The following is a 140,346-nucleotide window of genomic DNA, read 5'->3' as shown; positions in this document are numbered from 1 at the left end:
GAGCGAGAGGGAAGAGAGGAGAGAGGAGAGCGAGGAGAGAGAGAGAGAGAGAGAGAGGAGAGAGAGAGAGAGAGAGAGAGAGAGAGAGGGAGAGAGAGAGAGAGGAGAGGAGAGAGAGAGAGAGAGAGAGAGTAGTAGGAAAGACACACAGAGAAAGCACACACGCAACCGAGGTACCCCAATGCGTGCCCCATACACGGCCCCTGAGGCGGTATTGGCGGAAATGAGGCTGCAGTGAAGCAGCCAGCCGAGGAAAACGGACGGCTCCTATCCTGATCCTCTCGGCGGAATGCGCGTGACGTCACTGGCTCACTGACTGTCCAGTGACGTCACAAACCGTGAAACCGTGACCAGCTACAGACGGAGCGATAATGGAATGTGGTCAAGTAAAGTGAAAAAACGCTGCTGGGACTGCATGGGAAACTGCACATCCAGGTCCCAGCTCATCTGTAAGGAAAAGATCTAAGTACAGTTTTGCCAACGGAAAATCGCCGGCTGCCGGTGTTTTTATTTCTTAAAGTTTCATACAAGTTTGAACACCTATGAGAAAAATAACCAATGATTTGAAAGCATCCGGGTGACTGATGTTATTGTTCACGTTTCGATGTTTATGCGTGGCTGGCGTAATTCAAGGTGACTTATAGGATAAAAACAACCGCAGCCAGCAATTTTTCTGTTGGTAAAACCAAGGCTAAAACTGCATCAACACTATCTTAAAAGACAGAAAATATCTTGTTCAGTTGACATAGATTAAGCAAAACTAATTGAATTCTTAAGTTAACCAATGCTTTAAATGAGTAAACAAGTACCTACCTACATTTACTTATTGGGACGACTTGGATCGGGCATTGGGCATGACAAGTTCCGTTGTCACCCTCGTGAGTTGTGGGCATTTGACCCGTGCTTCGGGATAAAACGGTCAGGTCATTCGCAATAGCCCGCAGTGTTACAGCCTTCTTTTAGATCCACCCACGACGTGTGGCGCACTATTCAAATTAAGCCTCATATGAGCAGTGTTAACTATGCCTACATAAAGTTCTAAAAATACACGCAATTCACATTGCCACTCAGATGCTATAACACCACACCAATGCAAGTACATTTCTCACTAGTTGCTCGGTAACACCTTTCAGCACTTCGGAGAACGCCGGCCGGGTATTTGAATTTTGAAGTCGGCCGATTCATTACGTCGCCGCAGGTGACGGCACAGTGCAGGGACGGTCCTGTGTCCGGTACCGTCCGTGCGGTATGAAGGTGACGTCTTCTGACCTATCACAGCCATACGCGGTGGCGCAATGGCGACCCGAACTCGGCCGCCAAGTTACGCCCCGGTCCTGTAACAGTTGCGTCACGGGAAGGGCCCGCCCACACCGCTCTCCGAGGCGTCGCCGCCGCCGGATGTTCGATAATGTGTCCAGCCTGTCATCCAGGCGTGGGGCTGTCCGTGTCCAACCAAACTTAGCACCCGATTCGTCTAATAGAAAACTCGGTTTTGATGGAGAGTGCTTTTGGGCCTAGCATGGAGCTCGACTGAATTAATGCAGTTTGCCTTTCTTAATAACGAAAACACATGAAAGCATAGTTCGGTTCGCAAGAATTAACGATAGAAAATATCGCTTAAGAACAAAAAAAAAGAAGAAAACCTGAGACTGCAGTGTTAATGAAGAAGCAATGTCGCACGGTTTAATTAATGCATGACTGTGTTTTAGTAAGCATTGCCTATGCATTGAGCGATACCATGGAGAAAAGAGATGCCTACTTATACATTAATATTTCGGCTAGAGGGCAGCATAGGGCACCAACACGGAAACACTTGCGCACTTACCAGTTGTTCGGTGGGGTCATTGGGTTCGCAGATATGTAGTTGTTGCAGGCACTTTAGAAAATCAGTCATTTTGTAAAATGCCTAGGCATTTTGCAAAATGCCTGATTTTCCAGGCTTTTTGCAAAAAGCCTAGGTATTTTACAAAATGACTGACTCTCCAGTCATTTTGCAAAATGCCTAGGCATTTTACAAAATACCTAGCCATTTTACAAAATGACTGAGCAGTGTGTTGTAGATACGAGTACCTAATTATATACGTTTTGGTAGCGTGTAGGTGGACCGAGGAGTCCAGCATTATGACCAGAGGAGTCCAGCAGTGGGAAGTCCATACCTACCTCTATTTTGACAAGTGCAGGCCCGCGACATTTCCAACCCCCACGTCAGCGACGCTGCTGGATTTAAAATGATCGATCTGGAGCGTCAACAAACGACTGGCCCTATGCCGGCCTGTATCTGTAAAACTATTAGAGGTCGCGAGGATTCGATCCCACACAGTTAGCGTTATTGTCTTCTGAAACCAACGCTCTCGTCCTACGCCAAGCGACCTGATGATTCTCCCGATGTGGAGCTTGATATTTTTAACTGGGACCATGCAAGTAGGTACTCAAAGCTGTTGCCTCAGAGCAAAATTAATCGTGTTTTGTTAATTATTGCTTTAATATTCATTGTGATCAGAGAGCTTTTTTATTCCAAAATAAAAATTAGGAAGAAAACCTAAAGAAAACCTTGCGGCGCGAGTTATTGGCGAAAAACAGGAGGGGTGGGCGGAATCCGCCCCCCCCCCCTTCCACTGCGCGTGTTAAAATGTGAGGATGAGAGAGAAGGAGTGGGAAATTATTATTAAATTCGAACGTGTTTTTAATGTCCAAATACATAATGCAGTTTTGTCCGTAATGGCACAATCAAACAAAGACTACACTCAATCGTTTACATGTAATTGTACATCAACCGGGCCTGCCTATTGACTAGGGCCGGTGTCCGGCTGGTTTTGTTAGGTCTAGTTTCAGGCAGAACATGAACGGCGTTGATGTACTTGGGAGTTTTTACAGCGTTAACTAAACAATGCTTTATGCTACAGCCGAGTCTGCAACCCAACCTGGTCGTTACTCAGCATTGTCGTTATCACAGAGCTTCAAATCGATCAGCTACAGGCTGAACACGTACCATACGTCCAAAAACTGTTGGCCATAGTATCTGTAGTATCTACGTTCCATGCTGGTCAGGCATTTTGCAAAATGCCTAGTCATTTTGTAAAATGGCTAGCCATTTTGAAAAAAGCCTGGTTGCGTTCAGTCATTTTTCAAACAGCCGTCTTTTTGTAAAATGCCTAGGCATTTTACAAAATGACTGATTTTCTAAAGTGCCTGCAACATAGTCACTCAGGACTAACAACTTAACAACTTTACCGGCTGTGTCGAAGTACAGTACTCAAGAGATGCTATTCGTGATGTTCCCATAAGAGAGACCATCTGATTCTCCGTTTACTCGATGGTATCAACTGCATCTTAATTAAATGATGAATGAGGAATGATTGTTTGAACAATAATATCGTATTTTTTCATGTATGTCGTATTTCCCGTTCGTTTAGAAAGTCTGAATCGGAGTGGGACTTTTAGGAACGTTTACATATCGACACTCCAATTGACATCGTGTGCAATATGCAGTGTGCAGTGTGCATTGTGCACGAGGCACGTGCACACAGTACTGACTACATATAGGGGAGAGTGGGGTAATTTGGCCGTTTTTTTTTTTAGAAAACGATATAACTTAAAAATGACGACACATTTCTGCATTTTCTCAACGCTGGCAGGTGTCGCATTCATTTTACTTTACTGGACAGTGAACTTGAAATGATAGAGTAATTGCTTATATTGAAATTGTGACGTATTACAAAGGTCTGCAAGGCGGCCAAATTGCCCCACTAGCAGGGTTATTTGGCCGGGGGTGTGGGGCAATTTGGCCGGTGTTAGTTTGCGGTCGGGATTTTCTGTTATATTGCGAGTCAGCTTCAGATTCAGCAATGACGTGCGTCCTATGACGCATTTGCCGCATTATGGAGGTTGGCTCAGGTGTCACAGGGGTCAAAATAGCCAAATTAGCGGCTCTAGAGGCGATCACAGTTTTTTACGAATAACTTTTGAAGAAATGAAGCTAGGCCAAAACTTCGAGTACCATCGTAATTCTCTCGTCAGTCCGCATCGAAAGATATATGTGTTGACCTTGATAAGTCAAGGTCAAAGGTTGACCTCAGGTCACGTTGCATCAGGTCGCTTGACCTCAAGGTCACGTGATTTCAAGGTCATCATGCATATCATTCGATGCGCCTTGGCGAGCTGAACAGAATGAGACCATTTGTGCGGCTGTACCATTTTTATGTAAGGATTTATTAGCAGAAAACGTTTGGTAACCTTTGATGACGTCACATGCTCTTACAGTTGACCAATCGGAAGTAAGGCATCAAAGCAGTCAAAGTTGGTCATGAATCATGTCATTTATGGTACAATTGACCATGAAAACTCGGCCGTCCCAGCATAGTGACCATGAGCGCACCGGCCAAGTTGCCCCGCTAGTCCCGGCCAAATTACCCCATATTGCCATTCTGAAAATTTTTGTCTATAAAGTCATCACGGCTTTACGGAATTAGATAAAATTGCTCTTGGAACCGCTGAACACCCCCAAGAATGGCGCTATAATGTCTGAATTCGTTTTTAGCCCAAATACTACATGTTATACAACTTTGTAAACAGAAGTAAAAGTTACCATTTTCTAATGAAATTAACGTTTTATTAATTTTGAATAAAACTACGAGGGGCAAAGTTTTGACATTTGTCCTCCAGTTATTTCTACCCATGACAAATGAATAGAGATTAGAGTTATTTCACTCACTTTTATTAGACATCGTACAGGTGGGGGCGGCCAATTTACACCACCGGCCAAATTACCCCACTCTCCCCTACCTTCCGGCAAAACACCGTTGTTGGATCGCGGAAGCGGCTCAGATATATTTGTTTATTACTGGCATGTTCGAATGAAACACACTTTTATGAGTTAAAACACCCAAAGCATCAGATTTAGTACAGATGAAACAAGGATGTTGTTGGATTTGGGGTATCTCAAAATGCTCTGGGTGACCACTGGCCATTTTTGATCAGACAGGCAGAGAGCTATTTACAACCCTGCCCTAATGCAATTTCCAGTGAGGCCGAGGGCCGAGGTTGTTACTGGGCTGGGTGATACCATGGCGAAGGGTTGTTGCCTGGCCCTGCCGGAGACTGGGGACGGGACATGCCTGCCCTAAGATGGCACCCGGAGATAAACTGACGGGTGTAGGACAGCCGGCGTGTCACATCCGCCCTCAAGCGAAAGATAGGAGACTGCAGTGTGGCCGGGCCGGCCGACACGCCACATATATGCCGCTCCTCGGAGCTGTATATTTGTTTGGCTGTTTGCATGTCAGAGTGAGATGCTGTTATTTATCGTTGTGTCACGCGACGACCCTGCAAAACGTGGAAGCAGCTTCAGCTATCAAATATATTTATATAAGTGCTTATAGGAATAAATACTTGCATAAGATAATTCCTCCCCTCCGACCCCTCCCCTCCGTTTTTTTCTTGAATAACTCATGAACCGCTTACGCTATCAACTAACACTTGAAACTTGGCATACCTTCACCCCATCAATTTGACGTCTCCTGTGTAATTTTTAAGAAAAAATTTCCAAAACTTTTTTAGATATATTTATTTTTGTGATGTAACTACATGGCGTTTTCAGTCAAAAAGTGGTAAATGTTTAAAAAATCGCCAAAAATCAAGGTTAAAAGCAAATTGCAAATTAGGGACATAAATAGACGCAGCTCAACGAGTTCTTTAAAATGGCTATCTCTGATTTTCCATAAAATGCGTTTTTCACCCATAAAATTCAAAAAATTATATTTTTGGAAAACAGCTAATAGAATCCAAAATTTTGAGAATTTCCAAAAAAAAACGGAACATATGTTATAGAGCTCTATTAGAACATTAGATGTCTCAAACTTTAACTTTCTATCTGGATTTTTTAACCTCCAAATTGTAAAAAATAGCTCCAACGTGCATAGGGCATGGTGACGTCATAAGCATTTTCGTGAATTAGAGGCACTTCTGAACATGGCATGTAAAAACAAATGGCACTACTAGGTTCCTGGGACAAAGATCGTCTAGAAAAGTGCATTTTCATGTCAAAAATAAAAAGTTGAAAAATTGACTTTTTCTTAGCCCTCGTTTAGTTATGTACCTATGGTATAAACAATTTTTTATGCTTTCAATGCACACTTATCACCAGCACAGTGACTTGGGGTCACATATAACCATTACCATCGGATTCGGCATGAAAAATAAGCCATAAAACATGTGTCGCACGCCCATGTAGCATAAAGTAAAAACCGTGACCTTTCGTGACCTGACCTGACCTTGACCTGTACTTAGTATGACCATGCTAATGTTATGATTGCAGTAGTATGTTTGGGTAAAGTAAGAAGCTATTTGCGTGCTAGCTGAAGGTGCTAATCGCTAAGGTGCTAAACAAGTAGCACCTCCTGAGGGCTTGTTTTTGACCCTAGCACCCTCAGTGTGCTAAAAGAATACACCCTCCAGGGTGCTAATTTTTATCACCCTTCGGGCCTTAGATGTGAGGTACTAATTAAAAAGCATCTTGTTAGCCCCATACAGTAGCCATGGTGCTACGATGTTTATGGTGCTAAAAATAAACAACTCAAATAGCACCCTCTTAGCCTGCTTAATTTAAGCCGGTGAGTGGTGCTCCTTTTTGACCATGGTGCTAAAGTGCATTTAGCTGCTTGGAGGTGCTAAACTTTTTTACAGTGAAGCTGGATCACTTCAACCTGCGAAACTGGAAATTTGTTAAAATATGACATCTCACGTACCATACGGAGCATATTGTTCAATGTTTTGCCAAACATTTCCTAAATCAGCGTTGCGAAAATTGAGCTTGATCTTCTCTTTCACGTATGAAAGGTTTGAAACCCAATCAACTTCAAAGGATTTTGCCGGCGCAAAAAATCACTGAGCTGATTAAATAATTAAGCGTAAGAAAACTTCCTTTTTGTAAACAAGGAAATCCCGAAAAAAGCTGAGAATGCATAAATTGAACTGCCTGGTACCTGGGGATCTGGAACGTTGAGGTTGAAAAACACTTGTGAATTAAAGGCTATGTAGTCTTATTGCATGGTCGGTATTCGATGCCCGGTTGTATATCTATCAGACAGTATAATGTCTTGACATTTCTCAATTTAGGCATATAAATGTCACTCATAAAAATAAGTGGAAGAGAAACAACAATATCACTGTCTCCTAACGGCCTACAGCGCGGCGTTCCGCCTGGTTGCTGATTTTTGGCTTGTGACTATTGATCCGGGAAATTCATAATACGGTATAGCTGTCGAGTAGGGGAGAGTGGGGCAAAGCGGCCACCCGGGGCAAAGCGGCCATCCATCGTTTTAGCCCTCCACAGCTGGCGTCAGTTCCAATTTATGATTTCCAATTATACTTCTCTTTGCGGTCGTTCGAATGAGCCAGACCGGGGTTTCAGGCCCATCGCCATTGTTCTGTGAAACACGGAAAGGCATTTCTTGCCAGGTTACCAATTATGTTTACAATTTTTAAATGTTATTTTATTCCATAACCGTTTGGAATTTTTATAAGCGTTTTTGTCCATGCATTGCGTGGTTATCGTACATGCCTTCTACCAAGTTAAATGCTTTTTACCCCACTAATAGCTGAGCTGGAATATTTTTGTCTCGGACGGTATGCGCGGGGCAAAGCGGCCGGGGCAAAGTGGCCAGCCCCCAATTGGCCATAAGTTGTTTCCATCTGGATAAAAACATTATTTATATTCAAATGTGTCGTCATGCATTCATCTTGGCCACTTTTCGGTTACATGAGTTACCAAATTATGCAATTAAATGTTTTTCCAAGAAAATTCTTTCTTTGTTTAGCAATAGGTGGGAAGATAACAAAGTAAACATCCATCTTCCTTTAAACCTTGTCACCATCAAATACCCTAGTCGTGCATGAGGCAACTATTCTGTTTCTCATATCGGGACTTGAGAAGTCGCCAGTGGCCGCTTTGCCTCAGGGATGGGGCAAAGTGGCCAATATGCTATAGGTTTAAAGTTTTGTCAATATCTCCCATATGTGAGCGCCTTTGGAAATGAAACGCAGTTGGAATAAAAGACAATTTAATAGGGATCACATTGGTATAGAAAGAATCTTTCCAAGTTTAAAAATCAAGCGTCGGCATCGTTAGAAACGTTAGGGTGGCCGCTTTGCCCCACTCTCCCCTACACAACTTTGGTAAATACACAGCATATATGCAACGTGCTTATTGATGTACCTAATATTATATCAGGTCAAAAATGACACTTATTTATCGCTACAGAAACTTCATATAACTGAGATGTCACGGAAAGGCCTGACCCTGACCTGACCTCAGGACCGAGTACCGACCCATAAAAAACCGATGTTTTGTGAATATCCGATATGCATTGTGCATTTGCAAGTACCAGAACTCTATTACTTTATTGGAAGCAGGACGTCTTCCGAAAATGTATAGTCTTGGCCCTGTCAACACCAGGAAACCACGAGTTTCTGGGGTCGTGCATAGATTTAATAATGAATTATGATATTATAAATTCATGATTTGACTTTACCGGAAAATGTGGTTCCTATTCAAAGATCAACTTGCACCGAAGGTCGGATGGTGAAAAGATCGTCATATGGGATTCAATAGCCGTTTTCACGACGGGCTATCTGGCGAATGCACCAAAGTTGACCAAATCTGCACCTAATCTCTTTTACAGCAAATATCTTAATTTTATGAATTTATTTCAGTGTTTTAATCGTTGATGCTGGCTCTGATAATATGACAAAGCAGGCATATAAGCAATTAGTGCAACCCTAGCTGATAGCCACTAAGAGACACACTGAACCTGATTTGACCAAATCTGCACCTAATCTGTACCAGATGCGCACCAAATGTGTACCAGATGGCCGTCGTGATAACGGCTATTATCAGCCGAAACCACAAACAGCCGTCAGGGCATGGAAGAAGCTCATGTTGCTTCAGTCATGGAAGTCTTACATAATGGATATTTACTTCTTACATATGTATGTATGCAATGCATACACGCGGGTACCTATAGTTACATATCTACGGCATGCATGCGGGTGGACTAATGGATTTTCGTCTACGGCTGTCTCCGAACACAAGACATTACGCCGACTGGCCCCGGTGCTCTGTAACCCCTCCCACACGCCCCAGCGCCCGCTCAGGTCCGAAACGGCCGGCAGCCATAACCGCTTGACGCACGACACAGCAGCAGCATCTGAAACTGTGCGTGGGAGCGGCGCCGCCCCCGCGCCTGGCCGTCTAATGGCCCGAGCGGCCGCCGAGCTCAGCACTCGCGCGGCGGCTGATGCGGTTAGCTCGCCACTGGGCCACCGCCCTCCGCCGAAAGATTGTCCGAGCGAAGCGTTTTACAGCCGGTCGTAACGCATGGAGCGGACGACACCGCCGGGGACGACTCATGAGCGAAATTGTCCGCGGCACCATACCACCGCCCGGCCAAGCGGAGCCGGCGCCCAGGAGCGCGCGCCATGAGCTGACTGGTGAGCTGACCTTTGCTGAGGTGATTGGGGTCAGGTTATCCGTGGCGTAGCGAGAGTCAGGCCATTATTGTTCTAAGATTAGATTCAAAAGTGGCGAGAGACAGTGAACTTACTTTCGTGCATGACATCAGGCGTTTGACGTTTGTTTTCTCTTAATGTGCAGTATAACGGACAAGAATCAGCAGCAGTATAGGCAGCTTATCTTATTTCAGGTGCATTATGTGGATGCAAATTGCACAATGCACATTGCACAATGCACAGGCATGCTGATAATCATAGCTTTCATCTGCTATCTACCTGAACACCTACAGATATGCTTGACTCTTTTCACGCACAGTGTGTTAATTGGGTGTTGGAGACCTTGTAGGTGCCGTCTTTCTTCGCCAAAAATCCAGATGAGCGCAAAACTCGTGGTCAACTTCTGACAGTCCTCAGAGTTCTCTCGCAGATCATTAGTCGCGCTGAACAGGGCCGGAGGAGGACGGCGGGCGTGCCGCAGCCGCCAGGATGTTGAAGCTCAAGTCGCCAGACCGCCACTTGAACTTCACAAGTTCGACGATCACGAGTGGCGCGACTGATCACGGGACCCTTGGTGCAGCATCACGCGCCACACGGATCTGGGAAACGTGACCCCAGGATAGCGCGCCGCCGCCTCCTGTTGCAAGGGAAATGAACACTTCTGAGGAATTCGCTAATGAGATGAAAGAACGACGAGAATGCATTTCATTTTTAAATTACGGCAGGCGTGTTAAATCTTTCTATAGAGTCGAGAAGACACAGACTGAGGTGTATTGAGGGTAGTTAAGTAGTCTTACGTAATGCGTAGAACGGCGAAAAATTGCTTGAGTGATATAAAACGAAGGAAGGGTAAAAGGTAAAGATAAAATATTCATACCTTTTTGGCCGATCTAGTCTATGCGCGTTGACCATTGACCAATCACGAACCTGTAGTGCTGACCCAGTCTAATTGGTCTTTACGATGGGCTTTACGCCGATATAGGGGGACCATCTGAGCCGGCCTCACGTCACGACCCAGGGGCGGTCGCAGACTTGGAGTTTGGGGGGGGGCCAACTTGGCAAAGGGGCCCCTGCGCTGACCCGGGGGGCCCGGTGCTAGCTTAACCCTCGCCGGACCTATTGGTTTTCTACATACGCGCCGGCCGAGGGGGGGGGGGGCGGGTACGACCCCCCCCCCCTCGCCGTTTCGCCCCTGGTGGAGCTAGCGCGTCGCGGAAAAAACGAGCGTGTGCGCCGTTACGAGACGCAGAGATTGGTACCCGATTTTAAGGTCCTAGGTCATCCGGTGACCTCTGAGGTCAGGTCAAGTGCCTCAGGGTACGGTTCAGTTTTTGGTGAATAACTTCGCAAAAAACGGCCGCAGAGCGCCGATTTTGGCAGCATCGTGTTCGACTCGCTCAGGCGCGTCGAATGATATACTTTTTGTCCGGGTCAGGTCAACTTGGGGTGTTGACCTCAGGTCAAGGTCAGGTCAGCACCCCCAGGTCACGAAGTTGGTCGAAAGAGGTCATGTCGCATATCATTCGATTCGGCAGGCCTTCCTGAGTCCATTGGTGCCTTTCCCGACTCGCTAGCTCAATTTGATCAAGAGTTATTGACGAAAAACTAATTTGACCTTGATGACGTCATAAATGACGTCACGCAAGGTCAACATTGCAAAAGTGACGCATCTAACCTTGCAAGAAGTGCATCAAATCACGATTCTGTGTGCTTGAGATAGTTGGAGATCGTTCCCGGCGCCAGAATAGCAGTTTGAATTTTTCCCCATTGACTTATAATGGTGAGGTCACGAAAATGACCTGACCTCATATGACCTTTAGGAAAAATCCGAGATATACAAGTTGTGGGACTCATAATGGATACTAGATCCTGCAAGTTTCATTTCCCTGTGACATCTCCTCTGGCAGTGAGGGCGTTGCGAAGTTGCGACATCTGAAGACCGTGCAGAGGTTCACTTATGACGTCATAGGTCAGTGACCTGACCTGACCCAAAAATGCAGTTGGTGTCAAAAGATCCGGCTTGGATCAAAGGTCAGGTATGCCAAGTTTCAGCTCTCTATCGCCAGCGTGTTCGGAGCTATCGCGAAAAAACCCTATGGGGGGGCGGCACCCGCCCCCCCTCGGCCGGCGAGGGTTAAAGGGGCCCACGGGCGTAGTGCACGGGTGCAGAAATTTAGGCCATGGCCGGTGAAGCGGGGGGGGGGGGTAGGGAGCGGCACCCGAGCGGAGGCTCATTGAGAGCTTTGAGGATGCACCATGTCGAAAAGGTACCGAAAATTGCATTTTGAAGCATTGATTATGTCAATAATTCACGCAACTGTGAATGGACTACCGCAAAAGTAAAGGCGGCTAACTTTGCCATTTTCTTTGCAAAAAAACTTTGCCATTTTTTTAAGATCATCGTGCTAAAACTTTTAACAGTGGGTCATCGGTATCTGTTCACTGTTCAATCACATGTGTTCCGACTTCCGTTTAATCTTTTTTTTTTTTTGCTTGAGCACAAATGCAAATTTTGACGACCATTACAGTAGCAAATGCTTCGAAAGACGGATAGTGGGCAAAATATCCTAAATTTGTCGTGCTGCATGGAAAGTAGTGTTGCTGAGGAAAGGGGGTTTTGTTCCAGATTATTGTGGATGCAGAATACATTGTCTGCACTCACTGCAGAATTATTGTTGGTGCAACTGCACCCACTGCACCCATGGTTCCTACACTTATGGGCCCATCGATAGCGCTTCGGCGATACCTATCGCCTAGAGGCTGCAATGGGGCCCTTAGAGTACGGGGTCAGACCCCCAGAGGCCGGCGTTGGACCCAAGGGTCAGCGAAGGGCCTCAAAGGCCCCAGGTAGGGCCCCAGAGGCTGATGTGGGCCTTCATAAGCAAGTGCGTGACGCCCAAAGGTAAGGCTTGAACCCCCCAGAGAACATAATAGGGCCATCAGTGGCCGGTGTAGAGACCTCATAGGCAAGTTTGTGGGCCCCTCAGAGGCTAGTGTGGGGCCTCAGGTGTCGCTATGAGGCACTTAAAGACCGGTATGGGTCCTCAGAAGCCGGCATCGATCCTTCAGAAGCCAGTACGGGGCCCTCAGAGGCTTATAAGGGCAGTTTCGGTCCCAGAGACAGAAATGGGACCATCAGAGGCCGGTGTGGGTCGTGGGACCTTTAGAGGCTGGTTTGGGCTCTTAGGGGCCAGTTTAGAGCCATCAGAGACCAGTACAGGGCCTGCAAAGGGCAGTTTGAGACCATCAGAGACCGAATTGGGCACTCAGAGGCTAATATGGGTCCTTACAGGCCAGCATGGAGCCCTCAGAGGTTAGGGTGGGGCCCTAAAAGACCGACATGGGCCGGCGTTGGACCCCAGAGGCCAGAAGAGGGCCCTCAAAGGTCAAGATGGACCCTCAGACTAGGCCGATGCGGGCCCTTAGAGGTCGGCATCAGGTCTTCAGAAGCCCGTGCGGGGCCCTCAGAGGCTAAGGTGGGTCCTTACTCCTTACAGGCCAGCACGGGCCCTCAGAGGTCAGTGTGGGGCCCTAAAAGACCAGCATGGGTCGGCGTTGGACCCCAGAGGCCAGCGGAGGGCCCTCAAAGGCCAAGATGGGCCCTCAGACGCCGATGCGGGCCCTGAGCGGCCGGCATTGGGTCATCAGAATCCAGTGCGGGGGGCCCTCAGAGGCTAACGTGGGTCCTTACAGGCCAGCATGGGCCCTTAGAGGTCAGTGTGGGGCCCTAAAAGGCCGGCATCGGCCGGCGTTGGACCCCAGAGACCAGCGGAGGGCCCTCAAAGGCCAAGATGGGCCCCCAGAGGCCGATGCTGGCTCGACATCGGGTTTACAGAATCCAGTGCGGGGCCCTCAGAGACACTTTAAGGCTAGTCTTGGGACTCGAGAGACAGAAATGAGGCCACCAGAGGCCGGTGTGAGGCTCTCAGACGCCGGTTGGGCCCCTGAGGCCGGTTTAGGGGCCCTCAAAGGCCAGTGGAGGGCCCTCAGAGGTCAATACGGGTCCTCAGCGGTCAATGTGGACGCTTGACCGCCACTGAAGGGCCCTCAGAGGTCAGTGTAGGACCCTCAAAGACTGGTATGGGAGCTGTTAATTGCTGGCGTGGGTTTCTCGAGCCTCGTGACAATCGAATACGGGCCAGGGCCCCATACGGCCATGGGGGCCCATCGGTTGTTTGGGGGGGGCCAAATGATATGATGGCCCCCCCTGATTTGCCTTTGGGGGGGGCCATGGCCCTGATGGCCCCCCCCCCCCTGCGACCGCCACTGTCACGACCGATGAGCGCTATATGCCGATATATAGTGCTATAGTGGGGGATGGTATGGGGGAACGTCTGAGCCAGATGCGGTGTGACGAGGGGACCGAGACCGGTGCCACCTCATTGGTCGTCAGCGGTGGGTGATACAGGGCGACAGATTGGACGGGCAGGGCTACTGATCGGGTGCACCGTCACTGCTCAGCGGTGCCAGCCACCTCTCTCTCCCTCCCTCCTTCTCTCTCTCTCTCTCTCTCTCTCTCTCTCTCTCTCTCTCTCTCTCTCTCTCTCTCTCTCTCTCTCTCTCTCTCTCTCTCTCTCTCTCTCTCTCTCTCTCTCTCCATCCCTCTCTCTCTCTCCCTCTTTCCCCCAATTCCATCCTTCCCTCCACCCCATGTCTCCCATCCCCCTTTGAGGTGCAAAAGTCTGCAAACCATTAGCATAATTAAAAACTTTGTTTGTAATTATGTTTGTTTGTAAAAGTTGACGTAGTTCGTCATCCGACAACCTGAAAATGTTTTGTAATGGACGTCTTGAAATATGATTGAAAGGGCGTCAGCACATGTGGCGCTGGCTTTGTCGGTGTCGCCGCTATTTAGGCTTACCTTTGCAGTCTTGTGCACCATGGCGGATACAGGGAGGAGGGGGGGGGGGGTGTAGTTGGGGCAAATGCCCCCTGCAGTGCCCAAAATCGACGCAAATTTGTTGTCTTTCGATAATAACTAAACGAAAACTAAACAATTTTTATAAGGAAAAACAGTGCATAAGAATCTAAATCCGATGAGCTCTGAGCTTTTTTGGAGTACCCCTAGATATGGCCTTGGGAGTACCTATGCCTCCTGAAGCGTCCAAGACCGCCTATCTGGATCCGCCAGTGCTGTGTAAGTACGTACATACACCTAAGCCATTACCCACTCACTGGCAGTGTGGATGTTTTTTATTCGCAGACAGACACGTGATTTACGGTTACCTGGATAGGATCAAAGGCGTCCCACTGATGGCTGACTCGGGGAGTAGTGCACCACAACAGGTACGGGAGGCATGCCGCCTGAACATGTGATGTGTTTGTTGAGCGCACCTCGAGGACAGAGAAGACATGTTGTCAAAAAAAATTACGCTGTAACATGTTCAGAGGAAGCTGCAACGCAAGGGAAAAGGTGGTGTTTTTTTAAGGGAATCTCAGGCTCGTAATGTCATGCTGGCTGAAACTTTGAAAATTGGCTTAATGTGTTTTGAAGTATTCCTTATTGAAGTATTTCATATTTTACACGCACATTTCCTTAATCTTTGGCTTCACCTTGACCCGCTTTTCAGTCGTTGGAATTTGGAATGATAGTTGGTATATCATCGAAGAACTTCTGATACCAACTCAACGAATTCTGTCTCGAAAATATCATTTGATAGAGACGCGAATGATAAAACTTAGCTAGCACTTACCATGGTCATTAGACAGCACCTCGCAATGACCTGCCGCTGGCTGAATTCCAGGTCTGTTTCCTGTCGTTCTGGTTCTGTTTGACACGCAACAGGACTAACTACGCTAACTGCGCAGTGCAGATTTGCTGCAGGTCGAGTGGTGAGGTTCCGCGTGGCATTGACGGAATGGCAATGACCCCCGGATGTGACCTTTCGTCAGAACTAGCGCGGTTAGCTGAAGGTTGTGTCTGATGCTACGGTGAATGGCTGAAGATGACATCATATAAAACTTATACGACGCAACCGTAAGCAGTGCATATAGGTATGTGCAGATCGTATTCCATGGCCTGCAGAGGGGAGAGTGGGATAAGATGCCTAGGATGGGAAAGGCGTCCCACCCTCTCTAGCGGCGAAACAAAGAATCGAACCTGGAAATTAATGTTCTTAGCGTAAAGCGGAAGCGAAGCCTGTCTTGTTAATCCTCCCGTCCCGCTGGGGGGGGGGGGCAATTTGGCCCCCTGTGGTTTTTCCTGAATAGCAAGAAAACAGCGGCGCGCAACGCCACCAAATTTTCAGTACCTTCCTGGGCATCAATTTGACACCTTCACACAAAATTTCAAGTCACAGGTCACCTTAGGTCAGGAATTATTTAGGTCAAACTGAGATCATGTTTTTAAATGAGCAAAAAATATGACATCTTGAAACGCTCACAAAATCTACAGTTTGCAAGCAATTTCAAAGTTCTTTATGTGGTCGTGTAGAAAAAAGCTGGCGCTACAACACTGCCATCTCGGATTCACACAATATTAGGATTTTAAACCCAAAAATAAAAAATGATTGTTTTTAAGAACTCCAAAAACTCCCAAAAGTTTTTTTTTTCGAATATCGAAAAAAAACGGAATATATATATATATATATATATATATATATATATATATATATATATATATATATATATACATATATATATATATATATATATATATATATATATATATATATATATATATATATATATATATATATATATATATATATATATATATATATGATACTCCCTGCGCTCTTCTATCTACGTACCAAATGTTAGATCAACACCTCCTTTTTTGACCAAATTATAGCGAAAAAAACTGTTCAAAATTGATGACGTCATTTTTTTAAACTCCATTTTTAGCAATTCTAGACCACGTAGCGTAAAACAAAGGCGACCATTGAGCTCGCCGTGACGAGCTGCATCGAATCGATACCCATTTTATGCAAAAATATCAACCTGAAATTTGATCTAATTTGACCTGTCCTTGACCTGACCGTCACCAGAATATAATCTAAACTGACACCAAAGGCTGCCTGACCCACATAATCGCATTTGGCATCAAAATGGACCATAAAACATGCCTCACATTATATTTTCATATTGTGACCCTCAGTGACCTGACCTCTGTGACCTGACCTGGTATCAGTGACCTCAAATAGCAACATATGTGTTTGGCGAACATTTCCCCATCGATGATTTTCAATGAAATGCATTTTACTCGATTTTACAACGCATTTCTTGAAATGCCTGTAAACGGAAAAATTCGATATTTGACGTGACCTGTGACGTCATCGGTTTGACCTAGGTCAATGAAATTGGGTCACAAGGTAATTACTTGTTGGGGCTATCCAACATCGTTTGCTGCTTGTCGCTATGTTACGTGGTTCTCGAGATCTTAGGGGGGGGAGGCAAATTGCCCCCCCCCCCCCGCCCAACAGAGCGCTTTGCTCGGCAGACCCCAACGAGGCGCGGGTTAACTGCACAAAAATTTGCGAAGCTCAGTTGGGCAACGATTGACTGGTGATTGCACGTTTTTCATTTGCTGCTTTCAAAAATATTTTGGTGTCAAAACATTGTAAATCACTTACGACGGGGCCCCGTCGTAAGCGGGCAATTGACGCCTGAGCAGCGCTCCGGCGCTACCTCAGCCCACTGGTGACGGCAGAGGGGACTTCTGTTGTAGACCTACTGTATGTACATACCTATCTGTGAAGGTATCTGTAAAGCTCGATAATCGGTCTAGGGGAGAGTGGGGCACATGGCACATTCGTGCATGGGGCACATTCGTTTTCAGCAGTTTATGGGAACACGAGTGACTGCACGAGCTCAAGGTAAATTATGGAAATATGTCTTTCATTGCCGCCCTTCGTTCACTGTAGAAGACAACACTGTACCTGCTGTCATGCTTGATAAAAAACGCAAATTTGTAATATTCGTGAGCTTTCCAAACTTTTCTCATCTCATCCATTTTCGTGATCCTGACTCGGAAATGTGGTTCAGCTTTTCAAAATTGGGGGCGAAGAAGCTCACTCTTTTCACGGAACTGCTGCAAACTTGTTTGTTGAAAAAGTGTCATTTTTCAACAAGAAAATTTGAAATATACCGGGTGGCCCCCCCCCAAAAAAAAAAACGTTTCGAACTTTGGAGGCCTATATCTCAAATTCGAGTGCAAATAACGAGCCAAAATTTTCATCAAGTTTGCGTCACTTCTTTGCGCATTGGTATGCCAAATCATAACACTGTACCATCATTTTCAAGCCAGCAATCTTATGTTGAATCAAGTACGACATTTATGCTTTTTTTGCCGTTGTTGAACGGAAGTAATGATTGGCTTAGACGTACCATGTTAGAAAAAATACAAAAAAAATGAGCGGCTTGAATGATACCAGCACGTGTGTTGCTATTTTATATATTTTTGTCACACTTATGTGCCAAATATTCAAATACTAAGCCAAAGTTGTGTTAATGGATACCATTCGTTTCAACACAAGTCCTGTTTCGAGGCGAAGGAATGGCACGGTGCATGGGTTAGTGCTGATCGCCCTCCCTTCAAGAAGATTAAATAAGGAAAAAAGCTAGAGGGAATGTGTCACCCTGAGGCCTGAACCACCAATGAGACTAGTTGCCAGTAGCAGTCATGGCTGTAGGCCGTGGTGCCGAGATGGAAGTGGCCCGTTCACTCACATTTTTGGTAAACATCAGAGCAAAAAAGTGATTTTTACATGGCATGCTAGAAACACGAACCGTTTAAAAAGTAATTGACCGAATAACATAAAAATCATACCATTCACTGAAAATATATGTCGCATTGACTATTGCAAGTTTCAATGTTGTATCTTTATCACTTTCTGAGAAATATTGATTTAAAATTGGGAACGTTTTTTCTGGGCCACCCGGTATTACAAATAACGTTGTGGGGCAGGTTCGTGTACGCACTGCCTGGGGGCACATTCGTGCATATTTTTTTTTATAGTTTTTGCGATTTATGACTTTATCTGTAGGTAGTAGGTTTCACTAATGACGCTCGCCTGACTCAGTCTCGGCTGCTTGCGACGTCGTGACGAGTAATTCACGCGAACTTGGCGAGGTCACGGAGGCCGGCAGTTGGCACATTCTTTTTGGCCAGCCCATTCTTTCTGCATATGTTTTGCAATGCATTCTTGTCGAAAGGAATCAAGTGAAATCCCCCTGCCAATTTCCTTTGGTAAATTTCTGGTAATGCCCGGTAATTTCTCGAACTTTGCAGGGTGCACGGAAGTACCCCATCCCTTGCACGAATGTGCCCCATAGGTGGGGCAGTTTCGTGCAAACCTTCAGAGTTATTAAAAGTCATTTTTTTCTAATAGAAACAATAATTTTAGAGGATAACTTTTAGAGAGGAAAAATATCTGCAATACCTAGTTCCTTTCCACCAGAGGCGGATCCAGCTCAGAGTTTTTTTTTGGGGGGGGGGGGCAAACCATAAAAATTTATCGATTCTTTCCATGCATCGTCCATAGGTGTAATGTTAAAATCATGCCGTTTTTTTTTGGGGGGGGGGCAAATGCCCATCTTGCCCCCTGGATCCGCCACTGCTTTCCACACTACAATCAACAATTTTACCATTGCACTAACCGAAAGAACAGCTATATGGATTTATCCATTTTTTGCACGAATGTGTCCCACTCTCCCCTACTTCTTACCTTCTTACATTACACTTAAATATGTAGTTTCCATTCTAAACACACGAATGATCCCAATTGGAACAATGCGCCTACACATATCTGTATTAGACAAGAACATAGTGCATTGATTAAATTTTGTTCAAATCTGCTGCTGCTGCAAAAAACAGAAGGTGCAGAAAATAGAAGGTAGTAAAACTAAAATAAAACATTACTGTGGAATCCGCTTAATAAATCCACCCTGGTGTCAAGGTGTTTTGGATTTAATAAGCGGTGGCTTTATTAACCCGCGCCCCAGTGGCGGTCTCAGCAAACTTCGCCCTAGTGGGGGGGGGGGCATATGTTACCACCCACCTCTAACTCAAAAACTAAGAGGGCTAGAAAGACGCGGTAAAAAGCAGTCGATAGCTCTTAATACGTACATTTCAAAGTATATCGGTCATTTTTCATCTTAGAGCAATATTGGGGTCACTGGACTCTGGAGGTCATAAAAGGTCAAAATTTGCCAAATGTTATTTTATTTCTCAGAAAACATGCATTTATCTCAGGAGCTATGATAGCTAGAAAAACGCATGGAAAAGCAATCGATGACTTTTTAACTCTTCTTTTGATTAGTTCATCATCAAAATTGACCATAGGTCAACGGTTTAGCCTCCAGAGGGCAAAAACTCCAAAAATAGCTGTTTTTACGAAATGTGTTTTTCGACAATAACTTTTGACTAAAAAAAGCCACAACATTTCTATTGCCAGAATCGTGTTCCTCTTGCCAAGACGCGTCGAATGAACTATAACTTGACCTCGAAAGGTCAAGTTGAAAATTTGACCTCAGGTCAAGGTCATGACCTGACCGGAAAAGGTCATGTTGCATATCATTCGATGCGTCTCAACAAGACAAACACAATGAGACCATCTCCAGCGTCCTCTCTCCTTCCAATCGCGAGTTATTGGCAAAAATCTGTTTGTAGCCTCAAATGACCTCGGATGACCTTTCTAGAGGCTATCAGCAAAAAAGACACCTTGGTCGTCACGGGTGGTCCAAATCATTGTGATTCTGAAATAGTTGGACTGTTCCTATGCGTACACACGGATCTAGAGGCATTTTCATTTTTCTCCATTGACTTATAATGGTAAGGCCACGCCACTGACCTGACCTTAGGTCACGGATATAAAAAATCCGAGATATACAAATTGTAGGCGCCCATAACATCATATATACTTTATTATACAATCCACCAAGTTTAAAACCTTTCTGACAAACACTGCAGGCTGGACATGATTGCAAACTTTTTTAGGCTTAGTCAGTTAACTTGACCTGGTGACCTGACCTGACATGCCCTGGGGTCAAAAATTTCACACATTGTCCAAAATTGATGTACAAAAAGCTACTCCAAGTGGCGCGTTTTTATTCACACGCAAAAAACGCGACAGCCCAGCCAGCAATCCCACTCCGTTCCCAATCGGGATTTTCGGACTCAGCCCGCACCACCCCGATCGGGACCGGAGTGGGACGGGATTGGGAAATGAGACACTTTGTACGGGCTGGAACGGTCCGGATATCCCAACCTACCCCGCACGGCCGGTTGGGAGATCCCGCACGTATCCGGACCGCCTTATGACGTTTTAACAAGCGCTGAACTCTGATCCCGATCGGGATTCCCTAAATCTCCCCGTACAACCGGTTCGGAAATCCCGCACGCATCCGGACCGCCTTATGGCATTTTAACAAGCGATGAACTCCGATCCCGATCGGGATGTCCCAACTCGGCCCGCACGGCCGGTTTGGGAATACCGCAGGCATCTGACATATTAACCGCAGTCTTATAACCGCAGATTGCTGTTATGCAGATGCGACCACTTTGCTTGCGCCACCGCAACCCCCTCGCCTCTTCATTATTCTCCAACTCAACCTTTATAATGCCTGCACGACAAAATGAATTGCATTGGACACTGAAATATATTCACAATTTTACTGGTTGCACACAGGTCAAATTTTCACAAATTCACAGCCTGGCCAGCACATTCGTGGCGTCGGCCATCATCTTAGCGCCGCTGCAAGGCGCTGGCACAGCGGACTCACTTCCGGTGTTCACAGTCATTATAGCAGGCCTGCGCCTTGTTCGTGTCGGCTCCTCTGCGGACAGTGTGTCCGTCTGCCGTCACGAGCTTCAGAGAGCCACCGCGAAACTAGACGGCTGGCATCTGGTCGGGCGGTTCACCACTGTGCAAAGAGAGCATCTGAAAATGACCAAGAGGTTATTAATCAAAGTCTGGGACACACTAAAAATCACTAAGAAATAACCCACATCTGACATTTCACATGGTATGCCTGGTAATTCAGGTTTCAAACCTACAATGCAACCATTAACGACACTTGACAATGAGACCAAACATCTTCTGTCCATGATAACTGATCAAACATGCGACAGCACGAGTGTAATTCACATGCCGTACAACCACAACGAACATAACAATTTCTATTACCTATAGCTTTCCCGCCCCCTACATCACGGATGAAGTGTGCACTATACTCACCCTGTTCTCAAAGACGGACTGATTTCCCTGCAACGACAACAGTTGAACCGACCGCTTGCTAGAGCCAGTTCAAAAGCAATATCCTGAGGCAGCAGCTCAAAGGAGGGATCGACACTTGACCAACGCGGCAGCTAGACTGGCCGCTGCGCTCAGAGGACGCGTCTGCCTGCACGCGGCCCATCTGATTGCTTTTCCAGGCCTTCTGGGCCACCGGATATGGTGCCCGAAGCGCCTTCTCAGATCGGTTGGGATAACAACGTAAATCACAAGCCTGTCTAAACATGGGATTCGATTGGGCTATCCGTACCGCGTCCCAACCGATTAAGCATGCGGTCCGGAAATCCCGAGTCGCCCCTACCGCCGGCCATCGAGGTCCGGTATCGATTGGGACAACCCAAGGCTACCCAACCCGGTAGGGACAAGTCGGGACATCCGGAGCCTATCCCGACCGTCCCCAACCGCATCCCGGACGAATTGCTGGCTGGGAGGGTGGTAACATATGCCCCCCCCCACTGCGGCGAAGGTTAACCGGTGTCAGCTATTTTCATTAACCCGCGCCCCACTGGGGTCTGCGTATAACACGCCCTACTGGGGGGGGGGGGCTATTCATAGCCCCCCTCCTAACTCCGAAACTACTGGGCCGATCGTCAAAATTCAAACGGCATCTGATAGCCCCGGTAAAACTGTCGAGCGAAACCTAATTTCATTGACCTCGAGGTCACTGATGACGTCACAGGTCAGGTCAAAGTAAAAATTATTAGCATTTTGGCTTGTTCACGTTTTGGGCTCTGGCCGCCGTCTTACAAGTCAGATCAGGCTCATTTTTGGTTCACACACTCGTGAACAGATGCTCTAGATACCCTGAGGGTACCAAACTTGTACTTTGGTTTTCAGGTCAAGGTCAGGTCATCACAGGTTACGAAAATATTATATCATGCGTCGGTCACGTGACACATGTTTTATGGTCCATTTAGGCCAAAAATTTCGAATTTGATGTCGTCTGTGTCATTCGAGGTCATTTTGAGTCAAATTTAGCTTAGGTCAGGTCACTTTAAGGTCAAATTTTAAAGTTAAAATTTTTCAACAAAAAAGGTGTCTATTGGATGCAGTTTGAGCTCAGGAACACGATGGTGCTATTTATATAGGCGTACGATTTCAAATACGTGCTGAAAAATTGATTTGAAAAATTAATAATGGTGAATTTTTTTTGCAATAATGCGTATAACTTGGCCATTTTTGAAGATATTTAGCTTAAACTTGCTAGAGTTAGTCATAATAATGCGTTCTATCACATATATTCCGGTTTTTTTCGAAAATACAAAAACTTTTTGGAAAAAATGTAAAAACATAAATTCTGAACTTCACTATATTTTTTTTTTCTCGAAATTTTCAAAATTTCGAGAATTCGGGATAGCAGTTTGATAGCGCAGTCTATTCTGAGTCCTCTCATGCAAAGAAATTGGATCTAGCTTAAAAACTGAGCTCTTGGGAGCGATTGCCGTTGTTCAATGTTTTGCGTCGAAATCGGCCGAACATGATGTCACTCTGACGTCATTGCCGGCCGACCTATGGTAGGTATGAAGCTCAAATTCTGACACAAGGTGTCGAATTGATGCAGCCGAAGGTACTGAAAGTTTGGCGTCGATACGTCAAGCGGTTTGGAAGCTATTGCAGAAAAACGGGAGGGGGGCTATAAATAGCCCCCCCCCCCCAGTGGGGCGCGGGTTAAAAAGCATGTATCGCAGCTGCACGTTCCGTTCCCCTGCACTACAAGCGTACAGGCTACCATTCCTCATTGTCTTACTTATTACAATGAAAGTGACCACGGGCTCCACCGCACCGGTGTGGTCACGGCCACGGGGGCCGGATTTGACTTTCGTGATGTAGCCTTATGCATAAAGGCGTGCGTTTTAGGGTTGGACATCCCCTCCCCCACCTGCGATGCGACCGCAGTTGAGCCCCTGAAAGTGACCAGCGCACACTGCAAAGCTGTCACACGACATGCCCATCCACGATCACTCCCCGTCATGCCTGCTATGCCAGTGAAAAAGTTGAGGGTGCCTGCTTTGCCGGGAACATTTCTCTGAGACGTGCTTGGTGATGGTGCTCTTGATACCCATGAACTCCCTTCTGTCATGGGAAATCCAACTGCTGCAGACCACTGCTCCAGTGCGGTTCTTTTGCAAGATTCCTTTACGTCATAGGTAGCAGTTGGGTAGCAGGCCTTGGGTAGCAGTAAAATAATTCTCTTAAAATGTTCCATTAACGGCGCACAAGGGACATCCGCAAAAAGTAAACAAATCCGGGAAATCCCCCACGCTGGGGCATTTTCATTTTGGTTTATCGTTATTTTTGGCCTTATTGATTAGTGCTGGATGTCTTCCGATCACATACTAATTTTGTAATTATTGCCTATTCATTTAGACATGAATCGCTGATCACTTTTGTCTGCTAGGCCTAACCCATCAACAAGTAAAAGTGCTAAACGCATACTCAGTCAAGGCTAGATCAAGATTGAGATCAACCCCGCGTTCGATGTCTCTCGGACGGCGAAGATTCTACGCCGCCCGGCCAATCACGTTCCATAACCGCAGCCGAGCCCCCGCTGACCTTGAACGGGATTGGCCGGACGACGTAGAATCTTCGCCGTCCGAGAGACATCGAACGTGGGGCAAGATTAATATGCATTTTACGTGTGGGATAACCACTGGCCTCTAAATCTACCAGTGTTGACATCATGCTATTAAAATTTTATCAAAATTTAACTATACTGGTATCTTTTGGTGCTGCCATCTTTGGGGAGAGTCATCCCTGTCATCCGTGTGGTAACCCTTTCTTGGGTTACGACAAATGTCACAGTAATAATAAGGTAAGCCTTATATTCAGGGGTGGCTAAAAATTAATGCTTTGTAGTTCATTGTGTGCTGTATGTTCTGTCATAAAGTGCATTTCAATTATGTGGTTGTAACTCTCATGATGGTGTAGTTGACACTGCATAGGTTCACCCGAATGTGTTGTGTAACCCGTCTCAATTTATATAGGTAGGTACCTAGCTATCTGTATCAATATGAAACATCACACTGGCAGATCCAGAAGGAATTATTGGACTTTGTCTTTGCATGCCACGTGCATTCCACCTGCCGACCTGCCGCCTGCCACTACTGGGTTCCATACAAGGGAGGAGGTTGTGCACCTTAGAGCTTTAACTTTTTGACTTGCATGGTTTTTTTCACTTTGTATTGTTGTAGCTATACCTTTTTTCACTTTGTATTGTAGCTATACCTTTTACTATGCAGTATTATATTACATTGTCAATATTGTGCTCATATATTGACAGAAAAGCAGACTTTAATACACCACATAGAATGCTTTTTAATAAATTGACCTTTAACTTGAGCATGGACATAGTCATCACTGAATTTCTCCAACTAAAAAGAATCTTGTTCATTTCCCTTATCAGTTGCTGCATAATTAGAACCTATGCTTTTATTTTAAAAGGCTCAGCAGTTAGAACTACTTCCTTCTTAGTTCTTGGTGAGTAAAACAACAATCTTTTTAGAGATTCTAAGTTACGGAAGTCGGAAGAGCACACCAAACGTCCCCTACGATCTCCAGATGTATGCACATTTGTAAATGCTTTGCTAAGTGAGATGTTCAGCTTGCATGAAAAGAATTTGAATGCTCCTCTGACTGAAATCTACAGATCTGAGTGGTTGTCCTTCCTGAAGCCACACAAATCTACAATCTACACAAATTACCTACACAAATCCCTGGCTAATACTTATATAGCTTACAAGGTACTTAGTTATTATTGTAAATTATAGCATAAGAATTGCATAGTAGGTACCCTAAACCATTCAAAGCATTACCAAAGGAATGTTTTATTGCTTTCAGGATCAGAAGATTGTTGACTTCTCAGGAGTCTGCTCATCAAAATGTTATGATTCTGCAAGAAGCTGCTCACACCAGGTTGGTTTGGTAATGGTATATTTGGTCACAAGGTCAGGATAAAAGTTTTTGCCTTATTTGAGTTATGTCTCCCCTTTGTTTTTCTCCGTAGTGTAGGTATGTTTTATATGAGGTGAAGTTTTTGAATGGGAAGAGACATTTTCAACTCTGGTTTGGGCCTTTGGTCCAGGAATGGTATTAAGCATATCCAGAGACACAGATCCAATAGCATTGAATAACCTTGATGCCCTTTTAAAAGAAAGTCTGTGCTATGTAGAGCACAGATGAAAGTTATTTAGTTTTGTCTTGTTCCTCAATTGGTAGGGTATTTTGTCTCCCAGTGGTGAGAGACCAAGTCTGAATCACTCCAGTGATTAAAATATGTGACTCACGATGAAATGACTTCTGTTTTGTGGGGGCAAAGGCAAGCGAATTGCGAGTTGAGGCTAGTCTCAGTTGAGTAAGGTCAGTTCAGTGGGACCGGCCGTTTCTGGCTGATGGGCACACTCAAGTTCTTGATGATATGGAATTGTCCGATTGGACGATACCAAGGGGATGGGGCCTGCAGGCTCCGAAACGACTTCTGCTTAGTAAGGGCTCTGGTTCTGTCAGTTTGCCTATCCAGACACTTAACCCTCGCCGGCCGAGGGGGGAGGGGGGCGGGTGCCGCCCCCCCCCCCGCGAGTTGCTGGGGGGGGGCGTTAAACGCCCCCACTTTTTTCGCCGGGCCATAGCATAAAAACGGCGCGCCGCAGGCGCGCCAAATTTTGGGTACCTGTAGGGAATTAATTGAAGGTTATTGTGACAAAGTTTCAAAAAAAAAATCGGTCGGAAAATTTCTGAGATATCGAGGTTTTAGTGACGTCATGATTTCTAAGTTTTCGACCAAAAACGGCATATGTTCAAAAAATCATATAAAATCACAGAATAGACATACAGACATGCCGTAAACGCCATTAGACTCCCAATACCATGAACAATCAAATGGCTATCTTCGATTATTGATTATCGTTCCACATTTTCCAAATTCTTGAACTGAATCTTGGCAATTTCTCGTGACTACTTCACGACCATGATACATGCATTTGTTAAATTGAACTTTTTGAGCAAAACACGTACACATATGATAAAATGAATGTTACCATCGTGTTCTACGCCCCAAATTACCCATAAAACACGTGTCGCAAGCTGCGAATATCAGTTTTGATTTTCGGGGATATGTGCCTACCCGGTTGACCTGACCTTGACCCTGACCTATGCTTGTCTGATCCCTACATGGAACTGATACTCTTGTAGGCCTTATATGATGGATTTTGCACCGTTTTGATAGAGTTTGTGACGAGAGGCGCCCATTGTGAAGTCCTGAAGTTCATGCTACTGAAAGCCCGATTTCAGGTGTTTGACCTGACCTTGACCCGACCTGTGACCTCAAAATTCAACTTAAAGTACTCATCTGAAGCGTCTCGTCGCGTTCTTTCCTTTGCCGCCTCGTGCGTTTCGCTGCGCCTATTGGTTCTCGAGTTATCGGCTGGGGGCGTTTAACGCCCCCCCCCCCAGCAAACGGTGGGTGGCGAAATGCCCCAGCAACTGCCGGGTTAACCCTCGCCGGCCGAGGGGGGAGGGGGGCGGGTGCCGCCCCTCCCCATAGTGTTTCTTTCGCGATAGCTCCGAACACGCTGGCGATAGAGAGCTGAAACTTGGCATATCGAGCCTTTGCTTCAAGCCGGATCTTCTGACACCTACTGCATTTTCGGGTCAGGTCAGGTCACTGACCTATGACGTCATAAGTGAACCTTTGCACGGTCTTCAGATGTCGCAACTTCGCAACGCCCTCACTGCCAGAGTAGCTTTCACAGGGAAATGAAACTTGCAGGATCTAGTATCCATTAGGAGTCTCACAACTTGCATACCTCGGATTTCTCCTACATGTCATATGAGGTCAGGTCATTTTTGTGACCTCACCTCACCATTTTAAGTCAATGGGGAAAAATGAAATCTGCTATTCTGGCGTCGGGAACGATCTCCAACTATCTCAAGCACACAGAATCGTGATTTCATGCACTCCTTGCAAGGTTCGATGCGTCACTTTTGCAATGTTGACCTTGCGTGACGTCATTTATGACGTCATTAGTCATGTTCGGTTTCTTCAGTAATTCCCGATCAAATACAGCTAGCGAGTCGGAAAAGCCAACAATGGACTCAGGAAAGTAGATCAGGAAGTAGATCATTCGATGCGACTGAGCGGAACACGATGCTGCCAAAATAGCGGCTCTGCGGCCGTTTTTTTCGGAGTTATTCACCAAAAACGAAACTACCTTGGGGCACTTGACCTGACCTCAGAGGTCACCGGTCAGCCTAGGACCTTCAAATCGGGTATCAATCTTTGCTTTTCGTAACGGCGCACACGCTCGTTTTTTCCGCGACGCGCTAGCTCCTCCAGGGGCGAAACGGCGGGGGGGGGGGGGGAGTCGTACCCGCTCTCCCCCTCGGCCGGCGCGTATGTAGAAAACCAATATATAGGTCCGCTTAAGGTTTATTTACAGAATATAAATTTTTGAATGAACGAACTAGCATTAAAGTTTACTACACATAGCTGGTCGCGCAGGTTAATGAAATTAATCTTAATGAAATTAACGAACTTAACCGGAAGCGTATTTGGCACTTACCCGGGAGGGTAATTTCATGCAGTTGATAAAATTCAAACCCCAAAGATTAGCGCGATAACATTAGTTGAAGTCAAGGCCCTATATAGAAGGTATGCTCATTAGGCCGAAGCAGCGATTTCCGTGACGTCACAGGTACGAAGGGTCGGACGGCTGTAATGCAATCCTATGGAAAATGACCCAACTTTAGGGCTCTCCCACATAGCTGCCAACCTCGACACTAAGGTAAAGTTAAATCACATAAAAGCTCAAATCAAGACGAACAAGAAACCTATCTGACGATTTTACGTATTACTAACGGCTTAGACTCCATTCAAGTATATTCAGAGCTCTGCATTAGCTCACTTTTTCTGCCGTCAATGCCACTACAAATGTCTAGTCGGCGTACGTGCGCTTGTCGAGCGGGGACCACCAGTCGGGCGATTCAGAGCTGCCGCCCAATCAGAACGCCGCAATGCCGTGACGTCATTGGTCGCACACGACACGTTACGGAGATAGGGATGAGACAGCCCTGAGTTGAAGTTGTTAAAACCAGTTAAATTGTGCCCGACTTTATAGATTGGATGACCAGGAACACGGTTCTGGCATTTATTTTTCATTAAACATCTTAGGCTTCCCATATTCCAAACACAAACTTTCAAATATGTGACGTCACAGCCCAAAATTACCTCCTTCCCCAGGCCACATTACTGTCATAAAGCTGATTCTTTTTACTCTGTTGGCACCACAACAAAGTTCAGACCAAGGTTTAAGCGATTTTTCAACGAACAAACCCATTTAAATCAGAATGACTGAATGAGGTGACGTCACACTAACGGTCGCTCCATGTTGAAGATAGGGCCCATTTTCAAATGAAGGGAACGAATTTCTTCAACACCAAGAGGCTGCGGGGGTTGCAACCTAGATAGATAGTGGTTTCTGAACCTCGCCGCAAACTTGGCTATCTCAACTCAAACCCCATGTTAAAGGTGGGATAGTCCCTTTAACGGCGGTGCCACGGCACTCGGGATACCTTACCTATGTGCGGATGCCGTGTACTGTACAGAAAGGGACGGGACATATTGTATCATTACGACGAGACGCGTCCGCTGGATGGACGAGGCAGACGTCCTGGGCGAAGGCCACCGCCCAGGGTGCACAGAGTCACCGTGCCGGCGGCAGGCAGCCGAATGCCTCCTGATAGTAGCCGTGCTACATTATGTGTGTTTGCCTGTGCGTGTGTGTGTATATTTACCAGAAGAGATAAATACAACCAACCAGAATCAAATTATCTCCGGATAGTTGTTACGTGTTCTTCAATGCTCGGGTATGGGACGTTTAAGAACATGAATAACCACAAGGCATTGATAAGAACTTGGGACATAACGCATGTGAAACCCTCTGAGACGAAATTTACGCCCACCTTATTAGGTACGTATCACGTATACCAACGTAATAAACTAAAACTGCGCCTGTTAAGCACACATCTTATTCTAAAATCTCGCAAGCATACTGCGTGCCTTACGAATGCTTTGCGGCGCCAATACATAGGTATATGAACGACTTCTATACCTACCTTTGAATTTTGTCATGTGACGTCCTGAGAACGTCATCAGCAATTTTTCAGCTATAGCTTTTGATCAAACCACATAAGAACAATGAACGCATTTTCCATACGATTATCTTGATAATCCAAAGCGATTGGTAAACTACATGACCATTTCCAGTCAGGTCATAACCTTCACTAGCGTGATAATCGACCTGAGCTCATGAACTGCGGTAAAATATAATCTTAACCAATCGAAGCCAATTTGCATACTATTCGATGCGTCTCGGTGAGAGAATCACAACGATGGTAAAATGGACGAAATGCAAGCATTGTATCAAAAGTTATTGCACAAAAACTATTTGGGGTAAAAACGCACACTCAGCGGATTTCGCCCCCTGTAGGCCAAAATGGTACCTACCTCCATCCAGACGATTTTTACTTTTTGCAACGGGAATATATTTTCTGAGCATGCTCAGTGCATTTTAAACCCGTCAATGAGCGTATCCTGTAAATAAAGTTAAATGTTTTGTTGTCACACCTCATTTTCCCGTCAGTTTACGAATAAATGACGTCACAGTGACGTCATAGATTGTCTGCGATATGTGTTAACTATTATTTTCATTTATGCAATGAATTTTGACTATAATATTAAAGTTTTGGAATGCAAAACAACTACACGACTAATTTTATTTTAAAATATATAAAAAGGGTACCATTCTTCAAAAAAGAAGAAACACGCAGTTGCACGTGCTCTGGAAGTGGTGCATCATTAGTTAGAGGTGCGCACCGGTCAGATTCGGGTTCAGCGGTCATTTTTGTCCCAGAAACCACCCTTTGCTAAGCTCTACCCAATTTTGCGTTATTCGGCCCAAAATTGGGCCTCCTTCCCCCGACTACATAGAAATGTCTGTACAAGTGACCTGAACTGTCTGCGGCTGCGCGCCGCTGCCCCCACCAACTGCGGCCATCCCTGTGAGGATTCTTTGACCTGAACCAGGCTTCTCACCATGTGGAGTGGGTATGATGTTCCACGCAAGATTACTGTAACCTTAGCTCAACTCCCCTAAATATGCCGATCGTTAACCGTTGACCCGTTGACGGTAGACACCAAGAAAGTCGGTCTGATTCGTCTATTGTAAGTGTGCATTGCCATGCATTTTTAGTTACTATAATTATTGACTATTCACAAGCAGCGATGAATCTTCAGGATTATTTGTGAATAATGAAATCGATTTCATCCGTGATAAATGTTGACAGTTTTCTCCTGCTCATTTCAGATTGGAGGCGATGGTACAGAATGTCAATTTTTCGTTTCGAGCGGCAAAGGTTTGTACATGCAATGGTATATACTATTGCATTATGTGCTGTTTCTTACTTTTTTATTAATGTCGGATGCTCAATAAATTCCATGAAGCGCTAATTACGAGCGAGCGAGCGCAGCGAGCGAAGTGAGTCTTTTCATTATAACGGAAAAATCTCAGTATGAGCGGCCCGGCCCGGCCCGGCCGCGAGTTACCTAAGTGTGGAACTACAAGTCGATTCTAGGGCTCTGATTGGTGACTTTGGTCGGGGGCTGACGCTTATAGCATGACGTCACTCACGTACTTGGCCGGACCAGCCGGCGCAGCGCAGGCGCGCCGAGCCAACCCAGAGGCTCTCAAACTCCATTGTACAGATCCTGCGCATTGAATGGCGAAACTTCGGCGAGTTCGCGTGAGTTTGGAAGCCCCTGCCAGAAAACTGGAGACGGCTGGATTATTTGCTGGACAGTGGGCAGCGCAGATGGCGATTGACCAGGGGTGTCGTTTTCCGAAAATGATTGGTAGTGCCCAAAGGCGGCGGCTGGCCATATATGACGGGGCTTACAAGGTAGGGTACCCCCAAATCTGCCTTTCTCATCGGATTTCGGCCACTTATTTTTCGCCCTGGTCATTGACAAGACTAACCGAAATCTAAAAAAAAACACACAAAAAAAAAGCTTTGGAAATCTGGGTCCACACCGGACGCCATGCACAAAACGTGCAGTTATATAGGCAATAGTGTCGGAGGAATGCACGCCATTCTGAAAGAGGCCCACATCGACTTAAAAGGACGGCTGTGCTGAAAGGGGACAGGAACAGCTTTGAGGGCCCAAGCCGACTAAAAAAGACGGCTGCGGGGCCAGGAACGTTTTTGAAGACCCACGCCAATTGAAGGGTTCGACAACTAACGAGGACTGGAAACACAACGATAGTTAGAAAGACCTGCTTGCCAAAATAAAAGGATGACAGTACGAGGGGCGTTCAGAAAGCTACGGGCCCGACCATGAAGGAGCAGAGAGATACAGCATCGACTCATTAGACCAAAAAGTTCATTTATTCAAATAAACACCGTTAAGACAAACACATTTCGCGCAGCGCTTCGCGAGAGCCCTCAAGGCCTCCATAACCAAGTGGGTTTTGGACCCATCCTGCACGTCCAAGACGGCTGATTTCGTCTCCCTGCTGTTAGCGAGGTTGCCGCTGCTAATTTTCTTATGTTGGGGAAGAGGTGGCAACCACTAACCAGAGTGTGCAAGGTTCGGAGAGAAAAAAGTGGAAGCGACAACAACTCGAAGCTCATCGCTTCACTGTTCGTCATCCCGCCCATGTACGCAGGTGCGTGGTCGCGGATCAGGTGCACACTTTACGTCAGCTTCCCTATAGCCTCTCCTCGATGTTTATCGAATGGACGCACATCATCAATTGTGTGCCCCTGTTTTGGAAAGTTGACAAGCGGAGGGGGGTCGCATCGACCCCTCCCCCTGCCAGGCCGTGTTATGAAAAATGCCCAGGGCGAGGGTTAACGCTTGGTGCCTTTTCTGCACTAAGTACTATGAAACGAATCACTGCTCTCTTCTGGGCGTCGCCCATCCTATCCGAAATGGCGAACTATGCTACGAATGCCCGAATCAATCACAGAAGAGACTTAATTAATGGCCACTTACTTAATTTGCGTAAGTGGACATCCCAATAACACATCATTTAACACACCGCCTTGCAGGCCAAAATTCCAACTCCTTCATTGTTCGGCCCGAAACTTTTTGAACGCCCCTCGTAGTTACGAGCTTCAGTTTTCGGGGTCTGATGCGGTAATGACCTGGCGTTGAACCCTTGGGAATCAGGCTGCATCACCCACTCAAATCAATATACCTATGGCCTATTCTGGAGCACCGCGGCACCTTCCGAAGTCGGTGTAGGGCCTCCAGCGGCTGGTGTGGAGACGGATCGGGGTCTATTAGGGGCGGTCGCGTGGTATGCGGGACTCAGAGGCAGTTATGGACCTCTATAACCAATTGCGTTTTCGAGCCTCTTAAAATCCATTAAGGACCGGAGTCCTAGACACGTGAAACCTCATTGTCAGCTACATGCACCTACTGTGGCTAGAACCTTATTTATGTACTTGCATATGTGCTTATTTAATATTTGCTTATCTGTTTATTTTGATTTTTTATCAACTGATAAGTGACAAAAGATTGGTAGGGCTCAGCGAACATTGGTAGGGCCCAAATAAACATTGGTAAGGCTCGGGCCCTACCAGGCCTATACAAAACGACGCCCCTGACTATTGTGAAACTTGTTAGGTAGGTAGGTAGGTAGGTACCACATAACTTGAAATTACTTGACGTAATGACATGATGTGGAAAGTGAAAATGATACCTAGGTATTGATGGAAATTTATGGACTTAGGTACGCTACAAGAAGATTGAATTGGTCAACCAATTCAAATTCAATCTACTTGTGGAGTAAGTCTATACATTTTCATCAATAGTTACCACTTACCATTGAAGTTACTTGCTATCATGTTGATTTTATACATAAGAACCTCATTCATTTTATTTGTATGACATGTTTGAATGCAATTTTCTCAATAAGTGAAGAAAAATGTTGGTAGTGCTCAACAACACATTGGTAGTGCTCAGCTGAACATTGGTAGTGCTCGGGCACTCCCAGGCCTATACAAAACGACGCCCCTGCGATTGACGGTGCCAAAAAGATGATAGGGAAAAAGGAGTTGTGAGACTTGAGCAGTGAATTATAAGCCTGTTGCATAGCTGAGTGGTAAATTGTAAAATACATAAGGGTTTGAAGAGATGCAGTGTAGTTTAGCCGACTCAGGGGCATTCTGCCGAGTTATGTAAGGCGGAAGGGTCGCAACTCGCAAGTCGTTTGTTTCCATGATTGCCTGATTAAAATGTAAAGCGTACCTAATGTTTAGTTGATAATACAGCGAGGTTGGGCATCTGCTGAATCCATTTCTTCTTTGCAATAGTGCATTCGCTACTGTAATTCATTGTAAGAGGCACTCGGCTGCGCCGCCTGTTAATTATTCCGAAACCATCAGTGAATTCATTTGCTGTCATCACAGTCACTCACAACAATACGAATCGTTCAGTCGTGCGCTGGGGGTCCGCCAACTGCCAAGTTTGAGTGTGCTGCAGAATGCAGACTGGACCGCCGAGAATATAACATTCCCGCCTTCCTGGGCGAGCGGCGCATTGGAGCCGAGGGAAACTGCTTCAGTTTTTTTTTTGTGTGGGGAGGATACCCATTACCCATGTTTGAAAATTATGTTCTGGAATGATGCGATAAGGAAAAGGACGGTTTCTTGAATTGAGGGCTGTGGAGATGAAGCAGATTTTCTCATTTGCTACCCGATACAACGCGAAAAGACGCAAATGCTGCACACTGGGCTTAATAAGTCTAAAAGATAAGGGACTTCGTGAATCATGCCTAATTAACCGCGACCCAGTTATTTGCCGCTGCAGGTAGGTACTAGGTAGGTAGATACTCATTTGTGAACAGAACGTTCCACCACCCCTCGCCAGAAATTCAATCAGCAGTTGCTTATCTTAAAATGTTTGAGTGCACCTAACAACCTATAAAAATGACGTCCTCCCTTTCAATCGTTCGTGCGAAGACACAAAGCCAGAATCAGCCAAGCAATATCGGAATCCATTGCGCAGTGTGTCGGATGTGCCCCCAGTTTTCAATCCACATAGCATAGCACGCACTGCTAAATGCAAGTACGCTCACTTACACATTAGGTATTCGAAGGACTTGATAGCTCATACACATGGAAGAAACACATGAAATGTGATTAATAGCTGCAGCAGAAGTTTGGCGTCCGATGCCTCTTCGCCATGTTAAGACCATGCCAATCTCGGCCAGTCTGCCGCCGCGCCGGCACTGGCCGTGGTGTGACGTCATCCGGCCGGCTCGGCGCTGGGTAGTTCCACACTTAGGTAACTCGCGGCCCGGCCCGGCCTGTAACGCTTTTGAGGGGCGTATATCTCAGCAACCGCTGGACCGATTGGCCTGCGGTCTTTTTTGTTGGGTAGCCCCATCCCTTCTACCCCGTAATTGACTACTTTTGATACATCTCAGTGACCGTCGTGGCACGTGCCACGTGAAAAGTCAAGGGTGTTCAAGCTGTTTTGCAAAAGTAGTGATTTTGAGAGGCTCATATCTCAGCAGCCGCTTGAGCGATTGACTTGCGGTAATTTTTGTTGGGTAGCAGCATCCCTTCTACCCAAAATAGGATACTCTAGATGCATGTGGGTCACCCCCAGTGCGCGTGCAAAATACAACAATAAGAGGTGCCAAATTTGTTCCCATTTCAGTAACTCGGTAATTACTGGGGCGATTTCGCTGAAACTTGGCATACAGGTAGGCACCCACCAGGCAATGCATTCCCATGTGTTGCGGTTAGGGTGCTACTGCACGTGCGCACGTGCAGGGGGCGTTTCCAAATCTTGAGAACGGCTGGGCCGATTGCGCTCAAATTTGGTACACGGTTGGGGACCAGTTAGTAGGGTGCCGTGCAAAAGTCATTTTGGACCCCGTTTGCACGTGCGCACGTGCAGAATGCCGCTTCCAGATCTCAGGAACGGCTGGGCCGATTGCGTTCAAATTTGGCACACCGCTAGCGACCAGTTAGAAGGGTGCTTTGCGCAAGCCCGTTGGAAGCACCCTCTCGCCCTTCCGCACGTGCAGGGCTCACTATCTCGCTCGCTCGTTCTTCGCCCAAAAGGCGTTTTACTGGTAGATTATTATTCTGCATGAGTCAGTCAGATTTTTAATTACATGTAAGACAAGTTTGGCGGATTTTTTCCTCTCTCACCGTGTTCTTTGGCCCACCAGGGGGCTGCTCCCCAGACGAGGTGGGCCTCTGGCCAGTGCTCCAGTGCGACGGGCAGTCGGACAAGTGTCAGTGTCCCCGTGAGTAGCCTCGGGGCGGGCGGCGGTGCCGCGCGGCCGTGCATGGTCGCCGCGGGGCCGTGCATGGTCGCCGCGCGGCCGCTCAACAAACAGGCGCCGCGGTGTTTGTCGATAAGATGTGTGTGCTGTCTGCCGTCTGGTCAATATGGGGTGATGCACTGTTCAGCTGATGGGTAAAGGTCACATGGGTTACGTGTGGGTGAAGATGATGTGTGCCGTTTTGTTTTTCATGACGCTCATGTCTCTAAGAAAAGACTGGTCATGGCCACCCGACACCCTGCTGAAGTGCTGATTTAGTTATATTTACGTGTTTTACAGCCTTGATAAATTTTTACATTGAAGCTAATCTTGTATTGATAAGTCAAGTTATTACACCTACCCATTTATTACCATCAGCACAGTAGGGTATCCCTGTATACACACCGTGTGACCTCCACACCCAGTGTCCCAAAAGTACAATTTGGCTTGGGTGTCGGAGTGAAAAATTCTAGCCCGAAAAGGCCAATGAGAGTAGAAAATGGGCAGCAAAACGTGCGATCTGAATTTGATAGATGAGGAAAGCCTTGACAATTTCAGTGCGAGTTCAGTGCTACGGCACTGGTCTTGGGTGTTATTTCACTCACTTATGTGAAAAGACCATTTGGGCAGGGCTGCGGAGTCGGAGTCGGAGTCGATCGGAGTCGACAGTTGTGACCGGAGTCGGAGTCGGAGTCGGAGTCGATTTTAGAAACCCGAGCCGGAGTCGGAGTCGGAGTCACCGAAAATCTGTGGACTCCGCAGCCCTGCTAGGTCTGCGGAGTCGGAGTCGGGAGTTGGAGTCGGTCGGAGTCGACAATTCTGCCCGGAGTCGGAGTCGGAGCTGGTTTTTGAAAGCTGGAGTCGGAGTCGGAGTCGGAGTCGCCGAAAATCCATCGACTCCGCAGCCCTGCATTTGGGAGTGGGAAAATCACTTCGAAACTCATATGCGAGAGTGGAAAATGATTCCCCATTGGGTGTCGTCTCCCACCCAAATCAACATATTTTGGGACACTGTGACCACACCTCCCTCTGACCACCTTCCCTCCCCCCTTCCCCCGGCAGCGGCGTCGTTCGGGCACGTGCCGCTCGAAGACGACGTGGTGATCACTGCGTACCCGTTCGAATGTGACTGCGCAGCCCAAAACCAGTTCCCGACCACACCCGACATTCTGGTCACCAACAGGGGGTGGCGAGGTAGGCCGACGGACTTCGACCTTTCTGTGCCTGATTGGTTAGGGCTAACGCACAAGAGTTTGATCGCTCTCATTTATCTTTTTTTCGGTTTTGCTCATTTTGCCTTAAGTTGTTTGTTTCATTTGTGATATCCTTTTTTGATTGGATGGAATGTTTATCTTTTTCATTTAATTTTTTAGCACTCCTTATCTGTCAGCTATTTACTTGAGTTTGCAGTTTTGTTTGTATCTTTATATGTATGTGACTATGTCTGTTTCCCTTCTATATTATTATATATTATTCTATATTCTTCTATATATTCTACATATCGCTATTGAGGTTATTCCCCATGACCCCGATTCGGTCGTATTTCTCTGTTTCCGGCAGAGCTGGCGTTCGTCTCGACCTCCTCTCGACACGAGTGGCGGTGCGGCCAGTTCCGGCTCAGCCGAGCCGCGCCCGGTCGGCGGCTGCGCTACGACTGTCCCATCCACAAACCGCTGGACCACGGCACAGCCGTCTCACTGCAGCTCTGTACTCGCGAGCACACGGTCACCTACCGCTTTCAGCTGCCCGACATTACCAACATATCCTGTGAGTTGTCGATGATGATGCGGGAACAGTTAGATGATGCGGCATACGCCAAGGGGAATGGGAATAGGGACATGTGACGAATTAACTAGTTTTTATGTGTGTTGGGATGTAAAATTTTACCACAGACTTCGGTACTGTAAGCAGGATTAATTTTAACGTCTTTAATTGCTAAGACTGTTGCTGTTAAATTATATAAATCATTTGTTTTGCTTTTGATTGAAATGTGTATGTGTGTGTGTGTTTTTTTTTTTTTTTACTGTATCTAAATGCTATGACCATCTATGTCGTGTGTTTTTTATCCGATTGTTCTCATCCTTCGTTGGCTAGTTACTAGCCGCAGCTTGCTTAGTCCTGCAAGCTTCTCACATCCACTGCCCATGACTGACTTTCTGGGGTTCAATGAGTACATGAGCATGTGTCTCCCAGACTGAACTTAGCCACATCAGCGCCCTTACCGCTCGGAATTGCAGTCCATTGACAATTCTGTGAACTTCCAGTGAGCCCGTTCCTCAAACTTTCCGTCAACCCCGCTCCAAATGCTGGTGGATCGGTGGTGGTACCGGTGAAATGCGCCGATGCATTACTGATCACCTTCCTTCCATGTCACCGTCCTATAGTACCCCTCTGATTCCTTCGCTATCCTGTTTATCTTTTGTCTCATTCAATCACCGTCTTACACCCTATTTCCCTAACTCTTCCGCCTATCTCCGTCTATATTGTTCTCCGTCTCCGTTATTTTCTCTTACTATTCCATCCCGTCCCCGTATAGCTCTTCCCTCTACCGACCCCCCAGTCTGACTCCCCTCCCTCTGTGTACCCTCAGATCGGTCCGGCCTCAAGCTGAGCTCCTGGGAGCCGATGATTGTCGTCCACACACACCGCTCGGACCGACTGGTGTACAGCATTCAGCGGTCGCCGCCCGCTCTCAATGTCTCAGAGTACGACGTACGCCTGGTGCGCTGTGATCGGGTCGACTGCACCCGCTACCACACTCTCGAGGGCACCGAGAGGCATTTGGTGGTGAGAGTTGGAGGGGAGACCCCGATTGGGAGACGTGGGATGGGTGTGACAGGAGCTGGGTGGTTCAGTTGCCTTCTACTACGGGATGTTTATATATCCAGTATGACGATATCGGGATATTATACAAACATATATCCTGTGTATGGTCTCGCCGGCCTCCGAGCAGTCATAGCTCGGAGGTAGGCGATTTTTGTCCTGCACCAGATGGATATAGATGGGAAGTTGAATTTGGCTTAGTCACGATTTTGAGTGAAATGTCCACTTTGACCCTCTTTTCGTCTATCTTCCTCTGAAGTCTGACTGGTTTTTGTGCATGTCGTTTTGTGACTGGTTTTCTTTGTAACGCCAAAGTGTCTGAGTGGTGCCTGCACAACTCCCCGGTGTCGTCTGACGCGCTTGTGCTTGTATGTCGGCCAGTCAGGCTGATTGGTGCTCGTGTAACGCCACCACTGTCTGACATGTGTCTGTCTGTGACTCCAGGAGGCGCCCTCGAAGAACACCAGCGACCCGGGAGTGTTCCGGGTGTCGTTCGATCTACCGGAGGATGCCGGTAATCTCTCGCTGCTGGTGCAGCCCAGAGGAGGCCAGCCGACCCTTTCGGCCGTCGTACGCTACCGTAAGGAGTGCTCATCTGCCCAATATCGCTTCAATATCGCTTCAATGTCGCTTCATTATCGCTTCTGATGCTCATCATACCCCGCTCTACGCTTCTAAAGGAGATCCATTTTTTATTGGAAGATCTACTGCAACTCGGTTGTCACAACTGCATAGTGCATGTACTGACCTTGTCTTCTTCCAAAAGACCTGTTGCGTGACATTTATGTTGCGTCCTTCTATAAACTCGCTGAATTCGTTTCCTTCGGGATACGATATCACGACATTGTTAACCTTCCAGGCGGTGGGGGGGGGGGCATTTTTTTTGCCCCCTTTAGTTTTTTCAATATATCTCGAGAACCGCTGCGCCGATCGTCACCAAACTTTCAGTACCCTCCCGAGAGCAGCTAGCGCACATGGTGACCAATATTTTTTCCAAAGGCTATGATAAGTTGGCCGCTAATGACGTCAGATTGACGTCATTTTTGCCATTTTCGACCCAAAAAAAAAGGTTTCGCGGGAAGAGCTGTCAGGCCTACAGCTTTAGAGATACAGAAAAATGTTTCAAAAAGGTGTGAAATTAAAAGGGCTACAAAACTGCTATTTCGGTTTTTCGATTTTTTTTTATTTTGACCCCCAAAAATCAAAAAATAGATTTTTGAATATAATAGTCAAAAAATCCAAAAAGTTTTTTGAATTTCGAAAAACCGGAATATATATTATAGTCCCTACCGCCTGCTATCTACATACCACATTTGAGATCGATACCTCTTTTTTTGGCCAAGTTATAGCGAAAAAAACTGTTCGAAATTGATGACGTCAAATTTTCAAACTCAGTTCTTAGCAATTCTAGACCTCGTAGCGCAAAACAAAGGCCACCATTAGACTCCCCGTGACGAGCTGCATCGAATCGATACCCATTTTATGCAAAAATATCAACTTTGAAATTTGACCTTTTTTGACCTGACCTTGACCTGACCTTCACCAGAAAGTGACCTAAACCGTACCTGATGGTCTTATAACCAACACGATTGAGTTGGAAATGAACAACGGGCTATAAAACATGCATCGCATAACCTTAGTAAAGTTGGGCTCATGTGGTGGGTGACCCTTGGTGACCTTTGGTGACCTGACCTGTGACCTGACCTGGTATGACCAGTGACCTCTAATAGCAACATATGTACTAGACAACTGACGACTTATCGCTGATTTTCGACAAAATGCGTTTTACTCGGTGTTATAGCGCTTTCCCTAGAAGCCCCGTGAACGGTGAAACATTTTATCTTTGACCTGACCTGTGACGTCATCGGTGACCCCGAGGTCAATGAAATTTGGTTTCCCCTCGACAAATTTGACAGGGCTATCGAACGCCGGTTGAATTTTCCGGATCCGTCCAGTAGTTTCGGAGATACGGGGGGGGGGGCAAAAAATGCCCCCCCCCCCACCGCGCGGAAGGTGGCTGGTAGGCCCACCGCCTGCCGGGTTAAAAGAACTATGTGTGCTGATCGGAGTGAAATCGCTACATAGCACCTTTATGGAATATGTTTTTGTGCTCCTCAGCGGGGAAGAATACTGCCGAGATGGCCATCCTGGCCTCGGTTCTGGTCCTGTTTCTAGTGCTCGTCATTGGCGCCTTTGCTTATCTGAAGCTCTTCTACAAACGTGAGTAAAATAGCCTATGAGGTTTGCACTGAAGCTCTTCTACAAACGTGAGTAAAACAGCCTATGAGGTTTGCACTGAAGTTCTTCTACAAACGTGAGTAAAACAGCCTATGAGGTTTGCACTGAGGCTCTTCTACAAACGTGAGTAAAACAGCCTATGAGGTTTGCACTTGACTTGGATGCTAGTTTTATCGAAGTTTCAGCTGTTTACCGCATGACGAGCTTCCACGTCTGGCTACGTTCTTACTTTTATCATACCTAGCTACTTTTCTTGCCGACAGCCATCATTTATACCAGTGGAGTCACCATGCTAAATTCACGTACGTTCCCTATGACGTTATGCTGTACGTCATTTGACTGGTTCTCTGTCGTGTGTTTGTGTCTTTATATTTATGATGAGCAGAACTTTGCTTGATTGCCTACTAAGCTACTATTTGACGTAACTTAGGCATACCTACAAGGTACCGTATGCTCATAATATTTCACCTAATTATAGCAGTCGCACATAATACCATTGTTTTGGGAAACTCCTTGTCAATTAACTTTGAAAGATATTATTGATGAACATTATGGATGTTTTGTCTGTTGGCTGTTAGGATGAAAGGTCCTTTTACGTTATTTTAACGACAGTGACTTCTTGCCATTGTTGAACTGCGTTGACGAGTCAATTGTAGCTGCACTGTGTTTCGCCCTGTCGCGGCCGACATCGCTATCATTTCTGGCCGGTCCCTAATAATTCCTCTGATGCCGTGCGCTCCCTCAGCCAAGGAGCCGGCACTGGTCGAAGTACTGGTGCTGTACAACAGTAACGCGAGTCTAGCGCGTCACGTGGCCCGCCGACTAGAAAGCCACTGTCTGGTGCGCACCCGACTGGACGTGGTAGACATCCCGCGCGCCAGCGCCGGCATGGTGAGAGACGCGCCTGGCTGGCACGGTATCAGCCTTCTGTTGTGTCTTTTAGTCTTCTATCATGTCTGTCAGCTGTCTGTTATGTTTCTGTTTTGTATAATGTGTATAAGAACATTGTTTTACTCCAGAGGTAAAGTAGTGTAAATCTGACATCTCAAGTTGATATTTTGCCTCCCAATGACATAAATGAAATCGGCCAAAAATATGTCTCCTTGTTTACAAATTGACATGTGTATTAGGTGGCTGTCTGTACCCCAGTTCCGTCTGTCTGACCCGGCGTCGTCCGCCGGCAGGACCCGGTCGAATGGCTGACGGCCGAGCTGCGCCGGTGCCGCACCGTGCTGCTACTAGTGTTCCCGGAGAGCAGCGCGCTGCCCATCTACCCACGCATCTATCCGTCGGCTGTGCACTACCTGCAGATGGACGCCGGGAGAACTAGGGTGGGTAGAAACGAGAATGGACTGCCGACGCGGTTGGGAGTGGAAAGACAGGTGTAACTAGGTGGGAACTAGAATGGACTGCAAGGTGGAGTGGATAGGACGGACTGTGGTGGTCGTGGAGGATTCGTGCAATGGACTAATGGATTTTAATGGTTAAATCTTTCGAGGCATATGCTGAAGCGACTGTCGGATTCCATAATGTAAACACACGGTACAAACATATGCTTCGATTCGCTAATCGCTAGTAGCCCTCGCCGCAGGAACCACCGTCGGTCTCTTAGTCCTCCTGACACCCCAGCCCTCTCCTCAGGTGGTGATCGGCCACGCCGGCGGTGACGCCTGCGCTCCTCTGCCGCCGCTGCCGGCCGCCCAGGTATGTCGGCTGCCCGCCCAGCTGGGCCGGCTGGCCCGCGCCGTCCGCGGGGCCACCTGGCTCGGCCCGGGCTGTATGGACGCCCGCGAGCTGGCCAGCCGGCTGACCGACTCCAAGGACGGCCACCAGCTGGTGGCCATGCTGGAGAACCCGTCGCAGGTGCCGCCACCGGAGACGGCGCCGCTGCCGGTGGACGCCGAGCCGCCGCCGCCGCCCGAGCTGCAGCTGCTGACGGAGCCGCCGCCGAGGAACGAGCACGTGCTGGCGCCGCACGTGTCGTCCACAGATGTCCTGATGAACGGGCTGACACCCGAGGGAAGACGCCAGACGCCGGAAGAAGAGAGCGATGGCGATGATGATATTAAGTGGCACTGAGAGAACGGATGAGACACTGAAGATCGGCTGGGTGGTAGAGAAGGAGGGAAGAACTGAACGGGTGTGTTGGCTAGTGAGTCAGTGAGCTGCTGTGGTTTAAATCAAAGGTGCTCTGGTGAGGTGGAAGCAGGGAGCTGGGTTGTAGTGTCGTCGGTAGTGTGACAGCATAGAATGAGTAGAGCGAGAGACATTGGTACGTAGTACGTTCTGAACGGGTGTGGTGTGGTTTGACCACACGGAGGTGATACGACAGTCGTGTGCTCAGACGCACAGTTGGAATTGGAGTTTATTTACAAAGTGATTGACATGCATGCACGTTGGACTCTGGTCCATGACCGTCTGGATCAAGCCAAGAAGTGATTTATAAATTAGGTCTTTATTTAGATCACTTTATTAATTCTTTACTTGATACTTGTTGAATATTTGTAAGCCAATCTTGATTTGGGCCGTGCTTACAGCACGGCAGGTTAGGATTTCATTCGTGCTGTCACTTTATTGCCTATACTAGGAAAAAAACATTGCATGGTTTGTGCTGAAACGAGTGTTACGGGCGCGTTTGTGATGACATGTGAATGTGGTTGCCCTTTCCTTTATCTACATGTTGCATGGCAGGGCCAACTGTTCCCTGCTCCGTCGGTCTCGGTAAAAGCGAGTTTTGTCCAACTTGCGGTCGCCACCCGATGCTGCTCGATGAGATGCTTCACCTTCGCGAGTTTAGGTATGGTGTGTACTGTGTAGTGTATACCCACCGGAATCGCATCTTGATGTGAAAGCAAGCAAATATCTTCCGTGGCGATGCGTGTGGAGTCTTTACTATCCCGACTGTCAAATCCGTTGGCCGTTTGAGAGAGACTAACTCCTGAGACGGTTTTAAAGCGTGATGCACAAACTAATCGGAATGATCCCCTCTAAGCGATAATTTGGCCATTGCGACTTATTGCATGAACTTGCCGCGCCGATAGCATAATAATAGCGTTTATCTTGGGCGTTGTTTAGTGATCTTTTATTCAATGGGACTGTTCGTCTTTTTGCCCTGTAACTTTTGTGAGCAGTTAAATAGACGGCGCCAAGAACCAGCGCCGCCTAAAAGTTATGGCGTGTTGGCCTAGTTTGTAATAATGTAGGTACGTCTTGCAAGCTCTGACGGCGTAAACGTTTATTGGATTCTTGCCTTCCGTACAATAATCCAATTTACCTAGCAGACAATGCAGGTGTCGTCAGCTTTCGTCGTTTACGCATAACTGCACAGTCGTGTGACAATTTCGTGACGGGTATTAATTACCATGCTTAAGTGCGGTTGTCCTGTGTTACGCTTTGTTGTGCTTGTGCCTAAATTACTTTATCGTGAATCGGTGTGCTTTCGTCGTGTGTGTAGTGTGTAGTTGTCCGCTGATCGGTTTTCGCAAGCAAATTGTTTGATTTGTTTGTTCAGTATTTTTTTTTTTTTTTAAGAGGACGAAACAGTTTGAGTGATTTGCTTGACGATTTAGCTTCTGCGGTATTTTGTCTATTGCATTTCATGGCAAATACTTATATCGGAACTCCTCTTGGTCTCAAATAAGTGTTTTCAATTGATGTACGCGATGTGTGCCACTGTCATTACATAATCATCATCATGCGTGTGTTTTATCCCGACCGGAGAGTCAGTGGCAGCTCGTCTAGTGTGTGGGAGTGTGTCTGATAAGCCTGGATCGTTTTAGTCATGAAATATTTCAGGCGTTTATATAAAATCGTGGTAGAAAGATTTATAACAACTTTATTTATACCCTCGACAGTAAAAACAGGAAATGAGCGGGTAGCTGCAAGTTTGGGCGATATTCACCACTGCTTATAGCAGCTACCTGTGTGCTGATATTCGCCGATAAATCCACATGCGGCGGTGCACCACAGTCTACGCATACCACAGCCACAATGCCTTAGCCACTTTCAGTGGGCACAGCCCCAGCTTCCAGGTGACGAGAACCGATATTGCATGCTACACTACATCAATAATCGACGGCGACCCAGAATGCTACCAGAAATGACGAACTCATGGGCGACAAAATGAAACTTTTTTATCTCGACAGCCCTAATTGCACAGCCTTAGATGCCAATGAATGAATACGTGGGCGATAAAATGTTCACCTTTGCTGATATTACAATTACACTTTCGGAGCATGCAGTTACATATACCCGACTTCCCGCGATGCGTCCGTTGTACCATGAGGCTCCACAAGCGAACAGCCTCGTGTGGCAGCCGCGGCCCCTTACTGGGCGTTTAGCTCATCGAACCGCCTCCGGTGGTGCTCGCAGATGGGACACTCCCGAGGACGTCCGGCGAGCAGCCACTGGGCAGCGCAGGCTCGGCACAGATGACCGTGGCCGCAGACCAGACCCACGTCGGCCGGCGCCTCCCGGCGACACAGAAAACACATGGTACTCTCGTCGTCCGAGCCGGGAGGGGGACGGAACAGACCCGGGCAGCCCTCTGTGGAGCACACCCACCGGGGAATCGGGTCCGGCTCGTCGGGCTCGTGGCGGCACTGGGGTGACACGCTGCGGCCGTCCCACCGCGGGGTCACCGAGCCGTGCGCGTCCTCCCCGCTGACCAGCCGCGGGTCGGGCCACCACGGCTGGTCCGCCGGGTGCTCTTCGGCAGGAAACTCGGACTCGCCGACACGAGTGGTGCCGAGAATCCTGACGGCCCGCACTGTACCGGTCAGCCCCAGCATCAGCCACACGGGCAGGGCAGTGGCTGCGCCGAGCACCGTGTCATACGGCTCCCCGCGAGAGGTGACCAGCATGGCGCCGTCCACAGCCAGCAGTATGTCCACCAGGTCACCGACTCGGGGTCGGCGCAGCACGTCGTCGGCGATCGGTAGCAGCTGCGTACCGTCGCCGAACTGCCGTGGGTCAGCCGGCAGCTGGAGACCCATCCGGTGGTCGGGGTCGGTCAGCGTCAGACCGATACTCAGGCCGGCGATCGATTCACCGGGTCCGGCACGGTCGGTCTCCAGAATGCGGAGACGGATCCAGGTGCCACGGAGAAGGGGAAAGGCGGTGAAGGCGTACCCCGCCGTGCCGTCTTTGAGCCATGCCTCTGTGCCGCGGGCCCGCACCTTCACTGGGCCGCCTACCACGTCCCTGAGGAGGAAATAACTCAGTCAGTGTGGCCTAAGAGGCTCAGCGGGTTTCAGCACAATGTCATGACGCACCGGGAAGAATGCTAACGCATGGGGAGATATGTGTCCAGACAATGAAATAGCACAACTTGTGCGAACCAGTGCTGAAAACAAACTGCATCTTAGACAGGATCCGATGCGCATATGTGAATAACATAGAGTTTAGTAACGTTTCACTTATTTCGCAACCTTTGTCGCGCCCGACGGACATCATTCTCACCTGTTGAGCGGGCACGGCTTGAGTCCGACCGTTTTCACAGCGTCCTCTCCGATCTCGACCCTATCCGTTTCAGCCTCCTCTCCAGCATCCGTTCCCACTTCCACTGTGTCCTCCCCATCACGGACACCCTCCGCCAGGTAGACGTCATCGTCCTGGTCCGTGCGCCGCACCTCGAGGAGCCTCGTCCTCTCCTGACGCACCCACGAGTCCAGGACATCCTCGGGAGTCGCCGAGCCGGTCCAGTGGACGGCCGGTTCGCGGCGCACCGACACACGCCGAGCAGGGGGAGAGTCCTCCGGCAGAGTGGGCTCCCAGTCAGCTGTGACGTCACAACAGGGCACGGGTGACGTCATAACAGAGCGGTGGACCTAGTATACAGTACAGCGCTGTGCATGCTTGGTACATGACGGCCAGGGCGTGTGGACATGTATCGGTATCGGTTAAAAAAAATTAGCTCGAATGTTTGAATGGACGGATTGACAGAGCCGGAGCCCACGCTAAGCAGAGCTTGTTGCGTAGACCCCGACCCCTACCGTCCGATCGCGCAATTCCGGGTAACGGGAGAATTTATGTGCAAAAGTTTAACGTGCCCTTCAAAGCCGGACACGGCCTGTCCCACTCAACTGACTTCAACTGGCCGCGGCTGCTCCCACCAACCGCAGACCATCCCCGTCAGGAGTCTCAAATATCGAGCGCCGGAGCGTCTCGAACCCGGGCTCTCACTACCTATACCGGGAGTCCGATGCTCTACCAACTGAGCTACGGGACGGGACAGGCTACCGCGTGTAAGTCCTTGATTATTTGTGAACCTGGATAAGATGTGCAAAAGAATAACAACATGTGCGAGGCACTAACTTCTTGTGAAATAACCCATCCGAATACGAAGTACAGACACGTTTTCAAGAGCCGGTGCATAGCAAAATCGTTCACGCTCTGCAGATCTCTCTAGCATAACCCGATCAGTCACACCGGTAGGGTCGACTCGCTTGGTAATAAGTACGTACGGATGAGCTGCACGCCAAAGGCGGGGCCGATGATGTCGATCACGGCCCAGAACGGTCGAGACGTGTCCACACCACTGAAGATCAGGTTATGGAACACGCCGTCCACCTCCAGCCGAGCGGAGCCTCGGGAGGTGGCGTAGAAGCCCAGCCGCCGGTTCACCTCTTGGAGACACGGCTCCAGCGCCGTGCCCCAGTAGCCGGGCGTCAGAACCAGGTCTGTGAAATTTATCACCGTTTGTGGACAAATGTGATCAAATAGCCTACGCCTGAATGCGAGATGTGTGAGCCGGGTCGTTCCAGGTACCTACTAGATGAAAGGCAATGCAGTTAGACGGATCGTCACTCACTCATGCTGGCTGCCGCCGCCCCCCCCCCCCCCTCCTCCGATACTGCAGTCCGGTGTCCCCTAATGTCTGTAGTGGCTGCTGCAGTTATCTGTCGCAATGGATATTGCAGTCTGTGCCCCCTCGAGTATATGTATACTGCAGTCGGTTACTCTCACCTGAGATGAGCCGACTGACGGGTGATCGTTCGAAGCTGGCCGGGTCGACCGTGGTAAAGCCCACGCAAATGACGCCCGCTACGCTCGTGATGGGACCCATCATCGATATTCGAAACACAATCTGCCGACCGGGGGGGAGGGGGAGGGGACGTTAAGTTCGATAAAGGTCAGAACTCGACCGGGCCTGACCAGTGACCAGATATATATGATATTACTATTATCAACTAATTAACTGCGCTAAACGTTTAATAATGCGTTTTTAAACGGACTTCGTTTCAAAAAACGGATTAGCACGTGCCTGCCAATACGGTCAGTCCTGCTCAGAACACATCCACCACCCATACCTACATGCAGCTCCCCCTCCGTCCTGCACCTGTTCTTTGACTGCCAGTGGCCGGCTGCTGAACAGCAGACCCCCGGCGCACGCGTTGGCGGGCACGCGGCTGGCGCAGCGTCGGTCCGTGGACAGCCGTATGTTGACGCCGTGCACCCGATGGAACCGCAGCGGGACCGGGGGCGGGTCCGACCTGACCGGCATCCCGCTCGGAGGCACTGCCAGGAGCACAGAACGGTCAGCGCTGACTTCACGGGTTATATAGGGCAACAGTGGTAACTGGTAACGGAGATATATGTAAGGCGGCTTAGGTATTCCAACATAATTAAGTATGCTTGAATGAAACGGGCGAGAAATCAGGACATTTTGGCGCCCGTCGCCCAATGGATTTTCTCACACCTAATCATACACTCACGTTCAAATTCCATGTCTTCGAGAATTCCTTCGGTTTACTGAGGCGGATTCTGAAAAAGATAGAAATGGTTTCAACGTCAACCATGGTGCCTATTTGAAATATCCAGTCTCTTTTGAAGTTCGAACATGACTTTTTCTCTTATGGTCACAACTCGCAATATAGTTTTCAGGAACACACCAATCACCATCGGCCTATACCTATAGGTACCTACCTATAACGGCTATACCTACCTAATAACTGATTCCGACGGCGTACATAACGCGTTAAAATACGAACAGGCAAGTAGGTTATAGGTACGGCTTGTTGACAGACATTTGGACGCGTTTAACATTTCAACTTACGAGGACACACTACACAGCATCGCTCTATAGGTAAGTTCATTAATCCTTCTCACCGTAGGTATACCTAACCGGAATCCTTAGCTGTAGGTATCATTGGCTGTATCCTACCGGAAAGACTGTATTCACGGGTCGTCAATCCTTGCAGGCCTCAACGTCCAACGAGTTGGACGCGCTGCGGAGCCCCCTCAGTCCTCACTCCACCGAACCGGCCGCCCTACTAAGGGAACCGTTCCTATTGGCCGCGCCCGGTGTGACCTCTGGGCGTCATTCTAGGGCGCAGAGGCGCGTTCAGGCAGATACAAAAGGCGATCGTATCGACCGTCCGTCGGCTATCGCCTGTCACTCCGTGCGCCGGTGCCCGGTGCGGGCGGTGCATATTACGCGGATTATCATTGGAATGTGTTCAGGGAAGGAATGAAGGGAGGGCGATCAATGAGCGCGGGCGCCGGGCGGGGTCAACAAAATAAATCAACATAGACCGACTAGAACAAATTACGAAACACGCATTTCCTGTCGAAAAACTGCCGAAAAGGAAAGTGTGGTGTAGTAGAAAAAGTAATGTTTCAGTAAAATTGATCGAAGGCTGAAACCAAGGCCATCGAGCTGAAACCATACTGAAGCTGATTACCTACTAAGGAATCGTAGTAGTCCTCCCAAGAAGATATTTTACTTATTGTGATGTTTTAAAACAATCTTTTATTTTTCCTTGTTACCAATTTTCCATACAACAATAATAACATAGAATGTTAGTATTCTTCATGACGTCATTTATCACAGAAATGGCAGTGAATTTCACTCCGTAAAATTAGTCATTAGTATGTCCTTGGTTAATTTTTGGCACAGGATTTGAAATTGGTAAGATTGATGTTGATAGGTACAGGATAGATATTAATAGATATAGAGTGGTTACCGCGTGTTAGGTAAGGCACCAGTAGTGTAATTTGTTAATGTTAAGTTTACTCACCTCTCCATGAAAAGAAAGATCACGGAGTGACGGTTATCTTTTACTTGAGCACTTGCCGCTGTTGCGCCAGAAATGGCATCTCTACTGAATTCAAAGGCTACAGCCATATGCTATAGCATTATAAGCAATATAAAGCCTGGGCAACATTGTCTAGGGGTAAATATACCTTGGGGATAAGTTTATTGCCTATAGATTCAGTCATCAGGGTCCATTTCCTGGGCAATGTGTGTGGCATTGCCACTGCCTGGCCGCTTGGAACATTGTGAGAGTTCTGAGCGCTGTTCGGCGGTCAGCTAGTGCTCTTGCCGGCGCACATTTATGTGCTCGCTGCCCCGGCAACAGGCTATTAACCAATGAGAAGCACACTCGGCTCCGGGGGGCACAGGACATATGAAAATTTGCAGTGACGTTGCACTTTCCTCGCCTCTTATTGGTCAGTAGCCTGTTGCCGGGGCAATCAACACGTATGTGAGTGCCGGCAAGAGTACTAGCCGGCTGCTGTAGGTAGCTTATTTTGTCTTGCCTTCCCTCAAAGAAGAATATTGTTTGATGTGTGTGTAATGATTTACAAGCAAAGAGCTATGTAAATTGTAAAAGGAACTTGGGCTCTTCTTAGTTCATTACCATAAATGGAAACTTCAGAAAGATATAAGGCAATATCATAATAAATTGATCAAATATTTCAGGCTAAGAAGTAAGACATTCTGCAAGGAGCAGAGTGTAGTTTAAATCTCATACTGTCTGGCAGTATAGGGCAAAGTGACCCAGCATAGTTCACAGTTGGCAAGTTGCAACTCTTCCTGTGATTTCAACTACCAATATAGGAGCCTGGTCTTGCCATGAATGAAGTCTAGGGATTTTGATACAAATTACGAGTGAGGTTTGTAAGCTAACTGCTCAGAATATTTTGAATTTATTTTCATGATTTGTGCTGCAATTTATTTTTCTACTACATATGTGAATGAATATTTATTTATGAATTCTTGTACCTATTATTTTCTCTCATCCCATGACCCATTCCCAATGACCAATAACAGCTATTCTATTTTATGTCCTGCACTCTTATATTAGGTGGGTAGGTATCCTAAATACAGTAATGATCTGATGTCTGTTATCAGTTATTGAGCCCCATTGCTCTAGTTTCACACCACTCCCTAGTATGGATGGATCCACTAATCAAAGCGTGCAGACTGCAGCATGACAGATGGCATGACCTCTCATCCCATTATCCAAGTGCGGAGCATTTACAGCGCAGCCGGCCTCACAGCCGCTCCACTGCCTGCAGGTCCTGTGCTGCGCCCTGTGGCCGAGATGCGGCCCACCCGGCGCAGCGTGCGCCACCCTCCGGCCGTCCAGTACCGGGAGCCCGACTCAGCCGAGTCCTCGCCGCTGGCCTCCAGCTCCGGTGCGGGCTACTCGGGCCAGTCGTCCGCCGCCTCCATCAGCTGGTCCGACGCCGAGACCACGTTCGACCGGCTGCTGCGCGGACAAGTGTGAGTTCGACGCGTCGTGTCGCGTTGGGTGATGTATAATCGGTGAACCGAAACTCCATTACCGTAGCTTTGCCTGAATAGTACATTTGTTGGCATATGATACAGCTTGTTACATAATTTAAGCAAAGCACATATAGATACAAATAAATATAAATATAAATAAAGCACTGTTGTCTATTTTTCGATGCACCTGTCCTTATGTAGGCATTTTCAGTTCAATTGTTACTACTTTCATTGATGTAAATTAGACAGGTAATTTCGATGCAAATAAAGCCCCGATTGAACCTTTAATTCTTTTTGCGGTTTCAGTTTTCAGAAGGTGAAAATCCGAGATAACCCACTGAATGAAAGCTCGTTCTCGAGCAGCGCTGACCAGGCGCCGAGCATTCGTCTGTTCGAGTCACCGTCGGCGCCGCCGCCGGTGCCACCCGGTAAAACCGAGAGTAAGTTCCCCTACTGCTGTGGTTTGTTCCACGAGTTCCACCGAGCTCCACCGAGTTCCACTGAGTTCCACCGAGTTCCACTGAGCCGAGTGTGTAGTTAGAGACACGTTTTCTCTCCGTTACGCTTTCATTCATTCATTGCTTCCATATCCGCCATTCATTGTTTCTTTCATTCATTCATTTATCTATTCCTTTGCTCGTTCTTCCGTTCGTTGGTTTCGTTCGTTCGTTCATTCTTTTGCTTGTTCGTTCGTTCGTTCGTTCCTTTGTTCGTTCGTTCATTCATTCATTCATTCATTCATTCATTCATTCATTCATTCATTCATTCATGCATTCGATGCTTATCACAAGGACCAAGGTCCTTATACATTTAATTCGTTTGATATCTTTCGATTCCATTCCTGCCACCAATCAGTTCCTGCATGCGATCTCATATTGCAGTGTGTTTCCGCTGCTCGTGTTTCTCGTATGCGATCTCACGCAGGCCTCGCTCCCAGGACGACGTGGTAAGGAGAACCGCCCGGCGAAGGCGTACGGCCGTGCCTCGAAGCGCTCCAGCACGGTGCCCGCCCGTGCTCGTCCGAGTGTAATCTTCCCTGCACCGGACTCCGACTGGAGCGGTCCCTCCAAGGGCCGTGACAGCGTGGCAGGGGCACAGACTAGGCGCCGAGACGTGTCGGAAGGACTGCGCTCCGTGGAGAGAAAACGCGATGAGTCGGGACTGGCGTCAGTGGAGCAGCGGGACGGCGAGGCATCAGGTCTGTTTGGGGAGCCGAAAATGGCTGTCACCCCCGCAGTGCCTAGCCGGCGTCTGTTGAGCGGCACCACCGTCGGACCTAGCGCCAGCACTCCGGTGGCGGGCCGTCTGTGGTCGGCCTCGCCGCTGGTCTCGCCGTTCCTGCCGGCCGGGGATAGTGTGCGCACCGTCACTCCCGGCGCCAGTCCCGAGCTGGTCGTCGTCGCCGGCCGAGCTCAGCCCGACAGGAGCGCTCACGGAGACAGCGTCGTCGTCCCTGGTCCGCCTCCCTCCCCCGACCTGTTCTCTCTGCCTCCTGCTGTCACCTCTACGTCCCAGCCGCTGTCACCTCCCCGGCTGTCGCCTGAGGCCAGCCCAGCTGTGAGACAGTCACATCAGGACAGCCTAGCGGTCGGACAGTCACACCAGGCCAGCCCAGCGGTCGGACAGTCACACCAGGCCAGCCCAGCGGTCGGACAGTCACATCAGGACAGCCCAGCGGTCGGACAGTCATACCAGGCCAGCCCAGCGGTGGGACAGTCACACCACGCCAGCCCAGCGGTGGAACAGTCACCCCAGGAGGGCAGCCCAGCGGTGGGACAGACAATGCCGGAGACAAGCGTGTTGGCAACACGGACGCACCAGGAGACGAGGCTGTCGGTGGAAGGGGCCGACGACTCCATAGCCGATGGTCCTGTGGACATGCTGCCGCGCTACAGGTCGGCTGTCTTCTCATCGGACGAAGAAGACGAAGAGCAGGAGACTGCTGAGGCGCCTACAGGTTCGGTCGAGGCGCGGTCGGGACTCGTTTCTGGCGATGGCGCGCCGCGCCTCTCGTCCGACGAGGTGCGGTCTGATCTGTCTCGATTCGCCGACTCGAAGGTGGACGCCGCACTGGGACAGGATGTGTCGGCTGCCCCCATGGACGCCACCGATGGGTCACTGTGGTTTTCTGCGGACAGGTCCGGTACCGATCCGCTCAGTTCGCGCCAGACGAACCCGGACGGTGCGTCGCCGCTAGTCGACTGTTTCGTCCGTGTCCAGAGACTGAGTTCCGATGAGCTCCGAGAGCTGACGGGGGCGGGCGGCCACTCTGGAGCTGCGGATGTCTCCGAGGATCCCGCGGAGAGCGACGCGATGATGTCGCCCTCTTCCTCACAGAGCTCCATGGGAAGGATGGCCGAGTGTTTTGTGCGCCTGTGTCGGTTGGAAGAAGTGGGGGCGGCCCGAGACCCATCGCCGGCGGCCGAAGACACCAGCGGAGGAGAGGATAGCGGTCTGTGGAAGGAAGACGCTTCTGACGCGACAAAGGTCGAGTCGGCGGCGGATGACGGTCAGATGGAGGTGGACCAAGGTCCACTGGAGGCGGACCAAGGTCCACTGGAGGCGGACCAAGGTCCACTGGAGGCAGACCATGACGGCCCGCTGGAGACGGACCACGGCCCTTCGGAGGCCGATGTATCGCCGCTGCACCTGCCGCCATTGCTGTCACCTGATCGAGGTAAGAAGAGGCTGTGGTTAAGAGATCACGTTCCTTAAACTCAAACTTTTATTATAGTGATCATCCTTGCTGAATTGCTGTTTTTTTTCAATATTTTGCGTGTGGTCCGTTAATTTTAAGTTTTTACTTCCGTTATTTGTGTTTTAAATCAATATGAAGCTTTGCTGTGAAGTATTTTTCATCAAATCAATTGCAGTGCGCGAAGCTTTTGTTTAAAACGCGTCTTCCTGTTTACAATAACACATAGTACCACAGGCTCACTGTTAGTAGCTGGCTCTAACCGCGTTTGTCTCTCTGCCTGCAGACGAGAAGAGCCGGCCGCCGGCCGCCGCCGCTGCCACTCCGTCTCTGGGCGCGGTGCTGCTGGCGCTGCGAGCCGGCAAGGGCTGGCGCCGCTCCTTATGTCAGGTGGACGCGGCGGCCGCGGACGGCGGGCTGCGCGACTGGACAGTGACGCCCCGCCCCGCCTCTGACCTGCCGGACCGTCGGCGGTCGCTGCAGCCGGGCCGCGGTGGACAGGAGGAGTCGACTGGTTACACGTCACGGCTGCGCCCGCTCCGCAGCCGCCGCACCACCCTGGCCACGTACGTGGAGGAAGAGGAGGAGGACCAAGAGGGAGACCGGGTACGGACGCTGATGCCACCTCCGCCGCCGCCGCCTCCGCAGCCCCAGCAGCAGGAGTTTGTGACCCACACACTGAGGAGCGGCCGCCGAGTGTCGATGGCGCTGCCCGCCCCGCCGCCACCGGCAGAGGTCGAGTGGCGCACGCCGCGGGACGCCCGGCGGTCCGTGGTGCTACCGTCCAGACGGGTCTCCGAGATGGGCACCACCGGGCCCCAGGCGCGCCAGGCAGGCCGGCGCTCGATGCAGCTCTCACACCGGGAGCTCTCCGAAGAGCAGTACTCGCGAGCGATGGCCGCGTTCCAGGCGCTGCGCGATTCGCTGCCGGCGCTGGCCACGCCGCGCGCCGCTGCAGACCGGGCCGGCGGCGGCGGGGACGCGCTGTTTGCCTCTCCCGTTCTGCCGGGCGCGGCCGAACGGCGCTCGGTGCGCGTCTCGATGGCCCCGCTGTCCGAGTGTGTGCCCACGCCGCGCCGGCGCTCCGTGCTACCCGTCGGATTCAGCCCGGCGCCCAAACACCGGCGCTCCTCCGTCTACGTGTCGACCGACGAGGCGGAGAGCACGCTGCAGAACGGGCCGGACGTGTCGCTCAACTACGACGACCCAGCTGCCAGGGTTCTGGAGCTGTGTGGCCTGGAGCGACCGGCTAGCTTCTTACAGTACTCTCGCAGGTGAGTGCAATGAATAATACATACTGCAGCTAAAGGCGCTGCATTCAGTGGTGAACAGGCATGTAGCGTTATCGTTTTATGATTGCGCTTTCAAGCTACTGATAGCTTCATGCATTTGCTTCATGTATACCATGCCGATTGTGTACTAGACTGTTTCTCGTGGGCTTGGTGTTTAGTCAGATTCCTTTTTTTTTAAGTTCAGTGGGCTGTAAAATATTTGTGTGTTCAGATCACCACATTGTTATCATACATGATGTCTCTGTCATCGGGACCACACCATCTCGCTAGACTACGAACCACAGCTCGCACTATCCGCTGTTCACAGGCACAAGGTGACCAAGAAGATTGGCGAGGGTGTGTACGGAGAGGTGTTCCTCTGCGAGACCAAGACGTCCCGGTCGGTCATCAAAATCATGCCGATCGAGGGCGACTTTGAGGTCAACGACGCGGCCCAGAAGAGCTACGGAGAGGTGTTGTCAGAGCTTCTCATCTCGAAGTGAGTCAACGCGAACAGTTTTAGCATGCCAGATGCCAGATGTCAGTGCCAGAATATGGCTCCGTCTTCAGGTGGTTGAGAGCATTTGGTTGCTTATATTTAAGTTACGGAACTGTGCAGCCCTATTGGAGCTTATGCAATTTGTTGTGATAAACTTTGCCAAGGCGCTCCAACTTTTTAACTGCTTGACGGTTGCAGAAAGTTGCCAGCGCTTTTAGTTACTGCTTTCATCTGACTGATCTGTCTGACCAGTTTTTAAGTTAATGTTCTTCGTCAAACTTTAATCTCACTGATCACATTGCGCCGAGTGACATTAACCCTGACCGCACCGCACCGCTGCCAGGCCGCTGTTGATCCCTGACTACGCTGCCCCAGGTCGCTGAGTGACCTGCACGCGGGCAAGGAGCACGCGGCAGAGGGTTACGTCCGCCTGCTCTCGAGTCACGTGGTGCGCGGCGCGTACCCGGCCTCCCTGAACAAACTCTGGGACAAGTTTGACCAAGACAAGGGTAAGGATGGAGAGAGGTGTACCGATCGGCCCGCTGACTGACTGCTCGCTACTGGTTACTCGCTATTTGTCGCTACTGATTGACCGGGGTTGATGTGTATGAAGACTGGACAGTATGAATGTTCATTCGTGTTTGCACAATCCGAGGAGCGAAAACCTCGCTTTTCATTGCTTTTATGTTGATAAAGGGTGACTACTGGCTGTATTTTTTTTTGGGATCGATGCATATGCGAATAAGACTTTTCCCAAGTGCTAAAAAACATGCATGACTTCAATATGACGTGTGCGGGCTGCTATAACAAAGCATAAAGACATGATTTTAACCACCGTTTTGCCATAACCTTCCGACTATGACCTCCGGTGACCTCTGTCGTCACTTTGTCGACAGGATCGGAGAACGAGCACCCTCGGGTCTTCCCCAGCGACCAGCTGTTCCTGGTACTCGAGTACTCACACGCGGGCACGGACCTGGAGAACTTCCAGTTCCGGGACGTGGACCAGGCGATAGCCGCCTTCTATCAGGTACGGACACAGTGCTGTAACTGTGAGTGTGGCTATGGCTGTGAGTGTGTGACTGGTGTCTGGAGTTGTGACTGGCCTGACTGATTTCGTGGTCCGGGGAGTGGATAGGACCTGTCAAGAGTGGCTCTGGCTGTTATGGCTACATGGTGACGCCCGAAGGGCATGTCAGACTGTTTTGAGCTCTTGCTGGGTCAGATGCACCAGTAAGTATTTCATTTTGTATCGTGTCAGACAGTTGTGTCGGTTTTTCAATGAAGCATTGTTGACAGGGCTTGCTGAATTTGTAAGCAAAGTTTTGGGTGCATGTCATGCTCTTCAGCTCATCTTGCCACTTTTTATACAGACTTTGTGTAATAAAACCCCGCTGTAATCGTACTAGCACGTCAAGTTTCACAGCCATCCGCATATCCTCAATAACAGCGATGTAAATCAGTCGTTATGGGCGCCATATAACCTCCCGAGTTGAGTCGCCCCTTCCAACGCACACACAGCCATCCGCATACCAGATTGTGTGACAGCACTCGTCGCCACCTGCGTTGCCCCTGACCGCTCACCACGCGTCCACTCTGTGCTCAGGTGGCCTTCAGTCTGGCCGTGGGTGAGGCGGCGCTCGAGTTCGAGCACCGTGACCTCCACTGGGGTAACGTGCTGCTCCGAGAGGAGGACACGGACCACCTCCCGGGCCTGCTGGGTGGCCGCCGGTACCGGCTGCCCACGGCCGGACTCCGAGCGACTATCATCGACTTTACTCTGTCGCGGCTGCGCGCCGACGGCGCCGTGGTCTACAACAACCTGGCAGAGGACCCGACGCTGTTTAATGCGCACGGGGACCATCAGTTCGAGGTCTACCGCCAGATGAGGACAGCCACTGAGTGAGTGACCTGCTGGGGGATCTAGGGATGTTCTAGAGAAGGGGGAGGGGATGACAGCGCTGAGAAGGCCGGGAGGTAGCTGGGAGGAATGTGGCTTGTGCCGCGCCTTATCCTACCTGATTTTGTATATCGAAGCAATCGTTAGTCATTCATGGTGGATTGAGTTTTAAAACGTTTGTTAACCATCTTTGTATGCTATTATAGCATTTCACTCTTGTTTGAGCTAGTCAGAAATACAAGTTTCAGTTGCGATGAGTAGGTTTCCTGTCTGATGGTGTCTTTACTCTTTATATTATCACATTGTAAAGATACCAAGTTGCGACTTTATTGCTGAATGACCTGACCCGATGCGATTCAGTAGATAATCCCTCTTGTCGCCTCTGTACGGCTGCTGCCGTCCGTCTTCCACGTGATAACAACCCGACAATCTGGTGTCCCGTGCAGCGACCGGTGGCGGCAGCACTGCCCGGTCACCAACATCCAGTGGCTGTACTACCTGGCCGACAAACTGTGCGCCGGCTGCGCCTACGAGGGCGCCGGCTCCCGGCGGCACCGGCAGCAGCTGCGCCGGCTGCACCAGCTGCGGCAGCTGGTCAACGACTTCGGCAGCGCCACGCAGCTGGTGGAGGCGCTGTGCGGGGAGTGGTGCGAGCGCTGAGCAGCCGCCGCGCCCGTCAGAGTGGGAGGGTGAGTGCCCGCTGACCGGACGGTCACTACAGGGAGGGCAGCGGCGCGGGTCGGACGGGCCTGGGTCCGACTGAGGGAGGGGTAGGCCCCGCACGGGGTGGACGGTGACCCGGTACCGTATTGTGTGGGGACTGATGTGTGTGAAGTGGGCTGCTGTGTTTATGCTCTTGTTTTTTATCGTTCGTGTCCTCTTGCTGTGGATGCGATTGCTCAGCGCCATACGACCGTCCTCTTAATCCTGCTCTGGAGAGGTTGTCTATGGTAATATCTTGTTTTGTGGGGTCGGTTTGGTGCTGCAAATAGGACGGCTATATGGCGTGGACTGGAAACATACTGCTATTCTGTGTTCAAAAGAGGATAGATGCGACGTAGTGGTACTGCTGAGTATATTTTTCAATGTACATACAGCATACTGTAAGATAATGCGGTTCACACTGTCAATTTTATCGTATTTTGGGCTTTTACGAGCGAAAGAAGTGCAGTTTTTGTAATATATTAATGCGTTGCTAACGTCTCTGTTTTGTTAACATCTCATATTGTAAATTAAATGTCCAAGCTTCAAGCCATTACGAGCATATCCATCGCAAAATCTGGAGAACCATGCAGATATGCGAGCCTGTAAAGCTTCGTCCTTCTTAGCTGAGATTGTTCTAAGACTAGTGGCCATGGAGCTTACAATGTTTTATTATGTAGTTATGTTGGCTGGTTACCCGGTTTTGTGTCGTGTTACCGCATTATTGGTCTCGAAACTGTGCGATTTTTTGTTCTAAGTGTATTTAAGTGTTCGCCTGTAGTGGTCACGATTAGTTCGTTCGTTCGTCCGATTCGCCGCGTGACGCTACACAGGCTCGAACACCAGCAGTCCTCTCCTCCTTCACTGGGGTCTTTTCAATCACCAGAGCCTACCCTGCCTCTGGCGGTGTAGCCGGGGAGGCATCCGGGGGCTGGGCGGCCCCGGGCATTGAACCCGGGACCTCCGACCCTCGGACAAGCGCCTTACCGAATACGCCAAAGCCAGGACCCTGTTTCCGCCCTCAAACCCGCGTGTCCACTAACAGCTGCGTATTTACTCTCAGGTTACCACCACCGCACCTTTCAAACCACACTTTAGATACAATCAATATTTATTTTGGTACAAAATGATCGAATTAAACACGTCGACGAGCGAGGGTGCCGTAACCGCAAAACTCGTGTCCACGCCGCATTCTCGATCAGATATGGTTGAAATGGGCAGCCCCGGACAAGAACAACTAGTTTTGACGCACGTGAGCGTAAGGATATGGGTTTGGTTACGATGCAGCATCTCCCTGGCATGACGCCGACGCACTTGTCCTCTGAAAACCGCGACCAACCAGGGGACGAACCGTGCGACAGCCGGGCAGCTACCAGCCACGGGCTAGAGCCGGGTCATCGGACCTTTGCCAGGTCTGACCTTTGCCGGACCTGATGACCTTTGTCAGGGTATGGACTTGACCAGGTCGTATGACCTGACCGTTGTCATCCGGCCTTTATAAGATCACACGGCCTTGTCTGGACCCGGGCGACACTTGCCCAGTGTGGTGAGAAGCGAACTGAAGCGGGTCTCGCACCGAACCTTTCAGACTGCGGCCGGCGACTCTGCGGTGATTGGCTGAAATGAAGACCGTGGTCAAAACGCAGCATCTGCCGTACGCTACCGTGGCACAGTGAATCAGACGCGTTTCGACCATACTATCTAGCAGTCAACACGCTCGGGCAGTCAGTCGCTCGGCAATAATAAATACGACTCGAAAACCCCAGCGCCGATATGTACACTGCTCGAGAATGCGCGCACTGTTCCAAGACGAGCGATCAATTAAAGCACATTCATTTCGACGAGACTGGCTGATCGCTACGGCGGCGCTTGGGACGCACATATCTCTAGCGTTCATCGGAATATTTATACGGCGCACTGCGAGCTACGAGCCACGTAAGAGCACAATAGTTCGACGAGCTTCTGATCCCGGCCAGGTCCTGCGGGCCAGTTTTAACAGTCACCACCACTGTGATGTAGCGTAGTAAAAGCACAGGTATTCGACGAGTTGGAACGTTCACTGAATGCAGAACCCAGCACACAGACGAGGCTGGAGTAGCGATTTGACGTGTTCAGTTGATTAACTGCTATACAATCACGGCTTTTTCGACGAGTTGGATGAGCCCGCAGTTGGCCATACAAGCCAAAATACACGCGTTAAAAGCACGTCACGACCTATCCGTTTACATCATAAAAGCACATGAATTCGACGAGTCGGTAACGACAGACATACCCCCAATGGGGCATGGTTCACTCATACCCGAACGACCTATTTGCGCAACCAGCGCTCATATACTCTAAACTGCGTCATAAAAGCACGTGGATTCGACGAGACTGTGACCATATGCAAGCCAAGAGACCTGCTTTCACATTTACGACGTGATCGACGAGACTGTTGCAAAAATCGCACAAACACACGCATACATTCGCGGGTTCATCGCTCGCTTGTCATACCACAGAGCAAGCCACATTGTATAAATACCACGTGATTGTTCTTCGGGATGTCTCCAGTCCTTCGGTCTCCGATGACGTAATCGTGACGTCACAGAGTTACGTCGACTGATGACAGGATGCCGAGGTGACACCGGCAGCTCTCCCGTCCTCTCCTGTCCTGTGCGGTGTCACCAGTGGTCCAGATGGAAACTCTCTCCGTTCTGATGAAGCCTTGCCCTACTGAACGCGCCACAGTCCAGCGTGTTTAGAGCACAGTTCACACCACGCCATCGCAGTGACTGTTGACCCTATCGCTTCCCTCACCTCGTACCACAGTTTCTAATCACCCCAGTCTGGTGGCACATCACAAACCCTTCTGTCCACACCTGTACCGTGCTGTCCTTGTCCTCCGATTACGTCACACAGCCATCTCTGTCCACCAGTGACGTCATACCACACTATGGCTGTCCACCAGTGACGTCACCACAGAGCCGGCGGGTCGGTTGTCGCTCCCAGTTCCATCACCACCCGGCCAGGAGAGCGGCCAGCGCCGCCGCCAGCAGCGAGACGAGCACGGGCCGCGCGGTGGCCGCGTCATTGTTGTCATCCTGCTGACGCTCCTGAAGCGACTCCTCAGGGTCGAGCACGTGGATCTTCCAGCCCAGGTTACGGTGCGTGTAGCACTGTGGATTGACCGAAAGGGGGTGGTGTGAGACGCTGCTTCGACAAACTCAATACCTACATCACAGCGCAACTGATGCAAGTGCTTTGGTAGTGATGGTACGACTGTCGAAAAGAAAAGGCTTATGCTGTTTTTCTTAGGACGCTCACTAGTCATAGCACATTTTATGCCCCGGCAGCACAACCAAGAACATCAATACACAGCCATCAGCAAGACAAACAGAACAAAACCTTCACCCTTATCACAGGTACCCAAGCGCCTTCTCCCCCCGTGCCATACACCACCTCTCGAGCTCACCTGATAATAGACGGTTTCCGGAGTGTCGGCCTGCACGGTCCACACCAGCCGGGCGGGCTGGCCGGGCTGGCACTTCACCTCCAGGGTCTGGGCGTACTCCTCAAAGGTGGCCACCTTGTCCGCCATATCGATACCTGAACGGGGCTTGTAGTTGCACGCGCGGCCCGCTGTGGGGGGAGGGTCACGGTCAGTACGGGGGAAATAATAAACCCTGTCCAGCCGAAGGAGATTTATATCGCCCATCATTAACTTTTTGTGATTGATCGGAACGTGTTCGATGTAGGGCTGCAATTTGAGTCACAAGGGATCACAGGGTCCGCAGCCCAAAAGTGAAGCGATTTCCCAATGCTCTCAGTACCAGTCAGTCGTCAACGAGGCATTCGTTTCGATTGGACTCGGTTGGAGAAGTGTTAGTTCCCCTCCCGTCCGCCAGATGTCTCACCGGCGGTGGGTATGGCTCCTCCGATGGCGCCCGCGTTCACTCCTGCAAACACGCGCTCCTGCCTCCTGCCAACGGCATCCTTGTTGGCGAACCCGCCCTCCTTGTCGTCAGTGATGTACAGCGGGTGGTACCTGGGGTACAGGGGTACACGGTGAGGTACAGCGGGTGGTACCTGGGGTACAGGGGTACACGGTGAGGTACAGCAGACGGTACCTGGGGTACAGGGGTACACGGTGAGGTACAGCGGGTGGGAGCATAGTACAGGGGCACACGGTGAGGTACAGCGGGTGGTACCTGGGGTACAGGGGTACACAGTGAGGTACAGTGGGTGGAAACATTGTACAGGAGTCAGTGATATTCTGTTCTAACGGCGCGTCGCACATGCAAGTACAATACCCTGCTTACAAGTTTACGTACACCGGTACCTCGGGCGTATCTGAGTACAGCGCTGAACGCAAGTTACTCTCTCCCTCCAAACTTCTCTCCCTTTCCTTCCTCCGTTCAACTAAGTCCCCCTCTCCTCCCCTCCATCATCCATCCCTTATCCTCCTTCTCCCTCTTCCACTCACTCGGCCGGGTTGCTGGGGTCGTTTCCTCCCTCCACGATAAACGTGTACGTCTCGCCACGGCGCACATAGAGCTCGGGAATCAGCTGGCCGTTGATCCACCAGGCGATGCCCCAGGAGGCGATGTCGGTGACGGCCTGGTAGCCGCGCTTGCCGCCCGTCGGCCCGATCTTGGCCTCGAACTGGTTGGTGCCGCTGATGGTTCGGCGTGGCCACGGCTGGCTGTTGATGACTTCGACCACGGGTGTTACGCTCCGGTCGGCGCAGCGGTCATCGTTGATGGCGCCGAAGTCGATGACACCTGGAGAACGGAGGAAGGGATGAAAAGAGGGTTAAGAGGAAAGCCTTGCTGTCTGAAGCGTTGAATGAACATGAGTTATTAACCACTAAGGCCACGAAAGTTGTATACAAAATGCACATAGAGTATCTGTTTCTCCCTTACCTGCGCCCCAGCCGCGCGAGTGGTAGTTGGCCTGTTTACGTGAGTTGAGCGGTCCAATGGCAGCGATCACCTGTACTCCCCCGTTGATGATATAGGGGCGGTCGGCACGGTTGTCACCTGGGGACAAAATGATCAGCAAATTGTTAATACTCAGTTCCTGCCGTTAGGTCACGCGGGCTGATTTACAAATTTGGTAAAGATAATAAGGCAATGATAAGGCAATGCATGACGGAGTCAAATGTGTTCATTTGCTCGCTTTTCGTAGAAGACACGCCCAGGAAGAAGAGACGTCATTGCACACGGACCCTGACGTCACAAAGTCAATGTCTAAAAATTATAAAATGGTACAACGGTCTAAAATGCTGGCTCTGACACCTACACCAATGAGTGTTTTCGATATTGTGAGCATTTACCTACAACCGTTCTAATTTCATTCGAGGCGTTGTCTGCTTTTATCAAGGTTACCGAGCGCATAACCTGACTTTTACGAAATACTCTATACCTAATATAAAGGTAAACCAAAAGAAAATAACGACAGGGAATGGAACAGTCGGTATCAAAACAGTCCACTAATTCTGACAGACAAAAACGGATACAGCACACATTTTGGCAGGTGATAACTGAGCTCCAGGATATGACGTCATAACAGTATCAGACCCGGACCACGGACAGAAACTGAGCGGAAGGCCGATCCACGGCTCCGCGGCACCGATTGTCATCGCGTTATTGTCGGTAATGTGGCGTTCATCGGCGCGGAACCCGAGGAGCCAGGAAACATAGAGAGAGGAGGGGAGAGAGAGAGAGGAGGGGAGGGAGAGAGAGAGAGAGAGAGAGAGAGAGAGAGAGAGAGAGAGAGAGAGAGAGAGAGAGAGAGAGAGAAAGAGAGAGAGAGAGAGAGAGAGAGAGAGAGAGAGAGAGAGAGAGAGAGAGAGAGAGAGAGAGAGAGAGAGAGAGAGAGAGAGAGAGAGAGAGAGAGAGAGAGAGAGAGAGAGAGAGAGAGAGAGAGAGAGAGAGAGAGAGAGAGAGAGAGAGAGAGAGAGAGAGAGAGAGAGAGAGAGAGAGAGAGAGAGAGAGAGAGAGAGAGAGAGAGAGAAGAGTGGAGAGAGGGGTGGGGACTGGGGAAGCGATAGACGATGGCTTTGTCTTCGGACAATCGAGCTGATGCTCAAATACTGCCACAGCCCCTCAGGTTGACGCGTCATAATGTCATTACATAAGCGCCGGGAGAGCCGGGATGCCGCTCCGCCATACGGTGGGACAGAGCGGAGTTGAAAGCATCCGGGAATCACGACCGCCGCGGCTGCAAAAACTCATCAGCGACACCGCTTCTCACCGCATCAGATACGGTCAGACAGTAACGGAAAGGATACCTACAGTTAGACCGTAACCGAAAGGAAGGCGATTTAGTAACGCGAGGGATGGGAACGTGACAACTAGCCAGGGGCCGCTATGGCGTACAGAGACATGCAGATAACGAGGCCAGGCGAGACTTAAACAAAGAGGACCAGCGCTCGTACAGACATGCAGAGATACGCAGGTGTTGTGACGACTTCGTGTCGCCTACCGCTAACTGCATGCATCGATGACTCAAGCGTGAAGACTCTCACTTTTGCCATTACTGGCGCTCATCCGATGCAAATGAACCACATGTTCTAAAAAGCTAAATGTGTTTATATAGGTAAGTGCTCTATGCATACCACGATGCATTTCTTTGAGATAAACAGCATTTAAAAAACCCATCAAACAGTGCCGTCTAGTGCCGCACCCTCAGCTGCCCGGACCCAGCGCTCTCACATACATCACCTGCTCTCACCCTCTTACCCGTTCTCGCCCTCTCACCCCCTCACACACCCTTACACCCGCTCACACCACCTCACCCTCTCTCACCTGTGATGATGGGACGTTTGAATGTGACCGTCGTTACGCCGTTCTGGCGTTTTCCCGAGATGACCTGAGCGTCATTCCTGCCACCGATCTCCTCGTCGACACAGACACCCTGGCCGCGACTGCACTGGGCCTTCTCGGTGATAATGTAGTCCTGAGCGCGGTAGGTACCCTCCTCAGCGTCGTAGAAGGCCACCACGACGTCAGCACCCTTCATCAGAGGCCTGAGGGAGGGACAGCACAGGGTTAGCCTTCTTCGTGTCCCAGAAGTATGAGGGCCAGGTTGGCAGTCAGGTTTATTAGCCTTCTTCGTGTCCCAGAAGTCTGGGGGCCAGGGTGGCTGTCAGGTTTATAGGACAAGCATGATAAATCAACAAGATCCAGGATCCTGTCCTTGTCAGTAAGACCCTCCGATACCCAGGCTCAGCGTATGGTATGACCCATCTCCGCCTACCTGCTACACAGCACGCATTTACTTTCCACTGTGTCTAGCGCTCCGTGTCCCGCACCTGTCTGGCTCGCTACGCCTCCCAGAGCGGCTCCAAAGCGGAGGATCGTCAGGCAGGTCACGTCTTCCTACAGTACTAACTTCTAAGGACTGCCCGCGCCAGACGACACACAAACAAACACACACACGCAAACACAGGCGTATTGACGTCACAGATATCGATCAACTGCTGACGGTGTACGCGACTGACGTCAAAGAACGAGGAATGTCAGCGGAGAATGCCGATATAAAAATGTTTCATATTTTATTGACTACCTAATATTAATGACATTGTCCAGCTACAGGGTGTCCCAGAAGTAAGGTCATTATTTAAAACTTAAATATCTCGAGAAGTAAGAGTTCGAATCACTTCCAATTTTAACACGTGCAAGGTACATCCATAAAATTATTTTCTTGCATGCTTAAACCATTTTTGATCATAACTACACCGAGCAGCAGGCATAAAACTGAGAAGGTCGAAATTCAACTCTTAGAGAGGGTCCGTCATTAAAACAAAGGGTAAATACCGCCCAGTTTTCGGCCCTAAGCAGACCCTATCAGCTCGCCCTATCTCTGAACTCATGCATAGTTTCGCCTCAACCGGTAAAACGTCAGAGAAAAGGTATAATGTACGCACAGGGCATGTATACTTAGCCACCTGTGCTTCGAGGTCCTGAGGACAACAGCGGGAATCGGGTGACAATAAATCAAGAGAGGTGGCCGAGAGTCCTCCCAGTGGTTCTTCCGCTCGTCGCAACGCAGCTGTGCCGACACCATCAACCAGCAGTGGTTTCAGCAGGATGGAGACTATGCTTGCACCGTCCTGAAGGTCATGCATTGTCTCCGAGAGTGGATGTGAGATCCCGTAATTTTCAGTCAGGGCAACGCCATTGATTGGCCTCCGCGGTCACCTGACGTTACACCTTCATATTTTTATTCTCTGGATACACAAGAGAAAGGTTGTCTTTTAGGACAACCAAACGAGCCGGGAAGAACTAAAGAATGATCCCTCCGAGCAAACATAAGCGGCATCCCACCAGAGAATCGCTCCAGAATAGTGGAGGAAGTAAAACGCAGTCTATTCGTGCACGCGGCCCGAAATGGTAGCCATGTAGAAAAGCAGCAAATGTGGGGCTACGAGCCAATGTATTGACTCATATGTGTATCAGAATAAAATCTTATAAAATGCTCTTTCATATGATGTCCTATTTATATCTATCCATCGCGTATTTTTGGCAGTGTGGCCCAAACAAATGATGACCTTACTTCTGGGACACCCTGTAGAAGTTCCAGCGAGTAGCTAGTTAAATGAGATTAATACTTTAACCCATACGCACTTACATGAGCCAACCTGTAGGTAATTGTGTCGCCGTCTAATTGCCAGCGAGCCTTATCTGAAGCTAGCGGCTCTTACGATCTCACCGGGAGCGAGCGTCTCACCTGGACTAGTCACCCTGCTCGCCTGGACTATAGTCACCGCTTTCACCTGGACTGAGCACCACTGTCACCAAGACTGGTCGCCGCGGTCACCAGTCAGCTGGACTGACAGTTCTGACCTGGACTGGTCGCCGCGGTCACCAGTCAGCTGGACTGGCAGTTCTGACCTGGACTGGTCGCCGCGGCCACCAGTCAGCTGGACTGGCAGTTTTTACCTGGACTGGTCGCCGCTGAGGCCGAAGCCCATCCAGTCGTCCTCGGATATCTCAGCAGACAGTTCCACGTAGATATGGTGGCTGTCCGATCCCCAGGAGACGCGCAGCTTGTTGTCCACCAGCGTACGACAGTTGGTGAGCTGGGAGGCCACGCCGCCGCCCGACGGGACCCGCTGAGCCTGGTCCTGGCACGGTCAGAGGCAGAACGGGTCAGTGGCCCGGAAACGCGGGTTCGATTCTATCTGGTGGATGACTTTTTCTGAAAACAGCATCGGTACTACAGCTAATGCTAAAATAAGAAACACAAAGACGTCAACGAATCCGGAGATGTGTTATCGTAGATAAAATGGTCAGTTATTTTCATAAGGTATGTACGTTTGCAGTGGAGGGGGGGGGGGATATATACGACACACTAGAACGTTCATGCTGGCGATTTGCATCATGGAGGAAATGCTCAAACCACCAAACTTACCAGTTCCTTATTAAGAGGCCATAAGCCATAGACCTGTAATTATTACATGAATTACTGGCTAGGGAAATCAATGCGAGCATAATTAGCGTTCATGTTCTAAGGTAGATCCCGAGCAAGGAACGAGTGATATTTGGTATCCATGAAACCATGAAACTTAGGTGATCCGCTGCATCTATTGGCTTGAAGCCAGGATGTTCACAGCACAGCAAGCCAGGGCCATCCTGTCATTTTCCATGCCCTTTGCTCTCTTATTATTTTATCCAATGCCTCCCTCCCTCCCGTCACTCTCTCTCTCATCCCTCCCATCTCTCTCCCCCTCTCTCTGCTCACCTGACGTCGCGACAGTTCCAGGTAGGGCGGAATATTGTCCAAGTTCGGCGGGATGGCCACCCAGCCGAAGTTGTGACGGTACTGGACACACCACACAGACAGCCAGTCGATGTCGTACACGGTCAGAGAGCCCGGCAGCGTGATCTCGATGTCCTTCCCGCGGTATCCGCCCAGTACGTCGTCACTGCCAGGCGGCGAGGTCAAAGGTCAGGAGTCAGTGCAACGATTAGAGGCGTGGGATCAGTAGTCACACCTTTACAACTCATCTCAAACTCACCTCACTTACAATAAGCTTACAACGCGTTAAGAACTTAAATCATCGCAAGCTAACAGATGACCTTCAAGTCAGCTCACTACACCTCGGCTTCATGCTCACCCCATACCAACCTCCACTCACAGTGAGCTAGGAGCTCACAACTCCTTGAGTCCAAACTGACCTGCCGGTCTCGTCCGGGACCTTGACACCGTTGGGCGAGGGCAGCGAGCCGTTGCCCACCCAGAAGAAAGCGTCCGGGCCGCCGCCGTCGTAGTGGAAGTTGGGGATGTAGAATGTCTTCGTGTTCAGGATCACGATGTTGCCAGAGCTCACCTGAAGAGAAATGGTTCGGGTGAGTCAGATGGCACCCATAGTTCACCATATTCAGGGAAAAAGTATAGTCTGAAGTCTGCAATACTTCATTACAAATACAACATTATCGTTAAGACGTGCAACGTGTGCTCGAGCTGTTCACATTTATTGCTTCTCCACTCCGCCCCCCCCCCCTCCTAAAAACGAAATACGGTTTATGACCCACATCTTCTATCTTACGTGCAGCGCAAAGTGGTAATAACACATAGGTATTCTTGGAAAACAAAAATACCTACCTGCAATGCTTGCTACTTTATCACATGGCATGAGGCAAAGGACGCAATTTTGTACTGCAGTGGGCGTGAAAATGAAAGGTAGCTTTGTCGGCGGGCGGAACCTGGGATCCGGTGCTCGACGTCTACCTATGGTCAATATCCGGTGGTCGGCGACATGCGACTGAACATTCTGTTCATATTTCGCAGTCCGCACCACGTGATACGCAATGAATAGCATCGGGTTCTCGTTCTTCCTCCCCTTCTCTCGCTCCCTCTCTCTCCCTCACACCCACGCTCTCTCCATCACTCCCTCTCCTGCTTCCGGCGATCGCCTCTTTCAGGTCAACCCCCAGTGCAAACGGCAAACGACGACCAACGGTCGCACAGCTCTGCAGCTATAGAAGCTACCGCCGCCAGCGCCGCGTGCCCAACAGCTCGCAAAGCTCATGATTCAGTGTCGGGCTAAAATAGATTTAGCGAAGCAAAATGAAGGGCCCGATTTAAATACATTGGACTTTGGACGACTAACGAGCAGCTCGGTCGAATGGCAATTTGGCACCGTCAATTATTATGCTAAAAATTACATTCGACGTGTGAAAACAAAACGTATTACGGTTTGAAAGGTTTCTGCGATACAGCTTAAGGGCTTTAATGGACGTTTTTTTTAGTTTACACTCAACACCGTTATTCTATTTTTTAATTATTATGGACATTTGATTGATATTATGGACGTTATTTTTATGGACATTTGATTGCCTTCAGGCAATAGAACAGTTAACTATTCATCCGATAACAACAATCAACAACATTACGACGAATCCATAGTTTTTTCGAGTAATTACCTATACAAAAAAAGACAAATGCCTGATAGAGCCACCATTAGACGTAGCAGTCTTCTCCCACAGCATGGTTCAAGTTCTGTTTGCTGAACAATCAACAGAGCTGCGAGCTGTTCGAGGAATCCGATACAATGAATTTCCAGTCCGGAAAACTTCTACAAATGACCTTTTCATTGTGCAGAGCTGTGCGATAGAAATGTTCTAGCGCGGTGATGTAACCGAAACCAACTGACCCAATGTGCAGCTATAACTCGTGCAACTTACGCCGTGCGCCAGCGTGGAGAACTTGCCCAACTGCACCTTCCTCGGTGGTACGAGGCGCTCGGGGATGAACACGTCACCAAAGTTCACCTGCGGAAGAAAACAATCAGCGTGTCAGGCGACAAAGTTCGAGCGGTCAGAGACGCACAGAGCATTTCCTGGCGCGGTGTGGGCCCACATGATATGCATGCACTGGTCACAAAACCATGCCTGAGAAAGCCCGCCACTTATCTTCAGTTTTAGCGATTGAATAACTTAAATGAATCATTTAAATTTGCCAGGCAAACATATGCACTATATAATACAAATAAAAGTGATTCCGAGGAAGATAGCGTTTGACTTGAACATCCGACCACGTAACTTAAATTAAAAGGAAATACAAGCAAAGCGAGTAAAACGATTAAACGTAACTCAAGGATGCACTGCGTGTTTCCAAAACACAGCAGTCGATCCATCACAGCCTCAGTCACGCTAGAGGTTTGAGGTCGGACCTGATAAACTTCCGCTTCTTCAACTCTCGTCCCGTGAGACCTCAGCTCGCACCACCATCCCTCCGACCCCCAGCTCTCGCCCACCCCTCCCGGCACTCCCAGCCCCACTCCCCCCGACCCCGTCTAGCAACATTAGACCGAGCGGCGCCTGCAGTGATCACCGCCGGCGACCCGCCGACTGCGAACCGTCGAGCTGCCCGACTCCGGGGTCTCCGGGAGAGCTCCGGGAGAGCTCCGGGAGCTCGTCCTTAGTCGCCCGATCGATCGCAGCCTCACGGCACGGCCGCGGCCGCCCAGCCGGGCACCGCTCGTCCACGTGCAGCACTCCCTGCGAGCCTCACAGCCCACGTCCCCGGGGAAACATCAGCTGTTCGGCAATTTGGGGATTATCTTCATGTGGGGAGAGGTGCATTTTCGTAATTAGGTTGATATTGATATGAGAGAGGAATGCTCACGTTGCATCGGTATCCCAAGCGATTAGGTAAAGATAGCTCATAGCCTTGTTCATAAATAAAATCAATTTAATATTAACTTTAGCTGAGTTTATCTATGCTAAGAACACCAGCCTATAGGCTTTATCTGGAAAATTCATAGTAGCGACTGAGAAGAGATCTAAGTAAACTCGAGTCGTATGCAATCAAGGTGTAACTATCAAGGCGTCTTGGGAGATGCTGGAAAAGATCAAACAAGAATTTGAAGCACGCCATTATTCCTTAAAAGAGTTCTTCAAGAAGAGCAGCAGAACTTCTCTGGCTATGCTCAGCTCACATCAACCTCAATTCGACATCGCTCTTCTCAACTTAAAACAAAAACACCCTCAATGGATCTAATACAAAAAAGTCACCAGATATGTCCTGGCTTTTTGTGCCTAAAACATATGCTAAAGAAAGGCAAATATTTTTTTTTTTGTATCAATAACATTACCCAACTAATTGAAAACTAACTTTTGTTAAAATAATCGAACAAGATCATTAATTTTGACCTTATGTAACAGTCACCCGCCCGGCTTGCTCCGGTAGTGCCGAGTCGGAGGAGGTGTGGGATGGACCCCGGCCGGGGAGCCAGCGCGGCGCCGCCGGCTCGGCACGCCGTTAAATTGTTATTGACCGGTCGCCGGGGACGTGGTCGAGCGCCGGGGCCACTGCACGCCGAGTCGTCTGATAGCCGAGCTCGGCGGATCGTTCTGGCCAACCACGGGCGAGAGGAGAGCCAGCCAAATGAGGGCCCGGACGACCCGCAGTGCCGATACCATAGGGCGGCGGTGCGGGGGTAACAGTGAGAGTTGGGTGGGGTGGGCATGTCGGGCTGAGATGTCAATCGGTTAGAAATTTTTTGATACACCAATGCTTAAGAAATACCGATTTGGTATGCGGTATCTGGAACCAAACATCATTATGGAGCGAGCGAAGCGATCGTAGTCTTTCGTAGATCAACGGAAATTTCTGGGTATGAGCGGCCGGCCGTGCGGACGCCTTTGCGAGACTTGTATCTTAGCAACCACTTGACCGATTTACATGCGGTAATTTTTGTAGGGTAGCTTCATGCGTTCTACCAATTATTGGACTATTCCGATGCATGTGAGTGACCCCTTGTGCAAAACGAAGAGGTGTCAGTTTTGTAACAACTGCAATATCTCGGTAACTACTGGGTCGATTGCGCTGAAAGTTGGTAGGTTGGCAGGCACCCACTAGGCGATGCATTTCCATGTGCCATAGTTGGGGTGCTGCTGCACGTGCGCACGTGCAGGGGCCGATTCAAGATCTCGAGAACGGCTGGACCGATTGCTCTCAAATTTGGTGTGCTCCAATTTGGCTCATCGCCCTCTCGCTCCATCTCGCTAGCTCCGTTAGTCGCCCCAAAAGGCGTTATACTGGCTGGCATGTAAAACTGGTTTTTAAATACCCATAAAATGTTTCCCATGGTTTTGATAATTTTATCTGTTTCCGTTTATCATGAAACATCGCTGGTAAGGTATGATTGTTTGCAGTTCTTACCTAGCTCGATTGTAATAGAGGACTATTAAAAATACAGCAGGTGAAATGCATCGCATACCTGCTAATGAACAACTTCGAAATGTTCTGCAGTGCACCTCAAACGCGAATGAGAAACAAAGGTTATGCTTGCACAATCCTACTAATTCATATACCATACCCACCCAGGCTATTTGCAGATCGACTGCACCGGCCAAGACAATGACCCATATAAACGCGGCCACTGAAGGGCGTATGATGGGTCGAATTAGCCTCACCCCTATAGACGGGTAAGTGTCGCCCACAGATTGGTCAATATGCTCAGCCTCCTTCAGTAATGGACTGCAAACAGCACCCAGCCGCTTCCGCGGTCACCCCGCCTCCGCGTATGATCCCATCGTGGCCACCGACACAATATGCTGGATCGCAACATATACGGATAGGTTTATCACGACCGGTTTTACGGACATTCTTTAGAGGAAGTTAACAACATTCTGTCACTTCGAACGAAATGTAGATGCTTACATAATAGGTCTATCCTTGCTTGCAGCTCAATAGAAAAAATCAAATGAAAGATTTGCTGGTAAATAACTAAAAATAAACATTAACTACCGACAAAATTCGAATGGTTTTAAAATGAGCGCCTAATCATCTTTCATAATTCTTTAATCATCTTTCATAATTTCATAAATTTCTAATTGAGCCATCATTTTGCGCGCGATTCATATGTAATGCAAGTGCAACGCACCACATCTTCCCTAATCCACATATCCATTGCGTCCCTCTGGCACCCTTACGCCAGGCGCCCCTCCCCCACGACTAACATTATTCAGTGTGCCCACAAGCAATGACGGCTCATGACCGCCAGCCGTGCGTGCGACCTAATGACTCCGTCACTGCCCCAGTACCGCGTCCTCGCGCGTGGCCGACACGGGGGGGGGGGGGTAGAGGGGGAGGGGAAGATGAGGAGCGTATCCGCACGGACCGATGCGACGGCCGACTCGCATCGTCCGGTTACCGGGGCGACCTGAGAGTCGATCAATGTCCCTGAGCGGCGGCGGCGGCGGCGGCGGCGGCGGGCCCGAGCAGCCGAGCGGGCAGAGCTGAGCACCTGCTGGGAGCGCTGGGCTCTGGTCTGGGAGAGCTTAGCTCTGGTCTGGGAGAGCTGAGCTATGGGCTGGGAGCGCTGGGCTCTGGTCTGGGAGAGCTTAGCTCTGGACTGAGAGAGCTGGGCTCTGGGCTGGGAGGGCTGAGCTCTGAATGAGCTGTTAGCTGGGTAGCTCCGGGGAGAGCTGAGCTCTGAGCTGAGTGGCTCATGGAAGAGCTTAACTATGGGCTGGGAGAGCTGTACTACAAGCTATAAGGCCCGAGAGCTAAACTTTGAGCTGGCGATTCTAGGTGAGCTCAAGTGAGAGGATCGACTTTTAGGAAAGCTAGGCTGAGCTGGACAGATCCTGGAAGAACTGAGCTATGAGCTGCACAACAGCCCAGCCAGGTTAAGTGCAGCTGTAACGAGTAGCTGTCGAGAGACCTCATTTGAAGCATCCAGGACAGTGAGACCGTATGTGTAGCTGTCTGCCCAATACTAAGTAACTGCTCGGCAAACTGAGCGGAGAGGACGAGCCACCAAGTGATCTATGTTCAGAGGAGCGACTATTGCGCTCGACAGAGTAAGGCAGCTACTAAACAAGCCATAGTGAGCTGACCTACGCTCCCGCCGCCCAAGTTGAGTTGAGGGACAATACGCAAGCGAAGGCCGCAGGTCAATCAAGTGCCATATATGTATTTATAGCAGGTCCAAGCTAAACCAAAATTTATTGAATACGAACCAAAAGAAAAGGTTCAGAATAAAATAAAAATAGATTGCGAGTAAATATAGAATGACCAGCCATCATAACAGCACAGGGTAAGAGCATGGTTGGCAGCCAAAAACAGGTGTATGCTACAGATTAAACTGTCAAGATTTGAAAACCACATTGCCGTCCCGCAGACCACAGCAGAGGTTTAGAGTTTAGACGGTTCAGTCGAGCGCCTTCTGAACTGTCGTTATAGCCCAACTGCAGAGTGGAGACAAAGCTCAGCCCGAGCGGGGCCGCTGGGCGGAAACACGGAGCGGAAACCTGACAATGCTCTGTCACAGTCACTGTCGGGGGAAACAGTTGTCACGCAATCGGCGTCCACCGCCACTGCGGTCGCAGACTCCTTTTCCCGTCTCGGTTCTTATCTCTACATAGGTACCACTCCAGAGTGGAGTTATGAGGCGTGTCCAACATTGCGTCCGAACTCCGAAGTCCAGAGACTGAATCCAGCGTCTGCGGCTGAGCCCGTTCATTTGGAGCTGAGACTGTCGCCAGAGATTGACCATTCGTGGGTGTCTTTATCCGTTTGTAGGCGCCTTTATCTGTACGTCTTTGTCCGTTCGTGGGCGTCAGTATCCGTTGGCCGCCAATGGCTCGCCGCCCACACCGGCAGCAGGCTGACCCATGACCTTCGCTGATCTCTCGAATCAGTACCTTGCAGACGGGCTGAAAGGCCATTCTTGGCTACACAGCGGACCCGGTGCAGAGTTTTTTTTTTCCGCTGACCTTTATCATGCCTAAATGTATTATGCAATACCCTCGTTACCTGTTAGCAGCTTAAAGTGAACGTGACGAATGACGGTCCATTATCCGACTCACAGCACGAACGCACCAAATACACGCCCGCATATCAGTAGCCTTGGATCATCAACGTTCCAAGGCATGTATGATGCATTGAATTTACAAAGCATGACGCTTTAACCAGCAGTGTGTAGAGTATGGATCGGATTGAAAGAATCATCGATCCTCCGCACCGTCCCGCCCCACCGTTCCCGTCCCGTCCCGTCCCGTCCCGTCCCGTCCCGTCTCCGCCTCGTCTCAATTGCCCCGTCCCGTCCCATCCCGTCCCGTCTCTGGCCCGTCCCGTCCCGTCCTGCTGTCCCGTTTGGTCGTCCAGCCTCGTCCCCGTCCCATTTCATCCGGTCCCGTTCCGCCCCGTTCCTTCTCGTACCGAAACGGGCGGTACGTTCCTTCTCGTACCGCCCGTTTCGTTTCGTCTCTTTCCGTCTATTTCCCGTCTCGTTCCCATTTCATCCTTGTCTCTTTCCCATTTCGTCCCTCAGCCGTTTCGTATTCTCCTCTCTGTCACCGGTAAAAAGTCAGCGAACGCTGCTCGTCTATCACTGTTGCGTTGGATTAGGTGGCGAGCACCCCTTTAAACCGGTGAATGTCGCCACTGAGATGGATGGATCTGGCACCGGAGCCACCGTGGGAGCCGCTAAAAGGCCAACTGCCGCTCTCAAATCACGCTGTTCCGGTGATATATAACGGCCAACAAGAGGGAGATCGAGCCACCATGTTGCCGGTCATATGATGACAAGTATGAAAATACGGTGAAGTAAAAGGATCGTGGATTTCAGTAAGAATTGTGAATCATGAACAAGCAAACCAAATATATTTAATAAACTTTAAAAAAGGCCGGTTGATATAAAAGAGCACAAGCCTCAAAGACAGACATAATTATTAAACGACCATAAGCAACAGCGGTCTTCTGCTGTGTCAGACGAGTAATGGGCAACCAAAGCCTTATTCATTAAGATGAAAATCATGATAAATATTCCATGATTAGGATCAAACAGGCTCATCCATTCTTTCGGGTATGGACTCAATGACCTCAGCTACAGTAACTGACTCAGGAATACCACAAGCCACAAAGGCTCTCATGCTCGTATACCTGAAAATGGATTTAGGGCATCTTGCAGGTTGATTTCCACGGGCCGTTTTCTAACTCCATCCGCTTGTCTGACATCCCGACCCATCTGGTAACTCCATTCCCCATCTGGCATCGGTCGTGACTCACCGTGAAGCGACGACACCAGATGGAGAGCCACTTCATCTCCTGGACCTTGAGGCCGGCCGGCAGGCGCAGCACGATGTCGGCGCCGCTGTAGCGCTGCAGCACCTTGTCCGGCCCCCGGCTGCGGCAAGGAATCAGCCGGGTCAGCAACGTGTGGTAAGTTAATTTTAGCGAGTTGGGCACAAAGGATTCGCGGAAGGATAAGGATTTCCGGTGACAAAAAATGCCAGCATGGCTGGACGAAAGCGCATCAAACTCAGACCACAATACTCCTGCATGATTCATGGTAATGGTACGGGAACTTGCCCTTGGTGGTAAAACAGTCAGGTAAGATGCAGTGGGAGAATGAGCCCGGGTGAATGAACTTAGGACTAACATGCAGACACGCCACGCTATCCCAACTCTGACGGGAGATTTTCAGAGTTCGGATTTGTGAAAACCGGTTCTTCAACGTGAGCCGGGTATAAGCGATAGTCGGACTCACTGCCGTCTTATGTCAGGTTCTCCCTCGTCACAACATGCCATTGAAAGTTATGTAGGTTCAGGCGATTGTATGGTCTGTGTAGTTGAGGCAGTGTTTACTCAAAACGGTAAATAATTTTGATAAAAAATAATAAGTGCGTCGCTCGCCGATCTTAAAAAAGGTTATACAGCTCGAACGTGCTGCACTTGGTTGTAAATTCAATGCGTCACATGCGAAACACAAATAGTTAAATTTGAATGCTTCATTACTTTGAATTGTATCTATGCATGCTTTCGTCATCGAAATTTTTAGAATTTAATCTTTGATTTTCAAATTAAATCAGAAGCACCTCTCAAACATACTTCCCTGCCTATATTTAGTCTGAACGTGTTCTCGGGTCCGGCTTTCTCCTCCATGCTAATTTCAAGCCGACCTCCGCAGCCACTAACGGCCATTCGCCGCCCGCCGTAACGGCCGCGTCGGCCATCGTCGAGGTCGACGGGGCCGCCTCATCGAGACCGGCGGGCCGTCAGCGCGCGGCCGGCGGCCGCCCGGTCGGCCGAGATTGACCCCGATCCATTCGGCCAGTGGTAAGCGACCGATTCCGGACGGCGAGCGGCATTGATTCGCGCTAAAGGGGGGGGGGGACGATCGACCACCGACCGATGGGGGGTTCTGGGGGGGATGGGGAGATCAGGGGGTGGGCAGCTTATGAAGACATTCCGCGGCCGAGGGCGGCGGCCGGGTGATTTATCGCCCAGCTATGGGCTGCTCCTGTGTATCAGGCGGCTACAGATGAACTCGCCAGAACAGATGGCGACAGGAAAAGAAAGAAAGTGGCAGACGAGAGGCATGGGTGATGGCAGGGGGCAGCAGCTGGTGTTCATGCCAATAAATCCACGTAGGTATGGGTCCTGAAGAGACAAAGATACATGTATTGAAATACGGAATTAGTGCAGAATTGGTTGAAGAATATATTAAAATGACCATCCCACCCTAACATTAGTTTTCAGTTGAGATAGCCAAAATGAGGTCCCTGGCTTGCACTTACCGGTTTGAGCACTCACAAGATCGAGGAATGCCTCAAATCGAAAATATCTTATTTCAAAGTTGCAGCACTTGGATTCAGAGGGGCTAATGCATTAGAATGCCCCCTCTGAATGTGTGACGTCAGCGCAGATCTAACGATTTTAAATCTTTTAACTAAAACGTTTGGTAGCACGCGGTGGTATATGCTGCTTTGCGCGCAACAAGTGCCGCACTTTCAAAAAAAGTCGCTAGGAACAGCGGAGATCCCAAAAGTAAACAAAAGTAAAAGTCGAATATATTGAAAACCTGTGAATATTTTTCGATGAAATTTGGTAGATATTCGTTTGCGCGCTTTCTGAACCGAGCAACATCACTTTCATGCCAATTCAATAACTTTTTTGAAGGTGGAAGGGTCCCTTGTCTGTCGACGTTGGCTAATTGCAGTTAAAATGCTTTATTCGTTATGAAATGAGGCTTGGCAGTTCGAAAAATATCAAATTCGACGAGAAGGATTGCGCTGATTTTATGCGCCAACTAACGCCAGAACATCCTATATATGTAGTTATGTGCTGGACATTGGAGCGGATACGAGGGCACAGATATGGTAGCCCAGCATCCGGTGGGTGGTGACCTCACCTTCTGTCGTCCGGGTAGGGCAGCAGAATACCCTGAGGACTCGGCTGCGGCGTCTCGTAACCGATCCAGAAGAAGGCATCTGAAACCGACGGCAAATATAGCAGCATAACAATCAGGGCTACGGAGGGGCTGAAATGCAACCTGGAACGCATTTTTCATGCACATTGCACATTTGGACAATTTCCTATTCAACGTTGACTTGAGAGAAAAATAAAAGAAACAAAATGATTGCCCTGTCCGAGTCGCAGGAGTTTTAGATGAACAATGACATACTCTTCAAGTTTTCAATGTAAAGAACAAACATTGTTCACTAACTGTGCAGCCTCAAAAATATGGTCTGGTCAACGCATTATTATAAAGCGACAGGAACCGCTTCAACTCTGACTGACCTGGACCCTGGCCATCGTAGCTGAAGTCCTTGATGAAGATAGTGTCCTCACTGGCTGCATACACTGTGCCCGCGATACCGTGGGCGTAGTTTTTGAACCGACCGATGTAGGCTCCGTAGTAATCCTGTTGAGCGAATGTCACTGTCGAAAGAGAAACGAGAAGTTAGGAGAGAACGGAGGTAGCTCGAGAGAGAGAGAGAGAGAGAGAGAGAGAGAGAGAGAGAGAGAGAGAGAGAGAGAGGAGAGAGAAGTGAGGAAAGAAAGAGATGATGGAAGAGAGAGAGAGAGAGAGAGAGAGAGAGAGAGAGAGAGAGAGAGGGGGGGAGGGAGAGAGAGGGGTATGGGGGAATAGGAGAGAGATTAGGGCATGAATGCAGAAAGAGCTCGTGCTCTTGTGGTTTCTTGGTCGAAGCCTCACTTTTTCTATCATAAACAGACAACTTACGCGACCACCAATATTTTCTCGATAAGCGAAATCATTATTTCATTTCGGTAAAGCTCATCACTGCATAACGAAGAGTCATTGTTCCCGATGGACCGCGGGAGACGCCCGTCGATGGCGCTGGCCAGGGACAGCCGGACGACCATCCTGTTACGCCAACAAGATGAGCCGATCTCGGACGGGAAGTTATCGGCTGAGCGCCAGGCATGACCAGAGTGCCAGATCGGCCGCCGACAAACGGAAAAAGAGCAGTGCGGTTCGAGCCGGGCCCGGAAACCGTGTCTAGACCGGGGCGAGGGAAAGTGGCTGGTGCCGAGCAAACGGTTAAGATCGAGTAGGAAATCAGTGCAAGGTAAACCTACAGAGGAGAGTAGGATACGATCGGTGGACAAAGACATGCCGTAATGATTATCTCGTAGTGGTATGGGGAAGATTGGGGCGAGTGAAATATGTAGGTGATGCGAGGATAAACTCATTGTCCATTGTTCTATCGATTATCAATATTATTGACAACATATTTCGTACCTTATTATTGCAAACGTACGGTTGCATTGGCACGGTTCGCTCATACGGTGCGTGCAATACTATTGAGTTGCGGATTACGGAATGAAACGTTGCTTTTCCAAGAGATGAGGGTCGAATGTATGCCTGTCACGTAATAATGATATCCTTTTTGAGTAAACATATACTTATAGCTATTTTACTAATATTCACAATAACATCCATGTAAAAAACGTGTCTTTTACATGTGCTGTTCCGTTACGGTTCCCAGCCCACTGGTGTACGAACATAAATCCGCCTGGCATTTGTATGATATTTACAAACAACTCCATAAATAAACTAGGGAAACGGCTGGGAATTCCTTAGCTACGCATGATTTTCTCAGCTAATGCGAGGCGTGAAATGTTAGCGATACTACATGTGCCCAGTGTAGATATGATTACACCTACACTGCTATACTCGTATTTGCTGTAATCATCAGTAGAAAATATTCCTATCACAGATGCCAGTATTTCTGCCGCTGACTGGCATCCAGTCCAGGCTATATTTTCCCACCATTGGGACACGATCAAGAGTCTGACGTCACCGTACGTGGGAGTGCAACGAGAATAGAATGGAGTGACCCATGCTCCGCGCGCAGAGCCGAGCAGCATTGCGGCCGGGCCGCGATATCGAGTCTCTCGGAAACCGAGCCCGTCCGGCGGCCAGGAAGCGGGGAATTTTCCCACAATCGTGCACGCCGAGCCGCGTTTCTGGAAATCCCTTGACCGAAAGACGCGGTTCGCTACTCCGGACCGCCAAGCCTTGGTGGCCGGACTCTCTAACATAGTTATCAAACCGCAATAGAGAAGAAACCACTTGCGACTCTCAGTCCCCTTGTCCTTACCTTTCCTTCCAATATGTTGATTTCTTCGATACACATTAAAATAGTAGAACTATGAAGGCTGAATCAGGAAGAGCGAAAAGAAACTCAAAATAAGCGCTGCCTTTTTCAGCAGAAAATTCTTTGATACCTACAACCAACACTGAAGTTACCAAAGTCAAGTCTGGCGGAGGCAGCCCTCTCGCACTCGCCGACTCCTAGTCAAACCTATTGATGATGATCACGATTTCAGAATGTCCCCAGTTCGAAGTATGTGATTCTTTCGGTATCGTCCCTTGGGTGCCGCCTCGCCCTCTCCGCCGCCGATTCCTCCTGGTCGTCGAGGCCGCTAAATTCGCCGGCTCTGCCGGCCACGCCGCCCGTAGTAGTGGTGTGCCAGCTTTACGTCCGTTCTTCGGAATACAGATGAGAGCAGATAGGCCGGCCAAGCGCCCAGATCCCGGCTGATTGTTTCTAAAGGCGTATAAACAGCGTAGCGGACTTGTGAGCTACGGCACAGTCCCACCGCGGCGGACTTGTGAGCCACGACACGGTCCCACCGCGGCGGACTTGTGAGCCACGGCACGGTCCCACCGCGGCGGACTTGTGAGCCACGGCACGGTCCCACCACGGCGGACTTGTGAGCCACGGCACAGTCCCACCGCGGCGGACTTGTGAGCCACGGCACGGTCCCACCGCGGCGGACTTGTGAGCCACGGCACGGTCCCACCGCGGCGGACTTGTGAGCCACGACACAGTCCCACCACGGCGCGCAGGAAATGTAGACACGTCGTCGACACCGGCGCATCTTCGGAGCCCCGACATACTCTTAGCTGATGGTTAAACTGGCTAAAGTAACGACGCATGCATTGTGACAGGCAAATTTTTCCCATAACCTATTTACTCTCAGCTGTTGAGCCGTTGGCCGTCAGCTGTTAGGCACCATGTCTGGAATTATTGCACGCCTTATTGCACGGCCAGTATTGCATTATTACTGCACTACTGTTATTTCCATTTTCCAACAGCATAACAGTGCAATTACAATGCACAATGGCAACGACTTCAGCAGCGCAGCAGCCAGTCTAAAGTTCGAGCCATCGTCCAGACAGGCATATTGACCGGTCCAATAAAGGAGGGCATTCGGGTCATTTGTCCCTCCCGCGGCATTCGAAAAGAAAACTTTAGCTTATAAAATTTAAATTGCACAAGGCACAAGGAAGCGAAATCCAATGAGCTTTTAAAGATAACTTTTTTGGGAAGAGAAAACATGCCCCATGCGTCTCATTCAACTTTCTTGATCCACCAATGGGCTGCCAAATGATTTGATATGCCAAACGTCGACGGCGCCATGCAAACATCAAAATGTTACTTCTGAAGGCTGTTAAAGCTCTCATCTTTACTACTTTAATTTTCAACTCAACGTTTTCTTCATTCGGTCCTATAGCTCTGAGTGTGAGCTGTATATACTTATACAGCCCGCACGTATTGTGTAAGGTGTGCGGGGGAGACTGTAATAATGTTCGGTGATAGTCTAGTCCTTCCTCAAATAAGACACTTTGACTTTTCACGTTATATTGCAATGAGCCAAGACAAAATTTGACGGGAGAGTTAGAAGTAGCCCGACGGGAGAGCGGCTCCCGTGGGTGCGATGGGTTGGCCAGATGGTTCGGAACTCCCTCACTCGGCCGGGGGCTGTGCCCACTGCGGCTCGGCACGCGTCACAACGCTGTTATTGACCAAATTAATGTGTTCAACAATATCAAGCATATTCGTACATCGGTGTACCATCCCCAATCAAACGGAAAATGCGAAAGATACCATAGGGTACAAAACGGTTCGGTTAGCGGTTTGGCTATTTTTGCAAAATGAGGCACAAACCGGCGGTAGTAGGAGCACATGCCTATAAATGAACGAACGCCTCTGACGTCCGTTGGTGGCTCCAGATTTTGAATAACGCTAACTTTTGCTGGATCCGGTTTGACACCACTGGCGGAAACGACATGGCCTAGATAATTTACCTCCTTTTTCAAGAACTCGCACTTTGACATTTTCATTTTTAGTTCGGCGTTCCGTAACCGCGAAAAGATAGCCTCAATATGTTCCAGATGGTCCTCAAATGTTTTTACGACGCACCAGTAAGTGACAGTTCAAATGATTCCATGGCGCCGCAAATTTTCTCGGACCCCCCTGACATTTCTGACAATACTTCGGAGGATTCCTCAGACAACGTACCTCTTGCTGAACTTCAAAGACGCTGGAAACGTCAAAAATCACCTGATACGAACCCTGAGGACAACATGCCTCTTGCAAAATTAGCAAAACATTTATCCAAAGGTGCCACGGAAACGTTCGCAGAGACTCCCAGGGAATCTATTAAAAGACCACGCATTCTGTCTGACACCCAAAATTCAGAGGATGAAACTCGGTCACCGCCTGAAAAATCTGGCAAATACGATTCAACCAGTTCGGACTCTGAAATCTCGGGCATGGAAGGACCTGACGCTGGTGAATGTTGTGTGCGTGTGAATGCGACTAACCCCAGTGTGCGTGAGTCCAGTACAAAAGCAATCGCACTGCAGGTGATTGAAAATTATTGAGCTACAATGGAGAGGATGCTGGCTCAACTGTTGAAGTCATAGGATATGTCGTGGATTATATTTGTAGTTTGCAGGCTAGTGTGCCTATGTTTTAATCTGGCCGTAGTGCCATTGGATTGTGAATTGTTGTGGATTAGGCTGGTGCGCCCAAAACTTTTGGATGTGGCCAGCGTGCCATTGTGATGTTTAATTATGTGTCGTGAACGATGGCCTAGTGAGCCTATACATTGTGTTATGCCTAATGGACAAGAGGACCATTTAGTTTATGTTATATTTGACCCGTGCGTCATTGTGCCACCAACGTGCTTGTGTGTGAATTATGTCGTTATCCGTCGGTAACTTCCGTTTGTGCACTTACAGATATGGAAGCGAGACTGTTTATCCCCATGTCTCTCTTGCTGACACCTGCTGCGACCAACGTTCTCTTCTCCCCCCGCTCTTCTTCTCACGTGCCTGAATATTAAATATGTTTCTCGTAATTCGGGTCTTTGCCCTTCTGCCCCACTACGCCGTTACATCCCCAGCTCAAATCCTAACCCCGGCTCATCTGTGCTGCCACAAGACACGACCGACGCTGCAACGCTCCATGACCTGATCCGACCGATCAGCACCGCCCGTCCAGACAAAGGCACCCGTCCCAGCTCACCCCGAGCTCTAAACAATACATGCCGCCTGCTGCGCACCACAATGATAAAGAGAGCTTACGAAACCCCTCTAGCCGGCAGAAGGTGAACTCGACCGGATGGCTCCGATGACTGGTTCGTCAGTCCTGGCCTCGCCACCTGAGCCAGAGGCGCTGTTGCCCAACGTCAGCGCCCGGCCGGCCCCGTGACGTCCGGTGTCAGACTGACTGACACCCCATCACTGCTGACGTCGCTGGGAGCCGCCGAACAACGAGCTGACACCGGTCATCTGACATCATCGGGGGGCCATCCGTGTCATCGCCGGTCACCATTCTTCATCGCACGCTTCACCGCTCGGCTGGCACGCGCGCACGCCCGACGTAAGCCGAAGCAAGTCGCCGTCGCGAGGCTGCCGCTGCCGCCGCACTGCTGTGATCGTCACTCTGCTTCGCCCTGCACGAATTCGCTCGCTCTCTGCTTCGACTGGCCGGCGTTAGACGCTCGCTGACGTAAGCCTAGACCGAAATAATAACCCTTGGGCAAGAATGACGTGGAATGATGTGTTCAAGTAGAACTTGCGCAACTGTTTCTGCACTTTTTGACGAGGTAGCAAATGATTCCGGCCAACCCGAGAATAAATCAACAACATTGATGATATATCGACCAGTATAGCACCTTTTGGGGCGACTAACGGAGCGAGCGAGGGGGTGAGTCTTGCACGTGCGAAATTCGAGGGGGTACCTCCAACTGACTTGTGCACGGCACCCTACTGACCGGTTTCTAGCGATGTGCCAAATTTGAGCACAATCGGCCCAGCCGTTCTCGAGATCTGGAAGCGGCACCCTGCACGTGCGCACGTGCAAAATGGGTCCCAGCTGACTTTTGCACGGCACCCTACTAACCGGTCCCTAACCGCGTACCAAATTTGAGCGCAATCGGTCCAGCCGTTCTCGAGATCTGGAATCGACCCCTGCACGTGCGCACGTGCAGCAGCACCCCAACTCTGGCACATGGATATGTATTGCCTAGTGGGTGCCTACCTACCTGCCAACTTTCAGCGCAATCGGCCCAATAGTTACCGAGATATTGCAACAATTACAAAACTGACACCTCTTCGTTTTGCACGTGGCACGTGCATAAGGGGTCACCCACATGCATCGGGAATAGTCCAATACTTGGTAGAAGGAATGAAGCTACCCTACAAAAATTACCGCATCTAAATCGGTCAAGTGGTTGCTGAGATATAAGCCTCGCAAAAGCGTCCGCACGGCCGGCCGGCCGGCCGGCCGGCCGCTCATACTCAGAAATTTCCGTTAATCTAAGGAAAGACTACGCTCGCTTCGCTCGCTCCGTAATTACCTCCATAACTTTCAGGAAAGGGGCCACAAGTGTCAATCGCAACCTGTTCGAATGGGTATTTTGGTATTGGCATTTTCTGAAGCGGGGGTCGCACTCGGCGTAGTTTTCGCATGTTGCAAGCAGCGCAATTTTGTGAAAATCCGACTACATCGCGATACATTCCGGACCAGAAATAACGAGAACGCAGTTTGTCATTATACGTTTTGTCAATACTCTAGATGACCGCCAAAATAACCCGAATGTACCTCGTCAATCAACGGTTTTTGCAGAAACTCCGGAATAACAAGTTGCATGCCCACAAAATTTTCGCACTTTGTCGGTTCAGAAACCCTGTACAATAATCCGTTGTCCATGACATAAAACGTTGCTATACTAACATGATTTGGGTGGGTTGGATCCTCCAAAATTTTCACAATTCGCTGAGTCTCAGCGTCCTCGGACTGGAGTGTTTGAAAATCGGGATGATTGTTCAAAAACTCACGAAACTTCTCCTTTTTGTTCTCCTCAGCGTCCTCACAAGTAATAGCTGTTTCCAGTTGCACGGCAGGTGCAACATCCGAATCTATAACATGAACACTACGTCTATTTACACTATTTACATTGCATTGTCCACAAACGCTTTCCTTCTTCCGGCTCACGTAATCAGTGGGGCCTGGTGACGAATCATTCGTCTCTGGTCGGCCAAAGCGTGACAATGCGTCAGCGACAACATTCTTGCTGCCACTCACGTATTCTACATTACACCCGTATTCATCCAACATCCAACAACGAAGTCTTTCAACTATGCAGAAAGACTTCGCGCCGCGGCAGACGACTTATTTGACAACATCGACAGCGACGAGGCCCAGGGAATGCTAGTCGACACCTTCCAAAGAGGACTAAAAGACGACCGGCTTGCTCGGACTCTGATCCGAAAAAAACTGCAGGACATTAGACGAGCTCGAAAAGGAAGCTGTGGACGAACAACAGACGGACAAAATATTTCATCTATACAGACGGGACGATGAGCCGATGGAAGTCGACGTAGTGAGGAAGGATGAGGTAGAGGAACTCAGGAAGAAGGTAAGTGAACTAGAAGCGAAACTGGAAGAAAAGCGTCAGCCACAAACCCGTCCCCAGCCATTAACCAACAGACAAAACAGACCACGCATGACCACACGACCGCTACCACCTCCACCGACCCATATGTACGCTCCGACACAACCAAGACCACCACCGCCACACATGTACGCTCCGACACAACAGATGCCACCGCCACCACTTCACATGGTACAACGTCCCACCGCCCCCACAACAACACACACCGCCACAAATGGACATAAGACGGCCGCCCGATCTGCTCTATCTGCGGTCGGATCGGGCACACCAGCAGATTCTGCCGGGCGGAAAACTGAAAAGGGCCCCTGGGAAAGACGGACCTCCTAGGCGGGCCCAAACAAACGGTGGTCCAAGAGATCCCGTTTCATCCAATATTCAAAATGGCCCCCAAATTGCGCGCGTCTCGGTAAAACCTGACACACCAATGTGCTGGTTACACTTAGGAGGTAGGAAAACGTATTTGTGGATTCGGGTGCGGATATTTCCTTGATCTCTAAGGAGGCTTTTGACAAAATTCCAAGGAAAAATATTCGCGAGTTTTCAACTGCGGGCTGCACCCCTCTCCAATCAGTGTCAGGACATATAGGCTGGAAAATTTTGCAACGACTGTGGTTCAGGTCAGTATCGCTGGTTTTGATCAGCCCTACCGTTTTCAGGTTGTTAAGGGGCTTAAAAATCAGTGCATCTTGGGAAATGACTTTCTGACGGAATTTTCGGCCCAACTGGACTTCGGATAAAGAACTCTGAGCTTGGATGGTCATATCATCCCTCTTCGACCCCAAAAACTAACATGTCATTCTGCAACTTCGCTCATTCGTCTGTCAGAACCGGTCACACTTCCTGCTCAGTCGTACGTGGAAATTCCTGCAAAAGTCAATCGTGAACAGCTCATTAACCAGGATTGTTTAGTTCAGCCGCTGAACAATGTGCCGATTTTAGGAGACGAACCTGGTCTTTCGTTAGCCCACGAGCCGCTGGGGGGGGGGGGGGCATAAAGTTGCCCCCCTTTACGTTTTGTGAAATATCTCCGAAACCTGATGAGCTACGAAGGTGAAACTTGGCATAGCTTCAAATGAATACCTAGGCAATGTTTGAGGAAAGTTTGGTGGTTGTAGCGCCTAAGATGACGTCACAGTGACGTCATAAAGTTTTGCCGTTTTCCGATATGGACCATTTCTGATGACGCTGAGCATGAAACTCAACTGTAAACGAACTAGACAGCACCTGCTGTCATCCTAAAACATCTAACTACACTTCCATCTAGTTTCTGACCAATAATCGACCCTTTATATTCGGTCCCATATATCTGATGTATCGTGAGGAATATGAGAGTCGCAAATCTATAATTTCACTTATGACGTCACTGTGACGTCATTTCAAATTAGATCGACACCAAATTTGGACACAACCTCGGCTAGGTATTCAGGAAGATGTGTGCGAAGTTTCGCTTCTCTATCTCTTCGCGTTGCGACGATATCGTCGCAGAAGTAAAGGGGGGGGGGCAACTATATGCCCCCCCCCCCAGCGGCCGGCGGGTGGCGCGGGGGCCCAGCGGCCGCCGGGTTAGTAAGTATAGTGTTAGCAAGGTCATCGAAACACGTCAGATTGTTGTAGTCATTGTTAACGCCACCGGCAGGGACTATACGTTGCCCGCTCGCTCTGTGGTTGGGATCGCTGAGGTAATTGAGGACATTGAATCGTGCATTTCGTCTGTGAACCAACCCAGTCAGGATTCAACAGGACCGGATGACATTCCGGAACTTCAAAAGGCTGACCTGTCTCATATGTCCGAACAACAGCGCCAAAAGTTATTGGCTTTATTGGAACGCAACAGTGACCTCTTTGCTAAAAAAGATTGTGAATTAGGGAGGACTCATCTTTTGAAAGCGAAAATTGACACCGGCGACCATCCTCCCCAGTGGGGGGGGGGCATATGTTACCACCCTGTCGCGTTTTTTTTTCGTATAAATAAAAACCGCGGCGCGTAGCGCCGCGCCGCTTGTGGTAGCTTTTGGTACATCAATTTTGGACAATGTTTGAAATTTTTGACCCCAGGTCATGTCAGGTCAGGTCACTAGATCAAGTTAACTGACCAAGCCTAAAAAAGTTTGCAATCATGTCCAGCCTGCAGTGTTTGTCAGAGAGGTTTCAAACTTGGTGGATTACATGATGTTATGGGTGCCTACAAGTTGTATATCTCGGATTTTTTATATGCGTGACCTAAGGTCAGGTCAGTGGCGTGACCTTTCCATTATAAGTCAATGGAGAAAAACGAAAATGCCTCTAGATCCGTGTGTACGCATAGGAACAGTCCAAATATTTTAGGATAACAATGATTTGGACCACCCGTGACGACCAAGGTGTCTTTTTTGCTAATAGCCTCTTGAAAGGTCATCCGAGGTCATTTGAGGCTACAAACAGTTTTTTGCCAATAAGTAATAACTCTCGATTGGAAAGAGATAGAACGCTGGGGTTGGCCTCATTGTGTTTGTCTTGCCGAGACGCATCGACTGATATGCAACATGACCTTTTCCGGTCAGGTCATGACCTTGACCTGAGGTCAAATTTTGAAGTTGACCTTTCAAGGTCAAATTATAGTTCATTCGACGCGTCTCGGCGAGAGGAACACGATTCTGGCATTAGAAATGACCTAGTTTTTTTTTAGTCAAAAGTTATTGTCGAAAAACACTTTTCTAAAAAACAGCTATTTTTGGAGTTTTTGCCCTCTGGAGGCTAAACCGTTGACCTGAGGTCATTTTTGATGATGACCTTATCAAAAGAAGAGTTCAAAAGCTATCGATTGCTTTTCCCAGCGTTTTTCTAGCTATCATAGTTCCTGAGATAATGGCATGTTTTCTGAAAAATATAATGACAATTCGCAAATTTTGACCTTTGATGACCTCTGGTGACCCCAATATTGCTCTAAGATGAAAAATGACCGAAATACTTTCAAACGTACGCATCAAGAGCTATCGACTGCTTTTTATCACGTCTTTCTAGCCCTCTTAGTTTTTGAGTTAGAGGTGGGTGGTAACATATGCCCCCCCCCCCCCCCACTAGGGCGAAGTTGGCTGAGACCGCCACTGGGGCGCGGGTTAAACAAAATCCATATCGGCTACCATTCAGTCAACGACAACTAGTGCAAGAACATATTGATAACATGTTAAAAGCAGGTGTGATTTCCCCAAGTCAAAGTCCGTGGGCAAGCCCCATTGTGATAGTGGACAAAAAGGACGGAACAAAAAGATTTTGCGTGGATTTGCGTGCGTTTAATCGGATTACCAAAAAGAACAGTCACCCCTTGCCACGTATGGACGATATACTGGCCTCAATTTTGTTTGGACATGGGCCAATAGGAAGAGGATAACCATATAAGGAACGAAGGCGAGGCGGTCGGGCAAGGAGGCTAAACGATAGGGTTAATTTAAACTTTGTTACAGAGACCTCTATGGGATCGGCCGACTGCCGAGGGCGCAGCGAGAGGCAGGGAGCGGGGAGAGAGCGCGGAGGGGCGGCAGCTCGCAGGGACATCGTCGGAAGGTCGTCGTCTCCGTCGGGCCCGCTCTGGAGCCGCCCACGGTCGATGCCGACTGCCCGCGCCGACGACCCATCGGCACCGGCGAATAGACTCGTGGCGAGCGGCGGCGCCACAGCTGGCTGCCGGCCGCCGCGTGACGTCACAATGCCGTGACGTCACAGCGTCGGTGTCAGCATGACGTCACGCCGAGAGAACAACGCACTATGTTGGTGGCGTGGTACAGTTTGAGGGAGGCGGTGAAAGAATGTCTGCACCTCGGACTGATGTATAACTAAAACTGTTTTGTAAGGAATTACAAATTACAATGAATTTGCTTGTCTCTGGGACAGCAAATAACTTTTGTCGATTGATGTTCTTACGGCTCTTAATAGGCAAAGGATCGAACGGATCTTTTCTCAGTGATCGATGATGGTTAATAGTCCACGGGTGCCTATCGCCTACCCGATATGTACTAGTGTTAGTAGTTTATTTCATTTGGAAATGATATACAAGTGGTCACGATGACATTGATTGCACACGGCTTGGAATTTCCTGGAACATCTGGCTTATTAGAACATCATTAGGGTCCACGTCAAAACAGCTAGTGACAATTGAGCTAGTCAAGCTAGTGACTTTTGAGCTAGTACAAAAGAGCTAGTGCCTCAAAACAGCTAGTGACTTTAACCCTAGAACGCCTGGGGGGGGGGTTGTATCAACCCCCCCTGAGGTTTTTTTCGAAGTGCACGCTAAACGGCTTGTCGTAGCGGGCTGAAATTTTCAATACCCTCTGGGGCAACCTTTGCGCATCTTTTGCCGAAAAAAATTGGTCGGGTCATGTCAGGTCACGGAGTTATGACGTCATAAGAGGTACAGCCTCCGGCCGACAGTTACCAAACGTGTGCGCCGAATCCCTAGGTTTTCTGCCGGTGATACCCACATTGTTTGATGGATCATGATGAAACTTCCCATGCATGTTGGGGCCAGCATTGGCTATCGTGTGGTGCAAGAAAATTGACCGGGTCAGGTCAGGTCACGGAGCTATGACGTCACAAGAGGAACAGCGTCCGGTACTATTTTTGAAAAGCGCCCGAACCACTATTTTGCTAATTCTTGTCACCTCAATGGGAATATGCAGCAATATTAGCTTCTATAGGGAGCAAATGGACCTCCCAAATCCACAAATACAATCAGATTTCAAAAATTTAAATTTTGATTTTTCGAATTTCTGCCGCCGACTGTGACCTTGCCGACTTCCGGCGCTCCCAACGCGCCATTTTTAGAGCTAGGGAAACGAAATACATACCAAACGATAGAGAATTGATCAAGGAACACGATAGTGAAGGTTTCAAGTCGATATCTCCCACCGTTATGCCGCAATCGCCGCGGAAAGTTGGAAAAGTTTGATTTTTTCGGAAAATTTGACCTTTGACCGGTCATAAGTAGGTCAAATGTTGACCTAGGACCAAAAAATATACCACCAATCGCGAGATCTCGTTGAGAGCAATCCGTTGGTTTTTTTCGCTAAGCTCTACGACCTTCCGTTTCGAAACACCAGGGGGGGGGTCGTAACAACCCCCCTGGTCGTTCGTGTTATGAGAAATGGCCTGGTCGTGCGAGGGTTAAAACTGGTACAAAAGAGCTAGTGCCTCAAAACAGCTAGTGACAAAATAGCTAACGTCAAAATAGCTAGTAATGCAAAATAGCTAGTGCCTCGAAGCAGCTAGTGACAAAATAGCTATCATCAATATAGCTAGTTAAGCAAAATAGCTAGTGCTTCAATACTTAGTTATAGCTAGTGACAAAATCGCTAGCGTCGAAATAACTAAAATAAAATGAAGCAAAATAGCTGATTCATTCGAAGTACGACTAGCTCAGAGTGTTTGGCGTGTGGTTCAGGCCTGCCGGTCCCGCAGTTTCGGGACAGTAGTATCGGTCTTGTCCCGGAGTATCGTGACAGCAGTATCGGTCTTGCCCCGCAGTATCGGGACAGTAGTATCGGTCTTGTCCCGCTGCAGTATCGGGACAGTAGTATCGGTCTTGTCCAGCAGTATCGGGACAAGACTGCAGTCCGAGAAGCAATCAAATCACTGTGTGCGCTAGCATTTTTCGAAACGTCGCAAATTGTTGAAACTTTTTAGGAATTACAAGAGGAAGTGGAACAGCTGGGGAAGAAGGTTTACATCAATTATATGATTATTTTGAGGATACATGTATGGGAAGACTGGGTATAGAAGGAGCAGAAGTGCACCGTTGTTTCACAAAATTATTTGGAATGTTAAAAGGAGGATAGAGAAAGGGATCCCTAGGACAAACAACAATATAGAAGCATGGCACGGGGGAATTCAAGGCATGTTTGACTCATCGCACCCATCATCCCCGCGCCCGGCTGGGGGTCCTGGATTTCAACGCCCTGCTGGGGGTTTGAACACCCCCTTCTAACTCGGCTCCTGGGCCACGTAGCAATACGCGGAAGGCGGTGTTCGAAAGAGCGCCAAAAATAATGACGAAATCACTTCGGTCAATTTTTTGGTCAGGTCAAAGGTCAGGTCACCAGAGGTCATTGAAGGCAAAATTTCGCCGATTTCCAGGCCAAATGTCGACAATTTCCAAGAAGCCAACGCATAACTTGGGAACCAATAGAGCTACAGCGCCGCAGAAAAGCGCATTCGATAGCCCTATTAACGCCCTTCCTGACTAATTCTCTCAGATTTGACCTAACGTCAACAGTTTTGCCTGCAGGGGGGCAAAAACTGCAGAAATAGGTGATTTTTTCGGAAACAGTTTTTCTGCAATAACTTTTGACCCAAGCCTTGGGCGAGCTTACTTTTACCGGCATCGTGTTCCTCTCGTCAAGACGCATCGAATGAACCATAACTTGACCTTGAAAGGTCAACTTGAAAATTTGACCTCAGGTCAAGGTCATGACCTGACCGGAAAGGGTCATGTTGCATATCAGTCGATCCGTACCGTCGAGCTGAACACATCTAAGGCATTTTTATCACTCTAGTATGCTTCTATCAAAAGTTATTTGCGAAAAACTGTTAGATACCATTCGTGACCTAAGATGACCTCAGGGCATAAACAGGGGCCACGGACACCATTTTCATGTTCAGTGTGTCTAAACCACTTGTAATTCAGTATTTGGGAGTGTTTATAATGTCTTTCGTGCAAAAGAGGCGCATTTCAATTTTCTCCCATTGACTTATAATGGGGAGGTCGCAAAATAGACCTGACCTTAGGTCATCGATATCAAAATTCTGAGATATGCATTTTTTACATGCTATTGCTCATAGCAATCGCTGAAAGTTTCAATGCGATCGGTCACTCGGTGTAGCTATGGCAGACATTGAAACTTTTTATGAGGTGAGGTCACTTCAAGTGACCTGGTGACCTGACCTTGAATGACCTTGGTCTGAAATTTTCACATGTGTAGAATTGATGAGATATTCGCGAAAAACTACAAGGGGATGTTCAAACACCCCCAGCAGGGCGCGGGTTAATGAGACATACATAATGAACATACACAACACATATATCCAGGGGTGTCGATTTGTGAAAATGGTTGGGGGTTCCTAGAGCTTTAACCCGCGCGGGGCTGGGGGGGGGGGGTAAATTTTACCCCCCCTCGCGAATTTTTGCGATATCTCAAAAACGGCGGCGCGTAGCGCCGCCAAACGTTCAGTACCTTTTCTTACATCAATTTGACACGTTCCCTGAGAATTGGAGCGAAATCCGTCGGAAAATTTTTGAGAAATTGACGTTTTAGTGAAGTCATGTTCGCCATTTTCGCCTCAAAAACGGCAAAAGTTCAAACGCCGCTAACATCTTCATTTTTAAAGGAATCAAGACGTAACAAAAAAGGTTATACGTAATTTTACTTTATCTATCAAATGGCTATCTCGGTTTTTTGAAAATTTTGGATTTTGGCCTAAATTTTTTTCAAAAAACTAACTTTTTTGGGAAAATCATTATAAAATCCAAAATTTTGAGTCTATCGAAAAAACCGGAATATATGTCATAGAAGTGGTCTATGTGCACCTACATACCAAATTTTAGAAGAATCTGTTCAAAAATGTGGGAGTTATTCAAAATTTTATGACGTCACGACACACAATTTTTTTTGAAAAATGACTTTTTTAGAAGTTCTAGACCTCGTACGGAAACAAAAATAGCACCATTCAATTCGCCGTGAAAAACTGCATCAGATAGACACCTTTTTAGGCCTTAACAACCAACTTCAAAATTTGACCTTACTTGACCTGACCTTGACCTGACCTCGACCTGAAATTCATCCAGAGGTGGTCCATATCACTTATTGAGTGTGCCTATTGAATTCTATGAGTAAAGTGACCCATAAAACATGTGTCGCACATGCCCTTTTCTATATTTTGTTTTTTGGTGACCTGACCTGACCTGACCTGACCTTGACCTTGACCTCTGAATGATATTGTATGCAACAAATATTGTCTTGGTAGCCTAAGAACACGTTTTGGGCGATCAGTCTCAGTCCATGACTCCATTCTTCGGTAACTACGGTGCAAGGCCGATACTGTAGAAACTTGCAATTTGTACCCTTGACCTGACCTTGACCTTGACCTCAAACTTTAAATTAAGTACATGTTTTTAGTAGTTCGTGATGAGAGCTTTCGATTGGCGTTTGAATTTTCCAAATCGGACCATTAGTTCGGGAGATAACAGGGGGGGTAAAATTTACCCCCCCCCCCCAGCCCCGCGCGTTCGGCTGGAGACCCCAGCCCCGCGCGGGTTAACCCTCACCCGTATACATTGGGGGGGGGGGGGGTCGAACGGACCCCCTCGGTTTTTCGCGAATAACTCGCATAGAAAGCGCCCGATCACGACGAAACTTTCAGTAGTGCCCTCGTGTTGATCAATTTTCGATAGCTTCGATAGCATTCGATAGCTCTTTCAACGCTCTTTCGCCAAAGTAGTCCTCAGATTTGACCTCAGGTCATCGGCTTAGCATAAACTCTCCAGAGGGCAAAAACTCCAGTAATAGCCACTTATGAATTTTTTTTTCTGCCATAGCTTTTTACTCGAGAAAGTCATGACATTTATTTTGCCAGCCATCATGTTTTTCTTATCAAGACGCGTCGAATAAAATATAGTTTGGCCTTGAAATTTCATTTTGAAATTTAACCCCGGGTCAAGGTCAAGCCCTGACCGGAAAAGGTTATGTTGCATGTCAGTCGATCCGTTCAGTCGATCATCGCTCTAGCATGCGCCTACCAGAAGTTATTAAGGAAAAACTGTTGGCTCCCTTTTGTGAACTGAGATGACCTCAGGGATATAAGGAAGGGTCACGTCATTTTCACGTCGGGTGTCATTTTCCAGTTCAGTGTGTCATGTCGAATTGTTAATAGGTGTTTGGAAGTGTTCAGAATGTCGTCCGTCAAAAAAAAAAACGCATTTTATTTTCCTTCCATTGACACTGATGATAGATATCGGACTTTCGTCCCCGTCTTGAGGTGAGATGTTCGTTTGTCTGGCCGCTATGTCTGCCTCGAGCGGTGGAGTATTGGTTACAACTGCCGCCTATCACCGGGGCAACCCTAGATCATTTCCCGCTGACCACAGGAGCTTTCGATAAGGTATGACGCGTACGGCGCAACGCCACCAACACCCAAGATCTTTCTAGGGACCAAAGAACAACTGACGACGGCCGGAGAAGTAACTGGCCGAAATGTTGTGAAACTAACATCAAAACTCAAGACGGGAACGAAAGTCCGACAACTAACATCCGTGATACTAATGCCTCGTCTCAAGCATTCCGAAGAATTACTTCTCATGGACTTACATATAGCCTATAGGTAATGGGGATGTGGCAAAATTGACCCGACTTTAGGTCACCGGTATCGAAGTTTCGAGATATACATTTTGTACAAACTGTTGGCCTTATCAATCGGTGAAATTTTCAAAGCAATCATCCACTGGGTGTGGGCATGACAGACATTGGTAGTTCAATCGTTATTCGTGAAAAAAAAAACTGTCTACCTTAAGCGCCGCTATTTTGACTTGTTTACCCCGGTGACGTCATTTTTTACCTGACCTGAAAATGACCTCAGTAAAAATTGTAGACTTTGACCGTTTGTATCCCATGCCATTTACCGCTTGTTTCTATCTTGCTTCGTTCGCGAGATATCACGGGGAGCAGGTATCCGCCCCCCGTCAGTGTGAAGTTGGCGCGGAACGCGGATCCCCGTTGGTGCGCAGGTTAAACCATGATATTTCGGACCAAAAGACTATCTCGCCACTCAAAGCAAAACTTCAGGTCTCAGGACGTCCGGAACCGAAAACCCATTGACGCGGCACGAATGCGTCGCTGGCTACCAAATGCTGCTGTCTGGTATAAATAAAGCGAAAAATTGTTTCCATTCTTTACAACGCATTCTGATGTACGGTTATCAGAGCAGGGGCGCGGGAACTACTTTCAGACTGGAGAAGGGGGGGGGGGGCACACCATAATTGAATTCAACCTAGGGTATACCCAAATCTAGTTTTCTCGCCGGTTTTAGGCCACTTATTTTTCATTCCTTGGCGTTTTCATCAAAAAAGAAAACATTGGCAAAAAAGTGCGATATATTCCGTCTGAAATCTGTGGGGGCACCGCACCCACGGCCCTAGAGTTGGGGGAGGGGGTAAACTGTCCCCGACTTCCTACTGCCCCCCCCCCCCGTTCCCGCGCCTATGAATTAGAGAAAACAATGCGTTCAAAGAATCGTAACAGTGATGCCAGTACCAACTTTGGTTGGGGGTGCCCAGAGCCCCTTGGGGGGTGCCCAACTCAGCATTGGGGGTGCCCGGACACACCCAAAAGTATACAAATCGACACCTATGCAAAACATTTATTCACAACTGCATGGTCAAGTCATCCAAACATAGCGAAGCATGCACACGTACCATGCAGAGGGCTGGATGTCGCGCTGAATAACAGAGCAGTCGCCAGTAAGGCTCCGATGGGGCCCCAAATGAGGCCAAAGTCTACCTCCTCGCGTCAAAACACCTCACAAACTGGGGGCCCACACAAGCGACAACCGAGTGGCAGGCGTCGAGGTCATCGCTGCATGCATAAATAAAGCAACGCAGGCATTGAAGGGACAAGACCAGCACCCTTCTCGCTTCTCTCTGCTTAATATCATCGAGTTAGGTCCAATTCCAATGGGCCACTCCATGACCTTTCGTTCAGACCTCTTCATCTCACTCCATCCGACAATTATGAAGATGATTCTTTGCCATAGGTGGAGAAGTGTGCTGGACTATGGGTGCTCGAGCTCCCCAAATTCCACGCTGGCTTGGCATTGGAGCTCAGCAACAGACGGCGGAGGTCAAGGTCACCGCTAGGGAGGCGGCCGCGTGCGGCGGATTTGCTGCGCCCGAGCACTCATAGAACGGCACAATTCTCCACCTATCCTATGTTCCTTGCTGTTAGTTTGGTTTGATACCTAATAGAACCCGGGGCCTGACATGCATTTTTATATGATCTAACAGTCACTGTTGATAATATAGATCAGTCTGCATTGCAGTATGCACTTTGCATTGCATTAACCCATGCTTCAACACTTCGTCTCTATATTAGGAAATATTCCTTTGACCCTTCGAAAGGGTTCAGCTTTCGAACAAATTTATGGAATGGCAGGGACTGATGTGTCGTAAGGCAGCAGGGACATTTATAGGTATACAATTATTTCCAGCAATCACATCACCGACCGTATGCATCACGGCCTTCTTAACCCAGAACGCCGTGCTTGTGTGTCTCTACAGCTGTGTCTGTGGCCGTGGCCGACTCCCAGACAGCACGCAGGCCGCCTCAGGCCATCTCTGCCACATCCCTCGCCAGCCAGGCCGGCGTGGCGGCCCGTTCGGGCGGAATAACTGATGGGATCAGCTGCCAGACGGCCCGCCAAAGCCGATTGACCGACCGACCGCCGCCGACCGGGTGCTGGGCGCGCCAGCGCTGGTGCTGGAGGACCAGCGCTGGTGCTGGGAGGACCAGCGCTGGTGCTGGGAGGACCAGCGCTGGTGCTGGGTGGGCGAGCGCTGGTGCCGGGCGGACCAGCGCTGGTGCTGGAGGACCAGCGGTGGTGCTAGGAGGATCAGCGCTGGCGCTGGGCCGGTGCTGTGTGCAGAGGGGCCAGAAAGGGGATTGGCCATGGGGTGGGAGGTTGGAGCCTGGAGGGATGGTAATATTTTAAAGTTTACATAACTGAGCATGCCAGACGATCCCGGTAATGTTTGCAGAGTGATGACCGCAAACTACAGGTAGATAGAGCCATGTTTTTCTTTTCTCAGTAGTAGCTGCTTATAAACTCAACAAGATGCACTGGACTTTCCAACATGCTGGCTAGATATGCAGCAGGCAACTGGGGAGGACAATCTATGCACAAACAGAGGCTATGCTATGCAATGTCCATTGTGCATTCTGGACTGCTTCTTGATGAAGTCGGCCGTTTCTAGAAAACGCTTCTGGCCATTGATTTACTAACCATGAGGCGTGATCGTGACAGAGACAGTGCATGTGACATTGCAGTGACTTGACGTTGTTATCACTCACAGAGGGTTTCCCTGTCTCAGTCCCGAGCTGAGTCATCTCCTGGCACCAGTGCAGTGCTGCCGGTCGAGTCTCAAAAGTTTGGGTGGAGCTGAGCTGTTCGCCGAGGTCTGAGCTCTGGCCATTGACGTCATCGGTCGTGGGACGAGCGTGGACTTTCACCGTGTCACGACTCACGGGCATGGTGCCTGATGCACTAGTCCACAGGCGCTAAGACTAGCACTGGAAGGGTGGGATGTAGCCCACATACGGCAGGGATTGATCCGACTTAATGTGATACTATAGAGTGTTTGGCCAGCTAGACTGGTGAAAAATAGTGAAAAGAGAACCTACGATACCTAACTTACACAATAACATTTCAAAAGCTTTTTACCATCAGCATAATTACACAACCACACAGAATCTCCATTCAACGTAGCACCCTGAAAACCCGCCGAGCTCCCTCCCGAAATCACAGTTCATCTAACAGTTTCCCACGATTCCAGATCATCAGAGCTATCAGAACTACCTCGAAACAGCGACTACTGCATCAGGATGTTTGCACCAGTGGAATGACAAAACCAATCAATCAATGCATTGCATACCATCCGTACTTGATTGACAACGCTACGTATCTGTAGACAGCAAGGAAGCAAAAACAGCCCTAACGACCGGGTTGAGTCGGCGGATTGATACGAACAGGTGTGCACTGTGCAGTGTGCAAACAGAAAATAACAAGACCAATAGCTTCCGAAAAGTACCTATTTTCGAATCATAATGGGAGTCAGGTGTGTTCGAACAAATGTTTGCTGATGTCCAGTCTCAAAGTTCCTCCAACACTACGGCTTCGATGTGGTTAATAACAAAAACATGCCGCACAACTGGAACTAGAGCTGGACCGACCGGTAGTCGCTGCAGTGGGCGCACCGTCTCGGTGACCCTGGATCCTAGTAAAAAGGCCACAAGGTCACATTCAGTGATTCGTGGAGTGGGTGACCGTCCGGAAGTGTTACAGTCTAGGCGACTCCGGAAAGAGATGCTTCGGTGCACAGCACAGGGAACCCCTCGTCAGATTAGAAACCGCACTGGTCACATGAGATTGAGCACTCGTGTGCACAATGTGCATGCGGCAAGAAGTGGCATGAATTCCATGTAAGACATGTTCACAAGATGAAGATAATACCTGAAACAAAATATCTGATACGTTTTGCACAATGCGGTAAAGCCGCTTTAACCCTCGCCCGTAAACGGCGATCTGCCACCTTCGCCCATGCAGGGGGGGGGGGGGGGGGGGGTTGGTGCGACCCCCCCCTTGGCGTTTGAAAACGGAGCGTCGTAGAGCTTAGCGGAAAAGACCAACGGATTGCTCTCGCCGAGATCTCGCGATTGGTGGTATATTTTTGGTCCTAGGTCAACATTTGACCTACGTTTGACCGGTCAAAGGTCAAATTTTCGGAAAAATAGACTTTTTCAACTTTCCGCGGCGATTGCGGCAAAACGGTGGGAGATATCGACTTGAAACCTTCACTATCGTGTTCCTTGATCAATTCTCTATCGTTTGGTATGTATTTCGTTTCCCTAGCTCTAAAAATGGCGCGTTGGGAGCGCCGGAAGTCGGCAAGGTCACAGTCGGCGGCAGAAATTCGAAAAATCAAAATTTAAATTTTTGAAATCTGATTGTATTTTTGGATTTGGGAGGTCCATTTTCTCCCTATAGAAGCTAATATTGCTGCATATTCCCATTGAGGTGACAAGAATTAGCAAAATAGTGGTTCAGGCGCTTTTCAAAAATAGTACCGGACGCTGTTCCTCTTGTGACGTCATAGCTCCGTGACCTGACCTGACCTGGTCAAGTTTCTTATACCATATGATAGCCAATACTTGCCCCAACATGCATGGGAAGTTTCATCACGATCCATCAACCGATGTCCGTACCACCGGCAGGAAACCTCGGGCGTTGGCACTCAGTTTGTGAAAATCCGGCCGGAGGCTGTTCCCTTTGTGACGTCATAACTCCGTGACCTGACATGACCCGGTCAAATTTTTTTTTTTATCAAAAGATGCGCAAGGTTTGCCCCATAAGGTACCCAAAATTTGGCGGCGCTGCGCGCCGCCGTTTTTGCACTATTTCCGAAAAGCCTCAGGGGGGGGGGGGGTTGCACCAACCCCCCCTACATGGGCGAGGGTTAAACACCCGAAAAGCAAGCACACGAGGAATCAAATGGAACAGCTGAAACCTAAAATATCAAATTATCTTCTGAACTAAACAGATCCACCATCGGAAACAGACACGACGCTGCTCTGTGATCCAGACTCGACCAGGCACAGTTGTGACTCAGAGCAGGCGGAGGTGTGTTTCAGACAGACTGCGGGCTCCCACGGTCATCTGACGTGTTATAGGAAGTACCGGTTGCTGGCGTCATGGCGATATGACGGTCACCATGTACTACGAGAACATGAAGGGGGCTGTATCGTGACAGACTGGGCTTTGATAATCATGATACTTTCACGGCGCTTGCATCGCATGTTTTGTTGCGTGCAAACTGTCGTTTGATTACGTGCCCAATTGCATAACCATTTAGTCGAGTTTCATAAGGTGTAGCTCGTTTCTGTGACCATTTAGTCGCCTTACCATTGATTCAAAATAATATTTTATATGGTTTGAAGCCGCGCGTGCTCATGCGATCTAATCTCTATAAATGTGAATACATGTTTCTCGATCAAATGCTAAGCCTGGAGGGCAAAAGTTGTATTTTGGAATATAAAAAAGAAACTGTGAATTTGTTGGAAATCAGGTAAAAATGAATGAAGTATTTATTATAGCTAATTCAAACTAAGATATTATTTGCGTTTAGTAAGCCGATAAAAGTACCTACCACAGACAATCATTCCACGTAGCAAAATGATGTTATTGATATCTGGACCATCAAACGATGTCAGGAACAATTTTTTAGCTCTCTGTTATCCACCGAAATGCGTCCTCGCGTTGAACATTTCCCTATGACCAGCTACCAATCAACCCCACCGCAGCGCGCTGAGGGTCAGCGCCCACGGCAGGAAGAGACCTCCCTCCCAGGGCGCCTGCGGAAGCCGGCAGCGATGCGCCGGTTGTTTGTCAGCGCCCCGGGGGCCTTGAGGTGCGTCGGCGTCCCTGGGCCGACCTTCCAGTACCGGCGGCGGCGGAGGCGGTACTTTCACTGGGCGGTGGGCGGGCCCGCGTCCGGAACGGCGCGGCTCGGTCGGCGGCTCACCGGCGCACCCCTCCCCTGCCCCGCGCGCTCCCCATCACGTCTCCGGTCGGCGGCTCACCACCGGATGCCCTCCACCCGATACCGAGCAAGGTAAGCGCTGAGGGTAGTGATAAGACCGACCCGGGGTGGCGCCCAAGTTGCAACATCGCCAGCGGTTCAAAGCAGCGTCATGCGGCGCGGCGCCCAACAGAGGTTCCGACATTGCGGATGAGCTCGAAATATGATCAGCTCATGCATGTCTATGTCGACGGTTTGTGATGAGCACTGCATTATTTGATCACGTACAAGAGATCAATACTGCATCATTTTCGACAGTGGAAGGCTCCGCTGGAAGAGTTCGTCCACCTCTTCGGTTTGTCAATGCTTTTGACAAAATCAAGTTGGAAGTCGAGCAGAAGACAGTACAGGAAGCACTAGTGATGTCAATTACAGAAAATCGGAATACCGATACCAAACCAAATACCAACCAAAACCACGGGAAAATACCGAAACCAAACCAACTTGGGAAAATGAGGGATCAGGGAAATACCAACTTTTTACCGATTTCTTAGCCTCTTATACATTAGTGAGGGTTTATGATACCAACAAAATACCAAACACATTACGATTGAAATACCAAATACCAAGTTGGTATCGGTTTGGTATCGGTATGCCAAAAAGTTGGTATCCGATTGACATCTCTAGGAAGCACTCACTGCAACAGCGGCCCTTCTCCCGAATAATTGTCAACAGGATAGATAGACGATATCCTGTTTCCGCATGTAGATACCGGGGGCTGAAAGCCAGGAAGCTCGACAGTTATCTCGAATTACCTACCGTTCCTTATGCTGACCCATTGCGGGTGTCCCATACGCTTCTGTAGAAATTGAAATTCGCCACTGATATGACAGCCTATACCCGCAGCTGGCTGGGCACGCCGGCTGCGGATGTTGGCTGTCATATCAGTGATGAAATTTTGCGAAAGCGTATGAAACACCGTGGATAGGTCAGCTAAAGAGGTATCTCGGTAATTGGTAATTGGTAAATCGGCTTACGGGCCACCACAGATTGCTGCATTTGGGGTTCTGTTTGCTCGTCCGTCCGCGTTGTCTTGGTGTGGTCTTCGTTCTCGTTGTCTTGTTGTTTTTCCGTTACGATTTTTTATACGACTTATCGGTTCCCAGACTTTCCGACGCGCACCAGATGCAGAAATTCAAGAGCATCGACCCAGAGCTGATTTGCAAGCGAAGCGTGCCGATTCGATTTCTGTTAGCTAGACCGTTGAGTTTTCATCCATTTGATGGGTGCCTGGCCCAATTTTTGAAGTTGGACTCGACCGGCACTGGGCAGCCCCATGCAGTATATATGTGGAAGTTAATCACTCCTATTTTCACACAGCTTGATAAGACACCACCAGTCAATGGGCAACGACTGTTTCAGACTGACACTTGTCTAGGAAGGATAACTGCCGAAAAATAAATATAGTATGACGTAGTCAGGGTAGGAATTAAACAGCTTTAAGATAAAAAAATGTTTCTGACAAATACGACTGCTTATAACGAATGCAATATCTTATTTTATCATGTCTATATCTAATTCTAAACATAATGCTTAAAAGACATTCTGCACAGATAACCAAATCATTCGACACAGTGGCACACCTAAGCTTAAAAAGTAAGGCAGGAAAGCGAAGGAATGGAAAGGAAAGAACCGAGAACCGAGAATGAGAGAGAACCGTGGATTTAGCTCTTTACAAACCATTTCTAAGATAATTGCATGATTGGCGGTTCTCATTATCCGATCGTAGCAGGAAAGAACCATTTTCCGTCGGCCTCCCACTTTTCTCCTGTAACTGTTCTCCAGACAATGCTATTGGAGCGGAATGAAGATTTGTGTCTCGATTTGCTCTACAAACATTGTTAGATCGTTTCAAGTGAGGACAAAGTGCTGCAATTGAGGACAGATTGACACATTTCCTAGATCGCAGAAATGTTGAGTAATATGCAGGTCACTTATGTAGGAACCCTTACGAAACTTCCAAATCAAAGCAAATGTAAGTAATTTACGTAATATTGCACCTAAAATCATCTGATAAATTGAATGCAAATCAAAAAAGGCACCTGATAATGACTGAGTGGTCCAGCTGAGGGCCGAGCCACTACACGATCTGCGCCGGCCAGTGACAGGTGCGCGGAGGGCGGCCGGCACGGCCACGGACCCGCTCTCATCTGACCTTCACCGCCCCCGGCAGCAGCACTTTCGCTCTTACTCGCAGAGTTCCGGTCCACTGGGATTCCGGACCGGTCTCAGCATCATAGAGTTTCGCAGGTCGATAGCGAGAAACTAACCGATGGAACAAGAAACTAACCGATGCGATGTCGATGCAGATGGATACCTAATATTTAATGTGAAAAACAGGGAGGGCATATTTTCTCCCGACCTGTAGGTATAAACACTAGAGACAATCAATATTCAAGTTCAGTAATTGTGATTTCCAGACACACGTTTGCTGCCGAGACGGCAGCGGTATTTTATATTATTTCAGAATTGCCAACCCACTACCCAGACCTAATTTCCATTACCAGACCCAAATCACAAATGGTGATGATCACACCTAACAGCACTATCTTTTGCTGAAAATGATCTATGGTCGCTAAATTTTTGGAGAACTTGAAATCATTGATCAATGCCATACCTCGTTATAAGAAATGGGGGGCGATCAGAGCTGCGGTAGGTACGGCAGCCCTCAGCGATCGGCCCGGTGGGGTCGGAACCTGAACTCACCTGTGGCTTGTAATCCAAGCAGCAGCAGAAGAAAACTCAACGCAGCCATGGTGAAGAGCCAAATAAACCGGAACAGAACCGTAACAGAGGACAAACAAAACTGGAGCGCGGGACGGCGCGCGGTGCTAGCCGGCCGGCCCGAGTTAAACTCCCGGCCCGGCGCCGCCGGCGCACGCGCTCCACTCGCCATGACGTCACTGGGAGGGGGCGGGGCGTCCCGGCCGGGCTGCCCCACTGCCTCAGCCGGCGCCGGGGGCGACCCGGTACCCGCCTGTTTGTCATCCACATCGACCAAGCGTCCCGGCCGACCGCGATATGCGACAATCTGGTGCGGCCTCAGCGGGCCTGGCCGAGCCGCCGAGTGCTCGAGTAAGAGGAATCAGGGTTCACCCGCCGCCCACAAAGTCGCGCCTCCCGCAGGTTAGCGCGGTAAATGCATGTCATGCTGTGTGGACGTCTTCCGCGCTCTAAGGCCGGTTTTTGTGTTCAGTACAGTAACATGCAGGTATTTGGGTCGGTGGACCCCGACCCCCCCTGTGACCCCCCTATCCACCCCCCCCCGACCACACACGACAGAAGGTCGTCAAGACACAACGTAAAAAAAAAAAACGCTGCGACAAGTCATAAAGGCCTCCCCCCTTGACACGCTGTACTTTTGAACACCATTTTGTCTTGCCAAGTCGTTCCATTTCGGGGTACAAGCTGGAAGGCTTCCGCAAATAGCACGACTATACATATAGTTCACGCATATACACGATTAGTTCACACATATTTTACGCATCTTCACGCAGAGTTTTTACATGACATATTTCACGGTGATTTGTCGGATAGTTCAAGTTCACGAATGGGCACGCATCGGTGTCCACATTGCACCTAAACTGGACCGAGGGCTTCGCACAAAGCTCTCTCTCTCTCTCTCTCTCTCTCTCTCTCTCTCTCTCTCTCTCTCTCTCTCTCTCTCTCTCTCTCTCTCTCTCTCTCTCTCTCTCTCTCTCTCTCTCTCTCTCTCTCTCTCTCTCTCTCTCTCTCTCTCTCCCTCTCTCCATCTCTCTCCCTCTCTCCATCTCTCTCCCTCTCTCCATCTCTCTCCCTCTGTCTCTCCCTCTCTCTCCCTTGCTCTCTCTTTCTCTTTCTCTCTCCTACGTTTACTCCTTTCTGGCGAAGATATAACGTTGAAATGACGTGGAGGATAGGGAGAAAATAAAAACATAGGCCAAACTCTTAATTCAGGGCATTATAGACTAAAGCAGATAGAAAGAAAGAGGGAGAGAGCGAGAGAGAGAAAGAGAGAGGGGAAAGGGAGAGAGAGGGAGAGAGAGAGAGAGAGAGAGAGAGAGAGAGAGAGAGAGACAGAGAGAGAGAGAGAGAGAGAGAGAGAGAGAGAGAGAGAGAGAGAGAGAGAGAGAGAGAGAGAGAGAGAGAGACGAGAGAAACTTCCTTTCACGTCACGTCCAGGCGAGATCCGGATTCAATAGGTGGCACCGCTCCAGTGACAGCGTCCCGAATATCGCATGTTGGTACAACTTGACCTGGTGTGCTGACCTCATGTGATCTGGGGTCAAAAATTCCACACACGATGCATAATTCATACATTATAAGCTTTGCCAGGTTTCGCCGTTCTTCTTTACTTACGCAAACAGAAGAAATTGGCACGTAGAACAAAAAAAAACGCCTCCCCCGCACCCGGGCACGATAATAGAGATCGACCTATAGTAGAATACCCCCAAATCTAGGGCCACTTATTTTTATTCCTTTTTTTAACAAAAAAAGAAAACATTGGCAAAAAAGTGCGGTATTCCGTCTCAAAGTTGTGGGGGCACCGCCCCCTGGGCCCCAGAGTTCGGGGGGCAGGCTGTCCCCACTGCCTCCCCCTCGGTTCCCGCGACTATGCCTTTCGTTTGAAGTTCTGGCCGAAATGATTCACCACTGGTATACATTAGAGTATAACCAACGCTTGCAGGACCACCGCAGAGAGAGGGAAACTGGCAGTCATCTCACGTCACAAGGCCTGTCATACCGCGACCCCGCGGTTAGGGATTTACCGCCTTCAAACACGTCACAGGTGTGCCACAATGGTAATCTGGGATCGAGACCATTGTGCAACACAGAGTCAAGACCTGTGAGTCATTCCTTCCTCTTTCCGACACGGAATTCATTTTTACTAGTCATTCTACGCGTGCGACGTGACCTCATATATGATTGCAGACTTGTACGGAAGTGTGAACAAAGACTGGAAGTTTGCGGTTGAAACTCTGGTAGATTTGGTCGATATAGGATGAGTCGTGTGAGTAGTGCGCCTTCAACCTTCCGGCTTCTTCTTCTCGTGACATATGATATAATCGTTTTTGCGAAGGACCTGAAGATAGTATTTCACAAAAAAAATCGTAAAATTATAGGTACGGTGTGTCACCGTTTATTTCAGCACGACTGATCATGCATCATTGGCATGCAAGCTCCATATTACCTTAAGTAGTGTCAGCAGGTTTGGCCAATAAGCTTTATCTCAAATAAAAAAGTCAACACATGCGACGGATACTGGTTAAATGTCTTGGCAATTCGGCAATGAAAACTCGTGGACTCGGGGGGGGGGGGGTTGTGGGGGTGGAAGCTCGTCCCGTACGAATATTTCCGATAGAGGAACGCTTAGATATAGGAGAGCGAAACTTTCAGTATATATTTTAACCCATCAATTCGACATCTTTTGTAGAAAAATGGACCTAAGTGATGTCATAGGGCTGGCTTAAATCCATACATAGACGCCTGTACATACGGCACTTCGACGTTACGGACGTAACCTTGACATAGCCGCTAAGGGTAGAGTTGAGATTGAGAGATAATAAAAATAACGAGCATGAATACGAAGCATATGGACTGAAAACAAAATTAAAATACCTAAGCTGAGTGACCTGAGGTTAGATCACCAGCTAAAGTTAAGATCACAAACTCAGATGATGTCACCGAATGCGTCACTTGGGTCATAAGAGTCGACTCTCGTCATAAGAACTCCCGATCAAATTGAGCTAGCGAGTCGGGAAAGCCACCAGTGCACTGGTGGCTTCCCCGACTCGCCCACTGCAGTGGGCTCAGGAAGGCCTGCAGAATCGAATAATATGCGACATGACCTCCTGCTCCTTCGACCAGCTTCGTGACCTGGGGGTGCTGACCTGACCTTGACCCAGGGTCAACACCTCAAGTTGACCTCACCCGAACAAAAAGTATACAACTCGACACGCCTGAGCGAGGCAAACACGTTGATGCCAAAATAGCGGCTCTGCGACCTTTTTTGCGAAGCTATTTATGAGAAACTGAAACCGTGCCTTGGGTCACTTGACCTGACTTCAGAGGTCACCGGTTGACATGAGACCTAAAAATCGGGTACCAGTCGCTGCGTCTCGTAACGGCAAACACGCTCGTTTTTTTTTGCACGACGCTCTAGCTCCATCAGGGGCGAAACGGTGAGGGTGGTTGTACCCTCGCCCCCCCCCCCCTCGGCCGGCGCGTAGGTATGTAGAAAACCAATAGGTCCGGAGTGGGTTAAGGTTAGGTATTCTTACTTAGGCATGCGTATACCTTAGACACATCTTTTATCATAACCACACCGTATATACGAAATCGGTATACCTATTACCTACCATCCTTCTGATAGACTTGACTTGATTTATTATAACCCGCACCCCACTAGAGTTCCTGGATTTCCGCGTCAATCCAGAGGTTCCATGGCAATGTCCTCACTTCAGGGGGTCACATTAGGAGGTCACACAGGGGCCCTACCCACTCTAGGTATCTTGAAGGACCCCAAAGCGATCTCAGACGGCTCTCTACAGCAGTGTTCGCCACGGGCCCCAAAATCCCCAGCCTAGCCCAGCCCGGGCCCATGGGTTCAGAGCCCGGCCCAGCCCGTAGCCCGCTCTTGGCAAATATTCCAAGCCCAGCCCGGCCCGGCCCGTCAAAAATAGCAATCTAGTTATTGTCTTAGTCTATGGCTATAATAAGCATGATTGATTACACTATTTTGAGAACAATTCAAATTGCATGAATATTAACATGGCAATCATGACTCCCTTCTTTTCAATGAATATAATCATTTCAAGCACCTATGGCACAAATTTTAACAGTAACAGCAAGCACCTCAGTCAATTAGGTCATGATTACACACCTATAAAAAGTTTACATGATCAGTAGGCGGAACTATGGTCAAGCGTACCCATTTTCGGGAACGCATTTTCGTTCCCATGTTTGGGAACGATAAACCCAAATATGGGAACGCCATGTAGGCATTATTTAAAACAAGAAAAAGAACCGTTAAAAGACGTCCAAAAAATATAAAACGATCGTGAACCGCCTGATATTTGTCTCAATATTGTTGGGAAAGAGTTTGATATTGTAAGGCCCATCGTAGTTTCAAATCGTTCCCCTATTTCTAAAGCAGTCCATCATCCGGGCCGCGAGCCCAAATTTGGGAACGCTCTCGTACACTGGCGCTGCAAGCGTTCCTTATTATGGGAACGGCGTACCCAAAATTGGGAACGATTTCACCGACGCCTTTCAGGGGCTCTTTTCATTAACAAGCATCACGTCCAACGCCGCAAATTATTGTTAACGCAACAATCATCAGATGACCTTTCCGGCAAGACCGTCGCATGTTTCGCCCGGTCTTCTGCGCTTTTATTCCCGTCGATCTCGCAGCGGGCACGCCCCCCTCTGCAGGATTACGTAATTCACAACGCTCAGCGATGTTCAACAAGGTCTTCCATACCTATATCCACCGTCCGCGCTGAGGGTGGAGACATGTCAAGCACCTGTCTGTTTATCACCGATAGTTGACGAGTACAAGGAAGTATCCAAAAATGGGAACGCTGAATATGTTACACCCTCAAAACACCTAGTCCCAATGAAAATCTAGTTTTTTCCTTTCTTGATGAGTGTACGTGGCAAAAGGCCTGGTAGGATGGGCACGAGGAATTACCGAAATCAGCATAAAAATTATAAATAAGCCACACAGAGCGAGCTATATAAGAGAAATTCCCCCAAAACGATCACGCTTAGAAACACGGAAGACAAAAACCACGCTCATGACGCTCCTTATAAAACAACTCTAAACAGCTAGCATCCAAATAAAATATGTCTTTCCGGGATGATAAAATACAGCTGGATAATTTTCAACCGCTTAAACTGAGTTTACAACAGTAGCTCGGTAAATTCACTCCGTTCCACGCGGTCGTCCGCCCCGACACAAAAGTCAACAATATTACCTCGGGACCGTCCGCGTCTTCGCTTGCATTTGTCAGCATCTGGTGTCGATAGTATGAAAGTTCATAACCAGGCGAAAATTATTATACTTTACCTCATACTAAAAAATGCTTCATTTTCCTTAAAATTGCATGTTAAATGTCGTATAACCCATATTTCCACCATTCTGTCATTTTCAAAAAATCATTAAAAATATCATTCCACGGTAAATTTCCTTGTTCCACGGTCAGATTAAAGATAACTTTATGGAGATTTAGTAGATACTTAAATCAGCGTGCACTTTTTTGAGACGTGATGCACTTTTGAGTTTTAGTGGGAGAACGGCCGAAAAATTGCCTTCCGTTCTCATAAATGGGAACGCCCGTTCCCATATTTGGGAACTCCGTTCCCAAAAATGGGAACGTTCCTATATTTGGGTACTCATGACCATAGTTCCGCCTACTGTGATTATATTAACTACATTCTATGAGTAAAGTTATCTTGCAAGCTGATGTGTGTGAACATTATCATTAATAATTGGTGACTCTAATGCATACTTGAAGGAAGTATTTGCAACATACTCTATACTTCCCAGCACTTACCAGCAGAAAAAAAGCTTGACTTATGGGAATTGATGAATCTGTCTGGGATTGACCTTGCTGTTAAATTCACTCCATAGATGCTGCAATATCAAAAGCCTGAGAAAGCATACAAAATAGGTGACACTAACTTTAGCACTGTCTTCCAAAAAAAGAGAAAATCCATCCATTTATCAGCAAAACTAATTTAATCTATTTTCAATTCATGCCCACGTGTCAACCGAATCTCTGTGGACAACTATCTGCTACTTTCCTTGCTATTTTATGTTAGGCTCTTTTCAAGATATGGATATCGCTAGCAGCGTAAGCAGAAAACATGGTAAGCTTGAAATGTCATTGGGTACTTTTGCGACTTGTACGCATCATCATCATCAATCGAAAATGAGCGAACACTTCTTGATTGTCGCAGCTGCGGCAGGTAGCGATTCTGACGAATTGTATAATAAAACATATATGATCAAGTTTTTGTTTTGTTTTTCGTTCGAGTTTTCAGACTTCGTGATTTTGGTTTTATTTTTTATTGGTTTAATTTTGTTTTCACCTTGATACTCACTTAAAAAACGTATTTATTTGATATACTGTTGTGTATACTACCTAGATGCCGCCACATAAACATAGCGCCGCCGCCATGATTGCACATTTTGTTGAGAAGGGGCTGGTTTGTTGTGATTTATTTTGACAAATTTATGGACATTTAAAGAAGCTTTCATCGCGAAATACTCTGTAGAGTTCCTCGTTACTTACAGTGTGTTTTGTGAGTATCCTTTTAAGGTTCTGTTCGTTAAAAAGCCGTCGGTGAAGGAAAAAAGACTGTGTTGGAATTGTCTCACTATCGCCATATATAAGTGTTAACTTAATGTAGCCCTGTAGCCCATCATTGTTGAGTGGCTTCTTAGTTTTTGGAGTTGTAGTGCTAAGTAAGTTGTTCTGATGACTACATTTTAACTTTTATTAACAAACTAATGATGCTAGAGATTCTCTGATCTTTTTGGTTGCGGAATTTTTATGAAAACCCTCCTATGTGTGACATGATGTGATATTGGATAATTCTCAAGATTCCCAAAATTCAATATCAAGTAGGTTTTCTTTCACATTGCTTAAATTTGGTTTAGTTTTTGTATTTTCCCAGTGGGTTTTGTTTGCATCAGTTTCCAAATTTTCTTAAATTGACATTAGTCGCAAAACCCATAGTGCACAAAGTTCTTGGCCCGGCCCGTCCATAGCCCGTTAACTATTGATATTTGGGGGCCCGGCCCAGCCCGTAGCCCAGCCCGGCCCGTGGCCCGTTGGGCTGGCCCGGCCCGTGGCGAACACTGCTCTACAGGGTGTCCCATAAGTTCGTTCTCACATTATATTTGCATGTGAAACAAAGTACATTGCGTTTTGATATATTTATGACCCCTCATTGTGCTCCCCAGTTAATAGGCAAACACATGAATACATGCTGCGGCATGCCAACTGGCAGGTTTGGCTGCTTAGCAGGCTTGAAGTTAGCCCAGACTGAATTGACGTGCGCCGTGAGCTCCTCGAGGCTGGAACAGCACTTCGCTTCGACGAGCCTCAAGTTCAGTATAACCAACGAATTTTTATGAAATTTTGATCCGATGAGTTGCCTGGCATGTGATCTTGCCACAAACGCCTGTCACAGTCACCTTGCACTGCTTTTAAGCTTTGCTTGACCTGTGCACTGATGCACTGTCTTGCCTGAAGCTGGGCCTACGACCTTCCGGATGCCATTTTCTCCTCTATAAATGTGTTCATACTCGCGGTTCGAGCTCAGCTTGAAGGCTGAAACTCCTCCTAGATGTTCTTGGGAAAGCATTCTGCTTCCCAAAACTGTTTCTGGAGTACCAATCGGAACCTGGTCAGCGTCTGGACGCCTATAACCTCACAATACCGTGACCCTGGCCTTTTGCATATGAACATAACGGGACGGAACGGAGGCCTCCTTCGCCCTTACGGGGTTGTTTTCGGGTTTGGACGGGTGTTTCATCTCGAACGTGGACTAGTTAGTCCAGATGACCTGATTGACGTCCTCAGCCCTCTAGTTTTTTAGCCTCAGGCATAACGAAACTCATGTTTGGCCATTTTAAGACGTTTTTGACTGTTTTGAGCCCTCCGGTAAGCAAAGCTTAAGTACCCTTGAGTTATGTACCCCGAAAGAATACTCTTAGACAGCTGGTAATCCATCCTGAAAAGTCTGCTTACCAACTTTCTAGCCCTTTGACCTTTTTGATGGCCACTTTGGCGCCACACAGTTTTGGCCACATGGCTCACTCCTGAGGGCTGACTGGAAAGAGAATAAACTTGCAGTGATTGACTCCCGACAAATCATCGGCGTCACTTGCTAACTGTGCGTCCAGTTAGCGATGGACATTGGCTACAGACTGGTAGGCCTCAATCACCCTCAATCGTCGAGAATGGTCACGTGCTGACTAAATACCGAGACGTACCCGTATCGGAGACCTTAATGTTGCGGCGTTACCCGTCTCTGTAGGAAGCGGGCTCTCTAGCAAAAACTATTTTGTCTACAGAAATTAATTACTGTGGAGCATATTGCTACCAGCCATGGCAACCACGTAAGCTCAATTACGAACCAATTTCAGCGTGCCTTTAAGCAAGAGAGCCTATAAACGTAAAATTTAGGTGAGAACGAACTTATGGGACACCCTGTAGTCCTATGTGAGGTCACCTTCCCGTCTCAAAGGGACCACACCGGTATAGAGAACGCGTCGGCAGCGAATTCCTGCACGGGGAATGGTTTGTCGGCGTCCTCTACACATCTTACTGAGAGTCTGGTGCTGCCCTCTCTCGGCAGCCGCCGCGTCCAGCCGACTGGGCCGAGAGCCCGAGACGGGAGCCTCGGAACGGAAGGCGAAGATGATACGCATCGGCACATTGTTTGTTCAATTTGTTTTCGTTAGGCACTATGGGTCTGTTTAGACCACTTAGGGGTCGTGGAATGATATGATAAATATCTATGAGAAATAAGGCATTCAATATTGGGCTGAGGGATATAGAATCATAGAGGCAGTTAAGTCCACCACGGACTGGTGTGCCGCAGTGGATGAGCCAATCAATGGTAGGAAGAGAAAGGGCCGATAACTTAGCCACTCACCGTTCCGTGCTTCTATCCTCAGGATACTGAAATCCTTCTCCTCCACGCCGCAACCCCCCTCCGGGCTGGACAGGCAACTTTATCTCATGCGGGCTGCTCCCTTCGAGCGGTACCGCTGCTCCTGAGGGAGCGCATCCCGTAGCGGGGTGCAGTGAGTGCCTTGGGGTTGGGTGGCCTGTCCTCTGGACGGGCTCAGCCCCGGCAACTCACTAGGGTGCCTGCCCAGACCAATGTCTCCCCCTAATTCCTATCATCCTTCCGGCTCTGCAATGGTCTTGTCAGACCGAAAGGGCCTAACCCAACAAAACAAAACAAACAAAACTAGCCACTCAAAGCGGATATTATCAGGGGGAGAGGATATTTGCTTCTGTTGACTGTCTTTTTGGATGGCAATCAGCCAAGCTACGATAAAGCAATGAGGGACGCATATGGGCTGGTCTGCGAATTTAATGAGGAGTGAGGACAGATGTCAAGCCTGCTTAGGTTTTTTCTCACCTTTTTAGAAAACAGCCAATTCGTAGGTTGTGTAGGGCATGTGTTGCACGGGCAGTCCTGCCAAGCTAACCTGCAAATGATTGCGCACCGGTACGCCAGAAAATGTATCTACCTGGCCCCCTTGGTTTGAGCATAAGCCTAGTACCCACCTATAGACACCAGAGATGCATTTCCGCACCGTATGTTAGCAAACGACAGAGTCATCTGGAGTCAGGTGGACGCCTGTTCCGCCCTCTACAGTACATCGGCCGTATAACACAGCTGGACACCGATCTGACTGTAGTTTGCCGCCGGTCGGCCAGTCGCGGGATCGATCCAGACCTTTTCGCTTTCAGAATTCACTATTCGAAACTAGGCAGGCAATATATGTGCATGAAACTGTCGTATTTCTTCCATAAGCATCCAACCCATTTGAGACTACACAGCGCAGCGTGGATTGAGCAGTCATTAACCGAATAAATCGTGTTTCATTAATAAATATTATCATCTATCCTGTTATTCCTCCGGACAACAGGACAAAGTCATCTTCATCCTCTTTTTCATCCGCCCAGGTTTCAGGCTGGGAAAACCTAACCAGCCGCTGCAGAGTCTAAAAACGTATTCGATAGCGCATTGGAAGGGCTTTTCAGCTCTTGCCTCCGATATGACCACAAAATAGCAATTGCCTAAAGAAGACAAGTCCATCAAATTATTCTGCTTTTAGGATTTTTGCACGAACTTTGCTCTTTTGGAATTTATTTCACTTCAATCACGCCCTTGTCGTTATTGTTAAGACGGATCAAAAGGCCTCGAGTGATATATTATTTGTTTGAAAATGTCAATCATGTAAATGACCTCTTGTAAAGGTTTTGGCCACAGTGTATAATTTTGGCCTAGCCGCAAAAAAAGGTGAAACGAGGCAAACACGTCGAGACCGCCTCCAGTGTTCCATAATTATTCTGGCAACAGTTGTTACAAAAATATGACCTAAAATGATCTGACCTGACCTTTCTTGGTGTGTAAGAGCTGACCTTCAGCCGCATCTTGGTAATTGCAGGAGAAAATGGTTTCAAACAGCATCCCCACGCACCACCGTCTTCCAATATCTTCGCCTAAAAATCGATTCAAGCTATGAGTAAATGAGGTTTAAGTCCGCGTACAATCTATCACGCAGGGGCTTCAGGTTAGAGATTCATACCACCTTTCTTTTCTTCACGGGTATTCATTTCCAGGGTCAACCATCATATATCCTTCTAGCGAAATTACGTGTAGGTTGGTATTGACATTTGAGATGCATTGGTACGCCGTGTGCAGGCAGGCCTCCCGCGATCGATTTTTCTTGGTCGTGCAGCGCCCACACTGCTCTGGGGCTACTCATCTGCTGGGTTCACCGGTGGGAGTTTTCCAGGCCTGATGATGACATCTTGCCCGGCCCGTCCTGAGAGGCAGCCGTGGCTGCGGTGGTCGTGCTGCGGTCTCCGCTGAGGTCACAGCCCGCCAGACTGCACGGTGGCAGTCTGAGGACAGACCCCGGACCGCAGAACCCCCCCCCCCCCTCTCTGTGACGCAGTCATTCCTGGGACGGGGGTACGGGGCGGTCTGTTCAGAACGGTCTGGGGACGGGGACGGGTAATCCTATCGAAGTCCGGTGTTGACACGAAAAGATGGCTAATGCTGTTAGGGCAGTGTATTGATGGATGTGTGGAGAAGCGCACAACATGCTATGCTGCTTGAATCCTGTGAGACTTGCATACTCCAGCAAAAAAAGAAAGAAAAAAAATCGCTCAGACAAAGAGCAGCCGTACAAGCATGGAATATGTTCATGCAAATTTGACAATGCAATATGAATCAGGGCCTCTGTCTACAGAGGCCCTGATTCATACGTAGAACGTAGCTAAATAGACATGCGACATAAGAGCTCACTACGCGAAAGCAAATGGTACAACAATGAAATCAAAGGAAATAAATAAGCATAACTATCTATAATATGCTTGTTTGTTTATTACCTATATGGAATACCTATGCTATCGTTGATTCTTATTTTACCTGACGCTATATCATATCACACCACGCTGGATATATAGCCGCTGCATCAGGGTGGCAACAGCATTGATTGAGCAATGAGCGTTATCAGCAATGAGCTCAACGGTTCTGTAACGAACGTCTTTAAATAATGTCACTTATATCTATTATGATCTAGGATTTAAAAGTAAACGCATCATCACGTATTTAACACGCGCACCGACGGGGGATATCCGCCCCCCTGAGGTTTTTCGTAAATAGCGGAAAAACCGCGGCGCGTAGCGACGCGAAATTTGGTACAACTATTCTCTCATCAATTTTACACATGGTGTGCAAGTTTGAACCTCCTAACTTTTAAGGTCAGGTGACCAGGTCACTTTGAATGACCCAACCTCAAGTTACTTTTTTGCAACTTTGTCTACGTGCCAGAGCTACAGTAGATGTCGGAGGCCTTTGAATGTCGCAGGGTTTTATAGGGTAACTAATTAGTAGCTACAATTTGTATATCTCGGAATTTTGATATCGATAACCTAAGGTCAGGTCAATTTCTCGACCTCCCCATTATAAGTCAATGGGGGAAAAATCAACTCCCTGTTTTTACCACTAAAACGGGTCGGAATGGCCCCATAAACCATACATGACCTCATATACGATCAACCTTCACTACCTTGAGGTCTGTTACGTCATCAGTTTGTTCCTATATTGACTAGTTCGAAAGTTATTCGAGAAAAACTCTCTCCATACCTAGCGCCGCCATTTTGACTTTTTTGACCCCTGTGACGTCATCTTTGACCTGACCTGAAAATGATCTTAGTAAAAATTGTAGACCTTGTCCGTGCGTATCCCTTGCCGTTTACTACTTGTCGCTATCTTGCTTCGTTCTCGAGATCTCAGGGGGGGGGGCGGTCATCCGCCTCCCCCGTCGGTAACGAAGTTGGCGCAGACCCCCGTCGGTGCGCGTGTTAATATCGTAGATGGGTGTTGTGGTCAACAAAGTGGCGAACAAATTATGTGTCACAGCAACAGAACAGAATGTTCGGCAAAATGCGACAAAGCGAGTCATTTATACCACAAAACCCATCTAAGGGTCATACAAAAGTGAAAGCTGAAACATCAAAACTGAGGCTGAGAAATTCCAAGCGAAAAATGTTTCAAATCGTGACATGAATAATTTGTTCGTCTCAGAGTGTTAGCTATCCAGTGACAGTGATAGATGTTACAGCTGAGGCACAGGTGGCAGTGTGACAATCAGCCCTTCACAGACACTGCCTGACCGCAAATCTTGGACTGAGGTTCATCACCGACTCAAGTTCTGTGAAGGGTCTGTACTAGCAAGCTGCCTGGCTTGTGCAATCAGATTATCAATTTTCAACAAATAACTTTTTACCCCAGTGTAGCCCGTATGAAAAATAAAAGAAAACAAAATAAAACAGTCCAGTTTTTAAGTTATTCAACAAGACATCCTTTCACTGCGAGACGAACGCAACAACACCTCAACGTCTCTGGCGGTAATAAAATTCAGTCAGTCGCGGAAAATCCTTCAGTTTTCATAACTAATCAGACCTTTATTTAGCCCACAGGAGATGAATCGCTACCTACAAGAGGCCAGCACGTTTATCACTATTTCGTAATGCCGACGCAGAGGGCTAGTCGGCCGGGCCGCTCCTGGGTCCACCCAGTGAGCCTGCGCCCATTTGGAACGGTATAACAAGCCCGTGAGGTGTTGTTGCCACCCCTGCTGGGCAAAATTTACTCGTGGCATGGAATTGGTGACCTTTAAACCCTCCCAAACCGTAAACACTCCTGGGATATCGTATTTTACGCCGGAGATTCAACAAATCACCCGAGAATGCGGCGGATCCATCATTTTCGATACGATTATTACGCTGGCGGGGCCCGGCCCGCTGCGCCGGGTTTTATTTGGAGCTGTGTTCCGGTCACGGGGTTGAGGCGGCCGCCGCCTGCTCGACGGGCTCGCTCGGCCGACGCGGGTAGGGGGTGCCGTGGTTTATGACCCGGGCACGCAGTTGGTCAAACGGCCGCGCCGCCGCCGCCGAGCCAGTAGAAAGCAGCCGCGCCTGCCGAGCTGCGGTCCATATCCAGACTCGAAAATGTAGTCTGACTTGAGCAGGTAGTAACGGGATGTGTAGGCCACTGAAAAAGTGTGGACAACGTGTCGATATTCATGCATTATGCACACCTTCAGTAATGGCTTACTCGCGATATGAAGACTTCGAATAATAACTTCGAGCATCACAGCTCATTCTCGACCACTTGACGCAAAATAAATTAGTTTGCAGCGTTCGTGGTAAAATGCAAAAAGCTTCGCAATTACCAGCTATCTCGTACGCCAGGCGTGACTTGCCGCGTCATTCGATTGATGTAAAAAGTTAACCCGCGAGTTGCTGGGGGGGGGGGGCGTTAAACGCCCCCACTTTTTTTCGCCGGGCCATAGCATGAAAATGGCGCGCCGCAGGCGCGCCAAATTTTGGGTACCTGTAGGGAATTGATTGAAGTTTATTGTGACAAAGTTTCAAAAAAATCGGTCGGAAAATTTTTGAGATATCGAGGTTTTAGTGACGTCATGATTTCTGAGTTTTCGACCAAAAACGGCATATGTTCAAAAAATCATATAAAATCACAGAATAGACATACGGACATGCCGTAAACGCCATTAGACTGCCAATACCATGAACAATCAAATGGCTATCTTCGATTATTGATTATCGTTCCGCAGTTTCCAAAATCTTGAACTGAATCTTGGCAATTCTTCGTGACTACTTCACGACCGTGATACATGCATTTCTTAAATTGAACTTTTTGAACCAAACACGTAAACATATGATAAAATGAATGTGACCATCGTGTTCTACGCCCCAAATTACCCATAAAACATGTGTCACAGGCTGCGAATATCAGTTTTGATTTTCGGGGATATGTGCCTGCCCGGTTGACCTGACCTTGACCCTGACCTATGCTTGACTGACCCCTACATGGAGCTGACACTCTTGTAGGCCTTATATGATGGATTGTGTACCGTTTTGACAGAGTTTATGACGAGAGGCGCCCATTGCGAAGTCCTGAAGTCCATGCAGGTGTTTGACCTGACCTTGACCCGACCTGTGACCTCAAAATTCAACTTTAAAGTACTTATCTGAAGCGTCTCGTCGCGTTCTTTCGTTTGCCGCCTCGTGCGTTTCGCTGCGCCTATTGGTTCTCGAGTTATCGGCTGGGGGCGTTTAACGCCCCCCCCCCCCCAGCAAACGGTGGGTGGCGAAATACCCCAGCAACTGCCGGGTTAAAAGCCAAAGATCAGTGAACGCTTAGTGCCAATGCTGTCACTCCAATGAACATAAGGACACATCAAACCTTCGAGTCTGGTCACCGGTGTCAATAGTGTTGAGATTAAGAAATAGGTAAAGAGATCTGAGCGCGCCTTGTTAATACTTTTCATTTTAAATTCTCGGATTTCAAACGTAACAAAAAGGACAGCACAATGTTCGTCAGCGCCAATACCTTTCTTTTCGATATGCAAGACATCAACTTACATACGACACACTGAATTCTTTTTCGTTCGCGTTTTGATCACTACTGTCGAAATCTACATCATCCTTCAAACGCAGCATAATTTCCGATTCATCGATCGCTTTTCTCTGTCCACAAGAGCCGTACAATCCATTTAAACCTACACCGGCCTGTCAGCGATGATCCCTTGACCTGTCGGTTGACTGCATTGTGACCATCATAAGCCACGTGCTCTGCCACAGTGCGGTAACCGGGCCCGCTCACATACATATATCTTACGCTGAGAAACGGTTGGGTCACGCGTGTCAGCCCGGGTCGCCGCCCCTCAGCCCGAGTCGCTGCGATGACAGGCTGTCACACAGCTGTCAGCCGGTCGCCGACTGTCACCTGGAGTAACTGTCAGCCATTGTCGGCACAGCAGCTGCCAATATTGGGCGGGCAAAGGACCGGTGGCTATTGTCCAAATGAAATTTGGTGCCGCCCATCGAGCGATGGCATTTCATGTGACGACGGTTCATGGGCATGCTAAGAATATCCTATTGATTGCATTGGAAAAGATCGGTGCCCGAACAACATGAAAAAATGGATAGGCTTTTGTTGCTATTTCAATTTTCTGACGTTGTATGATAATCTGATTTTCAACAAATTCAACAATAATCCTTGCAACGTCTCACCCCCTTCCCTCTGTCTGCTATCCTCCCTCAGCATTTCACACAGCCCGTCTACCATCGCCCAAAGAGAGCGTCTCTCAGCGCGCCCATCACTCATAGTCGCAAAATTAGCCCTAACACGATAATGACGGCGCTGCACTGGGGCCGCCAGTGGATGTGATTTACCCCGTGTATCGGCCGACTGATCATGAGCCGATAGCGGGTGCCGGCCTAAAATCAGTCCCGGCCCGCCGCGGCGCTCGGCCCGGCCCGCGGCAGAACGGTGCCGGCACGGTAAAGAACGGGCGACCGATGTCCGTGGGTGGTGGTATCGTAGAGGTGGTGGAAGGATGTGGGTCATAGCCGCGCTAAGGTCGTTTTGGGAGAAGCGATTGATTGAAAAGAAAACACTTAGAGACTGGTGACCGATCTGCATCACATCTAAAAAAAAAAATAATGAAGCGATTCAAGGCAGTGCGTAAAAGTAGCTAGAGCAAAAGGATAACCAGCAAAAGTAAAAAAAAAACTAACTCCGGAAAACCGGAAGAGCCATACTATCGTCAGGAAGGGTTACAAAGATCATCACACAAATCCGTCTCACCGGATTTGTCTGTGAACCAGCGTGGCGTCCGGCCGGCCGCCCGCGACTCTGCCGGGGCAATTATTGCGGCCCGTGGCGTAAATCACGGGCCAAATAACACGGTGCCTCTAAGAACAAACAGTCAGCGTGCGGGCCGGGCCGGTGGGCCGCCGCCCGCCGCGACCGCCGATCGGCAGACCATTAATCGCCCAGGGATGCCGGCCGATCGGGCAATTATAGGGTGCACCGCGACCCGCGCGGCAGCATACTGAACGTGACCCGACCGCGGCCGCCGGTCACCGGGTGACCCGGGCAGGTCACCGAGGTGAGCCGGGCAGGTCACCGGGTGACACAGGGTACAGGGGTGACGCACTGCGGACCGAGGGAATAGACACCCACGACTTCTGCATCAATGCAAGTCGCCTGAGCAGGTCAAGATAAGGAAGTTGTTTGACTATTGTGTGCTGATAGGGATAGTCCTGGCTGGATGATAGGCCAGCTGCAACAGCTGGTTTACAGGGTGCAATAAGACCATTCCGGTGCCCTACCAATGAAATAAGAAATACAATTACAGAGACCGAATTGCCTTCCATGTGGGTGGGCACGGATAAGAGCATAGTAAAGGGATATAATGCAATTGTTTCCCAAAACAGCTTCCCTAAAATACAAACTTAAAAGGTGAACGAGTTGGTTTTAGCGGTTACGATGAACTCCATGATCGGATTTAAAGACGCCAATCTCAACGACTATTATTCATCTATGTATATCCTCATAGTTATATGTGGATATTATTCTTGTGTAGTTTCATTTTATTTCACAACATACCGACAAATTTCTTCAAAACCTGGAAAACGTTGCCTTGCTCTCGTCTCACCCGGCACCCAAGGCACCACTCGGCGAGCGCTTCCTTTTCGTATGCAAATCGGTCACCTCCCTAAATCTTCCGGCGGCAACAACGGACCACACATGCGAGCGGCACCATCTAGCGACGTCGGCAGGCGTCAGTAATCGTTAACCGAGTCCGACCCATCGCCAACCGATTCCCCCGTCTGTCGGCTCCAATTTGAATTTAGAAAGGAGGTGCGGACAAAGGGAGCAATAGGCATGCACGGCAAGAGTGCGGGCCACTAATTTACAACGGCGATGGCACAAAGTATCCATTAGCCGGAGAGCTGAGGCAAAAAGCAGCGCGCGCTAGTCGATCTTGAGCAGGCGGCCCTCGGAGACGCCTCTCGGACTCGTGTTTCATGAGGAGGCGACACGCCTACAGGGTGATTGCTGTGAGACGTGCAGTCAGCTGGCGTGGGTCTCCATAAGACCGCACCAGTGCTTGGAGGGTGGAAGGAGGCTTGATCAATATATCTAGGACTAAAGATTGGTTTTATGAGAAAAATAACTGGATTTGAATATTTAATATGGATGAGTTATCTGAAACGGATCGATATGCCAACACAAGGTTGACTGGCCTGAATTCCTCTGAACAATAAAATTTGCATGTTATATTTAGGCATGTCGGTATACCGTGGCAAGAAAAACTGGCCAGGCAGGAACAACTAAAATGACGAACGTGGAAATCGTTATCAAACATTTGCAGTGCAAAAGTTCAAAGCAGCTCGTAAATTTTGGATGGTGGGTCCGGTTTCGGACACAGCTGAAGCAGTCTATAGACGAGGTCAAGTCAGGCCAGGTGAGGCCGAGTCGGAGGAGGCGGCGGCGCCGATCTCCGCCGGGTCAAGCGGTACATGCGCGTCTGATTCGGACCCAAACAAACTCATAGCCGTGCCCGCTGACAGAGCTCTCCACCCCAGCCGGCCCACTCGGCGCCGTGAAATACCGCTCGGCTTTCCTCACCGGGAAAGCAGTTTGCGCTAATGAGGTTAAAGTGTTAATTGAAATCAGATTTATGAAGTGTTTCATCGTGGCCGCGGGCTGGGTGGAGCGCGCCGTTTCTCATTCTGGCACTTGCACCCCGTTCGGACGTCCCATTTGTGGCACTCATGCTGTGATTCCGACGATAAGTCTGCGGCCGACGGGCTCGGTCTGTCGGCCTGTCTGGTCGCCGGGCGCCCATGCGGCTGTGCACAGGTGAATGTACACAGTGCACACGTGCGCATGCATAAGACCGGAGCGAGGCGAGCGCGGTCGCAGCCGCGCCTTTACAGTCGTACTCGGCTACGCACCTAACTGAGAAACGACACTTACACACTGACGAGACATGTGCGAAGCGTGCTTGAAAAGCCCCAGACGGACATATTTATTGCCTATCTAATGTGCAAACTCGGTCTGGTCGTATCTCACCCTGCCACACATCCGTCCCGGCCGGTATCAACCCGTGCGGGCCGTCCACTCCGTTCACATACATATGCATTGTCACCATAAATTGATCTCCACTAAAATCCTTTTAGGCTACTCAGCATATAAGAAGCTTACTCGGTCTCGGTTCGTATACGATCTTAGCAACGATCTTCTCTGACGATGCCCCGAACACGCCGCCCTGGCTCGAACTCCGCTTCCAGTGACTGTCCCCACCGCTGCTGCACCTGTATTTTGACCCGACCTCGGCCGGTGAGACGGTCATAAAGTTCCATTTTCGTTCCGGTGTGACGGAGACAGTCGGCTGCTCCGTGAGCGTCGTCACGGACTGTCCTTTCACGGGGCACACGTCCAGTCACCGCCGTAACTCGTCGAGTATGGAGCGGAATGTTTTTGGGCGGCGTTTGGAGCGGCTTTCGGATTTATGATGAAGGAGGGGCGACGGCAACGGCTGTGGTGGTGGTGATGGGGGGTGCACCAAAAGCAGGATGACACAGTCGTGACACCACGGTGTCATCTGTGTGACACTATGACTCCCGCGCTGCACTCGCCCTGGTCGAGGCTCACTGGTCGGGTCGGATGGTACGCTCCTGACAGGCCGACCAGCTCGCGCCGCGGTGGCCCGGCCCGATCCCTCCGCTGCAGAGGGGTCCATGGTGCCTCCAGCCGGGTCCAACTGATACCGCTTTATGCTCAGAGTCCAGAGAAGGAGTGCCAAAGCCGTAAAGCAGCGCGCCACCCATTCTGTCCAGTGACCTACGGCGCGGACGCCAAATCACGCCGCTATACTTGTCTCAGATTAACCTCAGATGGGGGTGTTTATTAGGGCACAGCGGGCGAAAAAGGCGGACCAGCTAAGCATTACATACGAGCCCCATCAATCGGGCCCGAATTCAGCGGGCGGCCGTGCCAGCGAGCACATCTCACAGAGTTTGACGCCGTGTTTTTACATATGCAAAGGACGCTGTCCGGTACACTGTGCGCGCATTTCTCGTGTGATGTCGTTAATTGTGCGTTAAGAGTGCGCCAGTGCGCCGGGATCGTCTTCTGATGTACCACTGCGCAGCGTTAGTTTTCAATGTCCCGCCGGTGGTCGTTGGTTTGGTCAGTCAAAGAGGTAGGCTCTGCATTCCGCGCAGAGCCAAGTGGTACTTTGATCGCCCTTAGCGGGCCCTCAGCTGGGCTTTCTTTGAGGCTCAGGACATGGACGATTGATAGGAAGTGACCCGTGATGACACGAGGATGGTTATATACTGAAATACCTCTACGCCTGTGTAGCTTGTACTGTCAGACGGATATTTAGCAATGTAAATAAACTTTTCACACAAGAATCTCTGAACCTTACATAGTAACAGTAAACTGCTTTACATACTCAAACAGATTAAGGATAATTAACTGATCGAAAGACACCTTTCACAAACTAACATGTTTAAAGTCATGTCACTGTGCCATAAGTTGTTATATAACAAGTTTTCCTGTCGAAGGCACAATTGTGTAACGCAATACATGCATCAGTCGCATTGAAATCGTTCACCTCCTTTTGAATACCATGGCCTGGTGATCAGGTGATGTCGAAACACGAATCCCGATGGTGTACCAAACATGCTGTCGCTACTTATGAGGTATACAAGACCAGTGTCGGTCATGTTCAACACAGCTCCAGCACACAGCTTGGATCGAGATTATGTCGCATGCAGTCTGCATAATTTTCTTTCCAAGATGATGCGTCTTACTTTTGTGTCTCTAGACAGTCTATGTACAGTCTATTGACATAGGCGAACAGAAATAAGGTAAGTAACGGACCCTTGGGAACTTTCAAAGTGAACTGAGCACTGACCAATGGCACTTGCACATTTACTGTATCAATTGAAGGATGTCTAAGTAATCATTGATTATCGTTGCTCTTAGTCGTAAAAAGAGGTTTATTGTATAGCTACTGGATAATGGTGCATTCCTAAGGAAAATTCAAGAAATTCGAAATTAAAATTATCGACCCGACTCCATATGGAATGGCAACGGAATGTTTTAAGGTAATACGGAATGTCTCGGAATGCTTCGGATCGATGCAAGTATGGCGCATGCAACATCATGCGCATAATTACACAATAATTTAGAATTAGAGAACGACTTAGGTATGCTCCTGAACTACTTCTGTCCAGTGTTTATCTTCTAACATAAAAAAACACACACAAAACTCAAAAACTATCATATTAACATCAAATGTGTCTTGCCCATCTACGTGTAAAGTTAACGTGACTTTAAATCCTGAAATCGCTTTTCTCGTACACGAGAAACCCACTTTTTATCCGCAGGGTGTATGAGTGCGGCCTGTCCGCTATATCACCTTGCACAACAAGAGCCCAAATAATGACCACATTGAGGTCAACAAAGCTGGAAAAATTACCGGCCATGTCACCAAGCAGCATCAGATGCATCAATTCTCAGATACCGGTTTTCCATGCCGCCGACCAAGTCACCTCACCAAGGTCTTTAGAATCCACTCTGTTCAAATAATCAGTGCCGGCATGCCTTTTACGGTGAACGTGCATTGTTCTGCACTTTCAACCTCTGGGTTGACGTGGCCAGTACCAGACCTTTCAAATGACTCCTTTGTGAGTAGGTCTCTTTCAGTTTATTGAAGTCATGGACAGCGTCACTTGGACCCCATGATGCGTCAAAAAAGCTTAGTGATATGTTACATCTCTGGCAGTATGCTGATTCTTGGCTGCAGCATAAAGCGACTTCTATTATTAAATTCCCGACCATTACAAAAAAAAACGTTACAAGAAAAGACACAACTCACAAATAACTGAATCTTGCACTAACTCAACACAATCACACATTCACATGACAACATAATAAGCTGGAAATAGGCAAAAACATGTTTAACCCGCGCCCCGTTGGGCTCTGCCGAGCAACGCGCCCGGTTGGGGGGGGGGGGCATTTTGGCCCCCCCCTAAGATCTCGAGAACCACGCAACATAGCGACAAGCGGTAAACGGCGTTGGATAGCCCCAACGGGGAACTACCTTGTGACCCAATTTTATTGACCTAGGTCAAACCGATGACGTCACAGGTCAGGTCAAAGGTCCAATTTTCACCGTTTACAGGCACTTCAAGAAATGCGTTGTAAAATCGAGTAAAATGCATTTCATTGAAAATCATCGATGGGGAAATGTTCTTCAAACACATATTTTGCTATTTGAGGTCACTGATACCAGGTCAGGTCACAGAGGTCAGGTCACGGGGGGGTCACAATATGAAAGTGTCGTGTGATACATGTTTTATGGTCCATTTTACATGACAAATGCGATTATATGGGTCAGGCAGCCTTTGGGGCCAGCTTAGATCACGTTTTGGTCAAGGTCAGGTCAAGGTCAGGTCAAGGTCAGGTCAAATTAGGTCAAATTTCAAAGTTAATATTTTTGCATAAAATGGGTATCGAATCGATGCAGCTCGTCACGGGGAGTTCAATGGTGGTCTTTGTTTTGCCTTACGTGGTCTAGAATTGCTAAAAATTGAGTTCAAAAATTTGACGTCATCATTTTTGAACAGTTTTTTCGCTATAACTTGGCCAAAAAACGAGATATCGATCTGAAATTTGGTATGTATATAGAAGAGCACTGGGACTATCACATATATTCCGGTTTTTTCGAAATTCGGAAAATTTTTGGATTTTTCCAAAGTTTTTCTAAAAAAATCAATTTTTTGAATTTTTTTATCAAAAACCAAAAATTTTGAAAATCCGAGATAGCCGTTTTGTAGCGCCGCTTTTTGTCTACTAGACCATATAAAGAACTTTGAAATTGCTTGATAACTGTAGATTTGGTGAGCGTTTCAAGATTGCATGTTTTTTGCTCATTTTTGCTCGAACATGACCTCAGTTTGACCTCAATAACTCCTGACCTAAGGTGACCTAAGACTTGAAATTTGGTGTGAAGGTGTCAAATTGATGCCCGGGAAGGTACTGAAAATTTGGCGGCGCTGGGCGCCGCCGTTTTCTTGTTATTCAGGAAAAACCACAGGGGGGGGGGGCCAAAATGCCCCCCCCCCCCCCCAACGGGGCGAGGGTTAATCTTAACCCCTTAAAAAGGCCCTGGAAACACAGTGTGGCTAGACGGACCCATGGACTATCCTTCAGCACATCACCAAAACTCCCGACCCGACACGTCTCCGACCGAAGCTTCCCGACGTGTCCGCTCAGAACATATTCAGCACCGGGGCTGTCCCTGCCAGCTCGACAGGCAGCAGCAGAGCAACTGGACGTGATCAGCCTGATCTTCTAGCCCGACCCGACACCGGAGCCATCCAAGTCATTGGACGCGCCCGCAGCGCGACCGACCCGGGCACTGCGACGGACCGGGTGATGTCAGCCGTCGCCGCGCCCCTGAGCACCGGCCGGAATTCTAAGCACGGCTCACCAATGACTGATGTCACGCCGAAAGTGAATGCAGCGCCATCGAACTCAGGGTGCGATCGGGTCGCGGCGGACCCCACGCAGAGTGGCTCCGGGAGTGGGAGGGGGAGGGAGGGGTGACCAGGTGCGGCAGCGGGGCGCGGCCGGGTCAGGTCACAGCATCCCATGGGGTCACGGGCAGGCAGAGGGTCAGGTGCTGCAGAGGACACCGACATTACAGCACTACAGGAGCCTCAAAAGTTCAAATGAGGGACAGGTCTGTTTAAAAATGTCGTGCGAACTCTTGGTGATGTTCACGATCCAAAGAGTGTAAAGAGATGTTGCTGTTGCAAGATCATGCAAACCATATTAAGAGGAAAGGAAAGAGCCAGCTTACGAATAAAGGACTGCAGAAAAATGAGCTTTTCCTCTTTTTGTTTGCATTGAGCACCAATGGCACGATACGCAAAACACACAATAACGAAACAACAAATTCGACACAAAATGTGATTTGGGTGTAGCTTTGTGGAGTTGTGTTTATGAGTTGTTGAAGCGAAACACCAAAACAGGCATTTTGAAATATCTTTCACTCGGTTTTACACCTCCTGTGCTCCACGGGTGTTCTCAAAATCCGGTCATGTTCTTTCGTCATCTCCTCTTCGCAACGATCACAAAGCTGATGCGTCGTTGACCGCTAACTATAAGCTTTGACATGGCATGTGAAATATGAGAGGATCATGAGTCCTGCCCTTATCCGCGCCCACGGCAGCCCCCAGGAGTAAGCTGCTTCAAGTCGCAGGTCGAACATAAGACTCTTTTGATTTCTTTTGTGGCACGGGGTCCCATTACTCTGTTCTGCTGTTACGCTACCTTTGAGTATAAATTTCTGTGGACAGCCCTAAAACTCGTTCGCTACCGTGAATAGCGCTTTTGGAGTTCCTGACTCTAATACTGCTCTACGGGTGGCGCAGCGCGGGCCTATAGGGGCTACGGTCATACAGCAATCTGCTATTCTTTATAACCGACGTTTAATCGTAAAATACGCACACTAACTTCTGACATAAATTTGCACTTAAAGGCAAAATCTATTTCAGTTCGCTACCCGAGTTGCAGTGCACATTGGCAGAGACGATGACTTAGTGTATGTCTCCAAGTGCAATGAAAGGCGTCGCGAGCTGAACTGACCGGTATGAGCACAAACAGGGAGCCGTGCAAAATACTCTGCAGTGCACCCTTATCTGCAGCTAACGCTTTACGACCTTTCTCTCGTCCAACCATGTCCGCAAAACTATATTTCATTCAGTCCGTTTCATCGAAATGCTTTCACATGATCCGGATAAGAACGGCTTGCATGGGTTCAACTGAGCGGGTCATTGTTTACCTGGTCGAAACGAATGTGTCTTTACCAGTGATTGCTAAAGACGATTAACTTACCATCTTTTGTAATATCCGTAAAAAGGCTTATTCTGAAGCTACTCGGTGGACCTGATGCTTTTACGATCGGGATCTTCAGAGGTGTGACAAACTCCCGCGGTATAGTTACTAGAAAATCATAGCTCGTGACAGATACCTCACGGTAAGTAGTATATTCAGGTGGTGATCGTTCAATCACTTTTCTAGTAGCTCAAACTAGTATTCGGATAGTCGGATGATATTTTTTCTCCTTCAAATTAATGTGATATTGATCAGTAAACATTCAGCTTATTAGTCGAACAAATAGCCAATCAATCAGATATGCTGTTCAAAAACCTTTCGTCATACTCCAACAGCAAATAGCACGGGACTTCCATGACTACTATCAGCTTCGCTGGTGACCTCCCATAGAAAAGTTCCAGACTCCTGTCACCGCCTTGGGCTGAAGCAGATCACCAGCCACCTGAGCCGTGTCCTCTCCGGGTATCATTTTTCAGTTCCACCGACCACAGACCAGAACAGTGGCTGTCCACAGCTCTCTGTGCGTGCCTCCCTACTTATCTCCCCGCTCGTCTATCTGTGTCTGTGTCTGTGTGACTGTGTGTCTGTGTGTGTGTCGGTGTCTTCCATTATGTCTGACAAATGGAGAGGCGTCGTGACGCGTCTGGAGGCAGTAGGACCGTCACATTAGCATCGGTCCGGATGGTATGACAGGCGGGACGCGGTGCTCCAGTCACGAAATGGTGACTGACGCGAGCTGGCGGGGGGGGGGGGGGGACATCACCGACTGTTGGAGGACGGGAAGCGCAAATACTTCTACAGAAGAGTCAACTATCAGCAGATCAATTTCTAAACGAAATGGCAGCTTTGCGCAACGAGATGTTTGCCTAAATAAGGCATGACAATGCATAACTTCGACGATACAGAAATGCCGAATAAAAATGATGAGAAATAATGCCAAAATAAGGCTGTGCGTAGAAAAATTGTAAAAAAAGATCAGTTGGTAAATTTCCAAAAAGAACACCTTCCATTCGTTGAATTTGTTCATTGTTTGAGAACCTAGCGCGTATACATGCAGCATTAATTTCCTTCGTGTTCCAGTCAAGTATTTATACCATGCATGTAATGAATGAGCGCACAATAGCTCGTCCATCCCCTCTCAGAAGCTCGTTACTACTTTGCATTCGACAAAGCACTGATAGGACACGACATAGCAATCGTTACATCTTAATGAGTAATTCATTAATCTCGCAAGTCCTTTCTCGTGACCTCTTTCTGACCTCTTCGGCTGCGAATCGGAGCAGCCGGAATGGCTCCGTATATTTTGCACTATTTCTTCGGCATTACTCATCCCAGTTTGACGTAGTCTACTCGTAAATCTCATGATAAGGACGGAAGTTGCCAAGAAAGCACGCCTACAAACTTATTGGCCCGGACAACCCTTTGTGTTAATGCGAGGCAGTCGCCTGGGATGGTTTATGTCTCAATTAACACCACTAATTATCAAGATTTATTCGCATGACATTGCCTGTCAAATGGTGTAACTTGGTGACACAGAAATGGTTTGATGTAGTGCCTTGGATTACGGCGCGGTGTTGAATTAGCATTTCATGCATGCTGGACATTATTCATCCCACGTGTCCCGTGATGCAATGTAACAGATAAGCTGCCTCGAAGAGTTTCACTAATACCCGCTTTGAAGCGTTGTAGAGTAACACAGAAGCACCGCACTCTATTCAGCACTAAACGATGGTAGTAGGGAAATTTGTAAACCTTGTTTCAGCTAAATGAAAATCAATTTTAGCCATCTTTCTATCAATTTCAACTCTGCTGTTGTCATTCTGCCGTAGCACAACCCACATATTACAATAAATGTTACACAAATGCCCCATAAGCCAACTAAAATTATTGCATTTGTTGGTATATTTCTAAGCAAAGTCCTAGTTCCAACGGCTCGAAATGAAATCACACCTACATATGCGCAAACATATACATACACCTACACTTCATCTCCTCCATCACATGATTAATTCCATGCGGTGCGGTCACCGCTGAGTTCGAAATGTCGCCGTTGCCGCGGTGGCACTGCATATGACATCGGCATTCCACAGTGCCCTGAAGCCGGATCCGGGATATACATAGATCGGACCGGTATGACAGCCATTACCGATCGCCGTAATCCACGCTGAGAGGTGAGACATACGCCACTGGCATGTGATTCGTGCAAATCAGCTGCAGAGCGACCCGGTAGTCATCGCACGCCGGACGCCCCTCTGATTTCATAGCTGCGGTGCTCCCGAGACATCGGCGCACGGTTCTCGAAACATTATATTTTAAATAAGAGGTAATAGCGTTCCAAGGATATGGAATGGATCAAAACTGTACCGTGCAGTGGAGATGTCATTCAGAAGACCTCAAACTGATAATGGACCAGGCTATTAAGTTGGAAGTGAATTGACCGGATTCAGACTGTCATGCATAATCCATTGTTCTGTCAATGTAATTTATCTTTTGTTTTCAACTTATCACTTTTATTGCTATTCATCCTACGACATGTTCAAACGTTCCGCTTCGAACGGGCTTCATCATATATCAAATGGCCAGGTCAAAACCTTGAAAACAGGGACATACATGCCTCTCACAAGGGCGCATCAATCTCAGAAAATCTGGCGGTAAGAATCAGTTCCTGATGCTGTAATTCCATTGTTTTATTGAAACGCCCCAGTTACCTAAATGTATTCCTAAAACTAAGCCAATCGCCTTACCCAACTCACCATGCCAGTTGAAAACTGCATAGGTGCTTACTACTAATAAAAATTGTGTCCATCAGCCGTGATAATGATACCTGTCACAATTTTTCAAACGATTAGGTGCCTGGACAGTGGATGACACCTTCAAAATAGGTAGGAGCGCTATTCTTTTAGGTAGTTTTTATTTATTTCCTATGAACTGTAATTGTTTAAGACTTCCGTCAATAAACATGCATTACACAAGAGCGTTAAATGGGTGGATGCCTATCTCCAAATAGCGCAGATATGGATGAAAGAGCAGCGGCAGCGTTCTGCAAGGGAATTATAGGCTATTTATTCTATCTCACGCGACGAGCTAATTGAATTCCATCTGCCTGTTTCTGAAGATTCATTGGTATGTTCCCAGGATCGTTCAAGCAGGGCGGTTGTTGTTATCTGAGTGATTATTCTTGCTTTGCGACACAACTGAATTCGCGTACATCACATACCTTCATTGGAATTAGAACAACGAGAGCTACCGTGCGACCCGGCGGTCACTGGCAGTCTCGGCGCTGCAGAGTTATCTCACGGCACAGAACACGCATAGTTTCTGCATTCCCACCGAGCGCGGCCACTCCGACAAGGCAGGCTATATCGTCGTCTGTACTGATAACCCTCTTATAAAAGTAGTCTAGGCCTCTGGACTGGTATGCCGCTCTACAAAGGCGGTAATCCCTCATTTGAGCAGAGGTCGCGCCGGGTGGCTATTGCATGACCAAAAACGGAGCGGATACAAGAGCAGGGTCATCCTCCGCCGCTGCAAACCGCTCTGCGAGCGCGCTGCTCGCCGGGCGAAAAGAGTGCGGCCGTTTTTTGAAGGTGCGGTCTTTCGCCCGGAGAAAGGATGAGCGCTGCACAAACGTTGTCGTAGCCTTGTTAACACGGCCGGGACATTCCGGCAGCGGCGTGGCGACCCGGCCGGGCCGGCCGGCCGGTTTGCACCCGACAACACACAGGACATCCATATTGTGCAGGCCGTCCGACTGCAGCTCTGGACTCATCTAATTAGCCAACTGCCCGGTTTATGAAAAGCCGGCCCATTTTTTTAGACCGCCCAGCCGGCTGGCGGCGGACACAAAGCCGACACGGAGACGTCGCAAGGAGTCATCTCCTTCCAACCGGTCAGCCGGCCGTCAGCGGTCATCCCATAGACGCCCCCGCTGCCCCTCTATCAACCACGTGACCAGAAATATGACTCACCAGGGGTATAATGTCACTAACCAGGATATCGAGAGCGGCGAGCAGTGACCGCATCCGCCCGGCGCGCCGTACCTCGCCGCCACCGCGCCGGAACTGCAGCACGCCTGGAATGTACGCGCTGCGCAGAATTTGCCGCGCGGACGTTGTCGTGGCCAGTCGAGTCCAATTAATGTCAACCGGTCGAGATAGGCCAGACGGTGAGGAAGACGGCTGTGGTCGGCAAACATTTACACTGGTCCGGAGAAGCCCTGACGCTGGCGACCGGGGCTTACGCGAGTCCTGGAGACGTAAAAAGACGCGGAATATCTCCAGGGGATCAGCATGACTTCTAGCCTGTGTGAAAAATGACGACAGACATTTTCACAGAGCACGGGGTCTCCGGGTACTTTTAGCCCGAAACTGGGTGCCGCTCCTCGTGGTTGGATCGTCACTGGAACTGGGTGAAAGCCGCGTCGCGTCTAAGCTCATCACCGGGGGCAGGTTTTGCAACAAGTCGTTGCGAAATTGGATCGAACACCTCCACCTGGACGAGATGGAGTGGCTGCCCGACACGCCGCGCGTAGCTCTCTGGCGGTGCCGTATCGCCGCTGCTCGCGCCCGTCGGGCCGTCATGTTCTGGGTATCTTGTTCGGACGACGGCACTGCTCGGCGCTCGGCGGCCCGGGCCGGACAGGGTATCCGTCGGCTCCACTGATCGCGGCTCGAACGAGCGGCGCGATCACGAGAAGCGCAGTCGGATGGCGCCGGGCGTCATTCCCACCGAATCATGGCGCTCAGTGCTCGTCTCGCTAATTAATTCTCGCACCAAATATGAGTGATTTATGTCACAGGATGGTGCTTAAGCTGGTCAGACGGGCGCCAACACCACTCGGTCAAGTGGGCTTCTCCAGGAATAGATCGGAAGACGCAGTGAAACAACACTAACACGAGCTGAATTGATGAATTGATCACGACACTTTCTAAGGTATACCATGTTTCACAAGAGAGGGTGCTTACCAAAATGTGTTTTAGAGCCGATGCATTAGCAAGTTACTATGAATAACGATAAGTAATTTGACACCAATCATTGTTGATAAATTCAATTCGTCAGAGTAAAACTGAGCGAGCTATTCCAGATGTTCGTACAGAATAATAACTCCGCCGTTAGTAATATAATGAGCTGGACCAACAAATAATGAGCATATTGGCAATACATATGTTAAAAGCATATTAACTTTCCAATAAAAATTACAAGTGACGAGAAGTTCTTCACATTTTTCATTAACATGCATGGCAATTCATTGAATGTTAATACCAAATTATGATATCACACATAATGACAATTAATGACTGTGCGGGCTTGACCACCGGACGTCATCATTCGGATGTTTTTTTTTTATTGTGGGACGGCGTATTTTTTCGCGATAACTATGAGTCATTAACGCAAACTCAAGTGAAAGTGAAATGTGGTATAGCCTGGGTAAGATAACACAAAAGTTGCATTTTTACCTTTGCTATGATCTATCAAATTAACACACGCAAGCATTTACCCATAAAGTTACGGCTGAACAGTGGAAAAGAAAATTGATTTACGACCCATATTGAACGTCGCCTCTCAGTCTGGGGAATTTGCCAACCATTTATGCTCGCTATTTTATTTGACTTTCCTATATCTGAACAGGATGAAGTGTGGAAGTGCGGTGAAATCCCCAAACCTCATACATCAATCAATATTCCAATGTCAATCGTCCTCGTGTATGATGAAGCGATATCAATAGCCCATACTGCTACAATAGAATCAAAGCTCTACACACATCGGACCACATTCCAATGCTGAGTCCGGCGCTAAAATCTCGATCCCATCTCCTCGAATCAAGTTTTATTTCGGGTCCTTAAATTGGACATTACTTCATTATGTCAGCCGATCGGAATTGTCGGAGCATCTGGGACGACCCGCCAGACCACACATACACGATCGGTCCGATCGGAGAAACGGAGCCCCACGCAAAAACACGCCCTTCCAGTTCACTGGCGCACCTGTAAAACTTAATTAGACGGCCGGCGCCGGGGCGGCTATCGACGACATCTGTCGGTCGGCGCGGCGCCGCGGCCCAAGATGACGGCCCGTCGCCCGCGGCGGTGCCGGGACTGGTGGGCGGCGAGCGCTGAGGAAGGACTCGGTAGGTCACATGCATAGGTGATATAGGATCTGAAAACGATCTGTTAAAATATGCGAAAATCTTCATGAAATAAATGCATAAAAAGTAGATAAAAACTGTTTGCATAGATTAAAAAAATACAATATTTAACTGCGTAATACTTCCGTTTGCACATGATTATATATTCGCTGCATAAGGAATAACAAGTATGCAAATGAACGCTGTGCGGATTAATTTCAGGTTTAGGATACAATCATGTGCATTCATATATCAAGCCAATTATGCAAACATCACTAGATAGTCACTCGCAACATCATTAAGTCAGTAGATACTCAACGACTTGACCAGGGCTTTCACAAGAAACCATAACCAACATTCCTCAAAATACCAGCTTCAAGCACCTGTCTACATTACTAATTACCTACCGCAAAGCGCTATTCATCGAGAAAAAAATCATTAGTTCAATGTGCCTTACACATTTTTGCTTCCTCTCTCTTTCCTTTCTCGTATCAGACTTCTCTTTGTTCATTCTCTCTCGTTACTCCCTTTTTTGCTTGTCAATCCCCAGTATTTCATGCCCAAACCAGGACGATCGGCCAGTATGTGCTCCTTGTTCTTGGTAACCTGCTCTTCCGAGTCTCATTAGTTTGACCCTAAACCACAGCTCCTCAATTTGGTACGCATCTTTCCCCCACTTCTCCACGCCTCTCCCTTTCACTCTCCCGTCTCTCCGCCATTCTTCCCGCTCCCACTAAATATCACGTGACTGACCGGCCCAGCTCCACCCAGTCATCACGTGACCTAGTGTCAGACCTATCACTCAGGCCGGCCGGTGTCACGTGACCTGGTCAGTCTATCACTTACGGGTCGGCACTCTGACTCAGATTTGCCCGCGATGACCGGAATTACGGCTCCGGATCGGGCTTTCCGGGGTCCGGACCGACGCCGGACCATGGGAAAATATCAGGGTACAAGAGGACGGCCGCTCTCGTGCGCCAAAGTGGACATTTAATCGTCGCCTCCCCTGTAATTAATCCCCAGGTCATGCCCGTTTGACCCCTGAAAATAGTGCATTTGAGTTGAAATGCGCGTTTTTGCATAATGATGGGTTCGCCGGTGAGGGTTTCACCACAGCGCGCGCGGCCGCCGCCCGCCGGCCGGACGCCGCGCTCACGCTATAATGCTCGTGACAGGGCGCGAGGCTACCCGAGGGTGCCAAGGCTAAGCGAGCGCGACTAATTCCCGGGCTGGCCACGCGCCGCGACAGGGAGGAGGAGCGAGGGAAGCGGTGCGTTGGCTCGAGGGCCGAGGAGACCCACACCGAGGGATTGGCGGGTCACCGGGGGAGGTCAGACAGGGCTTGGGGATGAGATTAGTCGCTCTGTCTACAGAACTAGCGAAATTGGTAGCAGCACATCAGTGCTGGTTACTGAAACTGCAGTATCCTGGGGGTGCGAAAATAGCTGGCCAGTCTGGCTCGCAGTGCCCAAGAGCCGATTAGTAAAATACCACGGTATTATTCAAAGCAAGTAGGTATGCTACTTTGGTAGGAATACGTCTCTTCATTCCCAGCAACTGCATATATAAAAAAAACCAATAATGCAATGTGATTTTATTCCATGTAAGAACTTACAGCAGTAGAAAACTATGCATTTCTTCAACCATGGTATGCACGATACTTTTTGGAAATTCATTCACACTTCCTCTTACCGCATTTAGACATATACCAACTTGATACAGGTGGCTGAGCAAAGTTAAGATATTACACTGGAGGTGGAAATTTTGCTATAAGCCTACAAAATCGGTGGCTAGACAAGCTATTACTGGTGGCACACCAGCACTGAGCTGATAAAACTGCGACACGATTTGGCACCAAAAGCCACCGAGCGACAGTGCCCGCGATAACTCGGCGAGTCACCGTTAATTTCCCGTCTCTGGCCGCCCAGTGTAAGTGTTCGCCGAAAATCCGCGGCGGCGGAATACGCTCTGAGAGGCTCGGGGGCAGTCGGGCGCGTGCCGGTCGGACATCTGACCCAAATCTGGCAGCTCCAGCAGCTCGGTGACCGACCGGCGTGTCAGATCTGGCCGGCAAAGTCGCCCGCAGCCGGCCAGGTGTTTATCCATCGTGAAAGGCAGGAAGCGGCGTCTCTGGTGGCCACTCTCACCGGACACTCCCGCTCCGCGCAGACCTCTACCTACTCTCAACCCACGGAGACCCGTGCCGCTGCCGCCGGCGGTGACTCGAGTACACCACCGGCGGTGACTCGAGTACACCACGGCGCGCACGAGCGGTCCATCAGCGGCGTGCAACAGCTGTCACTCGGCGCGGGAGGACGGCAAATGCGATCTGGAGTGTCCGGCTCGGTCAATATTCACCCAGCCGTGGAGACGGCCGCACAACTGACTCGGCACATTCGGCTCTGCAAGCGACTCTTAGCGCATGACTCTGCGCGCATGACTCTGCGAGTCTCCGCCGAGACGGCGCGTGTCTGCGCGTCTCCGCTGCGCACATGGCCGTCTCTGCAACCCCGCGCATAAAGCGCTGCGTGAAGTCGATTGGCATGCAGGGCTGAGCTTTGTGAGCTGCGCGCGGCTCGGCGCCGGTCTCGGGCCACCCCGCGCTGCGGTAATGTGAGCCGCGAGCGACCGACACGGGCGAGCGCCGCTCCCCGCCGCCGCGCCGCCAATTCTGCAGTGTCACTGGCGGCAATTTTTCACCACAATTGGCGGACGCGCGGCTAAAAACGCTCCATTAGACCCCTGTTATTGGCCCGTCCGGCGCCAAAGTCCGGCCGGCACGTGCCCCCGCCGAGCCATTGTTGGTAAATCGGCGCAATCAAAACACCATTAATTGAGCCGGATGGCTATTTATCATCATAGGTCGAAATTTCGTCTGGCTCGTGCAATATGAAACAGAATGGCAGAAATGACACGTAGCTTTTATCAATCGTCCCAGACAATGGCCAAGAGGCGCCGGCGGGAGGCTTTAGTGGCCTATCTGGGCGTAATTAACCTCCCCGACTCGCCTCGGCGGCACTGAGCGGCTTTTTACCAGCGGCCGCGCGCGCGGCGGACTCTCCAAACCTCTTGACCTGACATGCACGGCGGAACGACGGCGGGGGTCGGGCCCTGCGCCACGACCGGCGCCGGCGCGCCATCGAGAGTCGCCCGCGCCGGAATCGCCGCCGCCTGTTGTGTAATTGAATGTGTTGTTGGCGGTTGTGGCGCGCCGCGCCGAGTTCGGAGCGCCGCTTTACGACGAATCAGCTGACGACGGGAGGCCGTTCCGGCGCGCCGAGCGATTGATGCGCCACTTTTGTCGACGGCCGCGCACAGTGGGCCGCTACTTTTACGGCACCGTATTACCGCGCTCCACGGCAAAGACGAGAAAGTGAATAACGCTCGACGGTCATGCGAGCACCGCTCCTACTTAATTCAATGCCAGAGGTGTGTCAGAGTGCATAACTAGCTGTTTTTACATAAAAGTTGTTGTTATCGAGCTTGGAGAGCTAGAAGAAGAGAAATGAATTCGAGCCCAATAATAAAACGATCCATCGTTCTGCCCATCACCATTACTGTGAGGAGAAGCCGGGGTCATCCCATACCAATATGCCACCTCCCTGTGCCGCGGATATCAGCATGGAAACTCGCGTTTAACGGTCGAGTGAAAGATGAACCGGGACATAAGTAGAATGAGGTGATAGGACCATATATAGGCCGTCGGCCGGCAGTGTCAAATTATGCACACAACGAGGCAATGTGCTTTCAGTATTAACTAGGTAGAGCGCGTAGTTATATAGGTCTGCTCATTGCTCATACAATTACTTCTGTGTTCAATTTCGGGCAAATGTAGGTACTGACAAACGCTAAAAAAATGAGGCGCACTCCTTGCATTATCCACTGCGCATTAGAAACATTGCAGATTAGAAACATTGCCAATGCAGCTTCATGTAAGACATTTTTCGCTGGGATATTCCCGCATCTTCCCCTTTTGCCCGCTCTTTCCTATATTGTCCCCTGTCATCTCGGGTGTCGACCACGGTAGCCATTTTCCTTCCTCCGTACTGCCAGCACCGATCGAGTACGTCCTGCGTCATCCCCCCCCCCCTCTCCTCTGCGGGTAGCAATTACAATATCCGGCGCCTGGCCGCGGCACCCCTGATCCACTTTAGATCAGGCCGACCCCCCGGGTGGGCCGCTGTGCGCGGAGGGCGGGGCCGGGCCACCGTCAAACCCACCTGATCAGTGGCACGTGCCGGCGCCATTGTTCCCGGCTCGGTAGCGGATCGCGTGCCGGCCAGGTGCCGAACGCCAGGAAAATACACAAATCGGCTGGAAAAGAGCGCGGCCATGTGCTACCGTTGGCACGCGATGGTCCGGCAGGGAGCCGGAGCTCAGTTTCAGGTTTTCAGAGCATGCAAGCATGACAAAAGTATGGGGTTTGTAAAGTGTCGCAGCCGTTAAGTGCACAAAAAATATAGTTGGAAAACATATCAATAATTTAATTGTCGGCGTTATTATCTCAAGGTTTATGGAGCAAATTAATGCAAATAATAAGGCAGCATTAGATATAAAACTGGTTTACTTTTTTTAGGACAATCTGTCTATAAATCATTGCTAATCAAATTATTTGATGAAAAGAAACAAAGACCAGGGTGCATCGCTTCACACCCCAATTAGTTACTTTTATATAAGACTCCCCCACATTATGCAGAGCTCATCCATACCACTCTTTAACCTCGCACGACCAGGCCGTTTCTCATAACACGAACGACCAGGGGGGGGTTGTTACGACCCCCCCCCCTGGCGTTTCGAAACGGGAGGTCGTAGAGCTTAGCGGAAAAAACCAACGGATTGCTCTCAACGAGATCTCGCGATTGGTGGTATATTTTTTGGTCCTAGGTCAACATTTGACCTACTTTTGACCGGTCAAAGGTCAAATTTTCGGAAAAATAGACTTTTTCAACTTTCGGCGGCGATTGCGGCAAAACGGTGGGAGATATCGACTTGAAACCTTCACTATCGTGTTCCTTGATCAATTCTCTATCGTTTGGTATGTATTTCGTTTCCCTAGCTCTAAAAATGGCGCGTTGGGAG

The 140,346-nt window shown here is 48.9% G+C and overlaps 4 protein-coding genes across 8 annotated transcripts; 2 read left to right on the top strand and 2 right to left on the bottom strand.

The window, feature by feature from the left end:
• The first annotated feature begins 23,982 nt into the window (after nucleotides 1-23,982).
• On the top strand, nucleotides 23,983-44,835 carry LOC122379314. Of its 2 annotated transcripts, XM_043361406.1 has the most exons (14): nucleotides 23,996-24,021; nucleotides 24,139-24,155; nucleotides 24,411-24,552; nucleotides 25,578-25,652; nucleotides 31,100-31,148; nucleotides 35,984-36,061; nucleotides 37,142-37,273; nucleotides 37,640-37,846; nucleotides 38,670-38,866; nucleotides 39,347-39,482; nucleotides 41,021-41,122; nucleotides 41,886-42,031; nucleotides 42,325-42,471; nucleotides 42,782-44,835. In XM_043361406.1, the coding sequence occupies exons 3-14, from the start codon at nucleotides 24,421-24,423 to the stop codon at nucleotides 43,217-43,219; spliced, it is 1,839 nt and encodes a 612-aa protein (XP_043217341.1). In that variant the 5' UTR covers nucleotides 23,996-24,021; nucleotides 24,139-24,155; nucleotides 24,411-24,420; the 3' UTR covers nucleotides 43,220-44,835. The 2 variants fall into 2 exon arrangements, with proteins under 2 accessions (XP_043217340.1, XP_043217341.1); XM_043361405.1 differs by lacking the exon at nucleotides 24,139-24,155 and having other exon boundaries at nucleotides 23,983-24,021.
• A 121-nt stretch (nucleotides 44,836-44,956) lies between these two features.
• On the bottom strand, nucleotides 44,957-49,655 carry LOC122379315 (E3 ubiquitin-protein ligase NEURL1-like). Of its 4 annotated transcripts, none has more exons than XM_043361408.1 (7): nucleotides 49,250-49,655; nucleotides 48,856-48,904; nucleotides 48,480-48,658; nucleotides 48,107-48,227; nucleotides 47,605-47,820; nucleotides 46,601-46,919; nucleotides 44,957-46,342 (listed from the first exon to the last, which is right to left on the bottom strand). In XM_043361408.1, the coding sequence occupies exons 2-7, from the start codon at nucleotides 48,866-48,868 to the stop codon at nucleotides 45,466-45,468; spliced, it is 1,725 nt and encodes a 574-aa protein (XP_043217343.1). In that variant the 5' UTR covers nucleotides 48,869-48,904; nucleotides 49,250-49,655; the 3' UTR covers nucleotides 44,957-45,465. The 4 variants fall into 4 exon arrangements, with proteins under 4 accessions (XP_043217343.1, XP_043217342.1, XP_043217344.1 ...); XM_043361407.1 differs by having other exon boundaries at nucleotides 49,305-49,414; XM_043361409.1 differs by having other exon boundaries at nucleotides 48,856-48,906; nucleotides 49,298-49,396.
• Nucleotides 49,656-50,016: 361 nt separating this feature from the next.
• On the top strand, nucleotides 50,017-59,463 carry LOC122379313. Its single transcript, XM_043361403.1, has 10 exons — nucleotides 50,017-50,051; nucleotides 51,446-51,653; nucleotides 51,963-52,096; nucleotides 52,594-54,333; nucleotides 54,638-55,625; nucleotides 55,951-56,121; nucleotides 56,497-56,630; nucleotides 57,018-57,151; nucleotides 57,728-58,023; nucleotides 58,468-59,463. Exons 2-10 carry the CDS (start codon nucleotides 51,472-51,474, stop codon nucleotides 58,679-58,681), a joined length of 3,993 nt encoding a protein of 1,330 aa, XP_043217338.1. The 5' UTR covers nucleotides 50,017-50,051; nucleotides 51,446-51,471; the 3' UTR covers nucleotides 58,682-59,463.
• A 353-nt stretch (nucleotides 59,464-59,816) lies between these two features.
• LOC122379312 (protein Skeletor, isoforms B/C-like) lies at nucleotides 59,817-105,161 on the bottom strand. Its single transcript, XM_043361402.1, has 14 exons — nucleotides 104,805-105,161; nucleotides 79,247-79,387; nucleotides 78,858-78,936; nucleotides 76,733-76,850; nucleotides 70,396-70,482; nucleotides 68,887-69,038; nucleotides 68,450-68,633; nucleotides 67,648-67,832; nucleotides 65,512-65,732; nucleotides 63,625-63,741; nucleotides 63,186-63,483; nucleotides 62,617-62,747; nucleotides 62,175-62,341; nucleotides 59,817-61,878 (listed from the first exon to the last, which is right to left on the bottom strand). Exons 1-14 carry the CDS (start codon nucleotides 104,992-104,994, stop codon nucleotides 61,717-61,719), a joined length of 2,232 nt encoding a protein of 743 aa, XP_043217337.1. The 5' UTR covers nucleotides 104,995-105,161; the 3' UTR covers nucleotides 59,817-61,716.
• Between the last annotated feature and the right edge of the window lie 35,185 nt (nucleotides 105,162-140,346).

This window comes from Amphibalanus amphitrite, unplaced genomic scaffold (assembly GCF_019059575.1).
Source record: "Amphibalanus amphitrite isolate SeventyFive unplaced genomic scaffold, NRLGWU_Aamphi_draft 000075F_arrow, whole genome shotgun sequence".
NCBI classification, from domain to species: Eukaryota; Metazoa; Arthropoda; class Thecostraca; order Balanomorpha; family Balanidae; genus Amphibalanus; species Amphibalanus amphitrite.
This window is presented reverse-complemented; position numbering and strand designations above follow the sequence as displayed.

What these genes read in the sequence shown, in the direction of transcription:
- LOC122379313 (XM_043361403.1), top strand. Translation starts at nt 51,472, where the DNA reads ATGCGGCCCACCCGGCGCAGCGTGCGCCACCCTCCGGCCGTCCAGTAC. An exon ending in ATTGCTGTCACCTGATCGAG is followed by an intron (nt 54,334 to 54,637) that starts GTAAGAAGAGGC and finishes CTCTGCCTGCAG; the next exon opens with ACGAGAAGAGCCGGCCGCCG. An exon ending in CGATAGCCGCCTTCTATCAG is followed by an intron (nt 57,152 to 57,727) that starts GTACGGACACAG and finishes CTCTGTGCTCAG; the next exon opens with GTGGCCTTCAGTCTGGCCGT.
- LOC122379314 (XM_043361405.1), top strand. Translation starts at nt 24,421, where the DNA reads ATGCTATTAAAATTTTATCAAAATTTAACTATACTGGTATCTTTTGGT. An exon ending in GGACAAGTGTCAGTGTCCCC is followed by an intron (nt 36,062 to 37,141) that starts GTGAGTAGCCTC and finishes TTCCCCCGGCAG; the next exon opens with CGGCGTCGTTCGGGCACGTG. An exon ending in GCACCGAGAGGCATTTGGTG is followed by an intron (nt 38,867 to 39,346) that starts GTGAGAGTTGGA and finishes CTGTGACTCCAG; the next exon opens with GAGGCGCCCTCGAAGAACAC.
- LOC122379312 (XM_043361402.1), bottom strand. Translation starts at nt 104,994, where the DNA reads ATGGCGAGTGGAGCGCGTGCGCCGGCGGCGCCGGGCCGGGAGTTTAAC. An exon ending in TGGAACTGTCGCGACGTCAG is followed by an intron (nt 67,833 to 68,449) that starts GTGAGCAGAGAG and finishes TGACCGTGCCAG; the next exon opens with GACCAGGCTCAGCGGGTCCC. An exon ending in AGGAGCCATACCCACCGCCG is followed by an intron (nt 62,342 to 62,616) that starts GTGAGACATCTG and finishes CTCCCCCCACAG; the next exon opens with CGGGCCGCGCGTGCAACTAC.
- LOC122379315 (XM_043361408.1), bottom strand. An exon ending in CACTGGCAGTCAAAGAACAG is followed by an intron (nt 48,228 to 48,479) that starts GTGCAGGACGGA and finishes CCCGGTCGGCAG; the next exon opens with ATTGTGTTTCGAATATCGAT. An exon ending in CGTCAGTCGGCTCATCTCAG is followed by an intron (nt 47,821 to 48,106) that starts GTGAGAGTAACC and finishes TAAATTTCACAG; the next exon opens with ACCTGGTTCTGACGCCCGGC.